Source organism: Zingiber officinale, chromosome 9B, assembly GCF_018446385.1.
Source record: "Zingiber officinale cultivar Zhangliang chromosome 9B, Zo_v1.1, whole genome shotgun sequence".
Classification (NCBI taxonomy): Eukaryota; Viridiplantae; Streptophyta; class Magnoliopsida; order Zingiberales; family Zingiberaceae; genus Zingiber; species Zingiber officinale.
Window position 1 is genome coordinate 11,676,962 of NC_056003.1, and position 144,179 is coordinate 11,821,140.

The following is a 144,179-nucleotide window of genomic DNA, read 5'->3' on the forward strand; positions in this document are numbered from 1 at the left end:
ACTTCCCTTCCTTGCAACCTTTGCCTGGCCGTGTGTAGAACACGGCCGGGCTTTGTTTTGCATCTAATCCTGAAAACAAAAATCAAAAACAAGTAAAAACCAACAAAATGAATTTATACTAGCTAAAAGAATTCAATCTAGAGGGCGAGGTTCAGAAAAATACAACCTTTGTACCTCTTCTATCTTCGTGCCATGAATATATTTTTTCAGTCGTTGACCATTTACCTTAATTATCCCAAAATCTTTGTTCCAAATATCTACAGCTCCAAAAGGATAAACCTTCTTTACCTCATATGGACCCGTCCACCTTGACTTAAGCTTCCCAGGAAAAAGTTTTAATTTTGAATTGAACAACAAAACCAAATCTCCCACATTAAAGTCTTTACGAAGAATGTGTTGATCGTGCAATTTCTTTGTCCTTTCTTTGTAAGATTTAGCATGCTCATATGCATCCATCCTTAATTCATCAAGTTCGTTCAACTGAAGCTTCCTTTTCTCCCCTGCTTCTTTTAAATCCATATTCAAATTTGCAATTGCCCAATAAGCCTTATGTTCTAGTTCAACTGGAAGATGGCAAGGCTTACCATAAACTAATCGAAATGGGGGCATCCCTATAGGAGTTTTATAAGCAGTTCGATATGCCCATAAAGCATCATCTAGTTTCAACGCCCAATCCTTCCTTGAAGTATATACAGTCTTTTCCAATATGGACTTAATTTCTCGGTTAGATATCTCAGCTTGCCCATTAGTCTGAGGATGATAAGGTGTTGCTACTTTATGCTTCACTCCATATCTTCCAAGTAAGTTTTCAAACTGTTTCTCTATAAAATGTGATCCTCCATCACTAATGACTGCCTTTGGCACCCCAAATCTTGGAAAGATAATACTCCTAAATAATTTGATAACTGTTCTCGCATCGCACGTAGGAGATGCCACAGCTTCTACCCATTTGGACACATAATCTACTGCCACAAGAATATACCTATTCCCATATGAAAGAGGGAAAGGTCCCATGAAATCAATTCCCCAAACATCAAATAACTCAACCTCAAGAATGTAATTGAACATCGTTTCATTTCTTCTAGATATATTCCCAGTTCTCTGACATTGGTCACAGGATTGAACAAACAACTTAGCATCCTTGAATAAGGTTGGCCAATAAAATCCTGCTTGAAGAATTTTCGTAATCGTTTTTGAACTACCCAGATGTTCTCCATAGGACGAAGAATGGCAATGAAACAAGATATCTCTAACCTCTTCTTCAGGTATACATCTTCGATAAATCACATCATTGCATTTCTTGTACAGGAGAGGTTCATCCCAAACATAATTCTTAACTTCTGAAAAAAACTTTTTCCTTTGTTGATGAGAAAAATCCGGAGGCAACACTCCACTAGCAAGGAAATTCACAAAATCTGCATACCAAGGAGTTTTCACACTTGATAAGGCTAGTAAGTGTTCATCCGGGAATATGTCATCAATAGGCAAATCAACATCCACCTCATTTTCTGACTTTTGAGATATTCTAGACAAATGATCCGCTACTACATTTTCAGCTCCTTTCTTATCCCTAATCTCAAGGTTGAACTCTTGCAAAAGTAAAATCCACCTGATTAACCTAGGTTTAGCGTCCTTCTTTCCAAGTAGATACCGGATAGCTGCATGATCAGTATATACTATTACTCTTGATCCCACTAGATAAGATCTAAATTTATCAATAGCAAATACCACTGCCAATAATTCCTTTTCCGTGGTAGAATAGTTTACTTGGGTTGCATCAAGTGTTTTACTTGCATAATGGATCGCATGCGAAATCTTATTTCTTCGCTGTCCCAAAACTGCTCCTACAGCAAAATCACTAGCATCACACATTATTTCAAAAGGAAGATCCCAATCAGGTGCTTGAATGACTGGAGCTGTTGTAAGAGCACTCTTAATTTTATTGAAGGCTTCAATACATTCGCTATCAAAACAAAACTCAACATCTTTAATCAACAGATTAGTTAATGGCTTGGAAATCTTTGAAAAGTCCTTAATAAAGCGTCTATAGAAGCCAGCATGTCCTAAAAAACTCCTAACTCCTTTTATATTGATGGGTGGGGGTAATTTGTCTATTACTCCCACTTTTCCTGGATCTACCTCAATACCATGCTCTGAAATTTTATGCCCCAAAACTATCCCTTCTTTAACCATAAAATGACATTTTTCCCAGTTCAACACTAGGTTTGTATCTTCGCACCTTTTTAGAATAGTAGAAAGATTTGACAAACAAGAATCAAAGTCATTCCCATAAACTGAGAAGTCATCCATGAAAACCTCCATAATTTTCTCTATTAAATCTGAAAAAACTGCCATCATGCACCTCTGAAAAGTGGCTGGAGCATTACAAAGCCCAAATGGCATCCGACGATAGGCAAAGGTACCATAAGGACAAGTAAAAGTAGTCTTCTCCTGGTCTTGAGGATGAATCGAAATTTGAAAAAAACCAGAATATCCGTCCAAGTAACAAAAATAAGAATGTTTAGCCAATCTTTCAAGCATTTCATCAATAAATGGTAAAGGGAAATGATCCTTCCTTGTTTCTTTATTCAACTTCCGATAATCAATGCACATTCGCCACCCCGTCACTGTTCGTGTTGAAATTAACTTATCTTCTTCATTCTTGATAACAGTCATTCCTCCTTTTTTTTGGAACCACGTGGACTGGACTCACCCATGCACTATCCGAAATTGGGTAAATAATCCCCGCATCAAGTAGTTTAATCACTTCCTTCTTTACTACCTCTTTTAAATTTGGATTTAGTCTCCTTTGATGCTCAATTGAGTTCTTGTACCCCTCTTCAAGTAAAATTCTATGCATACAGAGAGATGGACTAATCCCTTTTATATCATCTATTGTATATCCAATGGCCTTTCTATGCAACCTTAACTCATCCAACAGTCTCTTTGTTTCAAACTCATTTAACTGAGCACTAATTATAACTGGATAAGTAGAATTCGGCCCAAGAAATTCATACTTAAGATTTGGGGGTAATGGTTTAAGTTCAAGTTGAAGTGGTACTATTTCTGGAAAAACTGGCTCTTGTTCTATCAACATAGTCTCCTCCTCAGCCAAGCTTTCTTCTAACAACTCTTCATTGTCTAAAGACAGATCTTCCTCCTTATGATCACCAAGACATACCCCCTTTTCTGTTGAAAATGTTTTTTCACCAAATGTTTTTGATAATGATGCACAACACCAAGGAAATAATGTTTGGAAATCACTTTGATTCAAGATAAGCCCTTTTTCAACATCATCCTTTCCTCTAATGATATCCATTGTCAAGAATGAACTATCCTGCTCTACCCAATCATTGGAATTTTGCATGATTCTGCCAACTATCTCAAAAGTTTCTTCTAGACTTTTTTTTTAAAATGATCCTCCAGATGCTAAATCCAGTTGATTCTTATTTGAGAAAGAAAGCCCAACATAGAACAAATGCATAATTAACCATTTCTTAATTCCATGATGTGGACATAACTGAAGAAGAGAAGAATATCTTTCCCAGGCTTGGTACAATTTTTCTCCATCCAATTGCTTAAAATTTAAAATTTGACTTCTCAAATAAGTAGTTTTCCTTGGAGGGAAATATTGGTCAAGGAATTTTTGCTCTAACTCATCCCATGTTCTGATACTTTGAGACTTTAGAGAATTGTACCATCTTTTTGCAGCACCCTTCAGACTAAAAGGAAAAGCAAGCAGCTGAATAATATCAGATGAAACTTCTTCGTATTTCAAAGTACAACAATATCTATAAAACTCCATCAAATGGGAATAAGGATTTTCGATCTCTAATCCTCCAAACTGAGTTTTCTGAATCATGGAAACAAAAGATGGTTTGAGTACAAAATTTCTTGCTTGTATGTTAGGGTAAACAATTGCTCCCATTTGTTTTGCAGACTTCGGAGCTCCATAATCTCCTAGTGACTTGCACACCATGTTTAAATATTCTTGTTCTTCGATTTGCCTTTGCAGAATTCTTCTTTTATGGAAAGTTCTATCAATCTCAGGGTCAAAAGGCAAGAATTCCCCTACAAAGTTAGATCTTCGCATACACAAGAACAAGATAGCAGATAGCAATTCGACACAGAAAGGAAAATAGAAGAATCAAAAATGCAGAATTGAGTTTGTACAAAAAGAATTAACAAGAAGTGAAAGTTATACAAGAAAGTAAAAAAAAATAGAAATCTAATGGTTAGTTACAACTATGCAATATGAAAGGAAAACAAATGTTATGTTTAGTCTAACTCAATTGATAATTCCTAATGTTATAGCGCAGTCCCCGGCAACGACGCCAAAAACTTGTTACGCTCCGCAAGTGTACGGAAATGTCGCAAGTAATATAAAAGATTATCGTATCCACAGGGACTGGAATAAGCACTAGAAATGTCTCAATGCGAATTAGCTAAACAACTATCCAATCGTTTCAAAAGCAAAGTAAAGGTAAACAAATCTAATCTTAGAGATCAACAAACAAGAGTTTAGTGTTTTGGGTTATGATAAAGGGAGATTCTAGGAGTTTCGGTTTCTTTGTAAGATTTCTCGAATGTAAATGGTTCACCAATTCTTATTCCTCAATTTCCAAACATGTAGAAAGTTGCCGGTTCCCTCTTGCAATAGACAAACGGCTAAGGACTGAGAAATGTATCTAGATAGGATTAATTAGACATGAACCTACGTTGTCCTTACACAGAAGCACACCTATTACTATGCCTTCCTCGGATATCAACATAGAAGCCCACAACTTATTAATCTATAAAGATACAAGAAGCTAATCATAGAATCCATCCTACTCTCTTGAATATTCCTATTTCCTCTTCAAGATTATCTCTCAAACGTCCTTACACGGGCTTGCACCTGTCACGTGGATCCCTCGGATGATCGAGTGAGAGTTTATCCTTACCAAGTCCATAAGAAATCCAAACAATCAATCAAGAATGAGAATTAAGCACAAACCACCATCAATCATTCAAGATCTAATTGATACAAGCAAGATAATGTCATTGAAACAAGAAGATGGCAAATCCATAAGAGATTACATCAATCCATCATACAAATACTCCCTTAATCCTAAAATACAAGATCTACTCCATGAATCGAGGAAGAAAACCCGAAGAAATAGAGATTACAAGCATTCCTTGAATCCCCAATCCAAGAAAACAAGAAGAGGGGAAAAAGAGAAAACTTATCTACAAAGAAGCTTCATCTTCGGATCCAATCCACGCTCCGGAGTCGAAATCGTCGAGATCTCCCTTAGAATTGCCTAGAAATCCTCCCAAGAATGGGAGGAAACCGCCAAATCTTGCTTTCTCCCAAAGGGGGAGAGATCCCCTTTCAATTCATGAAGAAGGGTTTAAATAGAAGAGGGAATCGGGCGCCACACGGCCCCGTGACACGGCCGTGTGAGATTCCCTCTCTGCCAAAGCTGCACGGCCGTGTGACTCCACACGGCCAGAACCCCTCTGCTCTCTGGAAATGCTACACGGCCGTGTGGTGCACACGGCCACAGCCTGCTTGGTCTCTGGAAGTCTCACATGGCCATGTAGATCCACACGGGCATGTAAGGCTTCTGCTCTGGTTGGCTTCAAATCTTGACACGGCCGTGTGAGGTTCACACGGCCATGTCATCTTCCTCTTCTGTTGGTGCCAAACTCCACACGACCCGAGCTCCATCCTAGTGCATGGCCGTGTGAGGTACACGACCCGGTGCTTTCTCCCTTCGTTTCTTCCAATGCATGCCCAAAGATGTAGATTCTTCACCAAATCGACTCCTGTGTACAGAAAATGCACAAAAAGCAGATCTCCGAACCAAAAGAGTAAATATGCTAAAAGGAAAGCTGGAAGTATAAAAATGCATAGATCAAGCATGCTCAAAGTATGTAAATGTGCGTAAAAACATGCATAAAAGAGTATATAATCTACGCACATCACTTTCCGCTCGGACGTTTATAGACGCCGGCTCGTCTCTCGATCTTTAACGTCGGAGCTCGACGGCGCGGATATTTATAGCCGGTCGGCGCGGCTCTCGATCTTTAACGACGGGGCTCGTCGACTTTCCGCTCGGACGTTTATAGACGCCGGCTCGTCTCTCGATCTTTAACGTCGGAGCTCGACGGCGCGGATATTTATAGCCGGTCGGCGAGGCTCTCGATCTTTAACGACGGGGCTCGTCGACTTTCTGCTCGGACGTTTATAGACGCCGGCCCGTCTCTCGATCTTTAACGTCGGAGCTCGACGGCGCGGATATTTATAGCCGGTCGGCGCGGCTCTCGATCTTTAACGACGGGGCTCGTCGACTTTCCGCTCGGAGGGTTTATAGACGCCGGCTCGTCTCTCGATATTTAACGTCGGAGCTCGACGGCGCGGATATTTATAGCCGGTCGGCGCGGCTCTCGATCTTTAACGACGGGGCTCGTCGACTTTCCGCTCGGACGTTTATAGACGCCGGCTCGTCTCTCGATCTTTAACGTCGGAGCTCGACGGCGCGGATATTTATAGCCGGTCGGCGCGGCTCTCGATCTTTAACGACGGGGCTCGTCGACTTTCCGCTCGGACGTTTATAGACGCCGGCTCGTCTCTCGATCTTTAACGTCGGAGCTCGACGGCGCGGATATTTATAGCCGGTCGGCGCGGCTCTCGATCTTTAACGACGGGGCTCGTCGACTTTCCGCTCGGACGTTTATAGACGCCGGTTCGTCTCTCGAGCTTTAACGTCGGAGCTCGACGGCGCGGATATTTATAGCCGGTCGGCGCGGCTCTCGATCTTTAACGACGGGGCTCGTCGACTTTCCGCTGGAGGTGCTTCCGCTCGGCCACCCGACGCAGATGTTGCTTGTTGCTCCGGCCGCTCGGCCGCTGCTTTCTGTTTTTGCTCCACAAGTTTGGCGGCCCTCATCTCGACCAGAGCGTCGAGTTCTTCTGTTGAAAGCGCCACCGTGTGTTGTCGTCCAGCCTCGTCCATTGTTCCCTTTCGGATGCAGGAGCGTTCCCACAGACGGCGCCAATTTGATCTTGTCCGAACCAGGAGTCAACGGACACTGGGCACGTGGCGCTCCCTGCTGGATCCTCGAGTGCTCCGGCGAACCTGCAGCAAAACCGAGCCGGGAGGGGTGCCCCGGCGACGGCCCTCCGACGCTCAAGTTAGGCGAGGAATAACAAAAAGGTGGCCTCAGGATGAAGACTTGCCTCCTCCCGGTGAATAAATGGAGACCTTATATAGACCTCTCGAAGGAGCCTGGGCGCGCCAATCAAAGCAATCACCTGCTTTCGACCATGCCCAGGTATGGGTCTGTCAGAAAGACGTCCATAAGGTCATACCGCTACTGTATCAACCTCTCCATGATGTGACGGCGAGATCCTCCATCGTGCACTTTTGTGTACGGCGTAATCATCAGACATGCCTTTGCTGACATCCCCTATCCTGAGCCGAACGAATAGGCCGCTCGGCTAACCCTCGTACCCTCGCCCTTATCCTGGCCGAACGGACCACTCGCTCGGCCCTTCGGTCCCAGCCGGGCAGACGCCCCGCTCGGCCATTCGGTTCTTCCGCCTTGGCGTCGGAAACCCAAGCCCATGGCTGGGTTATCTTTGGTTCCGCTCGGACCTACTCAACCACTCGGCGCGGCCATTAACCGCTTAGTCAGCTCTCCATCTGTCTTCAAGCTGAGACCCTTTAGGAAATAGATCCCCCAATCTTACCGTCGGATCATCTATCATAGAGGACAACTGAAAATTCATCAAGCAACTTGATATATAGAAGAATAAACCATTGATTATGTCCATTCGAGAAGATTATTTAAAACAAAACACAACTATTTAAATATATTTTTCATTTTTTTATTACCTAAGGGTCTATGACCATTTAAATTTTAATAACTTTTCTAGTCAAAAAAAAAACTTTAATTTTTTTTCCCACGCGGCAGAACAAATAGATCGATTATTTCTTTAATTGGAATTCCCAAAAGACGGTTGACAGGGTCCAATCTGAGCCGAACCGGGTTGAGCTAAAGCTAGGTTCGGCGCGGCGTGCAAAAAAAAGCAGCGGAAAAAGAAAAATAAATAAATCAGCAAAACAGAAAGGGCGAAACGGAAAAGATTCGTTCGAACGATCTGGACCCGTTCCGTTGTACCCTGCTCATCGTCGCGTTCTCTATATAAAGGCTGCAGCGAAGGGGAACATAGCAGCGTTGCACTGTCGCCATTGAACCCTAATTCGGAGACCCGACAGCGCCGCAGCGGAGGGGTTTCGTCCAGGTATTCTCCAATCGCCCGTCTTCCTATTGATCCTCTCATTTTGTTTTACCTGCATCTTTTATGCTGAGATTAACGCGATTGCGAGTCGTAGAATCCCTTTCGTAAGTATGAGCAACTTGATTTTAAGAAAATGAAAAAAAAAAAGTGATTGGAGATTTTCCTTTAAGAACAAAATTAGGTTAAACTACTTGAAATATTGGGTTGGGGATCGATTGATTCTTGTTTCTTAGATATAAGAATCAACCTCAACTGGGTTCTTATATAGATTCTAAAGTGTTAGCAGATTGCTTATTTTTGCAGGTTTTGTAGTTGTGATTACATAATACCATTAGTCCAAACTATTGTGAGAAGATAATTAACTTCATTTTGATCATTGGGTATCGCTTCTACCGCAAGTCACAAGATATTGCTGCTCATTTTCTTGTGTATGCGTTGCTGCATCATCTTCAATGAATTGCCTATGGTTGATGTCAAATTATGTCTTGTCTGATGGAAAACATAGTCGGAACCAGCCTAGTCTGTGTACCGACAATGTCCTGTAACATCACGTACAATGGATCGCCTATGGTTGATGTCAAATTATGTCTGTCTGATGGAAAACATAGTCGGAACCAGCCTAGTCTGTGTACCGACAATATCCTGTAACATCACCTACAATGGATCGCCTATGGTTGATGTCAAATTATGGTTGGGTGATGGAAAACATAGTTGGAACAAGCATAGCTTGTCTGCCAACAATGTACTGTAACCTACACTGGGGACTTGCAAGGGAAATAAGGCACAGCAGAGTGGAATCTGGGGAGTTATCCTTGATGATTTAGTTATGTCACATCCTAAAAAGAAAAAGAGGGAGTGACAGAGCAAGAGAAGTATATAACCTCCAAGTTGTGACCTTTTTTGTTACTTGGAGAGGGTGAGACCACTTTGCTTTGCAAATGTTGAGACTGAGGAGTGGCCTCGTCTGAGTGCCTCTCTTCCACCCATGTTGGATCATGCATGAGCAGGTTGTTGGAACAAGGTCGTGGTACGGTTAATCAGCATGCCTTAATCTGACTGGACACTAGGTTTGAGTGGAAGAAGCCAATGCATTGTTGCTACAGTTGGTGGTACGGCTTTGATTTGTTTTGCTTGGTGATCTTGGATGTTTAATTGGATGTAGGCAGAGATTGATCGACAAGGATGTGGCCTACACTTGAAAGTACAAAACCCCCCTCATCACCTTCTATTACAACTCCTTTTAGGGAAGATCTTGCTTGTTTAAACACTAATCGGCAATTTTATGTAGAGTGGAGCATCCTTCAATATGCTAAGGTACTTCCTATGCCATGTAATTTTGAATAAATTTCTGCGGCACTTGTTCATTCAATTTGATAAGAATATGTTTCATGTGCTTCTCTTTATGGCTTGAATAAATATTTTGACAACAAAATATGATAAATTAATAATTAAAAATGATTTCAGATATATGAATATTAGTAGCACGGTTTTAGTGCCGAGTTGGGCCAATTGACACAGATGAAATTATGTGAGTATGGAGGCAAGACGACTGACCGAACAACAAAAATAGAGGAGAGAATAGACCAAAGGAGAGAAATATGATAGTTGTGACCATGGTTTACAAAATCATGATCCAGATTGTACTATCCTCCGATTTGGAAACACTAAATCGATCCAGATCAATTGGGATCGAATTTCATTATAGAATCGATAATGGATTGTTGGAATCGTATGGTATCATGTGGAATCATTGATCTTACGTTACAAACGATTTGGATGCTGCACTGGAATCAAGTGTCCTCATCAGCTTCTCGGTTGGCACGACGCGTGCTGATGCGATTGTGCTTGAGGAGGCAGCGCCAACGGCTTGCAGAGGGGGACACGTGAATGGTGTTGCTAGTTTCTCGTGGTTGTTCTTGTGTGGGTGAGACCGTGAGGGGAGCGGCGAACACAAGTGAGGAGGAGAGGAGAGCAACGGCGTGAATTGATTTGAACTTAGGTTTTTAATTAAAATATGCTCTTTTTACCGACGAAGAAAATATTTTACTCTGAATGAACAAGATAGTAAGGAATTGTCCATATGTAGGATCATAATTATTGGTGCGGGTATTTTCCACATAAAAAGGAAATCTTTTGTTACAATAGAATCGGAAGAGATTTGGATCATTCAAGAATTGAAGTGAATTTGCTTTATAAAAAAAAAGATATCAATGAACTTCTAAGAAATAGTTTCATGGCATTCAGTCAATTGTTTCTATCATAGAATATCATTGATAAATAGGAATTCATGTTATCAAAGGATTTTCTAAGATTATTTCTAGTATGAAAGGAGTCAATCACCCACTTTGATATCTTTTGAAGTAAAATGGTAAGCTTATTCCTCCGATCTTTTGGAAGTATCATAATCATCCAATAAGAAGAGTTTCAATTTATTCACATGAACGATTTGAATACCTATTGATGCTAATAACTTATTGCTGATTTGGACCTTTCAATTCATAGATGTGGATCTTGGACCTATGAATGTTGATTGTTTATTCAACTTCTAATTTAAATGGGATGGTTTAAATAGGCTTTCTCTAAGCCCAATCTAATTATCCTATATATATATACTATTAATATTATTATTATTAATTTATTTATTTTAAACTAAATTTAATTAAATATTAAATTGATTTAGGGATTGTTTGGTACAGTTTCTACTAACGGCTTCGATTCTAACTATATGGAAGCACTTTTAAGTATTTGTGAATGTTAACTTCTACTTCAGTTTTTATAACTTTTACTTAGAAGTTGAAAGTAAGAATTGATATTTTTCTTGCTTCTACTTTTTTGTTTATGGTTTAAAATTAAATGTTGATATTTATGTTTTTAATTAATTTATCATTTTACATAATTGTCACTCTACTTTTGATCTTAATAAATTCAGCATTTTACATAATTACCAACACGCTTCTACTATATTTATTTTTTAAAATAATATTTTATGTTTTTATATAATTTATATTTTCAGAATTTTTATACATATTTTTGTGTATTTATATAAATTTTATGTTTTTTTGTTATTTTTATTAATTTTATATAATTTTTTATTATAATAAAATAATTTTGATACATATTTAAAATATAATAATAATTATATAAATCAAAATTATATTTAGATAATTGAAAAGAATTAATTTATATAGTTTAAGGATATTGTTGTCATTTAACTAAAAATTAAGTTTAGAAATAATTATTCATTAAACACTCCAACTTTACCTCGTATTAGCTTTTTGACTTCTATTTCTAAATACTTTATATTTTAACTTCTCACTGACTTCAAAATAATCTCTATAAAAATTATTTTTAAATAAGTAAAGCTCTCCCAAACACTCTCTTAGTCAATTTATCCTCCTATTCAAATTTGAAGGGTTTTTGGTAGGTAGAATTGTACGATTATAGTATTTGTATCATAAATTTGAGAGTATAGTGTTCATGTGATCCCAACCAATTCAATTTTGACCCCAAATTAATCGTGTGAATTATAATCTTACCAATTATGATTGTGACAACCTAAGATAAGAATATCCATAATAACATCGAATATTTCTTCTAAATGTTTGTAGCTCCCATATCCATATCTTCAATTAAATATCTCATTCCTTAAATATCCAAAATTTCATCATCAAATATTTCATAAACCAAATATTTATGGGGCTGATCTATTAAATACCCCATTATCAAATATTTCAAATTCAACCATTAAATATATTTTTTAATTTTTTTTTTAAACAAAGAGAGAGAAATCATCAGACTTTATGTCCGATGGTTTTAAATTTCCTACTTAATATCCCCTCCCAATCGAAAATACTTAAGATTGAGAATATTTAGAACAATATCCCTTTTAAATATTTTCTGTCATGGATGCTTAAAAGGGAGGGAGGGAGTGTGTGGGTGTGAATATATAATTTAATGATATTGTTTTTAATTATTTTACTTTATTTAAGAGTTTTTCTTAACTTTTTTCATACAATATATAAAAAAATATCATAATTAACACATTTTGTTTCTAAGATTTCATTCGCAATTACATAAAGTTATATAAACATGGCCTTTATATCCGAAAGGGTTCCAGTGTTGCATAATTTAAAAGTAAAATTGCCCCAGTTTGAAATTTTACTTTTACATTAACAGGGAGTGTCTATATATATATATTAAATGCAAATCAAATGAAGCAAAAGAATTAAACAATTTACATATAACTAATATAAAAATTAATATTAAATCTGAAGACTAAAACTAAAATGATTAAATTAATTAATAAATGTAAATAAAAAAACAAATAGTTAATTACTGTAAAAAAAAGTTAATTCTTATTATTAATAGTTTAATTAATTGCCTTTTATAAAATAAGTGGATGATACATACCGAAACGGTATTATTTTTTCGGGTCAGCTGAAGTTTCGAGTAAGACAAAATTATAAACCTTCTTGATTAGTAGTCAAACTATTGCAAAGGTGAGAAGAATTGCCGCAGAACCATCAGCAAAAAAAACTGATGCAAAATACAGAGGAGGTTCAAAGCAGTATTAATAGCTGCCCATCTACAAAACACTACAAACTAGTTGCAGGATACGGTGAAGGAAGTCATCAACAAACTCAAAGGTGGCTCATATGGGAAAGGACTAGAAGAGCATTCCTTGGTGCATTTGATGATACTGGGGTAGGCGAGCTAGCACTTAATAATGCAAGCCGTCCGCCTGAGAGCAGTACCAACAGCAGCTCATTTACAATACACTACAATTTAGCAGCAGGGTACAGTGAAGGAAGTCATTAACAAACTCAAAGGTGGCTCATATTGGAAAGGACTATATGGACTTTCCTGTAGTGCAGTTGATGATACTGTGCCAGGCGAGCTGTCCATAAACAAAGCAATGTGTCCCACCGGTGCAGGAAATCCGACTGAGAAGCTGTAATTTCCTGCCAGATAGTTTCGCTCTGCATTGAACCAAACAACAAAGAGCAATGAGTGTATGCAAGTATTGACAATTCTATTGGTCTGGTGAGTGGCAAATGAACACCATACATACTCTCCAAGCTTCAGTCTGGGTCAGTTGACCATTGTACAATACATATGAGAGTCAGGAGATTGTACAATACATATGAGAGGTTGGATATTGCCTTTTCTTGCTAAGCATGCCATATGATGCAAGCCAAATGAGGATCTTATAAGTAAGAAAAGGACCATAAGAGTGTCAGGTGATCTCCAAAGGACCATCCACATGGTCGTTGAAGGATTAAGTTGCCAAGGAGGATTATACATAAAAGAAACCTTGATCCATCCATCTCCAGCAAGCTGAATCTGAGTGTTGCAGATGGGCTAAATTAAAGGCAACGTCATGCATCACCTTAAGGTCGCTGAGAGGCACAGCAGGAAGGAAAGACGAGTCAAGTGTTGGGTCATCAAAACAGACATCTCAAAAGAAGAATTGAACAAAGCAGTGACCAGAATTTGAAGGTTGAAATCTTGATGCTAAACGCCATGCCAACAAAGGGACAGAAGAAAGGCAGGAGACAGTCTGGATAAAGCTCAGGTGGCAGCATAAGTCTCGCACTCGCCACACGCCTTTCTAAGGGAAGGACGAATGCCATCAGACAAACTACATGCATGGAGGAGCGTGCAAAATAAAGAAGTCTGACAAGGACCCAAACTGACTGAACCCGGAATCAAGAGACTCCATCACTTGCACAAGAGGCCAGGTTTAAGGACCTGAGATAAATTATACCAAGGCCTCCATCCTCCCCAGGATGGTAAGTTCTGGGTACAGGAATGGGAGGGGTATTATGATGAATTAGGATCCTCTGTTTTAAAAGTATGTCTTCGTGTGTCCTTTTATCGATCAGACCTCATGAGGATCCGAACTCGTATTATGATGCCAAAGGAGTAGATGTACTTCAAGCCGGAACTGAGTTTTGTGTAGTGTATTATTGAGACGATTTTTCATACCCTCTCTGCCCCTATGCGCCCCACCTAGCTGATTACCTCGCTGAGGCTGGTAGTCTTGTAGGTCTATCTTTCTCTCATCCTCTCTTCCATCCAGTCTATTTCTTTCTCTTCCTCGTTCTGCGGTCTCGGCCCACGTCCCTGAGCTGAGAGAGACCCACGTCACCACTATCCATCTCTCCTTTCATTACTTGCACCCAATGGCCCTACTTACTTACCACCGCCTAGTCACCCTACAGCGGTCGTCGTGACTATCCATGACTGATCACGGGGGTAATTCAACTGTACAAATTCGATGCAGATGTGGGATTGGAATGAGATTTGTCAACGGTTTCACCTGGCACACAAACCTTACAGTGGCGGCCAATAGAGAGAGAGATTTACTACCAATTGTTCAATCAGCATGCCACGCTTCCCTAGTTGGAATTCCAAATATATAGCTGATTTTCTGAATGTGTGTGACCTTGTGACTTTCAAACTTCAACAGCTACCTAATTCAGACAGCGAGCGTGCAGATATGAATGTTGCTGTAATATTCATCATCTGGCCTCATTTGACAAATTTGGTATCACATTGCAGACTTGACAGTTGATGTAAATCAAGACAGATACTTTTTTTTTGAAAAATGATATGCTCATGGAAAGAATTTAAGGAAATACTCAAGGAGAGAGACATAAAATGATGGGTCCATTAAAAAGTGAAATGATGGATGAATTTATATATCTATCCTTAAGCATTTTCTTAAGATTCTTCCATATCATTGCTCTAATTTTTTTACTGCTTTGATGTCTTTAGCTTAACCCTTGGATCACGTATTTTTAGTGATTGAACGTTAACAGAATAACAGTAGAGTTAGATAAATGAGAATGCTGAGGCCACTTTAAATATAACTCTACTCAAGCTTCGTCAGCAATTCAACTGTAACATTCTTGGAATTGACGCTACCTAATGATGGTGACTAGTTGTTGGGCAATGGTTACATGTACAGGCTAAATCTGTTCCATTGGGACACTTGACATATGCCTGAATTTGATCCAAACTCACTATTTTGACATGTCATTATCTATATATCTGACCTTCAAACATGAAGATTTGTTTTTGTTTGTTTTGTCCTTTTCTTAAAGAATAGAAGGTGAGCCCAACTGTAAAATTGTTGTTGTGTGATCTCTGACGTGGATTCGAGTGTAAAGTAAGGTAAGATTACATATCATAGGTCATTCCTCATGCAGGAGTTTCGTACACTGGAATAGCTTAAAAAAAAAAGAATCAGCTTCGAGACATGCAAGTTATCATTAGAATACCCTTCATATTCAGTAATTGGTTTCTCTTGTTTTTCTATTCTTTTGGTCCAAAATAAGGGAAACATTCCCCCGTTGCTAAAACATATTCTTAGCAGATCATTTTGGCTTAAATCACGTAGCATCTGCCGGCACAGTCTCTTTGCAATAGATTCTAGATACCTGAAATGGAGCATAATGAAGTCTGGAATCATCCACAAAATCATCCTCGCTTAGCCTCAGGTACCAACTAGAATTTTCTTCTTTTCTTTTGCATTGACTGGGTTATAGCTATTTAATTATTAACATCAATAACATAGTCTGAAGCCAATTACTCTTTGTTCTTGCACATCAGTCATAGTCAACGCAGCTGCTTCTTCAACTACTTCAGACATTGCAGCTAGAGTTAATCGTCATTCTTCATTTAGTTTAACGGCAGAAGTTCCAACCTGTTTTGTATCTAATCCCAGAGCATCAGATAGTTCATATGTGAACATGTCGAATGGGGGTTCTACAAGCTTTCCTCCAACTCAAGTTCCACATTGGCACCCTCCTTATGTTCAACCTATCACGGGCAATCGATGCAGCAGTCATCATCCTGCGCACTTGGACTACAGAATGGTTGCACAGAAACGAAAAAGAGAAACTATTCCTCGGGCAGCTGGAGCTAATGTTGTTGGGTATCCCCAAGTTGGAACTTCTACCATCCAACCCTCTTACCTTGTCGGTATAGAGACATATCTTCCTCCACGTTCTGAAAGCTGGCCTTTGAACACCATTCTTCCTGGGGAAGGATCACAAAGGAATGTGAGAAGCCGGCACAGTGGAGAATTTCACCTGCAGTCCAACCCAACTTGGTTCTCAAGAGATGGGCTTTATACTACTTATACCCCTCGTAACACTTCAAGCGTTAGAATGATACAACAATGGAGCCATTTTTCTTCACCCATTATTTCTCAAGGACACCTTACTACTGCAGGTAATCATATCATTGTATTTGTTGCTAGGCTTTATATGCCTCATTTTTCTTCTTTTTGGTTTGGAAATTGCAGATGCTAGCTTTATTAATCCCAGGTTGAACCTGAACCAACTCACTGCTAGTGGCAATGTTGAAAATATGAGAACTGCAACTAACAGTGCTTATCATCCCCTTCTCAATCAAAATAGAAATCAAAGGCCTCCTCAATTCCCTTGCATTCCAAGAGTGGTGTCAGCCCACAGTGCCAGTGGCTACAATCCTACTTATATCCCTTCTAGCAGCAGAGCTGTTAGAGTGCCAGCAGGAGTAGAAGCAGCTGCATCTTCCAGGTATTCAAGGCCATCGCCTAACTTAGGGTGGGCACGCCCTGGTGGAAATCAGAGTGCAGGTCTTGGTGGTAGATCCCATTCGATAATCCTCGGACATAATGCTTCCAATAGATGGGCCTCTGAGGTTTGTATTCTTAAAGATTTTTAAAGTACTTTAGTAATTTGACATTTGGTATCTCTTCATTCTGATGTTTTATAATTATTATTTTAGAAATCAATGCATCCCCATAGCATTTGCATATGCTCACTTGTTCTTCTCCAATTGCATATATTTTTGATCTTCATCGGGTTCACAAACTTCAAGTTTGTTTGTTTGCTCAAACCAACTTTGTGAAACATGTTAGCCATAAAGAAGCAATTTTCTTTATATTTAATTTAATGCAGGTACTAAAAATGGGCAAAATGAGAAGAGATCTCTTGGTTAAAACTAATAAGGTCCAAGTATAAGAGAACCACAGTTGAATACCTCGTAGTCATCCTGACTTTCTTTATTAAGAAAGATGTGAGTTTAGCGTAGCTTGAGAATTTTCAATTAGCTCTCAAATTTTTTGCAGTCAATATTATGTCATTTGATGGTTTCAAATAAAAAAAAAGGATTCACACTTTGATTAGGGCTGACATAATATTGACTGCAAAAAATTTGAGAGCTAATTGAAAATTCTCAAGCTACGCTAAACTCACATCTTTCTTAATAAAGAAAGTCAGGATGACTACGAGGTATTCAACTGTGGTTCTCTTATAAAATGTTGCTTAGTTTACATTAATTGTTTTTTTTTGTTTACAATATAAGCACTGCACAAGATTAAATCTTATTATTTACATGTCTTTTTAATTTGGATTGTTGTTAGCTATTGAAAATGTGTTGTATTATATTTGATATTTGTTAACGACTCTATAAACTGTTCAATCTTACTTATTCACACCTTGTACTTAATTCATGTTTGCAGAGTGATGATTTAATGTTTGGACGGATGACATTCTCTAGCTCCACAGACTTGCATGATGAGCACAGAGACTTGAGAATGGATATTGAGGACATGAGTTATGAGGTAGTTACAACTTTTTTTCTTGCTCCAACAAGAACAACTTATATTCACTCACTTTTTTATTTTATTTTATTTTATTTTGTAGGAACTACTTGCCTTGGCAGAAAGGATAGGAAATGTCAGTACAGGCTTGTCGAAGGAGGCCGTTAAGAGCTGCATTGCGACTAGAGTTTATCATTCTTCTCAACAAATGGAAGATGATGAAGAAAAAAAGTGTGCCATATGCCTGGTGAGCACCAATATCTCTAAGCATGTATCTACCACTCTGAAACTAGTTTAATCTGTAATAAACTGCAACAAAACATCACAGCTTATGCGCGAATCGTGTTTACAGGAGGAATACAAGGGTAAAGATAACCTGGGAAGGCTGGAGTGTGGGCATGACTTCCATGTTGGCTGCATCTCTGAGTGGTTGAGAATGAAGAACGCTTGCCCAATCTGCAGGGAGCCTGCTTCTAGTAATACTTAAGTAGCTGTCTTTTTCTTTCCTTTTTTTCGCCCGACATTTTATTGAATGGGTTCATCTCCAGCTCATTGCTGGTTTCATAGTGAACAAACAGCATCCAAACCATGTCCAGTTCGTGGAGTCAAGCAACAGCAAAAAGTAACTTTTTTTTGTAAATTTTTGTGTTCAAAGTCCATCTTCATTGAATTTGCTTCTATGCAATGCAAGATCCCCGGAAAGAATAGGATCATATTGAATCTATTCTATGTAATGTTATCTTGCTTTTTTGTAATAGATTATTTTCGCGATTCTTTAAGGTCATGCCAGTAATTTTATAGTAAAAGAAAAAAAACAAAGCACAGGCGGAATTGTTTTGTTAATTACAATGCATAATAATGATAATAAAGTAATGACATTTATATACTCAAATAATTCATACACGTAGATGTGATTAAAAGTTTTATTTGATTTACTTAAACTAACCAAATTAATTTTAAATCCTAATCTAACTTATGCTTCTTTCATCATCCGTTTTTAAGTTATATGGAGAAAATAAACTATGGAATCAGCAATTAATCCCTATCCGTTTTTAAGTTACATGGGAGGATTTTTTACCTTAGGACATATATATATATATATTAGAAATTGATCCCTATCCTATTATTAGAAATCTATCATCCTCTAATCAATTAAGCATATCCTATGGGGACAATCATATATTTTCCTGAATTTAGATTATATTAGATGTTTTCATAACCAAGACTAGAATTATTAAAAAAGTTTTGTATAAGCTAAATTTATAAATTTTATATTTAATCAACATTTCCTTAAAAAAATAATATATCCCATAAATATTTTATGCTCCATAATCTAGAAGCATAAACCCAAGAAGAAAACCTCTATTTATTCATTTATTCGATACTAATACTTTTTATATTAAGTATGAAATATTTTGGAGGGGCAAAATTAATTCTATCTCAAAATATAATTAATTCATGTTTTAGGAAAATCCTCTGAATTTTACTCACTAAATAAAGTAAATATTGGTCCATTATTATTATGATATTTCTTTCTCACTTCCTATCTAACTATATTATCAAGCAAGTGTGCATAAATTGTACTTGAACCAGTAGAAAAATCATCCATTTGTAAGATTAATCAAGTAAAATACAGACACTACCTTACTAAAAGAAATTATGCATGAAAAAGTAAAATCCATTGATCACGCACGAAACAATGGCAGGACCTGAGATTTAGTAAACAATTCGTTACAGCTCAAAATTTTGACATGCAAAATGGGATACAAAAAACATATATCTATGAACTGTAAGATTTTGATTAAATTTTAAATAATGGAGGTGGATCACACCCTTCTAACTTTCTTTGACTTCGATCTCAGTGTACTACTCTTTTTAGCATTATTGTTGTTCGATCTCCCTGGCCTTCTTGCATTCGCTCTTTGATTTGTTTTCATTCTGCTGCTTTTAGAAGCAGCACGAACTTCAGCACCAGAGGGTTTCGAATCAATTTCAGAAGGCCTTTCTTCCTCAACTTCCCCAAAGCCAGTAAGCTTATCGAATTCATCGTCATCGATCAATCCCCGCTTTAGCTTCTTCAATAAACGGTACTCTTGATCCAACTCCTCTGCATCCTCTTTGGTCTGAATGGCGCGGCGCTTTTTGCCTGTTTTCTTTTTCATAACAGTGGCAGCAGACTCCGGTTTCTTCTTCACCTGTTTTTGTTTAGGCTCTTCTTCTTGCTTGCTTAGCAAAATCTTCTGTCTTTGCTTCTCTCTGGCTTTATTCCTATTGATTGTATGCAAAGCAAGCAACTGAATCATTGAAACGTAAGGTAATGTGTAATGCATCCCTAAAAGAAACATAATATATTGTCAAATAAAATTCATACAAACAAACCCCATGATGCCAACCGTCACAAATTATATAAAATTTGGATTAAAATTAACAAGGTACAGGTGTAGATCCAAGTTCTTGACGTTAAATCATGTAATGAGGATGGAAAATGCATAATGTTTTGGAGCCAGAATTCCATACTATAAAGAGGAAGTTGCTTACTTGTACTTGATCTGTGTCAAATCAATATCATGGATGGGCGAGAAACCCTCGATCGATAGAGAGTGATGCTTCACTTCTGGCATTGCTGGGATCTGCAGCAAACCATATCCCATAGCCAGTTTCCCAATCTCCAGATCTTTCCACCTACAAGGATGTGCCATCAAACACTTTACAGATGGTACAGGATCAAAGGGAAAAAAGTGTTAAGGCAAACCTGAATATATAAGAACAGTGATGTTCTTTATATGCACGAATGTATGACACAAATGCTTTGATCCCCTTCTCCATCACATCGCGGTCTTCTTTAGCTGCAGCTCTGATCTGAAACAGATGTTGATCATCTTTGAGATAATTGCCATTCCAGAACAGATAGAAATGCAGTGCTCCAACTTGTTAGCACAGGGCTTTCAATAGGAAGTGTTGAATTTAGAAGATCACAGCTGAGCTCTTTTTTGAGATTATTGGGTCGTTGAAGTCAGAACGGGGAGTCACTAAAAGTAAAGATGATGTTGTTTCCATTTCTCATATTTCTGGTCTCACTAGGTAAAATGTGTACCTTCTATTTCTAGTTAGAAGTTAAAAAAAAAAAGAGAAGCCCGGTGCACGAAGCTCCCGCTATGCGAGGTCCCGGGGAAGGATCCATTGTACGCAGCCTTACCCTGCTTTTTGCAAGAGGTTATTTCCAGGATTCGAACCCATGACCTTTTGATCACAAAGCAACAACTTTACCGTTGCGCCAAGGCTCCCCTTCCTATTTCTAGTTAGAAGTTAATGAAAAATAATTAATTCAACCTCAAATTAATGACCAACAAGAAAGATGGAAATTTATTTTTCACATTTCTTAAACAAAGCTATAGTATAGAATGGAAGTTGCTAAGTGTAAGAAGCTTGTGATGGAGTCTGAAATGACAAACTAAAAGCCTATTATAATTTCAAAGATGTTTGAGTACTAAAAAAATATCGATCATTGCTGCTAATCAAAAGCAAAACCAAGCAAGTAAAAAAGTATTATATAAATAAAAACTTCGAATGGAAGACGGGAGCCTCTTTTTCCACTTCAAGGATGATCTTACCTGAGGAATAATGTCAAATTCAGTATCTGAGCATGTTCTCTCTTTAAGAGGGACTCTTCTCAGTTGCAGGAATTCTACATAATCATCCTCCTGAACACAGAATACAATATTAAGTCATGGGTAATGTGTGATCCACTAAAATGGAACTTCCCCAGATAGATATGATTGTTAATAATTCTGTACGCTTATGAATGTTGAGCCTAACCTTTGGTAAAAGGAAAGCAATTGCACTTCCTTGTCTGCCTATACGAGCAGTCCGGCCAACCCTATGTATAAATACATTGGGATCCTGCGGTGGATCATACTGCAAAAATAATAATAATAATAATAAATATCAAGAGCTAATAATAAACATATTTGTGCAAATAGGTAAAATCCCCTGTTTGGAAGATATAGAAAAGATGTATACTGAACAAAACAAAAATGGCAGCATCATAACTCATCAATTTCAATTAACTATTATGTTTTCCAGCTGTGACAAGAATATGTACATAAAAGATATTGTAGAGTTATCCATTGTACAAAACCATTTTAATAAAAGTTAAAGGAAGCATAAAATATCTAAATCAAATTACCAAATCATTACTCCCAAAATTTCTACTTTCATTAACTAAATAAACCTACCTGTAAAATCCAGTCAACACCTGGAATATCCAACCCCCTTGCTGCTACATCAGTGCATAGAAGAATACCATTTGAAAGATCTGTAAAAGATGCCAATGCTTTCTCCCTTGCTGTCTACAAAGATAATAGTGCAATAGAAAAAGATTATATATCCTAGCAGAATTTTTTAAGGACCCAGCCAACAACTACCTGCTTCATTCTTCCATGAAGTGAAATTATGGGACAACCTTTCAGTTCAGTAAGTTGAGGAAGAACAACACCCCAATAATCAACACAAGCACATGTCATGAAGTATCTGCAATCCATGAACTTCTAGTGAATACTGATCGGTCATACAAATTAACCATACATCATCAAGAAAACACATTATAATGGCAATGGAAACATCAGTAAATTATCACTAGAAATGAATATAAAGCTTACACTATCATCTTTTTCGACATGTTTCTTGCCAAGAAATCAACAAGGTAGGTGGACTTCTTCTGTGCTTCACATACCATGTACTGTAACATAAAAAAGAGCATTGAGAAGTTTGACTTGATGAAAATAAAATTTACCCATAAATAATGTGAGAATATATGCATCTAAATCAAATCAAGTGATTGCCTTCCCTTTTTTTCCGAATTTGGTTTTTATTGATTTCTTAGGGAAAGGATTAGGAAAAAAGGTACAATCCAATTACAAGAATGATCAGTAATAGAATAGATCAAGAGTTTCCCATGAAGAAATGCAAGGACAGCCTCTCATCAAGGGAAAAAGAAAAACTAGTGCTCACTATACCTTACAACTGTAATAGGAAAGAAAAAAATTGCACCACAATACCTCAATATGTAGCCCTAAAGGTGTTTTTGAGGAAGCTACTTCTTGTGTTGACGCTTCACCTTGTGCTTTGACTTGCACTCGAACTTCAACCTTCACAGGATTCCTTAATCCTGCCTTTGAGAGCTCTTCAACAGCCTCTGTCTGTGTAGCAGAGAAAAGCCCAGTTCTTCGGAGCTTTGGTAAACGAGAAATTATATAAGTGAGTTGCTTTTGAAATCCCATTTCTAAAAGTCTGTCTGCCTCGTCTAGAATCAGGATCTGCTTTGTGAAAAATGCCAACAAAGATGATCAAAGGAAAAGCAAATAGGTCTTTGCTTAAATGCAGCATTGCGATCAAATGATATAGATTTCTGATAAAATAAATTAAGACAAAAAAATTTCTGAGTATTTTGGTGCATCTATTGGAATCTTATTATACAAGAACAAAAACAACATTAGCAAACCTTGGTAAAATTGGCTTTAGTGAAGTTATAGAAGATATCTAGTTATGCATGTTTTTTTGGAATATTTTAAAGTGCATTTCAAGAAGATTTGTGGAGAAGTCCCCATCCTATTCAATTTACACCTACAGATTATACTTATTTTCACTTTTACTGGGTCTGCTAAGGGAATGTTTCTTATGGCGAAAAGACCGGCAGAGAAAAGAAGAGTGGAGTGGAGGTAGGTAGAGAATCACCTTTCCATAGGCAGAGAATCACCTTTCCATTTCTTTGGGTGAAGAAGAGTGGAGTGGAGGTAGGTAGAGAATCACCTTTCCATTTCTTTGGATGAAGCAACATAGAGAAATAAATAGAGAGAGAGCTATTCGTCTCCCTTTCTCTATAACATTTCCACCCAAATTGGGAAGAAGTGAAGAACACATGAAAGCCAGCTGCAGTCAGCTTCTTTTAATATATATACCCTGAAAATTTTGAATTTGCTTATATTAGACTTTTCATTATTATCATAAAAGCGAGCCCATTGCACGAAGCTTCCTCCAATGTAAGGTCCGGAGAATGAATTTGTTCTATACAGCCTTACCCTGCATCACAAGAGGTTATTTCTGTGACTCGAAACTGTTACCACAAGGTCACGTGGCAACAATAGTACCATTGTGCACAGGCTTGCCTTTGCTTTTCATTATTATCATAATTTAAATTTATTCTGGAAAATAAAAACAGATGAAATAATGATCCTATCCTCCTATGAATCCCTCTACGGAAATGGCCAAAAGTAAATTTGATATGTTTCTTTCCCTTTAAGGAAACAATAAGATGGAACCACTCGATCATTTCTCTTATGCCCACTATCTCTCTCATATTACTCTCCCCACTGTCTATACTGCATTGGAAATAGGGTATAAAAGAAACAATACTAAGGAGATACTTGAGATATAGACATGGTGAACATGCATCTAATTGATTGAGATGGAGAAAGCAACAAGATATGGCACAAGACAAGCTTAGCCATATAATATTAGCCAGTACACGTTGTAGGATTGTTGTGCTAGAGAGAGAGAGGAGAGTGTTGGTGCAACCTTAGGTCAAGGTTGACCTGGGTGACCCGACTCGAGTTGACCTGACTCGAGGTATATTTTGATGTTTGACAAGAATGGAGAAGTTATATTTTGATGTTTGACAAGAATAGGAACTTGGGGGATTGTGGGTGCAACCTTTGGTCAAGGTTGACCTGGTTGACCCGACTTGAGTTGACCTGATTCGGGAAAAGTCCAAGTATGGAGACTTGGCACGGAAAAGTCCAAGCAGGGAGCTTGGCACGGGAAAAGTCCAAGTATGGAGACTTGGCACGGAAAAGTCCAAGCAGGGAGCTTGGCACGGGAAAAGTCCAAGCAGGGAGCTTGGCACGGGGAAAAGTCCAAGTATGGAAGCTTGGCATGGGAGGTCAGAGAGGGCTCAGTAGCTCGTTCTCTGGACCGGACGAAGTCGGAGAGGGCTCGGTAGCTCATTCTCCGGACTAGGTCAGAGAGGGCTCGGTAACACGTTCTCGGGACCGGACGTGGAAGTCGAAGAGGGCTCGGTAGCTCGTTCTCCGGACTAGGTCAGAGAGGGCTCAGTAGCTCGTTCTCTGACCCGGACGATGGAGTCGGAGAGGGCTCGGTAGCTCGTTCTCCGGACTAGGTCAGAGAGGGCTCGATAGCTCGTTCTCTATACCAGGAAGACGTTAGGGTTTAGGGCTAGGAAGCTCTAAAACCAACAGAGGCATTGGATCGGTCTGTTGACCGATCCAGTGATACTTTGGCTGTCTGGATCGGTTTGTGGACCGATCAGTAACCACACAGAAACTTTCTGTAAGTTATCTGATCGGTCTGGTGACCGATCAGTAAGAAGGGGATATGATTCAGATCTATAGGTTGATCGGTCTGTGGACCGATCCACCTATAGGCTGATCGGTCCACAGACCGATCAGGGATCGCAACCAACTCTCTGTGAGAGTTGGGATCGGTCTGGGGACCGATCAGCGTAGGGCCTGATCGGTCCCCTGACCGATCAGAGCCATCCTGGACCGATCAGGGTGGAGCCTGATCGGTCCAGGCCTAGCCGTTGAGACACAACGGCTAGATTTCTGTCTTCTTCTTCGCAGATTTTGATATAAGGTGGAGGGCCTCTACTGTTGGGACTACTTCTTGCTCTGCTTCCTCCTTGCGATCTGAGCTTTGCTGAGCTCTCTATTACTGAAGCTTCGTGTGAGCTTCCCTCAGTTGGGTTTCCAACTGAACAGTTGCTGCTGTGGTTGGCATCCGTGAAGTTGCTGCTTCATCAACAGTCGACGAGAAGGCAAGCAAACTAGTGTTTTTACATTCATATTGTTCTTGGCTTCTTGCTGTATTTCTTGTACTCTGATCTTGCTGTTGCAAGAGATTGTGGCGAGGTTTCTCCACCCAGAAGGAGTTTTTATTAGCCGATTTTCCGGGGTCTCATCCACCGACGGATTGATAGGATTCGTCCACCTTACGGACACGCCGAGGAGTAGGAGTATCATCTCCGAACCTCGTTATATCGTCGCGTTTGAGGTTTGATCTTCTCCATTTTCGTTTCTACTTTTTATTTCCGCTGCGTTAACTCAAATTGTAGGAAGAAACGAGAATTTGGGGTCGGCTATTCACACCCCCCTCTCTAGCCGCTATCCGAAGGTCCTAACAAGTGGTATCAGAGCGAGGTCGCTCTTCGCCGGATTAACACCCGGGGGAGCACGAGCTAGAGAATATATCAACTTGAAGAAAACGTCACGATTCCACCCTTCTACGATCGCGACGACTTCGCGTTTTGGAAGGTAAGAATGAAGTATTTTCTTATGACTAACCTAGTAAATTGGAATTGTGTACAAGTAGGTTTTATTCCTCCGGTGGATAAAGAAGGAGAACCTCTCGAGAAGAAGAAGTGGACTAAGGAATAAATCCACCAATCCATAATCAACGACGAGGTAACGAAAATCTTTGAATTTTCATTACCTAATGATATCTTGTGTAAGATAGGTAGATACAACAATGCCAAGGAGTTGTGGAACAACTTAGCTAAGTTTCATGAGGATAGCTCCAATTCAAGTCATGAAGAGGAGTCAAGTGAGCCGAGTAGCTCACATCATGGAGGTATGGAATTAGAAGTTGAGGGCTACTCAACATCTAAGGAAGAAGAGGAGGAGAGTTCTTCTTCAAGAATGGAGCAAGAAGAAGAAGCCTCTACCTCCGGAAGGGATGAAGGAGAGAGCTTATATCCATCCTCAACCCTAGGTAACTCAAACAACTTAATTTCAAGTAAATTACATATAATGTGCTTTGAGTGTAGGGAATATGGGCATTACAAAAGTAAATGTCCAAAGAGGATTAGGAAAACTCCACCGGCACCAAAAGCCAAGGAAGCCGGAGTCCCGATACGCAAGGGCAAGGAGCACGTGGTGTGCTTCCAATGCAAGCAAAGGGGACATTATAGGAGTCAATGTCCAAGGGGGAGGCAACCTCACAAGGACAAGAGACCAAGCACATCTATGAGGGGAGCTAAGGCAAACCCTAAGGTATCCTTTAAGGCACATTCTTGCAATTCTAATAAGACACATGCTAGTAGTTTTATTGCAATTGTCAATAGTGATAAGCATGAGAACCATAGAAACCGATACATGTGCTTAGGTGCCAAACATGTTAACCTAGATAAGGACAATGCTAGAAAAGCTAACCCTAGAGTTAACTCATCTAAGGTTAAGGAAAACCTAGATAGGAATCCCAAAACAACTAGACATATGCCTAGGAATACCTCAAAGAAAAATGGAAAATTAAAGCTTGAGGTATTAAAGAAGGAAAATCAAGTCTTGAGGTCAAGACTTAACACCTTAGAAAAGGCTCTTAAGAATTTGGAGAAGTCAACTCTAGGGTCTAAGGGTCAAAAATCAAAGCCCAAGGACATGAGAGGTTTGGGTCACAAACCTAAGTCTCAAGTGGTCAAGCCCGCTTATCATAATGTTCCATTCGATTATGGAACAAGACCTAGGGCTAAGAAGACCATCACCAAGGTCACAAGGGGAGTCACCCCTAGAGTTGATCTTGATGAGTCCCAAATGACCAAAGCTTTAAAGCCTAGGAGGGTCATTAGGAGGGTTGCTAGGGAAGTCATCCCTAGTGAATATTTAGTGAACCCAATGAGCTCAAATAGGTATTGGGTTCCTAGGAGCGTGATTCCTTCACGCTAGATGGTTTAGGGTGTGCCAACCTTAATTGGATAGGTAGTTAACCTACTCATGGCAAAAGGTAACATTTTAGGAATTTTCAAGGTGTAATCAAGCCTTGAAAATGAAATTAAAAATTATTCCTAAGGTAATTAGGATGTGCCAACCACATTTGAGGAGTTTTCTAGGGTCAATCTAATTGGCACATACTGATCTAAAAATCTTTAGTATATGATTTTAGGTCTATTACACTTAGGAATATAGAATTTATGGTAAAATGATCAAAAATGGCAACTAAGGCTAGAATTAGGTATTTTCTATACCTTTATATGTTATTTGCCATACATTGTTTGTCATATGTCATGTCATGACATCATATTTAACTTATTATGATTTGAAATGTCATGATAATACTTAGGTTAGTTATATGTCATGCCTTATTTAAGTTTCATACTTTATGTCATGACATCATGACATTGGCACATATTTCCACTTGTGATATTATTTTATGTCATGTCATCATCTCTTGCATTTATGATCAATTAAATTGATTTAAGGATAAAAACACAATTTGATATGGAAATCTAATTGTTGTTTAGAAAATGCATGAGAACTTAGCTTAAGATGACCTAAACTCATATCTCACATCAAAATTGACTTGGATGTGTTTGATACACCTTAGATGTGTGTGAGATATTAGGATTATGAGTTAGGATCAAGGTGCATAGTTCTTGTACCTAGATGAGCCTAATTCGAGTTTGAGGATCATAGGGAAAACTTGTGTACAAGTCATGTACATTTAGCCCTAAGATTGTGGTCCTAAATTGAATGGTTTAAAATCATTTCAAAATTGATTTGAAAAACCTTGATGAAGCTTTTCTAGTGATAACATTCATCATTGAGCAAGTTGATACAAAGATGGATTAACCTTGAGCTATTTCAAAGTCTTTCGAACTTTGTATCAAGATTTAAAAATGGAAGTTATTTTCATATAAAACTATTTTTCCATGATAATATATGTTATGAGGAATGTATCCTCAAAATTTTACAATTTTTGGAATTTTCTGTGATTTTTTTAGGGGTTTCTGAATTTCGGGAGAAAAATCAGAAATCCTTATCAGAGAGTTGTGGACCGATCGGTCCAGGGAAGTCTGGATCGGTCACTAGACCGATCCAGGGCAGTGTGGATCGGTCTGGTGACCGATCCAGTGGAGTCCTGATCGGTCTGGTGACCGATCAGAGCGTGCCAAAATGCTAATTTTCGACTGTTGTCTGAAATTTCAGCTATGGAAGTTGGTGCTTTAGATTTCTAAAGGGTTGAAACTCTCCAAGACATTGTTGGTGCAATGGTCAAGGAGAAGTTGACCTTTAGGGGGAGTTTTACTTAATGGTCAAGGAGGAGTTGACCTTTAGGGGGAGTTTTACCTAATGGTCAAGGAGGAGTTGACCTTTAGGGGGAGTTTTTACTCGTCAAGATTTCTGAGGATGAGTGATATGAGATTATCACTAAATTGACTGTGGATTTTAGTATCAAGGGGGAAATTAAGGGTTTCAATGAAAGGTATGGGATTTTCATTAGGAAGAAACTCTTGACCTTGATTCACTCTTTTTGATGTGTGCCAAAAAGGGGGAGAATGTCCAGAGAATGTTCAAGGAAGAACATTGGAGTTTTGGGAGAATGTTCAGAGAATGTTCAAGGAAGAACATTGGAGAACTATTGGAAAACCTAAGTTAGGTTATCGGGTTAACCTAACTTGATTATGGTTTTTGTCAAACATCAAAAAGGGGGAGATTGTTGGTGCAACCTTAGGTCAAGGTTAGGTTGACCTAGTTGACCCGACTCGAGGTATATTTTGATGTTTGACAAGAATGGAGAAGTTATATTTTGATGTTTGACAAGAATAGGAACTGGGGGATTGGTGCAACCTTTGGTCAAGGTTGACTGGTTCCGACCTGAGTTGACCCGATTCGGGAAAAGTCCAAGTACGGAGACTTACGGAAAAGTCCAAGCAGGAGCTTCGCACGGAAAAGTCCAAGTATGGAGACTTGCACGGAAAAGTCCAAGCAGGAGCTTGGCACGGAAAAGTCCAAGCAGGAGCTTGGCACGGGAAAAGTCCAAGTATGGAAGCTTGGCGTGGAGGTCGGAGAGGGCTGAGCTGCTCTCCGGACCTGAAGTCGGAGAGGGCTCGAGCTCATTCTCCTGACCAGGTCGAGAGGGCTCGGAACACGTTCTGGACCGGACGGAAGTCGAAGAGGGCCTGTAGCTCTCCTGACCAGGCCGAGAGGGCTCGACTGCTCTCCGACCCGGACGACGGAGGAGAGGGCTCCTGAGCTCGCTCTCCTGACTAGGTCGAGAGGGCTCGATAGCTCGTTCTATACCAGAAGACGTTAGGGTTTAGGGCTGGAAGCTCTAAAACCAACAGAGGTATCGATCGGTCCGCCGACCGATCCAAAGACTTCTACCGGGATCGGTTTGTGGACCGATCAAGAACCACGTAAACTTTCAGAAAGTTATCGATCGATCGGTGACCGATCGCAGAAGGGATATGATTCGATCTATAGGTCGATCGGTCCGTGGACCGATCCACTTATAGTCGATCGGTCCACGCCGATCGGGATCGCAACCAACTCTCGCGAGTTGGGATCGGTCTGGGACCGATCGTAGGGCCCGATCGGTCCCCGATCGATCGAGATCCCGACCGATCGGTGGAGCCCGATCGGTCAGCCGCTGAGACACAACGCCAGATTGCCTTCTTCTTCGCAGATTTTGATATAAGGTGGAGGGCCTCACCGTTGGGACTACTTGCTCGCTTCCTCCGCGATCCGAGCTTTCGAGCTCTCTATTCAAGCTTCGTGAGCTTCCTCACTGGGTTTCCAACCGATTCTTCGTGGTTGACATCCATGAAGTTGCTACTTCATCAACAGTCGACGAGAAGGCAAGCAAACTAGTGTTTTTACATTCATATTGTTCTTGGCTTCTTGCTGTATTTCTTGTACTCTGATCTTGCTATTGCAAGAGATTGTGGCGAGGTTTCTCCACCCAGAAGGAGTTTTTATTAGCCGGTTTTCCGGGGTCTCATCCACCGACGGATTGATAGGATTCGTCCACCTTACGGACACGCCGAGGAGTAGGAGTATCATCTCCGAACCTCGTTATATCGTCGCGTTTGAGGTTTGATCTTCTCCATTTTCGTTTCTACTTTTTATTTCCGCTGCGCTAACTCAAATTGTAGGAAGAAACGAGAATTTGGGGTCGGCTATTCACACCCCCCTTCTCTAGCCGCTATCCGAAGGTCCTAACAGATAGGAGGAGGGGGGGGTTGAATAGTGCTCGTGGCTTTTCACGTTTGTTTAAAACTCTAAGTAAAAAACAGCAGAATAAATAAAGAATGGAAGTAAAAACAACGCTAAAAAGTTTATTTTTATTTGGTTCGGAGCCTATGACGACTCCTATTCCAAGGCCCGTGATCGTCGATCGCTGGGCAATCCACTGGAAGTTCAAATAAGGATACAATATTTAAGTACAAGAATTACAATAATTTAAATGTTGTAAACTAAATTATACCAACAACAACAGATTTGAAGATTCTCGCTTTCGATTGTCGGAGTAGTGTTACAACATCGTCGAGGGCTTTTCTGATCAGCGCACAAGGGCGAAAGTTGTTTGGATCGATGCTCTCAAGGTGTTGGTCAAACCCTCCTTTTATAGCCCTATCCGGGCGCCTGGATCTCCTCCCAGACGTCTGGATCCCCTCCCAGGCGCCTGGAGTGTGCTGACGCAGTGAGCTCTCGTTCAAACTTCATCTGAGAAGTGTATCCATGTCTGGACGCCCGGACCACCTCCGAGCGCTTGGACCGTAACATGGGTCAGCCAGTCAAAACGTGTCACCGCAACTCGAAGATGAAATTTTGCTGGTCCAGGTGCCACGGTAGCCACCCGGGCGCTCCTCTTCGCTGTTGACCTAGTCGTTTAGAGCAATTCCAAGCACCTAGACATGCTCCAAGCGCTTGGACTCCCCTTTTTCAGCCACCAACTTTTTACAACAAAATGATTAGCACAAGCACAAATAATATATAGTAGAATAATTTTGACAGTCTCCGGAGACTGTTCAATCCTGACTTTGAATTTCACTGAAACTCTAGGTCGGTCCGAGGCCTAATATTCCCTCTTAGGGGAACACGTCCTCACCTACTCCTCTAAGGAAAGATTACTTTTTGTCAAAACGGTCCTCCAGACCGTCTTGACTTTTGCTCAGCATCTGAGACTTCAAGACTTTCACCTAGTGTCCTCGACCCTAGTATTTCTCGCCTAGTGTTCGCGACCTCCAGGACTTTCACCTAGTGTCCTTGACCCTAGAATTTTTGCCCGACATCCTTGACCTACCAAGAAGGGGAGCCTTGGCACAACAGTAAAGTTGTTGCTTTGTGACCAAAAGGTCACGGGTTTGAATCCTAGAAACAGCCTCTTGCAAAACAGCAGGATAAGGCTGCGTACAATGGATCCTTCCCCGGGACCCCGCATAGCGAGAGCTCCGTGCACCGGGCTGCCCTTTTTTTTTAGAGAAATGATATTCATCTAGAAAATTCATCTAGATAGACACATAAATGATGGGACCCACAAAAAGTGAAATGGTGGGTCCCATCTTTATGTGTCTATCTAGATGAATTTTCTAGATGAATTTTCTAGATGAATATCATAGCTCTTTTTTTTATCCTTGACCTACCAAGACTTCGTCCAGTCCCACAGACCAGAACTTCATTCTAATTGCAGCTAGGACTTTCCACCTTCCTACTATCCACTAGGACTTCTTTGCCTAGCCCCAACTAGGACTTTCCTGCACACTCACCTAGACTTGTTAGATCACAACACAGCTTAACTTTGAACCTTTGCCAAATATCAAAACATAAGTTTGATTAGCTGATGCTTCCAGCACCAACACACTCCAGTTCATAGTAATAAAAACAAAGAAACAATGAAATATTTTTACATATTTTGACAAGTTATATGTAAAAAAACATATTACACATGTTCACACCTTCCCCCTCTAGCGCACTTTTCGATCCTACAGGTTTATGTTCTCAAAAACTTGCACGAGTTTCCTGTTATCTGAAGATGTCATGTGATGGAGGGGTGTTGTCGAACCAAAAGTAACACCATACCCTATCAAACTAAATTAATGCTTTTCCATTCTCCATCCCTTCAAGTCAACATAAAATCTGACAGAGCAATCCTCTTATTTGGCTATTTTAACTCACCCCTCTACACTCATATTCAGTAACTTTATTCCCTAGATTATCTTATCGTCAGAATGGATGCCACATCCAGCACACAACCATGCATAGTAAAAGTTGCAAGTTCCCTTTACTCATTTCCTTTCATGGCTGATGGTAACACTTTCCACCACATCTGGAAGTGATAACCATAACAGTCAGCTTGTTCCATCGCACATCATACAACTCATATTTGACTGGACTAAGATTTCACTTTAAAAGATGCTTAAGATCAATATATATATCTTCTAGAAAAGCTTCCAAAAGTACAGTTGCATTATAAGAAAAAATAAAATTTCAAAAGAATCTTTTCTTTAGAAGCAAAGGCACTGACATATAATAAAATCCAAAATAAAATAAATAACATAGGTTTCAGATAGAAATACCTCAAGGCTTCGGAAATCTAGTACATCCAAGCGCTCCATTACATCACACAGCTTCCCTGGAGTACCTACTAAGATGTTGGCGCCTTCAGTTTCAATTTTCTCTTTATCTGCCCTTATGTCTAGACCCCCAACAAGAAGAGCACACTTGACATTCTTAATTGTTGAGAAGAAAGGCTGTGCAACATGGTATATTTGTGATGATAGCTCCCTTGTTGGAGAAATGATCATTCCTAGAACCTGCAATACAAAAATGTGTTTTTTTATTAAAAAAAAAAACTCACTGTTGTTGAATATAATAATGTTGCAAACCAACAGAGAGAAAATACGTTTCCCATTCAAAAACTGAAATTATCACACAAAAAAAATTCCATGACCATCAACATCTACTGAAGATTGCTGATTATCATGAGAATCAGTAAGCCTAGACATGCCTAGATTTTAGGCTATAAGAACTTCTGTTCTTTCCATCTTGCAAAAAAGAGAATGAAGCATGTGTTACCAGATTGGAAGTGAAGCATATCTATGTAATATCAAACAGAATAACTATAACGGTTGATTTGGTTAAAATTAAGAATTTGATGTTCAATAACCTGTAGAGGAATCTATTCTCAAAGCCTCTGTTTGGAAGCTGAACTAGAATTCATGTGAGAATCAATACATTGCGACCATAGAAACAATATTTTTTACAACGAGGACTAGGTAAGCAGGCATTCATATATGTCCGTTCCATTTAAGAGAGAAGACGCTACCAAACGACTCCACTATTACAAAACAATAAGGTAACCTCTCACTAAAAATGCATAGAATAAGAGAGATGAAAGCACCTGATGAGGCTTAGGGACAGAGGTGCATCGTCGTAGGATCTCGACTAAAGGTACAACGAAGGCGAGGGTTTTTCCGGAACCAGTTGCGGCGTCAACAGAAACGTCCTTGTGGCTGCAGAGCAAGGGGATGGTAGCGGCCTGAACCGGCGTGCAAAATTGAAATCCAGCGAGGGCTAGGGCATCGAGGACGGGAACGGAGAGAGAAGGGTTAATATCCGAGAAACGAGTAGTTGTAAGCGCCCGATTCAAAGCCTCATTCTCAGCCTCCGCCATGGTCTCGACGCCGCCGCCGCTCTTCGTATGGACAGAGAGGGTTTTTAGACGATGCTTTTCTTTTTTGTGCAACTAGGCAGTTAATTTTGAATTTAGATAATATATTATAATTTCAAAGCAAAATAACATGGGCATTTGGTCTAGTGGTATGATTCTCGCTTAGGGTGCGAGAGGTCCCGAGTTCAATTCTCGGAATGCCCCTTTTTGTTAATTTTTTCCCCTCTGTTTTTAAAAATGGTGGGCCTTTTTTCCCCTTTTTGTTATTTTTTCCCCTCCGTTTTTTAAAATGTTTTAAAATGGTGGGAAAAAAAGATCAATTCATTTCTCGCCCCTTCATTTTTTCATTTTTTAAATTGAACCATCCTTTTGTTATTTATTTTTTCCTCCGTTTTTTTTTTGTTTTAAAATGGAGGGAAAACAAAGGTCAATTCAATTCTCCATGCCCCTTTCATTTTTTTCATTTTTAAAATTGAACCATCCTTTTGTTATTTATTTTTTTTCCTTTTTTTATGTTTTAAAATTGAGCCATCTCTCAAAAAAAAATCAATTGAACCAAACTTCTGTTTTCAAAAGTCCCCCTTGCCACTTTTCCTTATTCGCATAAACTTTTATATATATATATATATATATATATATATATATATATATATATATTCTATTATTATTTCATTTAATTCAAATATTCATCAAATAAATATTTTAAAAAATGATATACAGAAAAAAAAAATCTTTAAAAAAAAACTAGGGATAGACACAAAGTGATGGGATCTATAAAAGTAAAAATAATAGGTCATTAATTTATGTGACTACCCCTAATATTGTTACTCTAATATTAAAAGGTAAATATTAATAAGTCATAACTTATCAAGATGGAATGAATATAATTTTGTGATCTTTAACATTTTTCATTTATAATTTCTTGTGTAGTAACTTAAAATTGAATCATTTTAAGTTAATAAATCTAATATTTTTATTCGTTCAATGTAATTTGGAGATGGTATGGGAAATTATGTGGCAAAAAAAGGGACATATAATGTTTGGATGTGTTATTTGTTCACATGATGGTATGGGGAATTATTGACTTATAATGTCAAGCTCTAATAATATTAATTAAATTAAACTCTTTAATTAGTATATTAATATCATTAATTCCAAAATTACTTCAATATAAATTAGAATTGCACTCTTAAAATCATAGACATAAAATTATTCAAGAGATTGAAGAATCCATGGATATATGGTCATATATCGATCCTCTCGGCCATTTATTTTATTATATTTCTAATATATCAAGAATATTTAACACTACTCATTTTTTCATTATTTGATAAGTAAAAAAAATATAATATAGTAATTTTAATTAAATATCCTAACTTTAATTTCTAATTAAGAATAAATTAAATTATTATACTTTAAATATTATCCTCCTTATATAAGGCTTTATATACAATATTTTAAAGTCATTAACAATCAAAGCATTTTTGATATTTATAGAGCATTTATAAGAAACACGCAAAGAATTATTATTAAAAAATTTCTCAAATAAAATTAGAACATTTCTTTATGATTATATATCCCAACAAAACTATCGAGTCTCATACACATAAAAAGATCTTTGCACTGTTAGTGTTCCTCCTCCGATCGACCTTCTCGACTAGATCACAGAACATAAACCATCCCAACCTCGAGAAGAGATGCAGGAGGCACACGCAGAGAGACATCTGGTCCACGGCAATTCTTATGCAAGAAGCTGTAAGCAACATTGATGGCCAACTTCTTCATGACGGATGACCCTGACTTTGCTTGAACGTGAGAATGCCCCAGTATAAATGCACACCCGGATTCGCGGGCGGTCAGTAGCTCCTCCAGCTCCTCCATCTCGGCCTCGGCCAAAGCTGAGTTACTCTTTTCCTCCAGGAGAAACCTGACCTTCTTTCCCGCACTCGGACGAGCCAACTCTATTGTGTTCCTCGTGCCGGAGTGCTCAGATGCATTGCTCAACCGTAGGGTGCTGTGACCCGGATAGTGCATGCACATATGGCTTCCAATGACAGTAAGTTGATTCTCACTGTTTTCTGACTTGATCGATGTTTCTGCACTGGATCGTGCTTTGAGTAGTATGAAGTCGGATAAACTTGCAATGAGCTGAGATTCAAAAGAGTCGACATCCTGGTGAACATCACGGTAGCCGTATCTAACAATGCATCTGTAAGATCGATGACTGGGCGGTCCGACACGCCCGACAAGGAATCTCTCAGAAGAAGGCACAAATGGAACAGGAACAGATTTGACACAAACAAAGACCAGGATGTGATGGAATGCGGGGAGATTTGTGACAAAGCGCGAGAAGTTAGCAGGCACTCCAGATATGATATCGGTGAAAACAAGGCCAATGCCGGGAACACGCACAACGCCAAGTTTGTCACCGAGTGCAAGGAACCAGTCCAAGGAGACCTTGTTATGTAGGTCGTACTCGTATTTCTTGATTGTGGCATAGTGCCAAACAAACATGACTGTCATGAGAAATAGAGCGAGTAGAATGGGAAGCCAGGCGCCCTCGAGAAACTTGATCAGTGAGGCAGAGAAATAGAGAATCTCAATGGAGCCAAAGAAGAGTAGAAATGCGAGAGCTACCAATGGAGGCTTCTGCCAGCAAAGAATCATAACTAGGGAAGTGAGGCATGTGGTCACCAGCATCACGGTGATGACCGCCAGTCCTGCATTATGAGCAAACAGAAACACAAGTCACAATCACAGAGATCTAGCAAAAACTTATCTAGGATGATAATATAGTTAATTTAGTGTTTGTCGTTCGGCATGAGAATGCATGTGTAAAGGTTTCAAAGAAATTCCATACCAAGTGCAAAAGGATTTCAGGCATGCCCATCAAAGTGATGACAGAATAAAGGCAACCTACTGAAACAAGCAAAGGTTTCCAGCTTTTATAGGGGCACGCCATATTAATTAGAGCACAAGTGCACAACCATCCTAATTGCATAGAACAATTGAATTGTCCAGACGTCATTAGAATCTGAATAACCTCAGAATATACATTTTAGGTACAGCTGATCCCACATGCAAGAAATTCTCGTGAAAATGATGGAACAAATGCAATCACACCTCCGACACACTGAAATTAGCTTGTTGAGCCAACATGCTTTAGCGATAGGATGTGAATACTCTCAAAATATACATTTTAGATACAAATGGCCATATGTGCAATTTCATCACTATTACTATGAGTTTCTCAGACACCATTAGGTTATGAATACACTCCAAATAAATATTATATATTGTACGTGTAAATGATCTCTCACGCAAGATTTCATGTGAAAGTGTTGTGACAAGTTGATTTAAAAAGCAGCTCATTAACCATTCGGTGTCATTCTGCCCCAAAAAATCTGATTCTGATATTAGTTTGTTGGGGCCAAAACAAGTTATCAAGGAACCATTACTATGTAAATATCCTCAAAATATAGATGCAATTGATCTCATATACAAGTTTACAAGTGAAAATCATGCAACAAGTAGATTTCAAGATCAGCTTGTAAACCATGTTTGTGAAATTGGAAAGGTTGAATAGGAAAAAAAACTGAGGGCATGTTCAGATGAATTTGAAAAATAAGTGCACGTTCCAATAAAAATCGAAAACCTAGGGCATGTTTTGATAATCCTAAAAACAAGATTTTGTGCAATCGGAAAGGTAGAATGGGAAGGAAAAAAAAAGAATGTGTTCTCATAAATTTGATAAACAAGTGTGTTCTGATAAAAATAGAAAACCTAGGGCATATTTTTTTGGTAAATTGCCATAAATTTACTGCAGGTTACCTTTTCAATTCATTGCCCTTAAGGATCAGTCGTGATAGTATGACTACCAAGTTTAAGATGCACGATCACACAAAATATTGAACTCAGGGTTATATAAATACTTTGTTCAAGTATCTCAGAATGCAAATCAACCCAGGCATTTGCAGACTAAATTTAATCCAATATCAGTCAAGAGAAGGAATTCTTATAAACATATGGGTTCTATAAAAATAGACAGAGAATATAATTATATGCATACCAGAAGCATTTCCCATGTGCTTTATGTCTCTAAATCCAACAGCAACAACAATACAGAGGATCATAAGCATCCAATTGATCTCTGGTATGTAGATTTGTCCGTGAATTTTTTCAGATGTGTGAATTACTTTGACTCTTGGAAAGCATCCAAGGGATTGACTCTGATTAATAATTGAAAATGTTCCACTAATAATTGCTTGGCTCCCCACTACTGAAGCTAGTATTGCTATCACCAGTACAGGCCATCTTATGCATTCTGCAGAACAAGCACAACAAAAATCTTATTCTCCATAAAATAAGAAAAATTCAACAACAGAAAATGAAGTTGCATAATCACAAGAAATAATCACTTCAGTATGAACTATGAACCTGGAACTGATGCATAAAATCCAATTGGGTGGTGACTGGTGGAAGGGCTATGGTTCATTGACAAGAAAGCGGCTTGGCCCATGTATGCCAATATCAGTGAGGGATATACTAGGAAAGTAAAAGCAATCTACAACAATAAAATTAAGCATCAGTTTCATAACTGAAAGATGAAGAAAATTGGTATCTAAAGGGATTTCAGACAAAAGAACCTGAATTGCAGTGTATGAGAAGTGGCCAAGATCTGCAAACATTGCCTCTGATCCTGTTATCAGCAATAATTTAGTCAATGTGCTGATAAATGGTAGAACTTCCATAATGTTTATTGGAAATTGGAAAGTGAAACTATCAAAAAAGCAGTCTATAAGACTGCATTTGCACCCAGATATGCAAATGCAATCATACATTGTTTTAGTTTTCAATTGGCTCACCAAGACCAAGCTAGTTTACTAATTCACTCATCTTGATATCTTACAAAAAGGCTAGGCATAAATAAGTATGACCAATATGTTTATTGGATTTTATGTCTGCCCAAACTGGGCCCATGTATGTTTGTTGCAATTTTTTCCTCAATTTGTGGATCTTTTAAATTGTACTATATCTTGTTGATTTTTTTTTTTGGTAATCCAGGTATTTAGCTCTTCAAATCGACTAATACCGGAGGTGACCAGCCCCACGGAAGTTTTCCGCTGGCAGGTAAATTGAAAATCACTCACAGAGTCCCATTCAACTGGCAAACATTCTTAGGTTTGTCGTCCCACTGGAGGAAAATTCTGCAGTGCACCGCAACTAAGATTCGAACCTTAGATGCTTGATTAACTGCTTCGAGGGACTAACCATTGCACCATAGCCCCGGGGGCATTTTAAGCATGCACACCTCGCTTTTTTGGGTTGATTTTGATGTTGATCATATTTACTTTCTAAAATACAACTTGAGTCTATTGGCTAAAATATATCAATCTTATTGTCTTTCATAGTATATACTAACATTTGTGTCGGGTAATGATGGTACTATTTGGTATGATCTTTCAAGGAACTTTCGATGGCTATAATTTATATCAACTATATGTATGACACACACACTTGCGCAATGAAATGTGTGATGATGGGATAAATGATAATCTTATTACCTATGTTGAGAAATATATTTCTAACAGTTGATAATGAAGCTATTATACAAAGGTTTCAAAATATGAAGACTCGATGTGGTGCTTTATGATTATAAGATTTTATATATTTTTATTTTATTAATTATATTATATTGTTGCCTACACTGAACCAAGATCCTAGCTTCACCTCTGTATGTGCTACCATATATTGTCTAATGATAAGTATTACAAATTTCAAACTCATTTGTTTTATTTTATTTTATTTTTTTGTGATAAGGGTACACAATTTATGGATTATCAAAATTTAATTAGGCTCCATAGGTTCCAATGTTAAATAATTTATTAATGGTCATCCAATATATATTTCGTTCACGTACAAACATATACTCTATGTTGTGATGTGTATACCTTTTTAAATCCTAGAGAATAAAAGAACATTGTAGCTTCAATATTTTTCAGAATTTCTTACATTAGATTTTCTTAATTGATCCTAGGTGTTTCTTTCTTTTATCTCCTTTTGTGTATCTTTCCATTTTTTTTATTTTACAAGATCAACACTTAATGCTTACTAGAATAATATATTTAAAAAAATCAAAACATTTAAATAGTAGCTTATCTACAAAAGAACTGCCATTTAAAAAATTACCTGTCATGCAAAGTAGAATGCCTCCCAAAGACATCCAGCCACCTTTTTTGGTCTTCTTCAAGAACTTAAACATGTAATATGGGGAAAGTGCTTGATATACAAGTGGGTTCCAGTGAAGAACATTGTATATTCCAAGTCCACTTAAACATAATAGCCAGGTCATAACAATTGGTGCGAAGAGGATTCCAACCCGATGAGTTCCAAAGTGTTGAAGTGCAAACAAACATACAAATATGAAGCATGTTATAGGAACCACAGCATCTGTACTTGCACAAAGCACTGGAATCAAATTCTGATGCATAATGTATTTGATGTCTAAATACAAGATAAAAATTAAATGAAGTCTTCGTGTTCCCATTAGCTTGGATTACTCTGGTTGTTAACTGATTTGTCACTAAAAACTGTTATCAGACATGGTCTAAGAAACAAAGACTTGTGAAATAGAACTTGTTAGAAGAATCGCTCACTAGAGATCTTAATTCAGGTCCATGACATATCAATACTAGTGCAGGTTTATAGGTTTGAAATATTAGTTTCTCAATTTTCTGTGATTTCAGTCCATGTGGTATTTAGCCATAGTGCTGCACTCAGATGAATACCTGGCAGAAAATAATGTTTTAGATAACTGTGATCATCCTAAAATTATGATTAGACAACCACACCCGTTATGTAAAATATGATCAGGAACAACGAAAACTCTGAAGAAATAGCCAAACGAAATAGCCTTTTTTTTCATTATAAAATGACTTGTTACTGAAGGATAACTGCAGCCTGAAGCTAAGAGAGTTGTGTTCATGAATTCATTTAGCTTAGATTCAGCAACAAAAAGTCAGCACAGACAAAGCATGTCATACATGGGAACAGTGCGCTCTGTGGAAATGAACTTGCTGCATATCAGCAATCTGTTGATTGTTTCAACAAAAGGTATAGATAAATTGCAGCAAAACTCAATTCAGTTATTTCGATAATATTATTGCACACTTTCCCATCATAAAAAAAAACTAGTGAAAGAAGATAGAGATAGAAATGGGCTTCTCTAGAGCAAGAATTTCTAACATGATTTGAATGGTAAGCTTACATTCATGGTGCTCCTTGGACATGGACAACTCGAGCCCTGAAACTGCAGAGAAAACTGGAGAAAAACGATACAATCAGCATAATTGCATGAGACTTTGCATAGCATGTGATAGTGAATAAAATGATTCTGTCTCAGAGACCCAAATTATTGCTTATTCATTATGGATAAATAGTAATTTGTATAAATATCATGTTTACAAAATGCATTTTGTATTCTGTTCTTTAATAGTGATGAATAACATAGAAGATAGATCACATTTATTAATTAAGTGTTGTTTGCCGTTAAGTAATTGAATAACACATCTATAAACTATTTATACTTAAGACACACATGTATCTTGAGTAATTTTTATGGTTATATTACTATAGAGCCAGCGGAAATCTTGCTACAAATAATATTTAGATCAACAAAGAGAAAAGCATTAGGATGCTATGCCAAAGATCCTAGTGGAGGATTAATGTATGTAGAAGGTGATTTATCCCTAGATTAAAGAAGGGCATATATTGAATTAAATTACCCGATATAGCAGGAGTTAGGATTCCATCTCCAATTACCATACAGGTACCGAGCATTACAACAATCAGCAGGGCAACATGAAGTCTTTTGTTCTTCTCGAGCCAAACTTTGATTCTTGACTTGTTTGCTGTATCTTGAGGGCACTCATATTTGTATGTAGAGAGTTCTTCATCTGCAACCTGTTGATTAGGCAAAAGGCTGACATTGGCATGTCGACAAATCAAAGAGTACAAAGCAAAAGTACCCCCTGCATAATGATGAAGCAGATAATTAATACATATCAAATTCGCTAACATGAAAGATATCTTAAAATTCACATAAACTTACCCTCGCCATTGTCATCGGCTCTAAGAACAATGAAGACATACTTAAAAAGGGGAACAAGTGTAAGAGTCCAGAATACAAAGGAGAGGACACCAAAAATTTCTTCGTTTGTTTCTGAGTGTTTGATATCCTCTGCAAATGTACTTCTGAAGACATATAGGGGAGATATACTCAAGTCTCCATAAACAACGCCCAAGCTCTGGTATGCTAAAACCAAGGTGGCTTTCCAAGAATTACCCTAAAAACAAAATAAATCTTTCAGCATGATAGTCAAAGTTAAAAGAGGAAACAGTGTAGTGTATTTCACTAAAATTTGTCATGTCCACTTGTAAATTGCATCCTTGTAACAAATTAATAGGATCAGAAGAAATATGAAAAATGATCACGAATGCAGCCTTATCAGATCACAAATCTAGACCTTCAGAGATTTTGGAAACCCTCCAGTCTCTGGATCCATTTCTCCACTCAAAGCGACTCCTTCACAAGCAATACCCTGTTGGTTGCTACTTTCACAGGTTGCTCAAGAGAATACTACTCTCCCACAGGGCCCTCAGCTGAGAAACAAGAAGTTTCAGAATGTTTTGAAAGCAAAGACGCCCATCTCTAAACCAATTGCTTATCCTCTCATATACCTGCGCTTGAAGGTCAATTTCCTCCAAAATTGGCACTTCAAGATTCCTCTGTTCTTAAACATATGGCAAAGAAAATCCATTCTAACCTGCAATTTAATTAAAAGCAAAAAAAAATTAATGTAGATAGAAATGAAGATCACGCACACAATTCAAAGTGTGCTTTTTGACATGCCCAACCTAGATTCTATCATCTCCACGTTAAGATTATCATCAAGCAAGTGGATTTACAGTTAAAAAAGGGAAGTATGGCCAAAAAGAGGGATAACGAGTAAAAGACACTGGAACCATGATAATACCGCGAAGAAGGGCAAAAGCACAGGGAGCAAAGCGTTCAATCTACCGGGCACCCCAGTCAAGCACGACCACCACCTAGAACTGGTAGCATTAATGAGCTAACTTAGAAACAAGAATTTCACCGCAAACCTACTTTTTCCATCAGCAAAATTCGTCTTAAATTCAACTTATAGAGCCAGTTTCATCCTCTTCACAGATGGCTCTCTGCCAAACTCGAACACGATGAAATTAAGAAATGTGGTAGGACAAATGGAAAGATGCCTTTTTTACAACATTTTTTACTCGGAAACAATGCAATGAATGCGATAAGGGAAGCACAAACCGCCATGTGGCTGGAAAAGGTCGGATTGGAGAAGTCAGTGTGGGCCAAACCATGTGGAGCACTGCTGCCTAAGTGCTGAGCTGATAGCGATCTTTACCCGTCACGCTTACCGCTCAGAAACCGACCAAACCCTAGTCCTCGAAATCATCAACTTTTCCCCCCTTTTCCTAGTGCTTTCCCCTCACTTTTGTCTCCATGCCTACCGCAACGCATCCCGCAATGGCCAGTACACTCCAGATCTCACAGACGGAGACTTTACCACTACATTGACGAAAGCAAAGCTGGTATCTTTGAGCTTGATTTGAACCCCCATTATGATATCTAATGCGACAACTGACAAGTTCCAAATCAAAGCTTGAGTTCTATGGATCTCCTTATAGTAAATGCAAATCATCCATTCCTCCAAGGCCGGCATTGCCCATTTGCCGTGGGATCGACCAACCTCCAGAAGGAGCTCCAACGCGTTTAGCTCAAACTCTGGAGCATCCATTGCCGTCTTAAGACCATGCTCATTTTTAAATACCTCCGAAAATTTAATGCATTTCTAAATTACCTACTAAAGTTTTGGCGAATATCAAAATACTCCTGAAGTTTCATTTATTATCAAACTATTTCTTTTATCTTAACAAACTATACTGATATTTTTGACAATGAAAAAACTTTAGGAGAATTTTAAAAGTATATATTTAAAACATCAAAAGTATTTTATATTTCATGGCTATTCTTTAAAATATCCATTAAAATAGTAAATGCAACATATAGGAGACGGGGATGGAAGTGGATCGGAGATATAATTCAAGAATAGAGATGGAGATGACAAATCCACCATTGCCCTGTCCATCCCATCCCATCTCATCCCATCCCGTCTCATTATCATCCCTACTTATAACTACTCACTTATAACCTATTACTCCATTCGAGAGGTTCAAGTAGAGTTGAACAGTAAGTATCATACATTCATACTAGACGAGAAGGAGAAGAGGTCGCTGAGAAAAAAAGAAGTTGAAGAAAAATAAAATGTTTAGCCCTTTTGTATTTATTTAACGACATAACTTTTCATTCAGAATTCAGATCATCTGCCACCTTCGACAGTCAACACTAATGCCACCTTCTACAATAATCAAAGATATGGATGACACCATGGACAGCTGAAAACTTTGACTCAAACAACACACACAAGCCGCTTCTTCCTCTCCCTCCCTTTCTTCCTTCCCCAGATGAACTCCCCCCCTGATCTCCATTTTTTTTTATTCCTTCTCAATAATTGCCAGCAGGCCAGCAGCAAATCCCCAAAGTCGATGATTAATTGATTGCATCAGGCACATATATATATATATATTTATATTAACAGGGAATCTGAGAGGAAACTGGAGCTGATCATGCTCCACTTTGCAGATTTGGGATCTTTCACTTGGTCAAAGACGAAGCGCGAATCTTCTTCATTAATCTTTTTTTTTTGTTTTTTTGAATCAGGTATTTAGTTTTTGTGAACCGACTAATCCCGAGAACGGTCCGATTTCTTATATTTTACCCACTAAATAAATTGAGAAATCCTATTATCCGTCCGGAATAGTCAATTTTCTAGATTTTTCATTTTATTATAGGAAAACTATCCTATGATACTCTGTAGTTAAATTTTAAATTTTAGATGTTTGATGTTTGATTAAGAGTATCACGGGTAAAGGTATATAATATATGGGAAAAGAATGAATGAAAGGATATATTTTTTTATTATCGTTTTTGTAAAATTACTCTTTTGTTTTGAAAAAAAAAAGATTTTACATTGATTAAAATCATTTGAAAATTATTATAACAACTATTATTACAATAATATTGATCTGATTTTGATTAGGTTGAATCTATATATATATATATTTATACATATATATATATATTATCCTACTTATCTTCTTGTCCATCTGTCTCGTCTGAAATAGCAGTTCAATTCTTCTGTCCCGAAACTTCCCCTGTCCCTCTGTCCCACGTAGTAAACGACAAAGAGAAATAGTGTTTCTCGCGTGAGAAACACGTGACGCCGAAGAAGAACGAGTCAAAATCGTCGAAAACACCACGACGCGAGAAACCTGTTCGCGAACTCACGCCGCCCTCTCTGTGGCCTAATAGTCCTTCCCACGCCGTCTGTCCCGACGAAGGCCCACCGGTGCGCAGTTCAAGCCGTCTTCCGACTGTCGACGGCAACAGAGACTCCTTCCCACGGCGTCTGTTCCGACGAAGGCCCGTCGGTACGCAGTTCAAGCCGTCTTCCGACTGTCGACGGCAACAAAGACTCCTTCCCACGGTGTCTGTCCCGACGAAGGCCCGCCGGTGCCAAATCCCGTCATCTTCCAACTCTCGGCGTGCCCTAACATTTCCGTGGAGGTCAATCCCTTCTCCTTCCCTAAACCCTTCGTCATGCCCTAACATTTCCGTAGAGGTCAATCCCTTCTCCTTCCCTAAACCCTTCATCGTGCCCTAACATTTATCTTCCTTGAACCTAAGAAAACCATTTAACAATTAGTTTGTTGTTAGTTATTTCTCTATGGATATTTTTTGGACTCTTTCTTGAAAACCATTTAACCGTTTAAGCTTCTTATCACTTATGTTGGAATCTTGTATTCAATTGTTAATTGTGCACATTTGCTTTGCTTTGAAGCTAGGCACAATTCATTCTATTCTTTTGATTTTATTATTGATAGTGAACTTTCTCGTGCACGTTTCAAGATTGGTACAATGCAAATTCAAGTTGAAGAACACTTGAGCTTTGATGTTGCTATCAAGTAGATTGTGACATAGTTATCTCTTGATAATATTATGAGATATCTACTCCTACACACTTTTAAATGATAGTTGAAGACATCAATCTATATAAATAGATACTATCTTAAACTTGAGTTTGGAGTAGACACGCCTTAACGGACTTACAGCTGCTAGTTGGCTGGTGGTGAGAGCTGGACTCCATTGATCCTTGAGTATGTCCAAGCAAATGTTGCCATTGCTGTTAATGTTTGGATGGAAGACCTTTGTCTTGAATGCTACCTTCAGATGAACCAGCAAACTCACAGATTCATCTCTGAATTAGGATTCTAAAATATATGTTTTTTTATAGCAGTCGAAGGGACATAATTTGTGTAGCATGCTTACCATAATGAGGTACATCATTATAAGTTGCACATAAATTAGATGATGATTTTTTCCTTTACTTTGAAGATTCAATTTGTCTAATTTCGGACTCTGAAGGGGTTCTTTTAATTAGCTCTAATTTTGTTGAATTTTATTTTTTAGGTTGCTGTTGAATGGTATCATCAAGTAACAGCAGTATCGACCATACCAAATTTGAAAATGTACAATGCAGGTACTAAGAGCATTGATGCTAGTATCTAGATCAATAAACAACCCAGGAAGATTATATTATGGATGTAAGCAGCATGGATGGTTAAAGTGGGTGAGGTCTGATACTAGACTAAATGAAGATACTAGTGCTATACATTCAAGGATGTTGCCAAGAGTGGAGCCGAGGGTAGGAAGTGAATACATTGCGTATCCTGGACATAATATGATAAATTGGAATGTACCGCTTATCGTTTGGATATTAGTGACAGTGGACTTATTTCTTTTGGCTATATATTTGTTTTGTTTGTTAGTTGATCTGGTTTATTAGTAATGTGATAAAGAAATATAATTATGGATGATGTTGACATGTGCTTTTATTATTTATGGATGAATATTAGTTATGTATTTTTCAATTAGTTTCATATGTCAACAAATGATCTTATGATATTATCTTTGCTTATCTATGTCTAAGCTATCTTTAGCACGCATTGCCGAGATTGCTTTCCACTTTGAATTGTTCTTTGTTAATCTCAAATAATGAACATAATTTTGTCCCAGATTTTCTGCTAATTTATGATCAAATTAGATTGATAGTCATTTGTTAAGTATATCAAATTAGATTGATAGTCATTTGTTAAGTATATCGAGCGCGAGGAAAAAAATGTACCGAGCATTTAAAAGGCGCATCGAACAGATATCTTTATGACAAGCTTTGCAGAATTTAATAAGGATTGAATTTCGATAAAATTACTCTCGATTTCTGATCAAAATTAAATAGAATTCTTAAAATGTGCGTAGGTTTCGGACAGTGAACTTTATTTTTTGTTTTTTTTACTAAAGCCCAATTTAAATTCACCAAACCCATACAACAATAATGATTTTTTTAAAAAATAAATCATATAATAATTTGTTTTAACAGCTCTTCAAAATTAAGAAAAAACTTTATTTTAAAAAAATAAGAAGAAGAAAACTCTCATATTTTATTGTTCCATGTTACAGCGTCAATATTTTATTGTTCGATGAACACAAACTCCCATATTAAGCCTCAATTTTGTCTTTTCGCGTTGCAGTGTTAAATTTGATTCATCATCAATGCTAACTTCTCATTGATTTCAACCAGAAAGGTTTTATTTTTCTGATACTATTTAAAGACAAAAGAAAGACCACATTGCAATAAATCTGCCAGCCAGCGGTTCATGAAAATCTCCATTTGATGATCACACACTAGATTAGTCCACCAAATCCTAACTAAGCATACCTCAATTTTGTCTTTTCAGCGTTGCAGTGTTAAATTTGGTTCATCATCAATGCTAACTTCTCATTGATTTCAACCAGAAAGGATTTGTTTTTCTGATACTATTTAAAGACAAAAGAAAGACCACATTGCAATAAATCTGACAGCCAGCGGCTCATGAAAATCTCCATTTGATGATCACACACTAGATCAGTCCACCAAATCCTAACTAAGCATACCTCGCCATGGCTGGATCAGGTTACCAAGAATGTAGAGTTAGCTAACAGCTACAGAAGTTGATCTGTATAATCATACACTTTTAATAAGTTAACCATACCAAAGACTTACCCCAAAATTATGTAAAGATCCGAGTAAAAAAACTCAGATTCCTGGAGACGTTATATTGCATAGCAGGAGGAAGAGGTTTCACAATTGTATCTATACTGAAAACCCGCTGAAGAAACTGCAATGCAAGGGAAAATAGTTTCAAAACCAACAATACTTTAGTATCAAAAGAAAGTACTTAATCAATGATCTTTTAGTAATTCAAGCACTAAAGCTAGCTGGTACGTTCAAAGATTCTGAATACATGATATCAAGATTATGAGAAGTCATATTAGTGAACTTGATTACCATTATAAGTGATTGATTCAGTATCAAGATTTAACTAAGATTCTTTCTGTTGTGTGACATTTTTCAGGCAGAACTGGTCATTACAAAATCAACCCATCAATGTAGAAATGAGAAAGAAACATCTGTACTCAAATGTCATTCTATGAAAAACATGAATATGAACAAATTATTCACTTACTGCATATCCAAATGTATTGGAAATCAAACCATGATCTTGGCAGTTCAAGATATCTAGACAAGTATCTTCCTTAGATACTCTCTAAATCCTTTCAAATTATAAAATAATTAAATATCCATTATAAGAGTTAGTTTCTTACCATCGTTCCGGGTCATTTGTTTGAAAATAACCAATATCAGAGTTAACCTGAGATAGTTGCATTGACAAAAGTGGTTGAAATTGAGTTTCGGTCATACTCAAACCTTCAACACTAGGCATGCAACTTGTACTTTCATAATGATCTTCTCTAGCCTGGTATAAAAAAAATATAATGATTTAATTCTATATATTTTTTCAAATGAAATGACAACAAATAAACAACACTTTAATAAGAAAGGGGGTGAAACTTTAACAATTGTTGAAGTTTGGTTATTTTTCCTCGTCGCTTTTCTTTTCTTTGAAATCTTATCTAAGCCACTTTTCAATCTCTTACTTGAAACCACTTTCTTCTTTGTTTTAATTCCTTTGACTCCAAGAGAGTTTCCTTCGCCACTTTCAAACTCTCTTTCAATAGAGTGTTGGGCAGTTGGTTCATTAACTTGTAACCTCTCATCCACCATCTGAAACATACTCAACAAACCATCTTTAACAACCTTGTAAGTGTCTTCCCTCTCTGCTGCCTTGGTAACCAGTTGAACATACAATCCACTCAATTCTTTATATCGCATATTGTTGCAAGTTTTTGGATCCAAACTACCTTTGTTTGCAACAAGTTCAATAACTCCAAAGTATCCATCTTTTGCTTTCCGTGTCCACCTTTTCAATATATACTCACTTGGGATTTTCATGATATTTTTCATCGTAAATACTTTCAAAATATGAGAATATAAAATCCCAGCAAAATCATATTTTCTACAGCTACACTCAATCTTTTGACCCCATGAATAAAGTGTAACTATATGATAGTAACTCTTTTTATGAGAAGTAACTTTGTATTTTGTATGTGATCCAACATCCTCATAAATTTGTATAATAGAATCATGAGATTTGTACCACTCTTGTTCAAAACACTTATATGCCTCAGGAGTATAAATAGAACATGCATGTTTTAAAATTTCAATTGGATACAATAGACATGGAATACTTGTATTTGATCTAAAATCAGCTTTTAACTCCTCATATCGACGATCATCAAGCAGCCTTTGAAAGTGATTGAAAAAGTCTAAAAACTTATGTTGATAAGTGACGTACCTTTTCAGAATACTATTCATGCTCTCACTTCTTTGGGTTGTAGTCATATCTGCACAAAACATATGTCGTCCATATACTAAAGCCCATTTTTCTTTTATGCAAAACATACGTCTCAACCAATCATTGTCTTCAAGTACATACTTGGTCAACATCATGTTCCAAGCTGAAATAAAATCTTCTTCTTCATCAAAATCATATATACACGAGACAAAATCTTTAGTAAACTCTTTGAACTTAGAAAAAACTCCACTCAGATGTATTGCCGCATTTTGATAAATGTGCCAAATACACAAACGATGATGTGTTTCAGGCCATCTGGAAGTCAAAGCCTTTGACATTGCAGCATCTTGATCTATAAAAATAGTTATTGGTTTTTTTTCACACATAGCTTTAGTAAATGTATCAAACAACCACTCGAATGTCAAAGATGTTTCATCATATAATAAAGCTGCACCAAAAATTATGGATTGCTTATGATGATTAACACCCACAAACAACGCAATTGGACGACCTTCATTGTTCTTCCTGTATGTTGTGTCAAAGCAAACAACATCTCCAAAATTGCCATAATCAGCTCTCATTTTAGCATCACACCAAAAAATATTAGTTATCAAATCATCTTCATCAACTTGAATAGCATAAAAAAAATTAGGATCATCAAACTGCATTTTCTGTAAATATTCCAATACACCTCCTGTATCACCAACTCTAATATTTCTTGTTCTTTTGGATCCAAGTAGTTGTTGTAATCTTGAGGAATAAAACCTAAATTCTCCCTCCCACCTACTTGTTTCACCATAAGATCATGAGATGCTTTTGCGGGGATTCCCACATCACTTGCCATCTCAATCTGTATTGCCGCAGAAGCAGATATATTCCTATGACTTCTGTAGAGGTGAGTTTTGTTTGGACTTGAAAGATAATGATTATGCTCTTTAACAAATTGCTCCACACTCAAGCTGTCATTTTTTCGACAACTAATCTTAGCCTCACAACCAAACCTTGTTTCAGGACGATGAGATTTCACATAAACATCTCGTTTGTCTTTTCCCCTTTTTCCTTGTGCACAACAACAAAAAATCCTATCAACTAATTTACCCGATTTATCATTGTGGCTTTTACTCATTTTTATGTCAAATCCAACTTGTTTAGCATATTTCAAATAAAATTCATAGGCATCCTCTTCTGTCTTAAATTTCATACCGATTTTTGACATCAATTCTTCTATGATAGATGTGTCATCACTCATCAATAACATGGTAAAGTCCGTGCCCTCATCGATAACATCAAACTCATTATCCTGACAGTCTTCGTTTACATCAAAATTCAATCTACAACAACTCGTAGATTCAACCAACGACAACTCCATTAAAATTAGCTTGATCCTGAACAAAAAAAAATAATCAAGAAATGTATATATTTTCTACACATATCACAATGCGAATTCTAAAATGTGATGACAAAATAGTTATAGATAATTAAAAACTGAGCTATTTTGGATCAGCAGTGATTCGAATGAAAGTAGAACCATGGAAGTAGTAGGGAAATATTATGAAGATTTGCAAGACAGAAGCTTAAACTCATGGTCAGTTCTCTAAAAAAATCAAAAGAACAGAGTGAATTTTGCCTAGCTTCAAAGCAAAGCAAATGTGCACAATTAACAATCGAATACAAGATTCCAACATACGTGATAAGAAAGAGTCGAACAGATATCCATAGAGAAACAACTAACAGCAGACTAATTGTTAAATGATTTTTTTAGGTTCAAGGAAGATAAATGTTAGGGCATAGAGAGGGCAATCTATACGACGAAGGTGGGAAGGAGAAGGGATTGACCTCCACGGAAATCGGTTGTCGTCGAGAGTTGGAAGACGACGGGATTTGGCACCGGCGGGGCTTCGTCGGGACAGACGTCGTGGGAAGGAGAACTTGTTGGGGCACAGAGAGGGCTGCGTCGGGATTCAACTGTCGATTGTGCCGCCTGTTGCCGTCGACAGTTGGAAGACGGCGGGCCTTCGTCGGGACAGACGTCGTAGGAAGGAGAACCTGTTGGGGCACAGAGAGGGTTGCGTCGGGATTCAACTGTCGATTGTGCCGCCTGTTGCCGTCGACAGTCGAAAGACGGCTTGAACTGCGCACCGGTGGGCCTTCGTCAGGACAGACGGCATGGGAAGGACTGTTAGGTCACAGAGAGGGCAGCGTGAGTTCGCGAACAGGTTTCTCGCATCGCAGTGTTTTCGGCGATTTTGACTCGTTCTTCTTCGGCGTCACGTGCTTCTCACACAAGAAACATTGTTCCTCTTTGTCGTTTACTGCGTGGGACAGGAGAAATTTCGAGACAGAAGAATTGAACTGCTGGAACAGTACCTCGTCAAGCCACTCGCAGTGGATCGTGGTAAAGATCATGTGCCACTCCCCAATGCACAACTACCCGAGTCAGTCTAAGCATGTAAAAAAACTCAAATATAGTAACTTTATATTGGGGGAACCCGTCCCTTAGTGGAGCCGCCCCTGTATTTCAGTTCATGTTTATTGTGCACATAGAGGTAGGTCCAATAACATTGTGGTTCATGAATTGGTATGAGTGTGATCTCAAGCAAGTACTAGTAGCTAGACCCCACCAATCCCCAATTCATCGTGAGCTCAATCAAAGTTTAGATAAAGAGGCTAAGAAGATAAGTTTTTGTTATTATTATAATGATCATGCAAATGCGAATGCACTTTGGAATATGATTGGCACTCACAATAATCGCAAGTTAGTCAAATGAGGTGGTTGTCGTTTCATTGCTTGCACAAAGATGCAAAGAATATTTATTGGTAATTGTGCCCGCATGCATGCTTGCTTGGGTCGACGAACTCCTATTAAACTCTAACGTGAATCACGTGTGAAAATGATTTGTCTAATAATATATAAGAGATTTGGTGGAATTGGCATGTAGTAGCTAGATGATTTGATTCCATAGACGATATGAATGTGTGGTGGTGGTGTTTGTCAAATGCAAATATTTTTGTTTATGCTTTTTCAAAAGTTAATTATGGGTTAGTCGGCTTATATTTATTTCTCTATATGTTGGCACGTTGAATTAGTTCGTAATCAATGATGAAATGTGCTAGTTGGAAGAATTAGATAAGTAGTTAGTGATCTTAAAGATAATTGGATGATTTGATTTGATTCTCTTTTATATTTATTTGTGTTATTTTGAGAAACTTGTATAATCATTTCTCTCGGCTCACGAGAGCTAAAGAATTATATGTAAGATGGGAAGATCTATTTTCATTCGAATAAGAGATTCTAACAAAAAGGATCACGAAGATTGAGCATATCCCACCATCACATTGATATATTAAATAGAGATTGAATGTGGGGCCACCTTTGAGATGTGGGGCCCTTAATATGGGATCCTATTTACCCTCTTCCAACAAGTGTGGGGCACAAGTTGATGATTTCATTTTTTTTTTATCACATATTAGAAAAGAAAGTACAAATATCTCTAAATTTGTTATCAATTTGCATCTCCCATTTTTTTTTAGTACTATGGCCAAAATGAACTTTGGGCTCCATCATTTTTTCTAAATTAATGTTTCAACTCTTCTTATAATTTTTCTCCCCTTTTCTTTTTGTTTTTGTTTTAACTTTAATAAAAAGACGGGGTAGTTTGAAATGAGGTAGTTTAAAATAAGTAATTGTTCTCTTATGATTTATCAGTGGGAATTGACCTTTAATGTACAATATAAACTTAACAATTAATGCCTTTTAATTATTTTTTTTATCAAATAAATCTTAGTTGTAAATTTATAAACTAATATATAAATATGCGATAATAACTAAAAAAATGCATCATTTGATCTTCTAAATGAATGTAAACTATATATAGTAGAGTTTAACTTATATTATAGACCTAGTCGCGCTATAAGAATATATTTGTTCACAAATGGTACGTAAATTTTATACTCCACTTGTTTATTCCCTAAGGCCATAACATATGAATAAGTTTAGCACATACCAATAGGATTAAATCTAAACCGAATAAATTAAAATGTTTTAAGTACTTAAATTGACCTTTTTTATTAAAAATTAAATAAATCAAATCGATAAAATATCGCTTAATTTAGTTGAGAATCAAATTAATCAGATTGTGATGTTGTTTTTCAAAAATTAACGTCACTATAATATTGAATTTTAAAAATTAATACCATAGTATTGTTGCATTTTAAAAATTAATATTATTATGATGCTAATTTTTAAAAATCAACATCACTAATTTAAATCAGCACCACTCAATCAGCACCGCTCAATGTTACATCAACACCTTTTTATTTAAAATATAATACCGCTATAGTGTTAATTTTTTAAAATCAACATCAAAATGATATTGATAATATTGATTTAATTGAATATGAATTTTAAAATCAAGTCGAATTATCTAAAATAATAGATATTTTTAAATATAAAAAATAAATTTCCAAAATATCAAATAATCCAATTTAACTAAACTTTTATTCACCCCTACCCCTGCCCCTATTGTATTCTGCATAATTAAATTCTATTTAACTTTTAACAAGTACAAAAACTAATGCATAACAGAAAAATACAAATCCACAAGCAACAATTTTATAAATTATTAATTGCTCTTTCTTATCAACCTCCAGACAGACAATCGATGTTTATTCTACCACAAATCTTTTTTACACCTAAAACAATCTGAATTTTGAATTCTAAGTAATCACTAGTTAACTTGCATAATTATGAAAATTTTAAAGCACAGGTTTAGGATGCTCGTCTAAGTGAATGTTCAAAAGGTACTCAACTCATTGAGAGTTTAGAAAAACAATAAAATGGAATTTAAACCACGGAAATAGAACACAAACTTTAAACAGGCCATCTTACATCAAACACAAAACCTTGCTTGAAGTAGGAACAACAGATCAAACCAGTGCCCGACGTGCATAAAATAGAACACTGTTAAAGGGAGAAAGAAAACTACTGATACATGTGCTCCAGACGATGATATACATATTGCCTCGAAAATTCTAAGATGCATGCTTGGGTGAAGAGAGCTACAACTTCACTGAACAGCCAGAAGGGGAATGCATTCTTTTTTAGAGAAGTCATCTGTTGTTGCAAACACAAAGAAACATGTTCATGATGTATCACTCGTATCTGCTTCTGCTTTAGCATCTTCATCAACTGCAGCACCTTGCTCTTTACTTGTAGATGTAAAATGGCTCTCATCTGTTGCTTTTCCTTCAGTTTCACTGACAGTTTCAGGAATTAATGAACTGGGACTCTCCTGGCTACCTTGTTCATTGACCAAGCTTGCAAGTCCATTTTGCTTTAGATACATCTCCAGAGGTCGTTGTGCATTCTGGAGAAGGCTCATCATGCTAAGTCGGAGATTCGTTGTCTGCGAGTCTTCGTTGCGCCCAGGGTCACAATTCAAATCTATGCCTTCCTTGCTTGATTCAGGATTTTCAATGACGACCCTGCTACCCGCATGGCCAAATTCATTTTCCTGGTGAAGGTCTGGGTGCTGAGAGCCCTTGGAAGAGCTGCTAGTTCCTTCAGCTTCTTCCTTGTTCCACGCAACCTTCTTATGGGCCTCAGCTTCCTCGCGCTCGGATTGACGTTTCTTCTTCCGCATCATAAGAGTCTTGAAGCGGCGTTTCACAGTCATACAAACATTACATGTGCACGAGGGATCATGCTTTGGGCCTTTGCCACTGGGAGGCTGGATGCAGACGATGCATGTGCAACCTGGACGGTGCCGTGGATGCTTAGTGGTAGTAGAATATGTGGTCATACTTTGGTTTCCTACATCCCCAACTGCTGCGACAGCGGCAAAGGCATCAAGGCTAGATGCTACTAGCTCTGATGAAGCACGCTTCCAACTTGCACAGGCACTCTGCTGTCGAAAGTCTGCAAGTATATAATACAGTATAAGACAACAGAAAGGTATAGGTAAAAGGAGCTAACAGGTAGCATAGGTTCTACACAGAATGAGTATGAAATGAACATATATTCAGTAGCAGCATATATATATGTTGGTTTCATAAGCATTTCATTCTCTCTAACAACAACTCCAAAAAGAAATTTGAAACAATAGTATTTCCAAACTGGTCTCCTAGATGCTTACAATTTCTGTTGTTTGCATTAACATCACCAGCAGAAAATAAAATTGCATAAGATGAGTGCACATCATCAACTCAGCTAGGTGGAACTAGACAATATAACCATAATCCAGAAAGAACAAACAGTTCTACAGAACAAAAAAAATACAAATTAAACCTTGGCAAGGTGTGAGTCCAATGCATGCCCATCCCAAGTAGAAAAGTGCCTTGTGATCTTTCCACCTTGAAATAGAAGTGTATAGCGTCAACTTCCAAAAGATGCTAGTTACACTAACCTTTTTTGCTATAATATTTTTGTCATTGACTTCCAAAAGTGTATAGAATTGGTTGCTTCATCAAACTTATTTGATAGGGGTAAATGAACAATTAATTGGGACACTAAAATCAACAGCCTTTTTATCAAGTATTATAGTTTGTCATTTTCCAATCAACAGTTATCTAAATACTCTTTCCTCTTCACTTTCTCCTCAAACTCTCTTCTCTGCCTCCTCCATCTTTTCGCTTCCACTCTCCTTGTTGAAGTGGAGTAAAAAGTGGAGAGTATGAGTTTTGGGTGGGGAGAATAGATCGCCTAGAAAATAACTAAAAGAAAATCTTGAATAAATAACCACAATGATGAAAAAATAGCTGCTGATGAGCATCCAGCAAGATTTTGCATCTCCTTCCAAATAAATACAAGGGAACATGACATATGACATTGGACAATATAAATTCGTGTTATGTACTAAATTGAAAAGAGGGGCTAGAGTTCCTACATGAAATGGTAATTAACAAAGATAAACTGCAGAAACATCCATGACAAGTATCAATAGAAAGTAATTATTTCAGTGGGAATGAAAAAGTGACAAATAGAAAGTAGATATTTCAACGGAAATGAAAAACTGAGTAACTAGTTAACCTTCATTCAGCAACAGCATAACATTATTTTGAAGTAATTTTCTAAAACAATATGCAAACCTTCATACTGCCTGAGAAGAAGTTGCATTTCTTTCTGGCTCAATTCATCAGGCGCAGAGCATGAAGACCTGCATGAATGTCATCAAGTACGACTCAGTAAAATGATGGCCAATTATTGTTAGTGCCAAGGGACATGAAAAAAGTACCAATGAATATATACAGTTTTTTTTGGAGCTGCAGATTATGTGAATGCAACTGGCACAACCTGCACAGTTGATAGAACTAACATGTTAACCATGTTAGGTCCAACAACTAGCCCGAAATGCTTAAGCTCCACTTATAGTAATCGAAGTTCAATAGTCTTTAAATTAGTCATTAGCTCACAATTTTTCACGTGAAAACTAAATTAGCATGTCATGGTCTCCTCCATTTAAGATTTGAAAATCCCATCAAGATCTTAACACAAACTCATAGCCCAATATCATCGTTCCTAATTGACATTTGAAGTCCAATAGCCAGTCAATTCTATCTAAATACCTCACCATGCCTAGGATTATATTTTGTTAGGCCTTAATCCAAAATTATAAATATATAAACACCTTTCATTATTCCACAATTTTCAAAGTTGGGACAAATCTAAGATGTTTATTATATTAAGGATATCCAATCCTCCATAATTGCCTTCATATCACTGGAAAAGCCCGCACATTCAACATCTCTCTACCGTAGTAACTGATGAAGAGAGGCAATGCATATTCATGACAAAGGGTGAGAAGATAAATGGGGATGGCCAACAAAAAGGGGACAATTGTAAAGCTCCAAGTAGGTTACTACAAGAGGGGTGGTGTGGTTGTGGGGTTGTTTCAGTAAAAAGGAGATGAAGGAGGAGGATGGGATCATGGGATATAGGATTTAAATCAGCAGGGGGAAGCAGATATGCCATGCGAGGAAATGGAAGAAATTTTTCAATGAGGAAATGATGGATGAGAGAATTGTGAGAATCTTTGTAGGGTTGTTGTTTCATGCATTGTAAAAAGTGATGGACCCTGCATGAGATGAGGAAGCTAAGTAAGAGTTGATGATGCAAGCATTGCAAAAACAGTGCTGGATGGGCATTCAGGTGGCTAGAGAAGGATGCCATGGGTCTTATTTTCGGAGGGGGATTACCAAGTCTGCTATAATGAGGATGCTGCAATAGGTTTGTATAGGGCTACCACTGAATAGGATTTTACAAGTTTAAGGAAAGCAACATGGTATGCGGCAGTGAGATGGATATAGTAGTGTCTGTGGTGGAGAGGTTCGAGAGAATGATACAAGAGATTAGCATGGATGGTGCTTGAGTGGGTTGTTTTGAACCATTACAAAAGGAAAGGATCAAGTGGGCTCTAACACCACTTGATGCAACCCCATGAGATAGCTCATTGAGGCACTAAGTGGTCTATTAAAAATATTGAGATACTAAACATTTTGATTATCAAGTCAAACAGGAGACATTACATAATAAGAGTAATAAGTATCTTCCAAGTTGAAAATCTGTCTCATACCTTTTAGGGTCCCACACATTGTCAACACAACTCCATCGTGTGTGAAGAAGAACATCTATAGGTATATGACGCCATTTGAAGCAATCATCGCATTGAACCCATTGATCTTGCTCTCTAAATGATATTTGGAAGAAAAAAATAAACATAAAGATCCATTTTCTGTAATATTTTGATTTAAAGAAAAGTTGAAAGATACCAATAAAATAATTAATATTTCAACATAGTAAGAGCTTCCTCTAACATTATCAGAATAGTCAACTTATTCCAATTGTTTTATGATCAAATATTAATTTGTCTACCAATTAAAAAGTAATTGAAATATTTGAAAAAATGCATTGTAACGATAAAAATTAGTTGTAGTAGATCAGAACTACTTCAATGACTACAAAGCCTGTACTACCATTTACAAGGTAACTCAGGTGGTGATGATCATTAATCAATAGAGAAAATAAGTATCTAGGAGTTGAAAAAGATGATATGCTTCAACATTTTCTTGGTTGATTATATTTATCAACCATGGCATAAAGCCTGTTTAACTAATTTTACTAACTTCTGATCTAACAGATATCTTTCTTTCTCTTTCGCGATACAAATAAACTTACCCTGAAGATCGAGCTGTAAAAATGGTTTTCTTGCCAAAAATTGGGGGTTCCTACAGCCAAGCATGAAAGAGGTTAGTGGAAGGAAAATTTTCAATATAGTAATGTCCTAAAAGCAATATAAGTTTGTCAGGATGGAAAACTCTGCGGAAGTAAAATAGAATTTTAGGAACATCAGGGAATGAAACTGTGACTTAAAGAATTCTTGAGGCCAGTTTGGACATTTGCTTTTGTTCACGGAAGACCAATATAATACCATGTAGATAAAATGCCAGCATGATTGCTAATATTGGTACAAATAGCAAGATTGGACGTCACTATTTTTTATAGATTCTTGGTTGATTCTTTAGAGTTCATATGATTGTGTCTTCCACAAGTTTCCAAAGGAGTCCTGTGGATATCCATTTTCTCAACACAAAATCCATTGAGCATGCCTAGTCCGGATCCAACTTGAGGTCCAGGTGGAGACAGGCCAATTTTGACAATGCTTAAGGTCAATTGTTCTACAGAAAATGAAAATAAATGACAACAGCTAATGAAGAACTGCTAGTAACATAATTTCTGGCATCAGTTGCAGGGTGTATTTGTAACCTAGTAAGGTAAAAATTACTTACAAATTCACAATTGTGTATGGCCATAATCAACACAATTTTGACAAGCAACAAAAAAAAAAACTATATAGAAACCAAGGAATCATATAAACAACAAAAAAGTAACTTCCCAGTTCTCTATACACACAATATATGCAAGGTTAGTTCGTTTGGACTGGTATAGTTTCGCTAGTGTATTGTGCGAACACAAAATACAAAAAAAAAATGAATTCATATTGACATGTATTGTAGCATGCCAAGGAGTGTCATTATGAAATGATATTCATCTAGTATCCAAGAGAGATTACCTATATGCTAATGAGTATCTAGTTTTGGTATTTTTCTAGAACAATTCATGTCGCTTGGCATGGTATAAAATTTCAAACCATGAGTAAGTCTATGAAATATACCTACATTGCTACTTCAAAACATTTGCTGGGGCGTGGATATCTAGAGGAACAATAATGTATGAGTTGTGTTCATGAAGAACAAAGATCTCAACCAAAAAGGAAAACAAGAAAACAGAACTAATTGATATGGTACCAGGCTACCTTTATATTGTCAACTTGAATCAGAAGTGTACACGGAAAATGGGAGAAACCCTAAATGATCATTGCATATCTAAATGACACGCAGCAATATTAACCAAGTTTTTTGACAGATTGGACTTACTTCATATTCTTCAATTTCATGGTCCTCAATTGTGACGATGCTAGGTTTAGCACTTGGAGGTGGACGAAGCAATTCTTGAGCCTCTTCCCAACTCATCTTGAGCTCCAGTGCATCTTCAGTATCCATGAGCAACCTCTTAGATTTGGAACCAATGTTTCGGCTACTACTTTGCAAGGGCTGCCAGAGCAATCCTTCAATTGACCTTCCTCCTTTGTGCCAACTAACGTCTAAATCAGATTGATTCAGATGTTCTGGTTGAGATGCCAAATATGGATCTATAGCTCCCTTCATTGACTGAAGAAGTCCAGAATAGCCATTTGCTATGGTCATGTTCTCATCGATGCCAGAGAACAATGTTTCATTGCCAAAAGTACCATTAGCAATTGCAGAAATCTGACAGTCCTGCTCCAATCAAGAAGCATATAAAATCTAGTCAAACTGAGAAAAATGTTCAATATAGATCATGTTAACACTAACTCTCTAAAGTCCAAACCAATGAGAAAAAGAGAAAAACTAAAACACATAATAGGAGAACATTACCACCAGGAATTAACAGCAAACACAAGTTTCTTACCTGTAGCGGAACGGTGTTTGTTGCCTTTCGATAACCCATGACAAGTTTTCCTTCAGGATCTATTCGGCTAAAAGTCACTGCAATATGATATCGAAGATAAGACAAATAAGTTTATTGAAATAGTGTTCATTGGCCGAAACATTTTCACAGCTTCATTTATGTGCCTGCAATTTCTAAATTTTGGGTCAATTAAGTAGCTATAAATATCTTGCAAGAAACATCTTTAGTTATTGCACAATTTTGGCTAATTCCATGGTGTAAAGCTAACAAGCGGGTGAAGACTCGATTATTTGTAATTTTCAATATTCTATCCAATTATCTCCAAATGTCATAAGTTTAATCACCTTCCATTTTCTCACATCTGTCTATTCTAATTACACCCAATTTGTTTGACAGATTTAATTTATAGAGTATGTTCTATTTTCATGATTGTCATTTTTATTTTGGAAAATATTCATTTTAAAGGGTCATCTCATGCTTATTATAAAATTCATGCTTCTTTTTGCACCTATACCATAACATTTCCTTCAACACCAACACATGCTACATATAAGTGTATACAAGTAAAAAATAAAAGGAACAATTTAGGAAATTTGTAAATGGTCGTAATCTGAGGACCATTCTTGATTATGTTTTTGTTTTCTTGATAATCTTTGACATGGAAACCCAAGAATTGGAAAGAAATCTAAATTACCAGTGAGGGTGAAATACGGTAATAGCATTTTACACCAAGAATAACCATGCTTACTTAAACATATTTAGTGACAATTGCATATTCATAATTGCAACACATTAGTTTCTTTTAATTCAATATATATTTAACCTTACACTAGTATTGAAATAGAAATTTGATTGTTTGACTTACTAGTATACCATTTTAGATTGTCAGTACTATTCATACATTATATTTAGAAAAATAATTTATATTAACAATGGGAGTAATATTGATGATCTCGACATAACTATTCTGCAATATATGTGTTGTATAAAATTTTAATTTATCCTTTTAAGATATCTCTCATCAAATTTTGTTTGTATCTATTTAAACATTGAGACTGAATCAATTCCTGTAATGCCTTTACTTTGGTTTGTGTAATTTGTTGTTTACTCTATAAAATACGCATGTGACTGATTATATTTTATAAGGATATTTACAAAAACTGAATCAACATTCATGGTAATTTGTTTGTCATACTAAACATGCCATCTTGCAATATTTTTGATAGTTTTTTAATAGGATTGTTTCATGTAACCAACCTTGTAGTGCAAGATCAATGATTTAAATTTTGTGCCTTGTCGATAGGCATGGGCAGAATTTACCATTTGGTCTATCGATCGGCATTGTACTGACACCACATCGTGAGGCCGTAACTATCTCGTGAAGGCCTCTGCATGGTCACGGAGGGTGCCACAATCTTCACGGTCACGATGGCCACCTCTGCGAGGTCGCAACACTCGCGGTAGCAACCAAAATTTTTTATTTTTAATTTAAATTTTAGAGGTTGCAATTTTTATTTTTTAAACAAGTATTCCCTATTAATTTTTCTCTTCTTCTTATTTTTTTCTCTTTTGTCCATTATTTTTTTTTCCTTTTTCATCACTATTTTGTTTCCTCCAAATAAACAAAGAGAAAAAAAAAATACCTCTTAAGGTAAATAGAGGAAAAACAAAATCTCCTAACCTCTTTAAAGATGATTATTCTTTTGACTTCTTTATCCCACGATATAAAAAAAAACTTTTTAAGGAAACAAATTATTAAAAAAGATAAACAATATATACATAATATAATTTCTACTTTATAAAATATATTATTATTAAAAACTAAATTATTTTATACATAAATTGGATTTAATTTTAAATTGATCAAAATAAATCTAAATTCTTAAACCTATTCACCTAAATCGGCTTTTATTCAATAACTTCAAACATTTAGATAGTATCAAAATTTAAACTCAACATTCAATATCTCAAATATAACTCTAATAAGCATCTATAATGATCAAATATTAATAAAATATTTTTAATTAATATATTTTATATAAAAAAATATCAAATTGTATCAGCACGACATGATACGGGTACCGAAAGTGTATTGTTTTGGTCATAAATCAAAACTCTAGGGTTCAAAATTTTAAACCTTGTGCAAGATTACTAGAAAAATCTGTCAAGTTAATCTATTTGCATGGTATTAAGGCATGCTTTACTTGAAACTACCTCCTAACAGAGAGCATCCCCTCCATGGTTCTCAAATAAGTATCATTGTCAAATTTAACTTGTAAACCAATATTATCATTATCTAGCCTTTAGACAGAGCAATATCTTGAAGTGTGTGCAAGCAATAACCTGTATCACCAGCTTGCAGCTGAAGAGATTGAATGCAAGGAGTAACGCCCTCTAAAACATACATTCTGCTATTGTTATTTGGCCAAAATCTGAATTGAAAATGCCATTCTTTCCCCTTTGTATCTTGTATTGTTAATGGAACACCTTCCGGTTGAGAAATTGGAGGAAAATATGCCTAAGCAGAAATTCCACAAAGAAAATGTAAAAAAAGGAAACATTAAAACAAAATGCACAAGTAAATATCTAGATAAACTGCACGAATCTGCCAAGAAAATAAACCAAACCAAAATAGACACATGATATGTGCAACTGTAACATTCTCAACTGATCCTCTTAGCATCAGAAAATGCAGAGCACTTATTTAAGAGAATCATTTAAAAGTAAACATATATTTATGCAAATCAAGTAAATCTGAATATTACCTCTGCACAAGCTTTTGGAAGAACTAAGCGCCCAATACGACCTGCATCACTAGCACTCAAAACCTTCTCAAATAGTGGCACAATTGTAGAATTTGAACTTCACAGGTCAAAGATTAAGGGAAAAAAGAAATATATTTTAACACAAGAAACATGCATTTAAAGACAACAACTCATAAAAGGAATAAAATGATCATATAGTTAAGGATACTCTCCCGATATTTGTTGTAGCTCTTGGTCTGTGATTCTTGGCCAATAACGTGGAAGTAATTGGTTACGACCCTCAGCAGGTGGCCTTGCAACTCGCATGTATGGAAGTGAGTTCTTAGATAAATCTGAGAATGTTTGATTACTCGTTCTAGGACACTTCACAACAAAGGAACGAGGCCTTTGCATTTGCTGAAAGGTAGCAGATGCTTTTCTTTCATCCTTTCCTTCAGATATCGAACATGCCATGGGAAGGGAAAGAAATGACCTTTCTGTAATATTTAAAACTTCTCTATCGCCAATTTGGTTTGTATTTCCCAAGCTCATGCTAATACATCCTTGGGATAATGATTCACATAAAGAATTATCTGTCATTAAAGCTTTCTCATCCCTCGGAGAGATTTGGGAGGAGGCCGATGGACCTTGGTATCTGTTTGACAAACTTGAAATCACTACATCAGGTGAATGTTGCTCTGATTTGATTTGTGCAAATGATCTGATTCCACAATCACTATGTTCTAGATCCGGTTTACTCGTGCATTTCCCCTTTGAAAAAGTTCCACCATCAATTTTGAAATCAGCAGTATTAGCTGACATTTCACAAGCATGAGTTGTTACTGCTGAATCAATATCTTCCTTAAAAGTCCTAGCTGAAAGAGCTACTACCCTTTGATGGTTTTGAGACACAAAATTTTGAACTATTCCATTAGTCATCTGAAAGAAAAATATTCAGAATACTCCATGAAATGCTTCCTCAAAATATATCTTCATATAGTACAAAAATCAATTTGGAAGGTAACAGATCCTCAAAACAAAAAGGGGAAATAGATGCATGTAAAATTTAATGATTTCCACAAAGCAGTAATTTGAAGTAGTGACCTGAATGACACTGGTATTGTTGTTGTTGTTGTTGAATCATTAGAAGTCCTATTTATCTTATAGTAGTAGTAGTAGTAGTAGTAGTTGTTGTATACTACTTTGTAGTACAGTTACGAGGTGGTTGTGCATTGTGTCATGCCAAATGAACCATTTAGTGGGTGGGGGTGGAAGGTGGGACAATCCAAGAAGAGTCTAGAAGAGAGGATGTGAGAATAGTTATCAGAATCATATCACTCACAATTCAGTTAAGTCACCATCAATTTTACCCTGATTGTGATTTTGTATGTATTGATTTACTCCCCATATTTGTATGATGAGTTAAGGCAAGGTGAAGGGAATCTATAAATAAACAATGAGAAGAAGAAAATCTTCCAAGACAATCAGCAACAGCCAAAGTGAATTCTTCACCTAACTATGGCTAAGAAGAACAAGTCACAAAATATATAGAATGTAATTTCGACAAATCAATGGCGACTTAGAAGTCAAAGTCATCTTCCATTCCTCTTTTTCATGTAGCATTGTTGATATCTGCTTCTTTCTATCTTCAAGTAGGTTAATGCTACCCAGCATTGAGTCTTGGAAAGAGTGAAGTTGTCCCCTCGGGCCATGATTTACCTCCTCCGTGTTGGTCTAGGGACCGATTGGCAGCCCCTGGGGCGAATGAATCGCCTTTTGCCACATTGGAAAGAGTGAAGTTGCAAATAATTTTCTTATGCCAAAATCATTTGAAGAAGAAATTCCATATTTGTTCATTTTCATTTTAACAATGGACTGAAAAAATAATAGTTTGTACATCATCGCCAATGCAAGATATAATATATTTTTCATTAAGAAACAACATCAATTTACACCATTTATAATACCATGCTAGTAAATAAAATATTATATTCTTTTGCACACTATTGGGTATCAAAACTATTATGAATATTATGAACAAAGCAGGTCCTTTCTTAACATATTTTCTAAATTATATGAAGCTTAAGATTCATGATTCAATATTTCCTGATATAAAAATTCATCAAAATGATTCATGATACAAACCTTGATTTGACAACCTATGTTAAGCAACTAAATGAGATATGATTATGAGAGAAACACATGGCATAAATCTAAGGTTTAAACATACAACAATGCTTCTCTCTAGTAAATGATGTAATTCATGTGAAAGTTATGATCTTACAAGAGGAACTTCTGAATTCTTTATGCAGTTAATACATTGAACTCCTCCAGTATCCAGTAGATCAAAGAAAGACTTTGAAGCAATGCACCCACAATGTAAGTGCTGTAAATAACAGTTAAAACAAAGTCAGAATGCAGAAATAGTTTACGAACTAGGAAAGTTGGAATTTATGCCCAAGCTTTCAAGTCCTCAGTACCTTACCACAGGAACAACATTCCCTCCACCCAGACTCTTTCTGGTGAAAAATGTCACAAAATATTAACTGCTCATACGCCATCCTGAATATGGGAGAGTGCATTGACAGATGAATTATAAGAATCTTATCACAAATAAGGACCATAGTCAAGAAGTAATAACAGTGTAGAAAATGAGAAAATGCATTGAGTATCGTACTATAAGAAAGGCTATCATCTCCATGATACACCAATCAATGTTATAGCATTGGTGACTGAATAAAAAATAATCAGACCAGAAATTAATTTTCTGAAGTTGAAATTTAGTGCATTAGAAAAATCCACTTCATGTAAGTGGGTTGATGAAAACTACTAAAGGGCAGCCTGGTGCATGCGGGATCCCGGGGAAGGATCCATTGTACGCAACCTTCTTTTTACAAGAGGTTATTTCCAGGATTCGAACCCGTGACCTTTTGGTCACAAAGCAACAACTTTACCGTTGCGCCAAAGCTTCCCTTCAAATAATTAAGAAAGGGTCATTTAAAACTTTACCGTTGCGCCAACAACTTTTCGAGCTGATGAAAACTACTCAGCTCGAAAATTTGTTATGCCTCCAGAACGGTCTCCAAATGATTACGAAAGGGTCCATTTAAAACAAGAGGACAATCACCCGAAATTGTGATCTCCAGGATCTTACTTATCACAAAGATGACAAGGGAATGGTAAGTATCTTCTTGGCGTTGTGATCTTGAGAATCTTACTCATTACCAAGATGAAGGGATCACTAATCCTACCCTAAAACCAATTCCCAACAGTCAAGTGAACAATGACATCATTGGATTCACTGTAGAAATTATGAAACGTTCAAGTCACCATATATAAGTTAATAGTTCATAATGGAGACAAACCAATTCTTATGAAGAAAATTTTGAAAAGTTGGACATGAAGAGGACTTGAAACAAGGTAATCAGTAATTGCTGCAACCATTTTTACATTGAAGGCTAATACTATCCTGTTAAACAAAATAACATAGTTTCAATTGCATATAAAAGTGGAAAAGACAGGCTGCACACTAAGTATTGACAAGAGAACCTCATCACAGAAGTATCCTCGACAATCTTGGTGGATGGAGTTGCAATTGTTGAAAAGTTCAAAAAAAAGCACTAGCTGATCCAATCACATATATTAACCAAAGTAACAATCATGCATATCAAACTCACAACATGCAATTGTCAATATTTTTTATCCGAAAAATCCATCTTCTTCACTTGAAAATAGCATTAGAAAATTTGCACAAAGAAGAGCAATCAACAGTATTCTTAGCATCCAAATATAGTTCAAACATACCAACTTAACACAAATAAAGCATCATCGAAATTGAGTTAGCAGGGAGTTAAAGAAAAAAACACAATAGAGAAAGCCAAACTGTAGACATGGGAATCAAAATTCCTCTAGAAATGACAAATGGAAGGTTCAATCTTGATTCTGAATGCTCAATATACAAACTAAGAAATTACCTCCAATGCCAGTTTATGCAACTCAGGTACCAAATATCAAAGCCATAAAAGATATTAAAAATGGAAACTGCACCAAAATAGTATGAAGAAAACGATCAGTATGTAAAAAAATGCAATACCCGCATTTGACGCAGAGAGAAGCGAATCCGCCTGATCTCAGCCCCCATCCCCTCCTCCACTCTCCCCCAGGCTCCGTCGCCCCGCAAGCAACATTCATGCACTTCCCAGTCTCCATCCGCGACTCGTCCAAATCGCCCTCAAATCAAAGGTCAAACGCCGATCCTCCCAACTAAAATCAGACACAAATAAAATTGGATAAACAATCAATCTAAAAAGGAACACACAAACAAGATCCCTCCTTTCACTCCTCTTACTGATCGCTGCCCTCCTCTTCACGGAAACCCCATCTGCCCGTCGGTCAGAGCTCAGAAATCAGCGGAGAGAAAGGAGTCAACAAGAATCTCCCAGTTGAAGTCGATATAAACAGAGAAAGATCCCCCTTTTTCAGTTCGATTCCCGATCACCTCCCATCGCCCCCCGGAAGCAACTCAGCTAAGGAGCTCAGCTATCCAGCGCTGCGGCGGCGTTGGCGGTGGCGAGAAGACAGTGAAAGGAAACGAAGGAACAGAGAGAGAGCTCTGCATGGACCAGCGAGGAGCAACCAGATGACGATGATATCTCTCCTCTGCCGAGGGGGAAATACAAGGCATCGAGAAAAAGACCTCCACCTTCGCGCACGAACGGCACGCGCACGGAGTCACTCCAACGGTCACAATCGCCCCGATGGCACGATCCCAACCGTCGGATTACCCGCGCGGGTACTGTCGCCGACGGCGGTGACGGCACTCGGGCACCAGAGCGCGTGGTAGCGATCGCACGGCGCGATGGGCCGGGCCTGGGCGCCCGTGACGTGAACTCCGACGTGGCGGGCGCAATGATGCCGGGTGCGACGGTGGGTTCAATGGCGCGCACGAAAACGCGAGGGGATTGGTCGGGAGGAGGCGCTGCGGTAGTTAAGCGTGGGGTCAGGTGGACCGCATGGTGTCCGTCGGTGGAGGGAGAGAAGACATCCGGGCCGTCGATGGGGCCGCGCGTCGTGGTCTCGGCGACTGGAAGTTGACGCGGGTGGACGAGGAGCGGTGAGGGTTGCACAATGCGGTGGTTTACAGGTAACGTCGCGTGCGTGTGGAAAGGCGAAAAAAGGACGCGACCCGTCGCCGACCAAGCGACTGTTTGAGGAAATGTCGGACATGGAGCCATACATAACGACGGTACAAAAGTTGGTAACGAGTAAGGGAGTTTCAATCTGTGAGGGCTTAACATCACCGGGCCCACTGGTGGATGTTGTTGGTCGGGTCGGTCTTAGATAATTTGATGAGTCCTTAATTAGATATGCATGATGTCACCTCAATCAAACTATAAGTGGGCTAAAACTAGATAGGCCTGAGAGAGTCACTGGAATGAGTAAGATAAACTAATAAAATTGAGTGAGTTAGACGGAACAATTTAACATGGTCCAATCTATCAAGCCGAAATAGCCCAATCAAATAAAATGGATGGGTCTCAAGGAGTGGAATGATCAGGTTGACCATGTCAAACAGAAAAGTGATTGACAAAAGTATTTGTTTTTTTAAATAATAATGATAACAACAAGTGGATTAAAATTTATTTTTTAAACTATTCTTTGAAAACTGGCAATTGTGCAGGTGAAGTCCTGTCCACCTTTTTGCGTAGAATGGCCGCCATGTGATTCAACGTCCCTGACAGGACACAGAAGTGATCATCACATCATTAATTACCAGACAAGTCTCTACTTAACGCATTCGCGAATGCCGAGGCCTGAAACGACCACGGACAATGATGGCGTCGCCTCGAAGCTCGGGATCCAGACCATAGCCACTGGATTCAGTACATATTTTGCACACTAAAGTTCTTGATTCTGAGAGGAGAATTATTACAGTTTGTAGTCAACACATTCATCACACAAACACTCAAACGGTAAGACATGAGAGCGAGGAATAATAATATACTTTCTCATCGTAGATTTGAGTCTTGGATCATCGAACTGAGGGCTCGATGAAAGTGACTATCTTCTTCTCCAACTCAATTTTGTTGGCGCCGATGAGCTTGTCCACTTGTTGCCCATCTCTCACGAAAAAGAAAGTCGGAGTTGCTCGGATGTCCCATGATGAGCTAAACTCCTGAAAAAGAAAATAGTTATCATTATGTACAAACCTTTTTTACTTCAGTGAAACATGATTCGGCTAAAAAGTTGTGTCAAAGATGTTTCAAGAATTTTCAGTTGTGTTGATCTACAGAGCACAGCATGCAAATCTGTTGATTGTTTAAGACATAATAACATTTACCCTGGAAAGATGCTCCAACTAAGAACTGAAGTCACTGATGCGAAATATTTAGATATGTCCAATTTGTAGAGTTTAAATAAATGCGAACTTGTGAAAAATTATGCAACTTTCGACGATAACATGTTGCATATAATAGTTCACACATTGAAGAGCATCAATCAGTTCACACATTTAACTTCACTTTTAGGAATACTGATTGAAAAGCATCAAAGGTGGACTGAAATCTCTAGTAACAAATGCTTAGTTAACTAATGGACACGTCTATGAAGAGGAAAAGTACAAGGATAAGCAAAATCTACAGGAGAGTAGTACTTAAAACTAAAAGAGATAGGATGAATCTGGAAAAAGATCTTACTGATAACTTATCGACATCTATTGTCAAAAACATCAGTGCAGGATACTTCTCAGACAGCTCTGTATAAACAGGTGCCATCAGTCGGCATGGCCCACACCATGTAGCACTAAAATTTGCTACGACCTGCAGGAGGAAAGACCCTTAGTCAGAATAAAGCTAGATATGCAGTAAGATGCAACACAATTTAGTTATCATGATACTTCGATGATAATTTTCAAATCACAAACCTCCTAAAGGTCGTAGTGTAGTAGTATTAAGAGACTAAAAATTAAAGATTAAACTTACAATCTCACCTATGTTAACGAGTTTGAAGTGTGTCAGTAATAACATTGAAGTTGCTTCAGATCACAATGTTTGAAACTCAATGATTGACCAAAAGAAAAACAATTTCTAGAAGTAGGCCAAATTAGTACATCAATGATTTAAATAGCATTCACTTCAATGATTAAAATTCTAGATGAGATTTTATTTTTAGTGTACATCATTAGAATTCCTCAAATGACAAAAACATATTTTATCATTGAAATGCAGATATTGGTTAAGTTGACATCACAGAAGAGCAAAAAACGACTAGGCAAAGTATGGAATGGTGCTGGAAGCACAAAACTAATCAAGATACCAAAAGTAAGGATCTAAAGTAAGACAGATTTGCAATTATAAAAAAAAGAGCAGCCCGGTGCACGAAACTCCCGCCATGCGGAGTCTCAAGGAAGGATCCATTATACGCAGTCTTACCCTGTTTTTTGCAAGAGACTGTTTCTAGAATTTGAATCCGTGACCTTTTGGTCACAAAAGGCTCCCTATCTTACCTAAAAACAACTGGAAAATCATAGTCCTGGAACCAAAAAGTGTGTTTACATTTCAGGATTGCACAATGCTTATGTAAGTGGAGGAAGTTCATATTAAATCTAGCATAAGATCTGACAGCAAGCATCTTGTTTGTGAGAAATATCCTCTCGAGTTACTTACTATCTTTCCATCATTTTTTGCTTGAGAAATTTTTTGGTCCCAGCCTTCTTGGCTAGTTATTACATGCACATTTCCACCTTTGAAGTCTACCTCCTCTTGAAGATCAGCATCTTTCCCTTCCTAAGCAGAAAGAAAAAGGGAGATTAACTTAGATTTTTTTAACTAATACCCATTTCTTTTAAAACTGATATTAGCAAACAAACATTCTTGCAAATGCCAGAAACCGAGATTAAACTAAACAACAGTCAGATGTTAAAACCATCTACTTTGGAATGTCGCTAGCAAGAAAAAAAATGAGAAAGAGTTGAAATACTTATTCAGCTTTCTTTTTTACTAATTTTAAGACCAGAGTTATATTCTGATGTGGACGTCGAGGTGGACATCAGAAACAAATTAACTATAGTAGAAATAAATTAGCTATTGTTTAATTAGCAGAAACAAATAATGACCTAATTTAACTACAAACAAATAATGGCCTAATTTGCTTTTCTATTTTTGATTCCTTGTTTCCTTTATGGGTTGATCTTTTCTAAATCGTGTCATGTTTGACTCCTCATATAAGGAGTGTTATTGGATCGAGTCACAGGTCAAGATCCGGATCCAAACTTGGTCCTACAACACACAAGGGTGGAAGGAAGGGGGAAAAAACTCATCCTAGACAGAATCCAATTATTCAATTTTTCTTCCTCTCTTTATTGATAAGAACACGCCTTATATAAGGAATCAAACATAGCACAAAGACCAACCCATAAAGGAAACAAGAAATAAAAAATAAAAAATAAAAAATAAAAAAGCTAATTATGCCATTATTTGTTTCTACTATAGCAATAATTAAATTAGGTCATTATTTGTTTCTACTGATTAGGTAATAGTTAATTTATTTCTACTATATCTAATCAGGCAGTAGCTAATTTGTTTTATTTGCTCCCTACTATAGTGGCATCCAACAAAGACATCCACCTCGGCGTCCACATCCTCCCCCCTCAATGTTGAGCTTATCCTCAAGCTCGAAAGCAGGGTATAACGCCACTAATAGCATAGAGGGAAATTTCTGGGTTCACTTCCCCCTCTTCCTCACCTTCCCTATCATCATTCGGCACTTCAATCCAGAACATGCACTTACACTTGTAACTCGTGGAGTAGGACTCATCACAGTTAAAACAAAGGCCCTTGGCTCTCCATTCTGCCATCTCAGCACGGGTTAGACGCTTGAAGAATAAAGCAGGTGGAGTCTCTTTACTGATGTCTCCCATTGTCTTGGTCTTCGCCAGAAGAGAGCCTCCACTGCTCATGTTGAGCTCGGTTGTGGTCCTGCCCCAATTTGCGCGCAGTCGCCCCTCGCCTCGATGGAAGCACTGCTTCTGTTCTAATGCCCTAGCCATATTCATTGCAAGGCGCAGGATTCCAGGCTTTTGCAATTAGATGTTGCTACGGAGATCTTCGACTAGCCTCTTAGTGAACAAGCCAACATGTTGCCATGGTCGGAGGTGTCCGAGTGAGGTGGAACTGGAACTGCCGTTGGTAGTCTTCAACCGAGCCAGTGTTCTTCAAATTTGATAGCTCTCCCAAAGGGTTGTTGCTCATAGGCAACCCAAAGCGGATGTGACAATAGTCTTTGAATTGATTCCAAGTCATATCTGACCCTTCCTGTTCTATCTAATCAAACCAAAGTCGGGCTTTCCCTACCAAATGGAAGGTAGCAAGGCCAACCCTATCCGCTTTTGTAGTCCTTTGGTTGGCAAAGAATTTTTTTGCACCTTTTAACCCAGTCCAGTGGATCCCCTTCTCCAGAATAGGTGGGGAACTCCATCTTCGAGTACCACGGAACCATGGTGCCGCTGGTTGGTTGTTCAGGTCTGGCCTTCAAGGCTTTAGAAGGGCCGCACTCCACGCCGGTAGGGTTGTTTGCAGTGTTGTCATCTTGTGTCTTGAATGGGATAACTCAGCCATATGCTCCTCTAGTCCTCGCTAGTGGAGGTGATCTGCTCCATGAAAACTTGTTGTTACGAGGTCAATTTTTACATTAAAGCATCAAGTTTAGATGTGATAGGATCCATGTCACCCATGATCAGCTCTGATACCAAGTTGTTATGATCCCGAGTGCAGGATCGAGTCACAGGTCGAGATCCAGATCCGGACTTGGTCATGTAACACGCAAGGGTGGAAGGGAGTGGGAAAAACTCATTCTAGACAAAGTCCAATTACTCAATTTTTCTTCCTCTCTGTATTAATAATAACACTCCTTCACTCCTTATATAAGGAGTCAAACAGGACACGACAACCCATAAAGGAAACAAGAAATCAAAAATAGAAAAGCTAATTAGGCCATTATTTGTTTCTATTACAGCAGTAGTTTCTACTAATTCGGCAATAGCTAATTTATTTGTACTATATCAATTGGGCAGTAGCTAATTTTTTTTTTTTTTTGCTTCCGACTATAGTAGTGTCCAACAAAAGCGTCCACCTCGGCGTCCACATCATATTCTTTTATAGTCAATTGATAGAGAATGAAACTTCATCCTAGGAATCACGGTTGAATCAAAGGGTTTATATTTTATACTTGCAGCATAACTCTTTGGAGAACTGTTGCTAATTCAGACGCATGCTAGCTAAGTACAATAACCCCTTATTACTTTCTAAAATCCTAGAACACATGCAAATGCACCAAAACATGTATCAATATGCATAAATTCATAGGTTTTCAAGGAAACAACAAGTATAAACAACTACTTTACCAGCATTAAAACTATGGACAAACAACAAAAGCATGAAATTCAAGAAGCAACCTTAGAAGCATGCAAAAGTTTTTGAAAAAGTATAAAGCCATGCATTAAAGTCATCATTACTAGTTCTCATGTCATGTGTGGATAATTTCACACCTTGCCAAAACAATTTCCCATTAGAGTTAGAAGGTGTGACTGGATAATAGGAGAACCAGCTTCTTCTGCCAAAACGAGAAACACAAGAAAATGCATGTATAAATTAATGTCCATGACAGAAAAGGAACAATGAAATTGAAACAACAAATTCTGACAAAATAAGTATGTCCAAATTATGTCAAAAGGCAAATTTCTGAATATGAGGATCTGCAATTGAAACGTGTTGTATATTACAAAACTTAAATCAACCAAAATTAAAGGTTTGCAAAGTAGAAGAGGCAAAACTCAATATAAGTGAAATGGGTATGACTATAAAATGACTTCATAGGGCTTAGTGGTTGTATAAGATTCATTAAACAATCATTATAGTTAGGATCTGCATTTTGTGGTCATCATTGTTGTGGAAGTTGAAAAAGTTCATCAAAGAAAATGATGTAAGACACTTCTTAATAGTTAAATGGGATTAAAGAAATTGTAGAGGCAGAAACTGGTAATACTTTAATGACCCAAATAACAATCTATAAGATTCATAAGATAGTTATAGGCCTATACCCAAGTATATCAACGACTATTACTGATCAAGAACTAAATTAATTTAAGAGTGTACTACAATGAACATACTTATATCCTATCTATTCATTACCTTTTAATTGTATATTTTGAAGCAAATCTTGCGTTACTGTGACGATCATAGTGTTAGGATCGTCACAGCTAAAGGAAATTCACTGGCACAATGGAAAAGTGATAAGTCCTCTTCAATATCATCACCTATTGGTATTACTTAGCAGAAATATAGCACATGCTAGCCGTATTGTCTGAAAAGCCAATGTCTTGTCTCAAAGTTGTTATGACTAAGGGCCTTTCAATACCATCGCCATTTGCTTCAGGATCATATCATATTTATACCTTTCACTACAACAACAATCCTATAGAAACTTTTATTACAACCCACCAATTGCATACAAGATAACGAGGTTGTAAATAAAAAAACAATTTCATCAATTAAATATGTAATAAAATGATTTTTCTATACAATTTAATTGTCTTGAGTACACTATCACTAATAGACATAGTCATTAAATAACAAATTTGTCTTAGAATTTACATTATATACTGCATAAATGAGTTGGAATTTTTCCAATTGCCACCACTGCCATTCCTTCTAATTCCAACAAATCCTCATACATCTCCATTTTTTTCTAGCACGCAGCTCCAATTCCCTTAAGTTGTGCATCAAAGAGATAACTCTACTCGTTAGCCTTGCTAAAATTTAAGCTTATCAAGAAACACAAATAGCATCCTTCTAGTCCAAGCTAGAAACCTTTTAACAAAGTTTAAAATAAGATGGATTTTCCGAAAAATACTTTGGACTCGATTGACAGAATCCAGTAACCAAGCGCACACCAATCATATTTTACAATACTACCCTTAAAATCAGAGCCGCCAATTCTCACCAATTAAACCGTTAAGACTCAGTTTAATTGACGAGAATTTTCCCGAAAATTCTTATTTATTAAGAACTTAAGTACTTAACAAAATCATCACATATACGGATCAAAAAAAGCTACGCCTACAAGAAATTTCTTAGAAAACAACACATAAAGCTCTTTACTTTTATAACAACCCTAGATGGAAACAAGAAAGTAAAATAGCTGAAAATAGTCCTAAATCTACAAACTTAATCAATGACAATAGCTGATCCGAACAAATACGCGCACAGGAAAATAAGGAAAAAGTCATATGAAAAAAACCATTACTTGCTGCTCCTAGTTTCTCACCGTTGGCGGCCGGAGAGAAAAGTTCGCCGAAGCTGGAGAGAGATGAAGAACAGTTCGGAGTCGACCAGGAGAGTTTGGTCAGCCGAGGATTTTGTTTAGTAGAGCCACGATTCCGTGCTGAATTAACTACTTTGCCACTGCGCTTTTGATTTTTTTTTTTTAAGAGGCATTTTTTTTTACTAAAAACATCATTTCGGTTATTGACAATTATATTTTAAGGTTGAAAAATATTAGTAAATACATTAGATAAACACATAACTAAATTAATCAACATTACATTAAAAAAAACAATTCCTGAAAATGTTTATGCTTTCAATGTACATATAGCTAACACTTATATTATGAAAGTTGAAAATTTAAGATAAAATCTCTATGCTTTCAATTTACGATTATTGAAATATTTGAGATAATTAACTATAGGGATATTTTAGAGTTATGATTACTGAAGATCATGTGCATTTATATCCAATTCAATAAGCAAATCTCAACTAAAGTATTTAGTGTCAAAATAATGTGAATACTTGCAGCATTTCTCAAAATATAAAAAATTTACATTTTGCTCTAATATTTTAAAAAGACAAAATATGTTAATGATTCTTTTAAAACTTTATTCTGTGTAAAAAGATGTTATATGGTTTTTAAAAATCATTTTAGGAGTCTAAGATGGGAACCACATTTTCCATCTGTTCAAGTTTGAAGGAAAGAAATCATTGGTCTTGACAACAGCAATGGGGTTCTACACATCAACTAGACGATTCTCATCAGACTTTTGTTTCCGTTGTATACATCTTTGCGCTCTAGCTTATATGCCCACAAACGAATGAAGTTGGCAGACCCCTCCCTCAAGTAAGCCATATTTCAATCCATGGTGGAATCATGAGTGCTTCCCAAGTTCCATCTTCTTCTTGATTGCGCGATGCCCATGGTAGATAAAAGCATCAATGATTCCGGAGACAGTAAAAACACCTCCAATAATAGCAGAGACATTGGTGAAAAGGTGCAGCAGCGATGCATTTTCTTCGGTAAATATGACCTGCAAAGTAGTAAAAAGAAGTCATATGTTTGTTCACTAGTACAACATATCATGTATGGAAATGGCTATTGAGCAAGAATGCCGAGAAGTTTCAACTAAGCTTGCATCTTAACATAATTCTATCATGAGGCTATTGTTTAATTTTCTTAGTCGTCGGACATTCTTCTCCATCTGGTCCTTCAATGAAGGAGAGGTGAGAGTAAGAAAAGAAGTCCAGCCAAATTCATAAATAAATCAAAGGAGCAGCTCAATAGCTTAATTAGTTCTTTGAAAGAAAAAAAAAGCAACGAAACAAAAGAAAGAACCATAAATAATTGCAATGCAAAGGTTGTCACACACTAAGTGAAGGTTTTCCACTAGACACATCTTTATACAGAGAATGTAAACATATAGTATTACTATTTTTTATATAATTTATACTTATTTCTCACAGAAAAAGTAGTTAACTAATTTGTAAAAGTAGGCAGATGATTACAGTTTATGCATAATTGCATGAGTATTTAACTATTTATGAATTTCACTGGTGACTCATCTACTATCAGTGTAAGGGTTCATTTGAAAATCTCACATGTTTGCATTAGCACGGAACAAAATGGCTAAAGTGTAACTCTTCTTTTTGCAGTCCCTCTGAACATAAATATAGACATTAACCCGTCGGTTAAAAACACAACTACAAATGTGATGGTGGATTATCATCAATGAATGAATAACTCTAGGTAGTCCTCACTACCTTGGCCAAGTATAGTATCCTGTTGAGTTACATATTCACATATGGATCCCAACACTCCTCAAGCAAGCTAGTTCAAATATAATGCAAAAACTCAGCTTGTTAGCTTGTTACAAATGTATTAATCATTAAACACTCTTAATAATTTAGCAACAGATATATGAATAAATCATTAGAACTGATAAAGAAAGTGGCCATCTCATTAGATTGATTTTATCTCTAATAAAGTGAAAATCAATTCTCTATATGCTTTCTACTCTATTGGAATAAAGGGTTCCAAGTGATGCCATAACAGCTTGATTATTATAGTAAAATTTCAGTGGCTCTATTGGAGTAAATTTTATCTGTCATAAAATGTATTACCCAAATCAGTTTGCACATCACTAAGGCAATGACTATATTCTCCCGTTGCACTCGATCTTGTTATAACTATTTACTTCTTGCTCACTCTTCAAAGACAAGATTTCCTCCCAAGAGGACATAATATCTAGAAGTAGAACGTCTACCTGTGGGAGATCTGCCTATTTGCATCTAAGTACCCCATGTTCTGTAGATAGCCTTGGTCACAAAACAAAAAAAAAAGACCTTTTCCTAGAGCACTCTTAAGGTACTATAGAATTCTATAGCTGCTTCATAGTGATCATGACACGAACTCTCCAAAAGATAACACACTAACACTAAATGAGATGTTATATCCAACACTAACACTAAATGAGATGTTAGATCCAGCACTAACACTAAATGAGATGTGAGATGTAATAATTGTGAGCTAGCGACTGTAAGTTTAATTTTCCAACCAATCTTCTCTATTTCTTTGAATTAGTCAATGATTCCTCCTATCTTAGTACTAATCTCACTTGAATCTAGTTTAGCCCTCATCATGTCAATCTCTTTATGCATATCTAGTATATCTTGCATTGTGAAATATAAATATCTTCCTCTCCTCTTAAAGTCACCCAAATCCTTGAGTTTGAACTTGTCGATGAAAATAATTTTTTAGTTGTGTAATCAATTGATGTCATCACCAATAACCATAATATCATCCACATACACAATAAGAAGCTAGAAGACTAAATGGTTTGTAAAACTTTTGATCAAGGCATAGTGAATGAGAGTTGAGCCAAACTTTTCGAACCATGCTCATGGAAATTGCTTCAGTCTGTAGAGTAATTTATTTAGCTTACACATGAGGTCATTCTTCCCCTATGCAAAAAATCTTGAAGGTTGCTCCATACAAACTTCATCTTTTTATGTCAAGTTGATGAAGTGGTTAGTGGAATGTAGGAGTCAGGGAGAGGAGCTACAAAATGAAATGATCTTGGGCATTGAAGAAAAGGTATCCAGATAATCAACATCATAAATTTGTGTGTATCCTTTGCTTCCAAATGAGCTTTGAGGCTATCCACAAAACCATCTAGAGAATCCTTGACTGTGAATACCTATCGACACCCTACATTTAATCTCCCACTGGGAAGAGTTACTAATTCCCAAGTGCCATTAAAGTAAAGTGCACATCTCATCAATAATAGTCAACCTCCAAGCTGAGATCAAAAAAAGCCTTTAGAGGGCTTCTAAAACAGGAGTAGGTGATGGAGGTACAACTATATCAAGAGGAGGAAGCACTGGAGCATCTTCAAGGCATCATCTTTGACTATACACCCATAAAGTAGGTTCTCAGATGAGGGAGCCTTAGTAACTGTCATAGGAATATTCATAGAGGTATTTCCATGATAATGGTGTAGGAATATGAATAACATTATCCACATCAGTTAATAGAGATGGTGTGGGGGAAAAAGAAAGTAGTAGTTTCAAAGAAAGATAGTGTGGAGTAAAGGCTCAGAGTAACAGAGGATTGTAACAACACCTCTGATACCATGTAATCCCCACTATATACTATTGATAAAATAAGGTATTACAAACACAGCTTACTGAGCTATATATTTACACATGGATCCCAATAAAGAACACTGCCATCAAGGGATGTGCGTGTAGCAATTAAAAGCATATCTGAAACATCTCAACCAATTAGCTATTCTCAATTTTGTTCACCTTAATTGGGGAGAAGTCATAAAAGAAGTAAACACCAGAAGGCGGCTTCGGATATGCATCTGCATCTCTGAAGTGCTCTGTTACCGAGAACTGAAATAGAACAGAATTTATTGTGACTATCCTTGTTGCACAGGAAATAATCTCATCCACAATTTGCTAACCTGGTTGGAGTAAATTTTACAGCCTCTGATATCAGTATAGATTGTAGGAACAACCTGTGATGCAGGAAAATCAATCAAATAGTTGTATAGTTTATATATTTCTGATGACAAACAAGAGAGATTTGACACTTATTTGAAGCATTGAAATGGAAGAGGTAAAATAACTGAAGCAAACATGATAAATAACTACAAGTGATGATCAAGAATTGTGAAAGAACCAATCAAAATTCTAGCTAAGTAACTTTTAAATTATGCAAATTAACTGAGAAACATATAAGATGTATGCTCACTTTGATGAAATATTGATACATTCCAGAAGTAGTTGTGTGCGTCCACTTGACACTGGATTTATTGAAACCATTAAAACTTAGAATAAAAAACAACTCCAAATTGCCAGATATAATACAAATACCACAATGGGAGACAGTTTTTCCTAACTTACCCATCAAGTGGGTTTATGACACCAGGGAATTCCTTTCCAAAAGATAATTTGTTTATTTTGTGGCTTATCTAGTTTCAGTCAGAAAGGAAAAATATGTTAATCATCAGTTGAAAATTTACATGATGCTGAAAGAAAAATGCATTCATAACCAAGGTAAAAGATGATGATATTTGGGACTTTATTCTCACATTATAATTGTCAGTCTGAATGCCTAGTAGATCTTGCAAAAAACTGAAAGATCCATGGAAGCTTTTTCCAGGGGCAAAGTGAAAATTTCCAGCAACTTTGCTCACTTCCACAAAACCATCAATGTTGCATCCTTCACCATTTTCCTCCTTTACTCTCTCAATGAAGCCCTCTCTCTTGCACTGAAATTGTTAAATGGCATCATAAAGTTAATGATGCAAGGCATAAAAAGGCAAAAACCTCCATAGAAGGTTGAATCAACAAGCTCAATCACACAGCTATCTTCCAAATAAATGTACGAGACATGAAATGCTTTTCATGGTACAAGTCAGTAACAGAGTATAAGCTGTTCTTACTTAGTATTTTCAACATCACATTGTCATTTAGAAATAGAATTGTTTATCATTAACAACATAAAAGCATTGTATAAGGTTGAAGCAACCTTGAGTTAGCTGGTCAATTATGTACAATTTCAAAATTGAGAGAATGCAGAGTCAGCATTTCTGTGGAGAAAATCTATATGAATTTAGGCTGATTAACGTACTAGAAAAGAGTTTACAGGACAATTCAGTGTTTGGAAAGGCAATTTCAACAGAATGCAACTAATATCCGCCAACCTTGACTGACTTGAGGAATCTCACAGGGATTCATGGAGATTTAAGGAACCAGTCCAGTAATTTGCTTCTGCTTCAAATCCCAATTGCCTATTTCATAATCAGAACCCAAGAATGTTCACCAAGGCAGAACGAATTTTTCCTTTTTATTTATAAGTGCAACAGATTATAGTTAGAAAGCAACCAACAGAGCTCATTGAGATCATCAATTGGATGGTTAGGATTTTAAATTGATAATGAAGGTTACTACAATTGATATCCTATGATTGACTCAAGAGTGCACAAGTGGATAAGAAATGACTTCCCCTAAATCACAATGTGCGCGCAAAAGACTGATTTTCCATACCTGATCGATATGATCTGGATTTGTCATACCCCAACCTTTCTTCTGGTATGCTTCACGAACTTCTTCGCATGAGTTGCAGCAATGATCATCTGACTACAAAGGAAAATTTATCTATGCCATCTTAATATGTTCTCACATGCTAACCATTAGTATTGCTGCCAAAAATTAGAAACAACATCCGCACAGACAAAAGCACAAGACTGCAAAGTGGAGTTAAGATGCAAAGACAAAACCACTCAAGTGCATACCGTTTCTGCCCCATAGCAAGAACCACAATAGGACTCATTATGATCAAGTCTTCCACCATGCTTCTGTAAAGGTCTTTCGATCTAAAAGAAAAGAGAAACTTAAAATATATTATAAACTGAGATAGAAATGGAGATATATTTAGATACTACAGAAGAAGGCATGTTGTGTTGGGTAGTATTTCAAAACTAAGGTCACTTGGCCTTTGAGTCCAAGGAAAATTAGGTGACAAATGAATTCAATTATCAGATAATATGCCCTATATAGATTACAAAGGCAACAAACATTCAAACCTGGAACATTTCAGTATTCAAGGATGTGCAACAAGAGCATTACTATAAACTCAATAGTCACAATAGTTTGAGATGTTTCCAAAAAAATCAACAGTGATTTATGTCTGGCATATTAAATTTTGATTCTCATGAGTTTTATAAATATCCTCATAAATAGAGACTTAGATTTGGAATTTAAGTCTCAAAATCTAAGTCTTGATGGAGCTAACTCTCATTGAGCTTATGACAATATGAATATAATATTATAATTTATAATTGATACTACACAAATAGAGAGAAACCTATATTTTATAACTATTTTCCATGCATAACCTTCACTAGTGTGGGAAAACAATTAATTTTGGCAAATATAAAACTACATTTTGTTAGTATAAGTAGTTTCATATATAAAAGCTTGTTATTGGTATTTCCTGATGGTTCAATAGATGAAAGGCATAAATGTTAAGCGTCTAAAAATGGATGGTAAAGACAAGCTCATGGATAATTCACTATGGTGGAACACAGTTTTAGTCCTACATAGAGTATTTAGTGATTAGCTATTTAATATATACGAGTGTAGTTGTTCTCTTTTCTATTCGGAAATATTTCATCGTTCTCTTTTCTATACTCAATGATTACTCTTTCAATCTAGTAAACCTTCATAATTCATTCACTGGATCCAAGAGCTAACCAATTTGTTCTCGCGCACTTTTGGGAAAGACTATTGTGCATTAAGAGAGATCAATGGAGCACACTCAAATAAACCCTATAGCATGAAATAGTGAAAAGTATTATCATTTTGGCAAGATAAAATGTGTTAATAATGTAGTAGTATTTAGAAATTCTACAATAATCAATGGAGCACACTCAAATAAACCCTATAGTATGAAATAGTGATAAGTATTATCATTTTGGCAAGATAAAATGTGTTAATAATGTAGTAGTATTTAGAAATTCTACAATAATTAATATGAGTTTTTATTTATCAATATTATAATAGACATAATATGTCAAGTTATATACAATTTTATCAACTAATAGTTATCTAATTATAACAGCATGATAGTATTAAAATAAAATTATAACATGCTACTAATAAAATTTTATTAATTCTATTATTAATTTTTAATATTATATATATATATATTTCATCAACTTTTTAATGAAGGTTTAGGTGATCAACTTAACTTAGGTAATTTAAGTATGACAAATGAGTATAGAAATTTAAATTTTTATAGTAGAATTCAAACTTTAGAAGTAAAACAAACTTTAAATAGGATGCACAATGAAAAATTCGTTGGACCAAATGATATTCCAATAGAGATATGGAAGTGCCTAGAGAAATGATATATCGAATGACTTACAAAATTATTTAACATAATATTGAAAATGAAAAAATGTCAGATCGAGGGTAAGTACTCTAGTTCCTTTAGATAAGAACAAAGGAGACGAACAAAATTGTGCGAACTATAGGAGTATTAAACTAATAAATCATACCATAAAACTTTGGGGAAAAGTAATAGAGATTAAGGAAGGATATACAATAACTGAAAATCAATTTAAATTCATGCCTGAAGGTATACATCTTCTTAGACAACTAATTGAAAAATATCAGGAGCACAAAATAAGATCTACAATGGTATTGACTTAGAAAAAGCTAATGATAGAATCCCAAGAAAAATTATATGAAGAATTCTAGAAAAGAGAGGTGTTAGCGTAATATATATTGAACTAATCAAGGATATGTACAAGGATGTAACGACCAGAGTAAAAACTTCAGGTGGAGTAACAGATGCATTTCTAATAAAGATAGGGTTACATCAAAGATCAACCCTAAGTCCCTATCTTTTTACACTAATTATGGACGAACTCACTAACCCCATTCAAGGCACGGTACCGTGATGCATGTTGTTTGCAGATGATATTGTTTTGATAGATAAAACACGTGGAGTAAATGCTAAACTAGAATCTTAGAGGAAACACTAGAAGGAAAATATTTTAAGCTTAGTAGAATAAAGGCAAAATATATGAAATTTAAGTTTAGTAATATTAGACATAATGAAACAATTGTTAAGACGGGAGATGACGAGCTACTCAAACCGAGAGGTTTAAATATTTAGGATCATTTTTACAAAACAATAGAGAGATTAGGAGAGATGTCTTATGTAGAATACAAGCAGAATGGTTGAAATGGAGGAGAGCATCGGATGATTTATGTGGCTATAAAGTACCTCTAAAACTTAAAGGAAAATTCTATAAAATCGCAGTTAGACTTGATATTTTGTATGGAGCTGAATATTGGGCTATAACTCAAGTACATGAGCAGAAAATGCGAGTTGCAAAGATGAGAATGTTAAGGTGAATGTGTGGATATACGAGAATGAACAGTATAAGAAATGAAAGCATTAGAGAGAAAGTCGGAATTGCATCTATTGAGGGATAACTCTGAGAGACACGTTTAAGATGGTACGGGCATATACTTAAACGACTAATAAATGTTTCAGTGAAGCGATGTGAAACTATGACAAACACGCATATCAAACAAGACAAAAGAAGACTTGGTTAGTAACAATAAAATAAGATAAAATTTATTTAAGTATAAATGATGATATAGTAGGAGATAGAGCTTAATGGCGTAAAAGAATCCATATAGTCAGCCTCACCTAATGGGATAAGGCTTGGTTGTTGTTATAATTAATTCTTTCATATTTCATGATACATAATATGAAACTGTTAAGATATTTGAAAATCTTTTCTAATCTTATACATGAAATAATTTTATTGCATGGCCTTGCTTGGTTTTGAAAATAGTCAACTATTTTATACTTTCATTACTCTGATTTTACCATTTCGGTAATTCTTTTGGGAAAGATCAAGTATTTTCTGGATGGTCAAAAGGGGGGGGAATTATTATACAATGCAATCAAAAAGTGGATACAAAAAATGTTTATTATTTTTCTGAAACTAAAAACCTAAAAATTTGAAATTTGAAATAACCAGAGACATTTTTCCTAGCGATTCTTCACTATTTGACAACTATGGGTATTACATAATATCTCTCATGAATACAAAATTTCTCATATACCTACCTTAGGCGCACCAACACCATCTTGTTTTGATTCAATAACATTACCCAGATGATCCATTCTTTTCTTCACAATATCGTGTCTCTGCAATATCATTTAGTGGTTTCTGAACTATGTCACTAGAAAGTTATATATGGAGAATATTATGCAGCAGAAAGCAGCAACAAAAAGGGAATAACCATGGTACAAAAAAGAGCATATACATACTATGTCATAGTGCCTCTCACCACTGATATCCATTGTATCAACACTGAGAAGAGAACAAGGAATCGCTGGAAAGGTAACATCAAACTGCAACAACATGAAATATAAATATGCTCTAATGGTAATGTAGATGCCGAGAAAACCTTAAAGAACTCAATAAGTTAGGTTGGGAGAATCATTTAGTGAGAAGCATGAAATTACTACATAACTAAATTAAACATATTCTTTAGAATGTGTTTACTAACATTGATACGCAACATTTCCCCTCTGGAGGTATCTACTATTAGCTTAGTTTCAGTTGCTGCATAAAGGTACATTCCTGCAGAAAAGACAATAGCATGACATACAGAACATTTAAATAATAGAAAGGTTGCAAAAACTTAGCATTCGACAACTTTTGAAAACATTTAAATAATATATAGTTTGCAAAAGTTTAACACTCAACAACTTTCCAAGATCTTCATGAATGTATTCGCATGCAGAAATCAAAAGCTATTAGTTCAGTGTACAAGTACACCATCAACCAAAAATGTTACAAAGGCTATCAATTAAGTGTGCAAATACCATCATCCATAAAAACTTTTTCAGTAAAAAAATACACCAAAGGAAAACATGACGTTGCATATTGACAATACTTCCAAGCTAATCAAGCAGAGCTAAACAACCACATAATTTATTTTGTGGACAAGAACTTTGTTATCAAGTAGGAACCCAAGTAAAAAAGAGGGCGAAGATATCAAGAGAGAAGAGAAGTTTCTAGGACTTGTTAGTATACGTACAACATCTACAAAACACTTTATAACACATCCAAAATCATATTCCTTGTCATAATAATTGCAACATAAAAATATATTGGTAAAGGCAGTTTAATGCAATACAAACAAATACATGTATTTTTTAACATGGACAAACATTCATTTTAAGAAGATTAGATGTCAAAACAATATCATGAGGGTGTATTCAATTCTAGATAAGCATATTGACACTATCCAACCTTCCATTGTGAACAAGGAAAAACCTCATATACTGGTCTCAAAACATTGCCAATACGATTAGAATCATGGAGAGTAGCAAACCAGGGACATATAGAATATAATTCATGCTCAAGTCAAATTGAATTTAGTGTTTTTGTAAGCAGAGTAAAAGAAGTTTAAAGACTGAACAGTCAATGATTAAGCTTTATAATAAGTTACAATGCAACTTGTTAAAATTTATATGTTGTCTATTTTCAATATAAAAAAAATTCTTGCATTATGCAACTATCTCTTTGCACGACATAGAGATCTAGTTCATGCAGCCAAGTCGAGATGAACTGTGTGATTGCATAAGCAGAGTAAAAGAAGTTCCCAAGGGAGATGTGTCTATAATAAGGTGCGATGCAATTTATAGTGAACTTTATAGCTGTTACCATGCAACCAAAAGGTCACGGGTTCGAATCTTGGAAACAACCTCTTGCAAAAAGCAAGATAAGGCTACGTACAATGGATCCTTCCCCGGGACCCGCATGGCGAGAGCTTCGTGCAACGGGGTGCCTTTTTTTTTTTTTATAGCTGTATATAGCCTAAAAAGTTGCCTACTTTAATCAAATTTACTCTCTAGCTTTTCTGTTTTCTTTTATTATATATATCCACATATAGAAAGAAAATGCAATCTTATCTCCAAAAGGTTCTGGAGATCTTTGGCAACAAAATGCAATCTTACCCACATTCCCCTTAAGTCCATTATGCAAAGACTAGTGAAGAGTGTACGGCGATGAATGCCGAACAACTAGATTTGTTTTCCATTTTTTCTAAGAAAACTGAGGGGGGAAAAAAGAAAGCCAAAGTTAACCTAGCTACGTGTCCGAAGAACTAGCTGCTGATCAAAAGTCTGCATTGGGAGAGAAACGAAAACCGCTTTCACCATACTTACCATATCCATAACGTAAGAGAGCACGTAACGTCAAGGGAATAAATAAAAAGGCGGACTCACTGATCTCGGAGATGAACAAGAGCAGCATGACGACGGACGAGACGATAGTGATGAAGCCCCCGGACAACGACCGGCTATAGAAATCCTCGTTGATCTTGGGGTACGCGTCCAGATTCCTCAACTTATTCAAGATCTCCATCGCAGGACAGCGGAAAGCCCCACTTTAACCCCTCTGTAGCACCAGCTCCGGAAGAAGAACCCCGGAGAGAGTTCAAGGATCACTCTCTCTCCCCCTCCTCCGTCCTCCGCTGCCGATTCCGACCGAGGTCGAGAAGAACCGGATCGGAGGCGAGAGCGCGATTAGGTCGCCGCCGGCGTCTTGTGGAAGCTACCCAATTGAGTCATTTCTCTACTGCAACAGATTTATTGCGAGACCGTGAGTGGCCAAATGGGTCGGATCCAATCTCCTCATGCTTAAGCCTTTTGTTCACTGACTCTACTAAAACAAAAATATTTTTATACATTTTTTAAGTATTTATTAAATAGATTTTTAATCCACCAGATAAAAGAGTGTTTTTATCTACAATCATATAAAATAAAAACATAAAACACATTAAACATCTACTAAACTAAATTTTTTGTTAAATCGACTAGATATTTCTATATATTTTTTAAAATTTTATTATAGGGATTTTATTTTTTGATCATTAATTTACTGAGAATGACCTCTTCTGTGTCAATTTTTAAGCATTTCAAAATTGGATAAAACAAGTTTTTTTATCCTTGGTCATCATTTTTTCTTTGCTCCAATTTTTCTTACACGGTGGTAAAGATGAATATATTCATCCTAACCTCTCGCTAATTCATCTCAGATAAATACAAAAGAGATAAATCATGCAAAGCTATTAACTTTTGGAATAATGACTAACAATATTTATCTCGACTTTATCGAAATTTAAACTCCATATCTCATGATAATAACATTTCATATATTAATCGCTAGATAATCCAGCAAAACTCCAATTTTTCTTACACGCACCCACACAATCTCCGAATTTTTTCCCCTCCCTTTCCATTCTTCTTGTCTTTCTTTTCATTTCTTTTCAGCAGAGATTTTTTTCTATCTTAATTTTTCTTCTTCTTCAATCTACCCAATGGAATAAATAAAATCTTACTATTTAATTACAAATTTAAAACCTTTAATAATTAATTTTTGATAAAGTACAAAATTAAATTATATTAATATTTTTTTCTTTTCATACTAAAAATAATTTTTAAATTTACTAGTAATTTTATCTAAATTATTTTTTTATATAAAAAATACACACTATCATGATTCTCTTTAGTCTCACATACTAAGATTGACAACACCTTGGATCGACGATATTAGAAATCATATTTTTTTCAATCTTTTGGTAAGGATCAGGTATAGTATCTGTTTTATCAATTTAATTTTTTATATAAAAAATTAAATTATTTTTTTATGAGAAGAGTTCCTTATAGTAGCTTGTGTTGGTCCCGTGCGGGGTCGGCAAGAGAGGGATGAATTATTTGTAATTATAAAATACCCTTCTAAAAAACTTTCGACTTAAGTTAGATAAGCACATAATTAAATTAGAATGAAACAAAAAGAAAGTACGAGACAACTGGATTTACTTGGTTTGTAATCAGAAGATTGATACTCCAAAACAATAAAAGCTTACTACTATCTCCTTCTACGAGTAAATCTTCGAGGGTGGAGAAGTCTCATACATGCATTGAAAAATAGAAAAGAAAGTACAGAATGTGAAAATGAAAGTACAGAAAGTGTTGTCGAGTCTTGTTTTAAATGAAGAAGATTGAGGCTTTATTTATAATCCACTGGTCTAAATAGTCATTTGCTGATGTGGTGATTCCGGACGCCTAGACACGATCCGGGTGCTCCCATCAGTGCATTACATCTGCTCGCAACGGCTATGCAATGGTATGAGGATAAAACTTATCCTTGTCTGGGCATCTAGACCCCCCGTTCGGGCACCCAGAGTGTTGTTGACGTGGACATACGACGTCATCCACAACAACGGCTCGTCGAGGCGGCTCTTGCGGTGCCAGGGGGTCCGGGCGCCTGGACCCACTTCGGGCGCCTAGACTTGGTCCAGCCTCTTGGACAAGGTCAACTCAGCTTTGACTTTGTTCGACTTTGGCTCCAGTTGCTTAGGTGATTCTCCGATCATCCAGAGTTGAGCTCACCCGAATCCAACTCTGGCCTTGTTCTCGAGTAGTCTTCCGTTCAGACTTCTCATCCCTCAGAAATGTACTCTTCCATAGCTTCTCGTCCCTCGGATGCACCGAGCCCATTCACTCGATTTCAGTGTCATCCTTCTCCTCCGCCGCATGCATGTTCTGCTCGACTTCTTATGTTTCTAAGTTCTTTCACACCAAGGATCAAAACACAATAGAACCTGATTTGACTTAGTTTTGGTTGATCACCTTAAAACTAATCTGGGGTACTTACAATCTCTCATTTTTTAATATGCATCAACTCAAGTTAAGTTAGGATTAATCAAAACATAAAATAAGTCATTATTATAATAATACAATAATTTGATAATTATTACAAATAGGATATTTCTATTAAGTACAAAGAAGTATTGCAAAATATCTCCCACTTAACCCCAAAATTACTATCCCCTTTATTACATCAAAAAAAAAATTAAGGGTTAAAATAGCTGAAAAAAATTCTAAGTTTGAGAAGATTTTTCAAAAATTATATTGTGACTATATAAATTTCCAAAAGTTAAAAGAACCGGTTTTGAAAAACTTATTTTTAAGTTTTAAAAAATACTAAAAATTATTCTAATGGTCAAATAGAAAGGTCAAAATAAAAATTTGATGACAAATAAATATTTATTTTGACCCGCACAAATGATTTAATCCGAGATATAAATTTTCATAATTAAATGCTTAAAAATAAAATTTAATATCTAAAAATCATGATAATTTTTCTGAATATAGAAAATTTAATATTTATCCAACAAAAAGTTAGAAATTTCAAATATAATGTCTAGATAATTTTAAATTATAAAAAATTATTTTTGATTAATAATTCAAAATAAATAAGCTAATAAACAAAAAATATTGAATAATTATCTTGTAAAAAAATAATATTTTATCATAAAAAAATACTTTTTTGCAAAATAACTTGCGAAAATTTTTAAATATTAAAATATGATTTTGGTAAAAAAATTTATAAAAAATTATTTAATAGTCAAAAAATTCTCAAATTTTTTCTACTAATAAGTAATAATTTGTTTTCAGGAAAAAAAATTAAAGTCTAATTAATTTCAACCAGAAAAAATATGAGATAATTTATTTGAAAATTTAGACAATTTTAAGCATACAAAGAAAAGAAAATATTAAGACAAATTAAAATTAAAATATGCATAAATATTTAACCTAAGCTTGATTTAGGAACCCAATATAAATTCCTATCTATTGGATTAATTAAAAATGTTAGTGGAATATATTTTCTTGTTACTTTTCTAATTTGATCATTGTGATATTTAAAATATCAATTGAGCGCTTGATAGTTCCTAGAATTTTGAACATGTGTTATAAATGATATTTTTCTAGTTTTTTTATTTGATCCTTTAAGTTTTCATTTTCAACTTTTAATATGTCAAAATTTTCTAATAGACAAAATTTTACTAGAGTTATTCTTAATTCTAAATTTCTTTTTTTAATTTTTTGTTTTAAGTTATTATAAAGCCTTAGACATAGATTTTATACCTGAATATAATTAATCAGGAGGTAAAAGATATACCTCACTTACCATATCGGATATGAAGTTCGATTCTCCCCCTTCATCGTTGTTGTCTTCTGATGTGACTCCCCCTTCATCGATGCTTGCTTCTGAGTTACTTGATTCTTCGTGACTCGCCATTAGTGTCAGTGCAGCGTAAGCTTCTATCTCAGATTCCTTTTCAACAGCGTATGTCCGGATAGACTTAAGCACGACTAACGGTGAAAAAGTTTTCTTTTTCAACAAACATTGCTTTGAAAATTTCCACCTTCCTGTCTACCCCTCTTTTCCTATTGTAGACATATTTACACCCAATGACTTTTACACCATTTGGTGGTTCTACATGTTGGTGCAATATCCCTTAGGTCAAGGTTGACTGGTTTGACCAAGCTTGAGTCTTGGTCATAGTTTCGATGTTTGACAATACATGTAAACACATGGACAATGCAGGTGCAGTTGTTCATATAGGGAGATTCTGATGAGGGACTGATCAGTGTGAATGAAGAAGAGTCAAGTAGGTATACCTGACTGGAAGGAAACTCTGGTGAGTGAAGCCAGGTGAAAGTCCTAGTGAGTGAAGCTAGGTAGATGGAAATCCTGGTGAGTGAAGCCAGGTGAAAGTCCTAGTGAGTGAAGCTAGGTAGATGGAAATCCTGGTGAGTGAAGCCAGGTGAAAGTCCTAGTGAGTGAAGCTAGGCAGAATGGAAAACCCTGGTGAGTGAAGCCAGGTGAAAGTCCTAGTGAGTGAAGCTAGGCAGAAGGAAATCCTGGTGAGTGAAGCCAGGTGAAAGTCCTAGTGAGTGAAGCTAGGCAGATGGAAAACCCTAGTGAGTGAAGCTAGGTGAAAGCCCTGGTGAGTGAAGCCAGACAAGGGAAAATCCAGATGGATCAAGGATGATCAGACATCTGGTGTTGGGAAGTCCAAGTAGGTCAAAGGATTGACTGGATACTTGGCACGAAAAGAAAAGTCCAAGTGGGTCAAAGGGATTGACCGGACACTTGGTGGGGAGTTCTGGCAGGTCAAGGGAGTGACCATATGCTAGGTATGATGTACCAACAGGTCAAGGTTGACCGGATGTTGGTTTGAGAGGCTTGGGACTTGGTTTTGGGCAAAAACCAAGAGCTGGATCGATCAGTGGATCGATCCAGGCCTTTCCTAGCGAACAGAGAGCCTCTGAATCGATCAGTGGATCGATCCAGAAGTCCCAATCGATCAGCCGATCGATTGGGACGCTGTTGCTTCGCACGATAAGCGCTGGATCGATCCGTGGATCAATCCAAGCATTTTTCCAGAGCACAGAGGCACTCTGGATCGATCCGTGAATCGATCCAAAGCCTCCCCGATCGATTGAGAGTTTTCGAATCGATCGGGATCCGACCGTTGCGTCGTATTTGAGCTGCAGGCGGGCGTCTCCTTCAGCAACACTTCATCGATTCATTTCAGATCTTCACCAGCTTCTACACAACTCTTCTCAAGCTCGAGATCGCCAGTTATTGAAGGCTCTTGGAGGTTCTTCCAAGTCAAGAGGCGGATCAAAGCAAGAAGAAGAAACTAGAGTTAGGGTTTTTGCTCTCATTGTAAGCTTGTAAGCTTGTATTTCATTACCTTTCCCTTTCTTCTTGTATTGAGTCTTGTAGGGCTTCTCCGCCCTTGGTAGTTATCATAAAGGAGAGTTTTATTAGTGGAGGGTGTGTGTAGGTGTGGATCCTTGGACTAGTCACCTCTTGTGAGGTGGATACCAAGTAAACCAACCGTGTTAGCGTTGTGTGATTTGTTTCTGTATTTTCCGCTGCACATCTTCGAAGAAACAAGCAACGACGAGCATTTAGCACGCGACGAGCTATTCACCCCCCCTCTAGCTACTTTTCGGTCCCAACAAGTGGTATCAGAGCGAGGCTGCTCTTCACCGGAATCATCGCCGGAAGGGTCAAGCATAACAAGAAGAGCTAGAGGGTGAAGAAGTTGAAGCAAAATTCATCAAAGTCAAAGAATTCAAGAAGCTCAACTTCAAGATGCAATTCCAAGATGGACTTGGATTTGACACAAGGGTGGCTCCACCGTACACATCCACAAGCTTCGATTCTTGGAAATCAAGAATCGAATTTTTTTTTTATGATGGAGATAGAGCAATGGTTTGCTCTAATGGAAGACTTCAAAGCTCCAACAAACTCAAAGGGCAAAGTTCTCAAGAGGAGCAAGTGGAGCCAAGAGCAAGTCAAAAGGTGCGAGGCAAATGACAAAGTGACCAAGCTTTTGGTCAATTTATTGCCAAGCACCATCCTTTGCAAAATTGGAGAATTTGAAGATGCAAAGGAATTATGGAGTAAATTGGCCAAGCTTCATGAAGAGATCCCCTCCACTGTACAAGAGCAAGAAGAATCCAGAGAGGGTGACTCTTTGGAGCAAGACCAAGAGGAGGACTCCGAAGTTGAGAGATGCTCAACTTCCGAAGAAGAGGAAGTCCAAGAAGCTTCATCCTCAAAGGAGTGTAATCAAAAGAGCAAGGAAGGAGCATATTCCTTGTTTCATGTACAAGAGGATGAAGAAGAAGGTGAAGTCTCCACCTCTAGGATTGAGGGGGAGCAATCTTCATTGACACCGGAGCAAGAGCAAGAAGAATCCTCCACATCCGGGTCAAGAGAAGATGAGGATGAAGAAGCTTCCACCTCCGCAAGTCAAGCAAATTCGAATGGAGGAATATCTTCGGATCAAGAGGAAGCTTCTACCTCCGGATCAAAAGGAGAAGATGCCACCCCTACAAGCAAAGGTATAAACATTTCAATTAATAATAAAAATCATATCATATGCTTTGAATGTAGGGAACATGGGCACTACAAAAGTAAATGTCCTAAATTGGTCAAGAAGAAGGGCCAAGTGGCACAAAAGGGCAAGGTGAAGCCCAAGGAGACCATTCCCAATACAAAGAAGAGCAAGGAGCATATTATATGCTTATCTTGCAATCAAAAGGGGCATTACCGAAGTCAATGCCCCAAGGGGAAGAAGATGGTCAAGGCTCAAGGAGGAAGCTCAATTCAAGGGGGAGTCTCTAAGGTGAAAAGAAAGGTAACTTTCATTGAGCATATTCCCTTGCATAATGGTAAAAAGCATGCTAATTCAAGTTTATATCATTTTAATGCTATTTACCATGAAAATAAAAGGCATGATAAAATTAAAGAAAATCATGTAGCTTATCATGCTAAGACTACTACACATAGGATTAAGAAGATAGATAAAAATCTAGGCAATCACACTAAGGACCATAGTTATAAGTCTAGAAACAAAAATGCTCATGGGTGTAATGAAAAATCAAAATCTAAGGATTTAATGATAGAAAATCAAGTCTTGAGGTCAAGGCTTGATAAACTGGAAAAGACCCTAAAAAGGATGAAAAATATCCTAAAAGGGCAAAATGAGCATAGCCCAGGTCTAAGAGCACAAAGGACATCTAATGGTCATAGAGGTTTGGGATACAAACCCAAGGCGAAGAAGGATGTGCCCTCTTACCATAGGGTTCCATATAGTTATGGAACAAACCCTAGGTCTAGTGGTCAAGTCAAAAATACTAGGAAGGTTATTCCTAAGAGTATTTTTGCAATAAATATGACTAAGACTTCTAAGAAGTCTAAGAAAGTCACTAACAAGGTCACAAGGGAAGCAATCCCTAGGGTTGATCTAGAAAAAGTGACCAAGGCTTCTAAGAAGCCAAACAAGGTCACTAGGAAGGTATCTAGGGAAGTTATCCCTAGTGAATACCTAGAGCATCTAAGGAGCATCAATAGGTGTTGGGTTCCTAGGAGCATTTTCTCTACCCCATAGATGGGTTAGAGAGTGTCAACTCTAAGAAGAAGGGTAGTTAACCTAACTTTGAAGAAATTGACACTCAAGGAGCATTTTCAAGGTTTTTGTTAACTTTTGAAAATGAAATGGAATTATTATTTACTCTTTGAAAGAGTAAAATGTGGCTAATGGGGGAAAAATTGATTTTATCTTTAATGGCATAAATTGAGAAAACCTAGAGAAATACCAAGTTGGGATTTTGGTATTCTCTTAGAAATTTAAGGTAATCCGGGCCTTGATTTACGTGTTTACTCTTGAGGAAAAATGGAATATGCCAACATTTGAGGATATGCTTAATTTTTAAGTGGCATAAACAAATCAAGAGAAATAGAAATGTCAATTTAGATTTTGGCACTTCTTTGAAGCATTTAGGGCAATCTAGGTTTGACGTTTTAAGTTAAAACAAGTGGAAATAGCTAAGTGGTTAAAGATACTTAGATAGGAAATCTAGGTATATTTTATTTATGCTAAATCTTGCCATGATTGTTTGCCCATTATATGTCATGACATCATGTCTATTTTTGCATTCATGTTTTATTATGAAAAATCCAAAAATACCATGTCATGACATTCATACATCATGTAGTTATAGGATATTTTCTTTTGAAAAATTATTTCCTTTTGATGTATGCCATAACATAATCATGCATTAAGTTTAATTCCTTGTAATTAAGGACAAATGACATTTAACAACACTTATTAACAAGTGACATCCTAGGTGGATGTCTAATATCTCAAAAATGCCTAGATAGATATCATGATCCCTAGAATAGGGTAAAACCAAAATCTCACATCTCACAAGGACTATAAGGTGACTTGTATGTGTTTTAGTGCACATTAGATACAAGTGAGATGTTAGGAAGATGAATAAAACTCAAGATGCTAATTTAGTGCATTCTTGTGAGTTTTAGAGTCATCAAAACACATAGTTATGTGTTTTCCCATCATTGGGAAAGCTAATGTACAAGTCATGTGCATTAAGCCCAAGGAATGTGATGGGATATTGGTTTTAAAAATTATTTTAAAAGGTTTTTGGAAAACCTTGGTGAAGGTCATCTTATGATAGTAATACCATTGAATAGTTAGACACAAACTTGAAGAAAATGCTAAAGTTTTAGCAAGTTTTCAAGCTTGTGTCAATCTTCGAAAATATGATGTATTTTCATAGGAAACTATTTTTCCATGATAAAGTATGCCCTAAATAATGTATACACGAAATTTCATGATTTTTGGATTTTTGTAGAATTTTCTAGGGGTTTCTGAAGTTGGCTGAATTTGAAATTCAGCAACTATCAGAGCTCCGATCGATCCATGGATCGATTGGAGTGTATGAATCGATCAGTGGATCGATTCAGAAGGCAATTCTCGCAAGCAGAAGCTCGCTGGATCGATCATCCGATCGATCTACACATCTTGAATCGATCAGTGGATCGATTCAGATAGGTTCAATCGATTGGAACCCAACTCTAATCTATCCAGGATTCTGATTTTGGCTGGGAAGGCCTGATTTCAGCATTTTGAACCTGTTTTAGTCTACGTAACCATTCCAAACCCCTCAAAATACATTTGTATACATAAAAAGGGTTTTTTCGTATTGAAAACAAGAATGGATTGGTTAAGGAAGACTATATTAAAGTCTAGGGTGAGGTTTGTTTCAAATTTTGAATATTTGAACCTCAAAGCTTCTAAATTTGGGTTTCTTAAAGGATTAGGGATTCCAAGTCATTATTGGTGTAATGATAGAAGTTACCACCATGTCTTTAGGGGGAGAGACTCTTTAAAGGCATGAAAATTATTTTTCATGAACCTTGGAAGGTGGTTAACCTTCCGTTAAGTGGATAATGCTCAAGGATGGGCATTTGCCTACATTGAGGAAGAATATAGGGTTAAGGATAAATGAAGGGTATGGGACCTTCATTTGGGTCATTAGACCATGTTAATGCTCCAGAGCGAGCATTATTTGAAAATGAAGGGAATGAGTCCTTCATTATCGTGTTGGTCACAACGAGTGAAGTTGTGAACAACGATGAGCAACTCTTCAGGGGGAGAGTTTTCAACAATGGGACATTTATTGAAGTGTGCCAAAATTAAGGCACGGGTTGATGTGTGCTCAAAGATGGGTTGATGTGTGCCAATAGGGGGAGAATGTGTGGTTTAAGTTAGACCTTCATTACCTATGGGGGAGGTCATAGGGGGAGAATGAAGGGAACCAACATTCATACTTTGGCATGAATGGAGTTAAGGCTATGGGATTAGCTTAACTCAGAATGGTCCAAACTTAAAAGTATTGTCAAACATCAAAAAGGGGGAGATTGTTGGTGCAATATCCCTTAGGTCAAGGTTGACTGGTTTGACCAAGCTTGAGTCTTGGTCATAGTTTCGATGTTTGACAATACATGTAGGCACATGGACAATGCAGGTGCAGTTGTTCATATGGGGAGATTCTAATCAGGGACTGATCAGTGTGAATGAAGAAGAGTCAAGTAAGTATACCTGACTGGAAGGTGTAAGACCGTTAGATTCGATAGAGGGGGGGGTGAATATCGATTCGAAAATCTCGAGTTAAAACGCAACGGAAAAAGTAAAGAAGTAAAGAGATGAACACTGTTGATTTTTACTTCGTTCGGAGCCTGTGACGACTCCTACTCGAAGGCCCGTACTCCTTGAGTACTTTCGTTAGGCAATTCACTAGCAATTCGGATAATTACAATTTACGTACAAATATTGCTAATGAAAAGAAAGAAATCAAAGCTAACCGACAAACAATGAATTAAAAAGGAGAGCCGGAGTGAGTCGTCGGAGCTTTGTCAACGTCGTTGGAGCGCAGAGCAGCAGAGTGATTGGACTCAGAGTTCTCAGAAGACTTATATCTTGAAGCTCCTGCCTGGGGCTTCTTTTATATGCTGCTCCGGGCGCCTGGAATGTGACGTAGCACTCCCAACCAGCATGCTCCAAGTGTCAACGTCGTCCTGGGGATAAAATTTGCCTCCGGGCGCCCGGACCCCCACTGTTTCCTACCTGCAAAATAGTGTTAGTCCGAGGCAAATAAACCCTGCAGCACAGTTTGTTAGCACATTTTTTGCACAGTTTTATAATTAGCATTGAGTATGACTTAGATTCCGTTTTTCCGAGACCGAATCTAGTCACGATCTCGACTTAGATATCCAAATGGATCTAAGCCGGATCGACGCCTAATGTTCCTTCCCGAACGCGTCCTCAGATCACTCCTCCGGTGACTTACCTCACTTACACCGCCAGACGTCCGGCCGGCCCGTCGGCCGTCTGGACTTCTTGCTAAGCGTCCGGTCAGCCCGTCGACCCGCTTGGACTTCTCGCCAGCTATCCGGTCAGCCCGTCGACCTAGCTGGACTTCTCACCAAGCGTCCGGTCAGCCCGTCGACCGGTCTGGACTTCTCCTGCATCCGGTCAGCCCGTCGACCTAGCTGGACTTTTCCTGCACACTTGATAAAAGTGTCAGACAACAACACAACTAACTTAACTCATTTGTCATTCATCAAAACCTGGGTTAGACCGTTAGTGCTACCCGCACCAACAATCTCCCCCTTTTTGATGGAATGACAACCTGGTTAAGTTAGTGAAAGCATATGTACGAAACAACATGCATTTGTGTGGTTTTAAAGTTAGTTTGAGTTTTCAAATTGGTTTAGCTAACTTAACCACCTAACCCTCCTCCCCCTTTGGCATTCATCAAAAAAGAACAAGGGTAAATAAGCATAGTGTTTAAGTTACCTAATCATGAAAAATAACTGAGTTTGGTTCAAAATTCAAGGATAAAAGTACAATCTTTAAATCCAAGAAAAATCAATTTGACTTTGGGGGAGTTTAAAAAAACTTGTTTAACGCATTTGTTCTTTAGCTTTTGAAAAATTGCTAAGTGTAGATTGTCTAATTTTCAATCATAAGTGTATAAGGTCTAATGTTTCAAACCAAATTTCCAAAACAAGTTTGAGAAAATATATTTTTCAAAACTGATTTATTTTTCAACACTAAGTTTGTAAAAGATTCAATTTTCAAAATCAAAGAAAATGATTTTGAGAAGCTTTAGTTTGTAAAATTTAGCTTTGAAATTAAATTGTCAAACTCAAGTTTTAAGGACTAGATTCAGTACCATTTTTCAAAGTAAAGTTAAATTAAATTTAAATCTTTACTTTCAGTTTCAAAGGAGTTTGGTAAAAGTAAGATCATATTTTTAGAATGTGTTTGTAAAATTTGTTTTTTTTTTTAAAATCAGATTTTCAAAGTGTAAAAGTGTTAGATTCAAAACCATGGTTTAAAATACTTGAAAATGTCAGTTTACAAAGACTAGGAAAAATGGATAAAAAGTTTGTGAGGTAAAAGAATTTCACAATTTTAAACAAGTTGTTTTTAAACTTTGATTTTCAAAATTAAGTTTAAAATTCAATTTGGAAAACTAAAGTAGTTTTATTTCTCCCCCTGAAATTGATACTTAATTCTAACCAGCTGTCTAACCAATTAGGTACTAACTAACTATCAGAAGATAGTAGCTTTCACTAGGTTAGTCAGATTAAGAAAATTATAATCAGTCAATGTTTGACTTGACTGATGAACTTTAATCTGATTAATATCTGAATTGTATTTAACGTCCAAACTTATGTTGATGCACTGAAATAAGCATCTTAAGTCTAGACAGTTGGCCTATGCATCTCACCCCTTTCTATGTTTGTCAAACACAAGCAAGGTAACCCTAGGGTGTTGGTGAGATGCTCAAAAACTAGTCCTATGGGTACATGCTTTCTAAGGATGTAACCCTAGTCTAAGGCCAAAACTGTTTTTGAAAATCTAAAAATGGAAAGTTTTGAAAACAAACAAGTTTAACCTATAATCTGATAAAATCATTTTTGAAAGTATTTTTTTGAAATTTCCTAGACTATTGAGCACATCCCTAGTTGTCGTCGTAAGTTGCTAAATTCACTTTCAGGGAGTGGTTTTGTAAAAATGTCAGCTAAATTTGATTTAGACTCAATGTACTTGAGTTCAATATCACCTTTAGTAACATGATCCCTGATAAAGTGGTGCCTAATTTCAATATGTTTGGTTCTTGAATGATGCACAGGATTCTTGGTTAAGTTAATTGAACTTATATTGTCAATTAATACTTTTACATTTGTGATATTTAAGTTGAAATCTTTTAGAGTATGCATCATCCATAATAATTGTGCAACACATTCGCCTATAGCTATGTATTCTGACTCAGTTGTGGATAGTGCAACACAGTGTTGCTTTCTACTAAACCAGCTGACAAGGGATGGACCAAGTAGTTGGCATCCACCACTTGTGCTTTTGCGGTCTAATTTGCATCCGGCATAATCTGAGTCAGAATATCCTATTAATTCAAAGTTGTTGGTCCTAGGATACCAAATTCCTATATTTGTGGTTCCCTTGAGGTATCTAAAGATTCTTTTGACTTGAGTCAAATGAGATTCTTTAGCACAGGTTTGGTATCGAGCACACATACTAACTGCAAATAAAATGTCAGGTCGGCTTGCAGTTAAGTAAAGTAGACTACCTATTGCGCTCCGATAATGTTTTAAGTCTACAGATTTCCCATTAGGATCATCATCTAGGATTGTGTTTACAGCCATAGGTGTTTTTATTTCTTTAGTATTTTCCATTCCAAATTTTCTAAGTAACTCCTTAGTATATTTTTGTTGATAGATATAATTTCCTTCATTTGTTTGTTTGACTTGTAATCCTAGAAAATAAGTTAATTTTCCTACCAGACTCATTTCGAATTCGTGTTCCATTAGGTTTGTAAATTCGTTTAAAAACTCTGAGTTTGTTGAACCAAAGATGATATCATCTACATAAATTTGAGCTATAAAAATATCTTCTTTTATTGATTTCACAAATAGTGTTGGGTCAACTTGACCTTGGTTGAACCCTTTAGAGATTAAGTAAGAGGTTAGTCTTTCATACCATGCCCTAGGTGCCTGTTTAAGTCCATATAATGCCTTTTTTAATTTGTAGACATAATCAGGGTGTTCTAGGCTTTCAAAACCAGGTGGCTGACCTACATAAACTTCTTCTTTTATTAATCCATTAAGAAAGGCAGACTTGACATCCATTTGGTATAGTTTGAATCCTTTATGGGCTGCATAGCTTAGTAACATTCTAATGGACTCTAGTCTAGCTACCGGGGCATAAGTTTCATCATAGTCAAGTCCTTCAACTTGACTGAACCCTTTGGCAACTAACTTGGCCTTGTTTCTAGTAATTTCTCCGGTTTCACTTAACTTGTTTCTAAATACCCATTTGGTTTCTATTATTTTCTTATCGTTAGGTGGAGGTACTAGGTCCCAAACTTCATTGCGCTCAAATTGAGCTAATTCTTCTTGCATAGCTATGACCCAGTCTGGGTCAAGTAGGGATTCAGCTACAGTTTTGGGTTCAATATTTGAGATTAATGAGATTTGACTTAGGTTTCTGAAAGATGATCTGGTTTGGACCCTAAGGTCTGGGTCACCAATTATTTGATCAGTAGGATGGTTTGGGTTGACTCTTATGGTTCTAGAAGGTTGACTTTCTTGTAGTTGTTCTTCTTCTTCATAATTTTGGGTTTGGTTTGTTCCTTCAGAATTGATATGTTCGTGAACAGGGTCAACTGGTAGAGGTTGGGCTTGTTCTTGGTTTTGATTGGATTCTTTGAATTTTACATTGGTGGTTTCCTCAATTCTTAAGGTAACTTTATTATAAATTCTGTAGCCTCTGCTATTCAGAGAGTACCGTAGAAAAATTCCATTTTCTATTTTGGAAGTGAATTTGCCTAAGTGTTCTCTAGTATTTAGGATAAAGGCTGGGCAACCAAATACCTTAAAGTGTTTTACATTAGGTTGTTTGTTGTAAAATATTTCAAAAAATGTTTTATTGTGGTTTTTGTTTAGTGTTGTTCGGTTTTGTACATAGCAGGCTGTACTAACAGCTTCTGCCCAAAAGTATTCATTTAGCATAGTTCTAGATGCTTCAAGTAAAGTTCTATTTTTCCTTTCTACAATTCCATTTTGTTGGGGAGTCTTAGGGCAAGAAAATTCATGATGGTAGCCATTTTCAAGGCAAAGTTTATCAAAATTATGATTTTTAAATTCTCCTCCATTATCACTTCTGATTCTTTTAATTTTTATGCCTTTTTCATTTTCAATTTGTTTGCAGAAATTTGAAAAAATTTCAAAGGTTTCATCTTTATTTTTTAAGAATTTGACCCAAGTGAACCTAGAATAGTCATCTATTATAACTAAACAGTATAGACTTCCATTTATTGATTTAACTCCATGGGAGTCAAATAGGTCTAAGTGCAAAAGTTCTAGGACTGAGTTGGTTTGGGATTCATTAATTGGTTTGTGGGTAGATTTTGTTTGTTTGCCTTGTTGACAAGCATTACATATTGTTAAATCTAAGTTAGGTAATTTTGGTAAGCCTCTAACTAGACCATTTAATTTACTTATGTTTCTGAAATGTGTGTGTGACATTCTTCTATGCCATAGCCAGGTTTCTTCTTTTTGTGTTAAATAACACTTGACTGAAGAAGTGGTTAAGTTAATGGCATAGATATTGTCTTTTCTAAAGCCTTTTAGGCTTATAGTTGGATTATCTAGATGTTTGATCAAACATTCTGTGGATAGAAATTTTACCTTATACCTAGTGTCACATAATTGACTTATGCTCAGAAGATTGTATTTAAAATTTTCAACAAGTAGAACATTTGTAATTATGAAATCTATTTTTAATTCAATATTACCTATACCAATTACCTTGAGTTTACCATTGTTTCCAAAGGCAACTGTTCCTAGGCTTTTGTAGGTTAATTGAGTGAACTTGGTGTGATCTCCAGTCATATGTTTGGAGCAACCACTGTCCAAAATCCACTTGGTTTCCTACAACAAGTAGGATTTTTATGTTAGTCTTAGTTTATTAATTTTTAATCAAACATTAAGTAACTATCTTAATTTTAAAATTTTGAAATTAATTTAAGTTTAAAAATTTTGAAGTTAATTTTTGAATTTTGAAAATAACTTGAGTTTAAAACTTTTAAATTAATTTAAGTTTAAAATTAAAATTTGAAATTAATTTAAAGATTAAATTTTGAAATTAATTTAAGTTTTAAAATTAAATTTTGATAATTTTTAAGTCTTATTCATCTCAGCCGATCTATATTATCAATCAGGGAAACCTATGGTTTTGTAAGATGAAATTGGTTTGATTATAGAGTTTTGGTTTAACTAGTGTTAGATTCAGACTTAGCTTTGGTTTCCACAAATAGGCATTCTTCGGATAAACTTCTAAGCTTGGTGAGTCTCATGGACATCATTAGAAGTAACCAACCTTTCGAAGTTTTCCGAATAGTCCTATCCACGGAACTTAGTACTAAATCTTGGTCTAACTGGTTAGGATTCGTTTAAGGGTAGCTTCGGTCAGTTCCACTTGGCCAAATGCACCAGATCGAAGCCATATCTTTCTAGACATGCGATGCCCAAGCTTCCCTAACGTACTATCATCCAAAAACTTCACCAGTACCATGAGTCAAGTTAAACTTGGTCTCTTTTTAACTAATCCTAATTACCCTATCGGGTTAATTTGTTTTGGGTTACCCTGTCGGGTATGTTAGTTTTGGAGGTGCCAGCTATTCTGGAGCCTCCCCCTGAATTATTGGCCATTAATTTAGATTTTGGGTTTGTGTCGATTCTTTTTATAGTTATAATCAACTTGGTGATAATCTAAATTTTGTTGAGTTTTGAATTTTGATTTTAAGTTAAATTTATATTTTAGTTTTTGATCTGATTTATTCAAGTTTATATAATGTATTTTATCTTTAGGTATATAGAATTGATTAAGTCCTAATTGCGTGGTTAAGCACGCTTTCGGGACCCAAGCTTGTTTAGTTGCTTTGTGTTGAGTTAATAATGATTTAAAGGTTTTGTTTGAGTTTGACTTATATCCAAGTCCGGTTTTATTATAGCATGCCTTTTGGTTATTTAGAATTAAATCTAAATTTTTAGATCTTGTTGTGAATTTTTCCATCAATTCTTTTAACTTATTAATTTCATTTTTTAATGATAAATTCTCCTCCTCAAGTGTTCGATCTTGAGTTGGATTCGAATTTTTTAATTGTTCCTTGAGGTTTTGATTTTCCTCAAGAAGCGATTTATTTTCATTTTCCAATTTAACTACTTTTTTATTTAAACACGAGATAATTCTAAAGAATTTATGATTTAAGTTTAGGTATACCTCTTCGGAACCTTCGGAAACGAGTGCGGACTCGTGGCTCGATTCGGGTTCGGACCCGTCTTCCGATTCCTCCGACTTAGCTTCACGAGCCATCACTGAGGTGACTTTGGTTCTTTTGCCTTTCTCCCTCCGATTCGTCTAAGGAGGAATCGTCCCATGTTGCTTTGAGGGCTTTCTTCTTTGTTGACTTTGGTTTGTCAAGTTTCAATCTTGGGCATTCGTTCTTGTAGTGCCCCTTTTTGTTACATCCGAAACATGTGACATTTCTTGAGTCGGCTGGCGAACTGATCTTCTGAAGATCCTGTTTGCTGAAGCTTCTCTTTTTCCTGGTGAACATTTTCCTTACCAGGTTCACCAGGTGTTCTTCGTCTTCAGAGTCTTGATCGGAATCTTCTTCAGATTCGGGTTTGTTCTTCTTTTCTTTAGAGGAACCTGCAAATAAAGCTACACCTTTCTCGACCCCGGCGTTAGTTTGCTCATGAAGTTCTAATTCACAGAAGAGTTCATCCAATTTTAATTTAGATAAATTTTTTGAAATTTTGTAGGCATCTACGATTGATGCCCACAAATTGTTTCGCGGAAAAGCATTTAACGCGTACCTGATTAAGTCTCGGTTCTCCATTTGGTGGCCTATCGCGTGGAGACCGTTGAGGATATCTTTGACCCTCGCGTGGAGCTGACTTGCCGTTTCTCCTTCCTGCATTTTTATATTAAAAATTTTATTTAACAGCAAATCTCTTTTTGTTACCTTTGCGTCGCTTGTTCCTTCGTGCAGCTCGATCAGTTTATCCCAAAGCTCCTTAGCGTTTTCATGTGGTCCGACCCGGTTCAGTTCTTCTCGTGTTAGTCCGCAGTGTAGAGTATTGATGGCTTTGTTTTCAATTGATGCCTTTTTCTTTATATCATTTGTCCATTCTTCAGGGTCTACTATTTTCCCGGAGTTGTCTACTGGAATTTTGTAAGCCTTTGTGACGCTCATCCATTGGTCGTAGTCTGTCTTCATGTAGACCTCCATTCTCCTCTTCCAGTACGAAAAGTCATCCCCGTTGAATAGGGGAGGACGTACTGTGCTGAAGCCTTCTTGTTGAGACATCTTATCCTGCACACACTAAATTAACTGGAAAAAAAATCCCAAGACTTCGTCTTGGATTAGCAGTGCGGGAGAAATAGAAACTCTAAGTTGGTGTTGTACCAATTTTGATTTTAAATGCAACGAAAAAAAACTTCCAAAAAGATAATAATATCAGTTTGGAATTGTTAAAAAAAAATGATTTCACCCCCTGTCTGATTGGTGGTTGCACCAAATCAGAGCGGTACCTGCTCTGATACCACTTGTAAGACCGTTAGATTCGATAGAGGGGGGGGTGAATATCGATTCGAAAATCTCGAGTTAAAACGCAGCGGAAAAAGTAAAGAAGTAAAGAGATGAACACTGTTGATTTTTACTTCGTTCGGAGCCTGTGACGACTCCTACTCGAAGGCCCGTACTCCTTGAGTACTTTCGTTAGGCAATTCACTAGCAATTCGGATAATTACAATTTACGTACAAATATTGCTAATGAAAAGAAAGAAATCAAAGCTAACCGACAAACAATGAATTAAAAAGGAGAGCCGGAGTGAGTCGTCGGAGCTTTGTCAACGTCGTTGGAGCGCAGAGCAGCAGAGTGATTGGACTCAGAGTTCTCAGAAGACTTATATCTTGAAGCTCCTGCCTGGGGCTTCTTTTATATGCTGCTCCGGGCGCCTGGATCCCCTCCGGGCGCCTGGAATGTGACGTAGCACTCCCAACCAGCATGCTCCAAGTGTCAACGTCGTCCTGGGGATAAAATTTGCCTCCGGGCGCCCGGATCCCTTCCGGGCGCCCGGACCCCCACTGTTTCCTACCTGCAAAACAGTGTTAGTCCGAGGCAAATAAACCCTGCAGCACAGTTTGTTAGCACATTTTTACAGGTACGCTCAGTAATAAAAATTAGCATCCAGAGTATGACTTAGATTCCGTCTTTCCGAGACCGGAATCTAGTCACGATCTCGACTTAGATATCCGAAATGGATCTAAGCCGGATCGACGCCTAATGTTCCCTTCCCGGGAACGCGTCCTCACAGTCACTCCCCTCCAGTGACTTACCTCACTTACCTGCCAGACGTCCGGTCAGCCCGTCGACCCATCTAGACTTCTTGCCAAGCGTCCGGTCAGCCCGTCGACCCGCTTGGACTTCTCGCCAGCTATCCGGTCAGCCCGTCGACCTAGCTGGACTTCTCGCCAAGCGTCCGGTCAGCCCGTCGACCCGCTTGGACTTCTCGCCAGCTATCCGGTCAGCCCGTCGACCTAGCTGGACTTTTCCTGCACACTTGATAAAAGTGTCAGACAACAACACAACTAACTTAACCCATTTGTCATTCATCAAAACCTGGGTTAGACCGTTAGTGCTACCCGCACCAACAGAAGGAAACCCTGGTGAGTGAAGCCAGGTGAAAGTCCTAGTGAGTGAAGCTAGGCAGAATGGAAAACCCTGGTGAGTGAAGCCAAGTGAAAGTCCTAGTGAGTGAAGCTAGACAGAAGGAAATCCTGGTGAGTGAAGCCAGGTGAAAGTCCTAGTGAGTGAAGCTAGGCAGATGAAAAACCCTAGTGAGTGAAGCTAGGTGAAAGCCCTGGTGAGTAAAGCCAGGCAAGGGAAAATCCAGATGGATCAAGGATGATCAGACATCTGGTGTTGGGAAGTCCAAGTAGGTCAAAGGATTGACTGGATACTTGGCACGAAGAGAAAAGTCCAAGTGGGTCAAAGGGATTGACCGGACACTTGGTGGGGAGTTCTGGCAGGTCAAGGGAGTGACCATATGCTAGGTATGATGTACCAACAGGTCAAGGTTGACCGGATGTTGGTTTGAGAGGCTTGGGACTTGGTTTTGGGCAAAAACCAAGAGCTGGATCGATCAGTGGATCGATCCAGGCCTTTCCTAGCGAACAAAGAGCCTCTGAATCGATCAGTGGATCGATCCAGAGGTCCCAATCGATCAGCCGATCGATTGGGACGCTGCTGCTTCGCACGATAAGCGCTGGATCGATCCGTGGATCAATCCAGGCGTTTTTCCATAGCACAGAGGCACTCTGGATCGATCCGTGAATCGATCCAAAGCCTCCCCGATCGATTGAGAGTTTTCGAATCGATCGGGATCCGACCGTTGCGTCGTATTTGAGCTGCAGGCGGGCGTCTCCTTCAGCAACACTTCATCGATTCATTTCAGATCTTCACCAGCTTCTACACAACTCTTCTCAAGCTCGAGATCGCCAGTTCTTGAAGGCTCTTGGAGGTTCTTCCAAGTCAAGAGGCGGATCAAAGCAAGAAGAAGAAACTAGAGTTAGGGTTTTTGCTCTCATTGTAAGCTTGTAAGCTTGTATTTCATTACCTTTCCCTTTCTTCTTGTATTGAGTCTTGTAGGGCTTCTCTGCCCTTGGTAGTTATCATAAAGGAGAGTTTTATTAGTGGAGGGTGTGTGTAGGTGTGGATCCTTGGACTAGTCACCTCTTGTGAGGTGGATACCAAGTAAACCAACCGTGTTAGCGTTGTGTGATTTGTTTCTGTATTTTCCGCTGCACATCTTCGAAGAAACAAGCAACGACGAGCATTTAGCACGCGACGAGCTATTCACCCCCCCTCTAGCTACTTTTCGGTCCCAACACTACAAGCTCCCGGACTTTATTAGAATACATATATTATAATTCTGTATTCATTGCTCTTTTCAAAGATGCTGCATCTTTATCTTGGAGCGCTTCGTCATATGTCCGGGAATTAGGTTCATGTTCACCAGGGATCAAGTCCAAAGACTCTCCCAAAACATGAATATTTTAGGTTGCCTAACAACCCTCCCACTACGGCGAGGCACTTTCTGCAATTGTGTATCATCTATGATACGTGTTGCAGTTTCTTGTGATATTTCATCTTGTACAGTTGGTACTAGATTAGACGTGTCCTTTATTATTTCCTTAAGAAGAAATTTACTTATGGGCTTAGGGTTTATTACCTAGTACTCTTCTAAAAATTGTGCATTGGTGCTAACAATGACCTTCTGATTTTTAGGACTATAAACCTCCTTTCGTTTCTCTAGGATAACCTACAAACAAGTGAACTCATGTCCAACTTATCAGTGTCTCTCATGTGCTAGACCACCCAAATCCGAATATGCTTCAGACTAGGCTTACGCCCATTCTGTAATTCTATGGGAGTAGAGAGTTCTGACTTAGAAGGTACTATGTTTACTTCTGTTTCCAGTGTATATCCTTAAAACGAATTTTGGTAATTCTGAATAACTCATCATTGATCTAACTATTTCCATACGAGTCATATACCTTCTTATTACACCATTCTGTCGGGGTGTACCAGGTGCAGTTAGTTGGGATTGAATCCCGTCTTCTGATAAGTGACTCCTAAACTCTCTCAAGAGGTTCTTGTCACTACGATCTCAGCGTAGTGTCTTGATATTTTTACCTTGACGTTACTCCACATCAGCCTAATACTCTTTGAACTTATCAAAGCACTTAGACTTGCAGCGCATCAAGTAAATGTACCCGTATTTTAAATAGTTATCTATAAAATTAATGAAATATTCAAAAACTACCTCATGTCTGGATAGTCATAGGATCACACAAATCAGAATGAACCGATTTCAACATATCTTTGGCTCCATACCCCTTAGACTTAAAAGCTTCTTGGTTATTCTTTCTTCCAAGTAAGATTCGTAGGTCGGAAAAGATTTCACTACCAATTGAACCCAAGAGTTCATTGGTTATTATCCTTTAAATCCTACTCAAGTTAATATAACGTAATCTTAGATGCTAAAAATATGATTGGTTCATTTCCGAATGTTACTTTCTCTTATTAAAGTTAGAAGATGTGTTATTAATTTCTATTTATTGCATCGTGGGAGTTATTGGATTATAAATTGTCAACCAACATATCAGAATAGATAACTTCTCTATTTTTCTTGATAACAAGTATGCTATCAAAATAGATAGAATATCTATTCTTTGATAGTTTAGAAACCGAAATCAAGTTCTTTCTAAACTTGGTATGTAAAGACAATTTTCTCAAAATCCACTTTTTATTCCTATCAGAGGATAAACATCTCTCACTGCAACAGCTTCTACTTTTGCAGTAATGCCCATGTAGACGGTGATTTTTCTTTCATATAATTGTCGGGTTTCCTGGAACCCTTGCAATAAATTGCAGACATGATCAGTGGTTCCCGTATCTACACACCAGGTACCGGTAGATAACTCCACTAAACATGTAACAACTAATGAATAAAATACACCTGAATTGTTCTTAGTTCTAAGAAGACAGCCCACCTTAATGTCCAAGTCCTATTTCCAATCATTATAATTAGGACTACTAAGTCTTTTCTATAGTATAACAACTAGGGGATTGATTAACATTTGAAAACCTAAGAATCACAAAAATATTTGGTCAAGACCAACTCCTTAAAAATCCCCGTGAATTTTGTATGTCACGATAGTGTGGACGTATGCAAAATCAAAGAGGAGATTTTATCCATTAATTTTATTATCTCGTCAACCTTACTTTATGATGAATAAAATTAATAGTTGGTCTGTCTTTGATCAAATATTTGGTCAAAACTTTAAATTTAAAATAATATTGATTCCTCAAACAATATTATTTAAATTCACCAACACCTCAAACACCGAGAATTATGCATGCCACGTTAGTGTGGACGTATACAAATTCAACATTCATAAGAGGAGGGTCTTACCCATTAATTATCTTGTCAATCTTAAATTACCTCAAACACCATGAATTTTGTATGCTACGTTAGTGTGGACGTATACAAATCCAATTGTTTGTAAGAGGAGGTATTACCCATTTTATATTGTCAACCTAACTTTATGACAAATAAAATTACCTCAAACACCGTGAATTTTGTATGCCACATTAGTGTGGACGTATACAAATTCAAACATTTGTAAGAGGGGGGTTTTACCTAATTTTATGACAAATTAATAGTTGGTATTGCTTTGGTCCCGCATAACAATAGCAGTGACTCCGTTGGGGAGGATACTATTGAATGCGTCTAAGTATATACCATTACTTGATACTTAGTCCATTAAATAGGATTATGCCCCTTCAGTTGGAGAAGATCACACGCTCCTAATTAATTTCCTATAACCATCCATAAAGGAAGTTTGATCTAGTGATCCGCAACAAACTCATCCGTTGTGGAGGGAGGCACTCAGAGCCAATACGCAAGCTTGTTGCATCACTTACAAACCAGTAATGGAGACCGTGAAATTTATTTAAAAATCCCTCTCCTACTTAGTTTTTTTAAAGTGAGGAATTTTAACCTATGCTAGCATACATCACATGCACATCACAATAAATAAAAGCAATAAATATGAAAATTAATTTTTCAACTATTATGGCTTCTTCCATCACTGTTCTTCTTGTGTTCCAACCCTGGCTGCTGCCATCTTTAGCCACCGCCATCGGGTCCATGTCGTCGTGTCCATCGAGCTTCCTTTTCTGCTGTGCCTCTGGTCCTCCAACAGCACCACGCTTTGCAAGGATACGATTTGCCACAAAAATAGAATTTTACATATATCGATCCTATATTTCACAAAGGAATGTACATGTAATTTAGATCGAAACAAAAATGTAAAATCCTAATAACTAATACAACTCCTGTTGTATTTAATATTACAATCATGCACACATAATAAAATGTCCTTGACATGTCCAAGGGTCCAATCACACACAATATCTATATGCCATAATAGTTGGAGCCTGCAACCACAAAGTTAGCACATCATACTATTATCCTGCCTAAATTATGTATGACATGCGCATAATCTATTTGAAAACCAAACACACAGAGGCAAACCCTAGCTCTGATACCAATTGTTGGTTGATCCTAGGAGAATCGTACCGGTTCCACTGTACAAAAATTTTGTGCAAGTGTCAAACCTTTCCTAAACAACCTATGACGTTCTTTAGAAGTTAAATTAGGAATCGCAAACGGAACTTAACATTATTGATTCCAAATTTAACTTATCTGTTCTTAATGGTTTAGACTTGGATCGCAAGCGGAACTTAACACTATTGATCTAAATCAACCTATGTTATAAATTCAATTAAATATTAATTTCTAAAATTGATTTCCAGGACCGCATGGAGAGGCACATGACCTTCTTGGGTATGAGAGCATCCACCACCGCCTAGACAAAGCCTTTTAAGGAAAGCTAATATTTAATTTCCTTATATAACTCTAGGTTTAACAAAAAAACAATCGAATCATAAATTCAAAAAATAAAACAAAAGAAACACAAATTCGAAACAAATCCAAAAACTCTAGAATCATATGCCTCTTATGTTTGGTATTTCCAAAAATAACTATACAAAGAAAACTAGTATGATGCGAAAAATAATTACTAGTTATACATTTCTTTGTAAGCAAATAACCTCTTGATCTTCTACCGTATTCCTCTTCTTATCCCGGACGTTGTGTGGGAAACGATCTACCGAGATGAGAATCCACCTAAGCCACCTTCTTCTCCAAGCAAGATTCGGCCACCACAATTCTCCAAGAGAAGTAGAGGTCTGGCCACCACCACCAAGCTCCAAGGGATGCTAGAAACAAAACCTCCTTTCTCTCCTTCTTCTCTTAGCTAGAACCGGCCATCAACAAGAGCTCCAAGAGAAGATGAAACCGACCACTAAAGAATAAGAGAAGAGGAGAGGGAAAACCTCTAAGGCCGGCCACACCAAGGAAGAAAAGAGAGGAAGAAAAAGAATAGAGTTCACTAGCCATGAAGACACCTCTACCCCCTCTTTTATAATCCTTGGCATTGACAAATAAGGAAAGTTTTAATACAATTTTATTATTTTCTTTGCCATGAAAAAGAAAAAATTAATTGATAAAAATCAATTTTATTTTCTCTTATTAAAGTAGCTGGCCACCTTAAGAGCTTCCAAAACTAGGTAAGTTTTAAACAAAATTAAAACTCCCTTATTTGTTTCTGGAAATTTTAAAAATAAAATTTCTCTAATAATTTTTCCCTTCATGGTGGTTTGTAAAAAGGAAATTTTATAAATTAAAATCTTTCTTTTAAACATGTGGATGATTTTCAAAACGGAAAGTTATCTCTAAAAATTAAAAACTCCTTTCAATCTACAAATAAGGAAAGATATCAAATCTTTTCTTAATCTTTTGTAGAAACTTTAAGAAATTTTTAATTTTTAAACTCTCTTTTAAATCATGAACATGGTTAAAAAAAGAAAATTTTCTTAAAATTAAAATCCACCTTTCAATCTACAAATAAGGAAAGATTTCAAATCTTTTCTTAATCTTTTGTAGAAAGATATAAAAGAAAAGATTTAAATTTTAAACTCTCTTTTAAAACCATGATATCCACATTCAGAAAAGATTAAAAATAAAATCCCTTTTAATATGATGTGGCCGACCACACCAAGCTTGGGTTCAAGCTAGGGCCGGCCACACCAACTCAACTCATCCTATTTACTTGGCCGGCCCAAGCTTGGGTTCCAAGCTTGCTTGGCCGGCCCCAATAGGATGGGTATAAAGGTGGGTAAGAAGTGGGTATGTGGTGGGTATAAATCTCTATATACAAGAGGCTACGATAGGGACCGAGAGGAGGAATTGGTTTTGGTCTCCTGATGAAATTAAGCTTCCCGTGTTCGCCCTGAACACACAACTTAACTTCATCAATAATAATTCATACCACTAAAGAATTATTATTGAACTACCGCACCAATCCCAAATTACATTTTGGGCTCCTTCTTATTATGAGTGTGTTAGTCTCCCTATGTTTAAGATGTCGAATGTCCACTAATTAAATGAGTTATTGATAACTCACTTAATTAATATCTTTGTCCAAGAGTAGTACCACTCAACCTCATCATCATGTCGGGCTAAGTCCACCTCCAGAGTTTAACATGACAATCCTTATGAGCTCCTCTTGGGGACATTCTCAACCTAGATTACTAGGACACAGTTTCCTTCTATAATCAACAACACACACTATAAGTAATATCATTTCCCTACTTATCGGGCTTATTGACTTATCGAGCTAAATCTCACCCATTGATAAGTCAAAGAAATAAATACTAAATATATGTGTTTGTTATTATATTAGGATTAAGAGCACACACTTCCATAATAACTAAGGTCTAGTTCTTTTATCAAGTCAGTATAAAAAGAACTTACCTAAAATGGTCCTACTCAATACACTTAGAGTGTACTAGTGTAATTTATTAGTCAAGATAAACTAATACCTAATTACACTACGACTATTCTAATGGTTTGTTCCTTTCCATCTTAGTCGTGAGCAACTGTTTATAATTTATAAAGAACTGATAACATGATCTTCTGTGTGTGACACCACACACCATGTTATCTACAATATAAATTAATTGAACAACTACACTTAACAAATAAATGTAGGTATTTGACCATTGTGATTCTTTATTTCTAAATAAATGTTTATATAAAAGCTAGGCTTTTAGTATACACTCAAACAAAGAGGTGGCAGCAGAAGATGCTCTTCTACTTGACCACACTCAATCTAACTTGGTTTTTGACCGAGGACCTTCCCAAGCGTGCTGAGGTTGCTAATGTGTAGACCATCAATGTAGTGGAGGCATAGACTCATTCTGAGTTCCTTTGTCAAAACTACATTCTTAACTGCCTTGCCGACTCGCTGTACGCTGTATAAAGCATGAACATAATAACTAAGGAGTTGTGAGAGTTCCTAGACAAGAAGTATAAGATGGAGGATGTAGGGGACAAGAAGTTCATCATGGGTCGATTCCTAAACTACAAGATGGTTGATTCCAAGACAGTGATCAGCTAAGTCCAGGAGCTTAAGACGATCTTGCACAAGATCCACTCAAAAGGGATGGTTCTGAGTAAAATCTTTCAGGTGACTGCTCTCTTTGAGAAGTTGCCCCCCAGTTTGAAGGATTTTAAGAACTACTTGAAGCATAAGCAGAAGTAGATGAATGTGGAGAAACTCATGATTAGATTTCTCATTGAAGAAGACAACAAGAGTTCAGAGAGAAAGTTGTTCTCTTAGGCTACTATGAAAGTCAACGAGGTCGAGTACGGTTAAAACTCGAAACAGAAGAATCTCAAGTCTTTCAAGATAGGACCCAGAGGAGGCATCAGTAAGAAGAAATTCTCTGGGAAGTGCTTCAATTGTGACCGAGTCAGTCACAAATTTTCAGAATATAGAAAGCTGAAGAAGAAGCAAGAGGTCAACCTGAACGAGGGACCAGAAATGGATGACCTCTGCACAGTTGTCTCAGAACTGAACCTAATCGGTTCAAACTCGCGGTAATGGTGGATCGATACTAGAGTCACCAAACATGTGTGCTGCAACAAGGAGCTTCTCTACAACTTTAAAAAAGTCAATGGAGACAAATTGTTCATGGGGAACTCAGCAATCTCGGACATCATGGGCCAAGGAAAAGTGGTGCTAAAGAAGACCTCAGGCAAGGACCTTACTCTGAACAATGTGTTGTATGTTATGAAAATTTGGAAGAATCTAGTATCCGAATCACTATTAAGCAAGCATGACTTTCGTATTATTTTTGAGTCAGATAGAGTTGTATTGTCTAAGAATGGAATGTTTGTTGGAAGAGGCTATGTATCTGATGAGCTATTTAAGCTCAATGTAATGGCCATTAAGCCTAAGATAAATATAAATGAAAGCTATATGCTTGAGTCTTCATGTTTGTGGCATGGTAGACTAGAACATGTTAACTACAATGTATTACGTAGATTAATAAATATGCAAAGCATACATGCATTCCATCTTGACCTGAAACACAAGTGTGAGATTTGTGTTAAAGTAAAAATGATAAAAGTGTTAGAGTGTATACTAAAAGCCTAACTTTTGGTATAAATATTTATCTAGAAATAAGAATCACATTGGTCAAATGTCTACATTTATGATAAATGTAGTTGCTCAATTAATTTATATTATAGATAACATGGTGTGTGGTGTCACACACAGAATATCATGTTATTGGTTCCTTATAAATTATAAACAATAGCTCACGACCAAGATGGAAAGGAACAAACCATTGGAATAGTCGTAGTGTAATTAGGTATTAGTTTATCTTAACTATATAATTACACTAGTACACTTAGAGTGTATTGAGTAGGACCATTTGAGGTCGTTCCTTTTAAACTGACTTTATGAAGGAACAAAGACCTCAGTTATTATGGAAGTGTGTGCTCTTAATCCTAATATAATAACAAGCACATATATTTGATATTTATTTCTTTAATTTATCAATGGGTGAGATTTAGTTTGATGAATCAATAAGCCCGATAAGTTGGGAAATGATATCACTTATAGTGTGTGTTATTGATTATAGAAGGAAACTGTGTCCTAGTAATCTAGGTTGAGAATGTCCCCAAGAGGAGCTCATAAGGATTGTCATGTTAAACCCTGCAGATGGACTTAGTCCGACATGATGATGAAGTTGAGTGGTACTACTCTTGGAGCTAGATATTAATTAAGTAAGTTGTCAGTAACTTATTTAATTAGTGAACATTTGCTATCTTAAACACAGGGAGACTAACACACTCATAATAAGAAGGAGCCCAAAATGTAATTTGGGATTGGTGCGGTAGTTCAATAATAGTTCTTTAGTGAAATGAATTATTATTGATGAAATTAAGTTGTGTGTTCGGGGCGAACACGAGATGCTTAATTTCATCGGGAGACCAAAACTAATTCCTCCTCTCGGTCCCTATCGTAGCCTCTAGTATATAGAGATTTATACCCACCGCATACCCACCTTCTTACCCATCCAATGGGGCCAGCTAGCTTGGAACCCAAGCTAGGGCGCCAAAATCAAGTGGATGAGTCATGTAGGTGGCCACCAAAGCTTGGGTCCCAAGCTTGGGTGGCCGACCACTAGAATATTAAAAGGATTTTTATTAAAATTATTTCTTATGTGGATATCATGATTTTAAAAGAGTTTAAAAATTAAAATTTCCTTTTATAGCTTTCTACAAAAGATTAAGAGAAGAGATTAATCTCTTTCCTTATTTATAGTTTAAAAGGATGGTTTTAATTTTTGGTAAAAACTTTCCTTATTTGTAAATCATCTACATGTTTAAAAGAGAGTTTAAAATTTAAAATCTTTCCTTATTTGTTGATTAAAGGAGGATTTTAAATTTTAAGAAAACTTTCCTTTTTAACCATGTTCATGATTTAAAAGAAAGTTTAAAAATTAATAATTCTCTTTTATTAGTTTCTACAAAAGATTAAGAAAAGACTTGATATCTTTCCTTATTTGTAGATTAAAAGAGATTTTAATTTTAGAGATAACTTTCTTTTTATCCACATGTTTAAAAGAAATATTTTAATTTATTAAATTTCCTTTTTATAAACCAATCATGAAGGGATTAAATTATTGGAGAAATTTTTATAAATTTCCGGAAACAAATTAGGAAGTTTTAATTCTTGTTTTAATTAAAACTTTCCTTGATTTGGGGCTTGAGGTGTTGGCCATTGTATTTGAAAAAGAAAATTATTTTTAATTAAATAATTTTTCTTTTCAATGGAAAAAGAATTAAGGAAATTTTTATTAAATTTTCCTTATTTGCCAAGACCAAAGATTATAAAAGAGGGGGTAGAGGAGGCTTCAATGTGAACGACTCTATTCTATTTTTCTTCCTCTTTTCCTTGGTGGTGTGGCCGGCCCTTCCTTCTTCTCTTCTTCTCTTCTTCTTCTCTTTGTGGCCGAACCTCTTCATGCTTATGGAGTTTTAATTGGTGGCCGGATCTAGCTTGAGGAAGAAGGAGAGAAAGCCTACATCCTTTGGAGCTTGGTTGGTGGAAAAGATCTTCATCTTTTGGAAGCTTTGTGCTTGGCCGAAATTTGAAGAAAGGAGAAGGTGCTTTGGTGGTTTCTCATCTCAGAAGATCGTTGCCCACACAACGTCCGAGGTTAGAAGAGGAATACGGTAGAAGATCAAGAGGTTTTTCTAAAAGGTATAACTAGTATTTTTTCTTTCCGCATCATACTAGTTATTTTTGGAAATAATACTAAATACAAGAGGCATATGATTCTAGAGTTTCGAATTTGTTTTCGATATAGTGTTCTTTTGTTTTTCTTTTCCTTGTGATTTGATTGTTCTTTTCGGTTAACCTAAAGTTATTTTAGGAAATTAAATATTAGCTTTCCATAAAAGGTTTTGTCTAGTCGGTGGTGGTTGCTCCAATATCCAAGAAGGCCATGTGCCTCGCCACGTCAGTACTGGGAACCAATTATGGAAATTAATATTTAATGGAATTAATAACTTAAGGTGACTTGGGTCGAACGTGTTAAGTTCCGCAGGAGATCCAAGTCAAAACCTAAAAGAACAAATAGATTAAGTTTTGGATCAAACGTGTTAAGTTCCGCAGGCGATCCAAAATTTAATTTAAAAGAACACATGGTAGCTAGGAAAAGGTTCAGACCTTTGTACAAAATTTTTGTACAGTGGAACCTCTAGGTTTTCCGAGTAGCAACCAACAAAAAGGTCATCCTTTCAACATATTGAAAGAAGCAATGAACCACTCAGGCTAATTCACACCGACGTGTGTGGCGTCAAAGGTACACCAACACGTGATAGGAATAAATACTTCATCACTTTTGTAGATGATAACACAAAATACTTTTATGTATATCTTCTCAAAAGTAAGGATGAAGCTATAGAGAAATTTGCATTATATAAGAATAAGGTTGAAAACCAGCTTAATAGAAAGATTAAGGTGGTTCTAAGTAACCGAGACGGTGAATATATATCATCGTTCACTGAGTTGTGTGTTGAACATGGGATCAAACATGAAATTACAACTCCTTATAGTCCTTAGCAAAATGAAGTTGTCGAGCGTAAGAATTGAACTCTAAAGGAGATGATGAATGCTCTTATATTAAGCTCTGGAGTGCCAGAGTTCATGTGGAAGGAAATTGTGTCAACAGCTAATTACCTTTTAATTAAAGTTCTCCGGAAGAATAGATAAGAGCTCTTATGAATTGTGGAATGGAATACAATCATCTTATAAATATTTACGAATATGGAGGTGTCTTACCAAAATTTTGGTGTCTGATCCGAAAAGGATTAAGATAGGACCAAAAAATGTTGATTGCATATTTATTGGATATGCATAGAACAACAGTGCGTATCAATTTTTGTGTATGAGTCATAATCGGGGATACACAAGAACTTGATAATAGGATCGAGAAATACCTCATTATTTGAGCATGTGTTTTCGTATAAGATCCGAGAGGATACTAGCTCCTCAAAGTGGGCATATAAAACACAAGGTGAAGATGATGATGAGGAACCAGTGGTGGTTGAGCTTAGACGGAGCAAAAGTGCTTGAGTAGAAAAATCCTATGGATTGGATTTTATCATTTTCATGTTGGAAAGTGAGCCCTAAAGTTACTCAAAAGTTATAAGCTCTTCTGATGGACCTCACTGGAGAGAGGCAATTGCATCTGAGATAGACTCTATCTTGCAAAATCACACTTGAGAACTTATGGATCTTCCTCCTAGAAGTAAATCACTAGTTTACAAGTGTACGATTGAAAAGCACTAGAGAGGGGATAGCGCTCGTGGCTATTTCGTTCATTTTAAGTAAATATGAAGCGGAATAATGAAAGAAAAGAAAACACAGCAATGCTAACAAGTCCAAGATTTTATTTGGTTCAGAACCTGTGATGACTCCCACTCCAAGGTCCGTACGTAAGAGTGCTTTCGATGAGTAATCACTAATTAATCCAAAACAATACAAAATGATTATAGTTATAGTACAAGTAACTTTTAAGTAAAATAATACCGATAACTTTGTATGAGAAAGTCTCTAGAAGAATTGTCGTCAGAGCTTTCAGGCGTCGTGGAAGCATTTTCCGAGTAGCTCAAAGAAGAGAAAGTCATTCATTGTGTTGTCTTGAAGCTCCTGGTTGAAGCTGTTTTTATAGGTTATTCCGGGCGCCCGGAACCCCTCCGGGCACCTGGACCATGTGGCTCAGCCACTCCGTGCGCACCACATTAGCTTGACAATAACTTTTGAGTTTCGGGTGCTTGGACTGACTCCGGGTGCCTGGACTAGCTTGGGGCCCCTGGACCATTTTCGGGCGTCCAGACCCCTTCCAAGCGCCCGGGCCAGCTTTTTCTAGCCCCTTATTTTCTACAAAATAAAGTTAGTTCAGGCATAAAACAATATATATAAACTGAAGTTTGACATCCTCTGACTGCCCGGTTTTGACTTTGAGTTTCGTCGAAACTCTAGGTCGAACTGACGTCTACTGTTCTCTCTTTAGGGAACGCATGCTCACCTACTCCTCTCAGGAGAAGCTATCTATTGCCAGATTGATCCTCCAGACCAACTAGACTTTTGTTTAGCGTCTGAAGCTTCCAGTCTTCATGCTAGACGTCTGCTCCACGACCTGCCCAGACTTCCACCCGGTTCGCAACACCAGGATTTCAACCTAGAGTCCCCGACTCTAAGATTTTTGCCCGAAGCCTTCGACTCGCCAAGACTTTTCGCCTAAGGTTACCACCCCCTAGGATCTAGGGTTACCACCCCTAGGGTTTTCCACCTGCCTAACTGTAGTTAGGGCTTTTGCCTAAGAACCCTTAGGACTTTCCTGCAATCTCATTCAAACTTGCTAGACCACAAATAACCTTAACTTTAAACCCTTTGCCATTATCAAAATTTAGGTTCGATCGTCGAATGCTTCCCGCACCAACAATCTCCCCTTTTTGATTATGACAACAAAATTCAAAGTTAAGTAAAATATAACTTGATTATAAGAACGTAAATGCATATAAGTTAAAAAGATGTAATATCAAGATTCAATATCAAGTGCAATTAAACAAATATAATTTTTAGAACAACTTGTTGTAGCTCCCCCTTAATCACTTATTCACTTTTTAATTACTTAATTTTCACCATTCTTTTTTCTTGCTTAAGTTTCACTTTTCTCTCCCCTTTGCCATATATCAAAAAAAAATATTAAACAGAGAGAAAGATGTAAAGATAGGAAATTCCTAGCTCCCCCTGAAAGGTAGACTCTTACTTGAATTTTTTTTTGGCAAGTTCTTAGCAAATTGTTAAGCTTTAAAAGTGATTTAGGGTTTACCAAAACCTTAGCTAGATTTGAAAAATGACTTAACTTTTCAAAAAAAAAACTTTGTCAAATACATAGATTTTTGAAAAACTTTTGATAAAAAGATTTCTTGTAAAACTTTTGATAATTGTTTTGATAAAAACTTGGCTTTAAAAAGAGTTTAATAAAAAAAATCTGATAAAAGCTTAGTAAAAAAAATTTGATCAAAACTTAGGTAAGTACTTAGCTTAAAAATAATTTTATTTAAACATTTAGCTTAAAAACACTTAGTTTAAAAATAATTTTGTTTAAACACTTAGCTTAAAAACACTTAGTTTAAAAATAATTTTATTTAAATAATTTTGTTTAATCATAAAAAAATAAAAACTGAACTTTCTTTTTCAAAAATAATTTGAAATTTTGAAAAAGAATACTTTAACTTTCAAGGATATTTAACTTGACTATTTTCACTCCCCTTAATGTCAAAAACTTCTTTAAGTTTTAAAGTTCTAGAGTCCAAGCATGAGTAACAACATATTTTCCAACTTTAAGCATCTTCTTTTAAACAAATGTCTAGTCTTTAGCTACTAGCTGTTTATCATGAGATAGTAGCTTTCACTTGATTAGTCAAATTAAATAAGTGTCCCAGTTTGACTAAACATTGATAACTTAATTTGATTAATTTGATTTTGATATTTATTGCCCAGACTTATGTTGATGCATAGACATAAGCATTCTAAAGTCCAGGCAGCACCCTATACATCTCACACAATTCTAAGTATTTTTCATACATAAGTAAGGTAAACCTAGTGTGCTTGTGAGATGCTCTGACTGAGACCTAGGCGAACATGCTTTCTGGGGATAAATACCTAGCCTAAGTCCAATCTTTTGAAAATCTAATAAAAGTGGAATTTTTGAAAATATTTTTCCTAGAATTATAACTTTTGAAATAGGAATATTTTTGAAAGTAAACTCTATTCTACTAAGCATATCACTATTTGTCTTCTAAGTGCACTAAACTCAAGTTCAGGTAAGGGTTTTGTGAAAATGTCAGCCAGGTTTGACTTGGACTCAACATAGATAACTACAATATTACCTTTAGTTACATGATCCCTTACAAAGTGATGTTTCACTTCTATGTGTTTAGTCCTTGAGTGTTGGATTAGATTTTTGGTTAGGTTAATTGATTAATTGAACTTATATTATCAATTAAAATTTTTATATTTTTATATTTTTATATTTTTATATTTTTATATTCTAATTGATAGTCCTTTAAGGTATGCATTATCCATAATAGTTGGGATGCACATTCCCCCATGGCTATGTACTCTGCTTCAATAGTAGATAAAGCAACATAGTGTTATTTTCTGCTCGACCAACTTACTAGGCACTGACCTAGAAATTGACAACTTCCATTTATGCTTTTTCTATCTAGTTTGCATCCGACATAGTCTTAGCCAGAATAGCCAATTACATCAAAGGTGCTAGTCCTAGGGTACCAAAGTCCTACATTTAAGGTTCCCTTATGTATCTAAGTATTCTTTTAACATTTGTTAGGTGTGATTCTTTTGTACAAGATTGGTATCTAGCATACATACCTACTGCAAACATATCAGGTCGACTTGCAGTTAGGTATAGTAGACTTCCTATAGTACTTCGATAATATTTTAAGTCTACTGATTTTCCTTCTATGTCAGAGTCAATTTTAATATTAGTTGTCATTGGGGTATTTATATTTTTAGAATTTTTCATGCCAAACTTTCTAATTAGTTCCTTAGCATATTTTGTTTGAAAAATATATATTTCTTCTTTGGTTTATTTAATTTGTAAGCCTAAGAAAAAGTTAAGTTTCCCAACTAGGCTCATTTAAAATTCATTTTCCATTAATTTGGTAAATTCTTTTAAAAATTTAGTATTGGTTGAGCTAAAAATTATATCATCTATGTAAATTTGGGCTATAAAGATGTCTTCTTCTAAGATTTTTATGAATAAAGTTTGATCTATTTGACCTTGTTTTAACCCTTTAGATATTATATAAGTTGATAGGCATTAATACCAAACCCTAGGTGCTTGTTTTAGTCCATATAGGACTTTCTTTAACCTAAAGACATGGTTTGGCTGGTCCAAATCATCAAATCCTGGGGGTTGACATACACCTCTTCTTTGATGAACCTATTTAAGAATGCAAATTTTACATCCATTTGATATAACTTGAATCCTTTATGTGCTGCATAGGCTAGCAGCATTCTTATGGATTCAAGTCTGGTTATGGGTACATAGGTTTCATAATAGTCTAACTTTTCTACTTGGTTGAACCCTTTTGCTACCAATGTAGCTTTATTTCTTACTATTTCACCCTTATCATCCAATTTATTTCTAAATACCCATTTAGTGTCAACTATGATTTTACTTATGGGTTTAGGTACAAATTCTCAAACTTAGTTTCTCTCAAATTGGGTTAACTCCTGTTGCATTGCTAAGATCCAGTCTGGGTCAGGTAAAGCTTCTTCTATAGTCTTGGGTTCAATTTTAGAAATAAGAGCTATCTGACTTAAGTTTCTATAGAATGATCTAGTTCGTACTCCTAGGGTTGGGTCATCCAAAATTTGGTCAGATGGGTGATTGGAACTTATTCTTGATGGTCTTATATTAGTGTCAATAATTGGTTCTTGTGATTCACTAGATTTAATTTGAAAATTTTCATTATCGTCTATGTTTCTTGTATTAATCTTTTTTGTATTTTGATTGATATTTTCATTTGTTAAATTAGTTAAGTTATTTTCTTCATCAATAATCACATTAGTTGTTTCTTTAATTTTTAGGATATTTTTGTTATAAACTATATAAACTCTACTGGTTATGGAGTACCCTAAAATGATTCCTGGGGTTGATTTTGACGTAAATTTTCCTAAGTAGTCCTTAGTGTTTAGAATATAGACTTTACATCCAAATACCTTTAAATAATTTAGGTTGTGGATTTTATTATAATATATTTCATATGGAGTTTTATTCTGAAATTTATTGATTAAAATTCTATTTTGAATGTAACAAGTCGTATTTATTGCCTCAACCCAGAATTGATTATTTAGGTTATATTCATTTAACATGATTCTAGCGACTTCTTATAGGGTTCTATTTTTCCATTCTACTAGACCATTTGGGGGGAGGGGGAGAGGGGGGGGGGGTTCTAGGGCATGAGTACTCATGTTTGCATCCATTAATTCCACAAAATTCAGTAAATTTATGATTTTCAAATTCCCCTCCATGATCACTAATTATTTTAACTTTAGTATCTTTTTCATTTTCTATCAACTTGCAAAAGGTTTTAAAGATTTTGTAAGTTTTATCTTTAGTTTTTAGAAATTTACCCAAATAAATCTTGAGTAATCATCAATTATAACTAAGTAATATTAGTTTTTTACTTAGTGACTTGGCTCTATGTGAATCAAACAGGTCTAAGTGTAGGAGCTCAAGTATTGAGTTAGTTATATTTAAGTTAGTTAACTTGTGGGTTGACTTGGTTTGTTTACCTTGTTGGCAAGCATTACAGATTGTATTTTCTATAATTTTTAATTTGGATAAACCTCTAACTAAGTCATTTTGACTCATTTTTGAAATTAGCCTGGTATGAGTGTGACCCAGTCTTCTGTGCCACAACTTAGTTTCCTCTTATTGTATCAGGAGACACCTTAGTAAGGAGGTTGATAGGTCAATTGTGTAGATGTTTTATTTTCTAATTTCTTTAAGTGTAATTTCAGGTTTTTTGACATTTTTAATTAGACACTCAAAGTTTGAAAATGTGACGAAGTACCCAGAGTCACATAACTGACTAATGTTAAGTAAGTTAAAATTAAATTGATCAACCAATAAAACTTTTCAAATATAAAAATCGGAACTCAGTTTGATATTATCTGTTCTGATTACCTTAAGTGTTCCGTTGCTGCCGAATGTAACTGACCCTAGATTTTTGAATTTTATTTTGGTGAACTTCAATCGGTCTCCAGTCATATGTCTGGAGTATCCACTATCCAACATCCATTGGTCCAAATCGTTATATTCCTACACATAAAGTATTGATTTGGAACCAATTTTAAAGGATTGTAAGATAGATTGGATTGGGTACAACCCCTTATTTTCCATCTCACCTAATCTAGATTTTCAATCATGTTATTTTTATGGGTGACTGTGAGATAATTTTATGTTTAATTGAATTTATTAAGTTAATTAGATTTATTAAGTTAAGTTATAAATTGGTTAGATTGATTAATTATTTATTAATTAATTAATTTATTAAGATTTATTAATTGATTAATTGATTAATTATTAATTAATTAATTTATTAAGATTTATTAATTGATTATTTATTTATTAATTAATTAAGATTTTTAATTAATTAATTTATTTGATTAAGATTATTTAATTAATTTATTTATTTGATTAAGTTTATTTAATTGATTAATTTATTTGATTATGTTTATTTAATTAATTAATTAATTTGATTAAGTTTTATTCTAAATTTTTACCTAAGTCTATCTCACCCTTTTCTAAATTATCAATCAAGAAACCTTATAAGTTTTTGTGAGATGGTTAATTTTATCTTTAATTTAGATTACTATCTAAGGATTGATTTACAATTGAGTCAGACTAAGGTTTTACAGTTAGTTAATTAAATATTTATTTCAATGATTGGCTTCCAGGCTGTGGCGAGGCACTAGACTTTCTTAGGTATGAGATCATCCATCACTTCTAGACAAAGTCTTTCAAAGAAATTGGTTATTTAATTTTCTTTCTAAAACTCCTAGGTCTAACTAGTCAAGTGTGAATCACGCCTAGGTCGTTATCTAGCCTAGTCTAAGCATGTATAAGAAAAGCAGTAAAGCAAGTATCAAACAAATTTGTTTATCGATAAAGATGGTCTTTCTATTGGCTCCCTTAGATTATAGTCTCGATAGGATCTATCAAGATAGTAGATTTGATCCTTGGGGATCTAATATTGATCAAGTCCAATTTGATTAACCAAGTTTGACTTGGAGACTCATGCTTGGACTATTTTTCTATTAGTTCTATTTACAAGTGATAAGTAAGACTTGTATTTTAATTTAGCCTTAAATCCAAGTCCGGATCTGTTGTATACGACACTTAGTTTTCCAAGAATCAGATAAAGATTTATGGAACCCAAAGTGAACCGTTTTAACATATTCTTTAGTTCTTTAACTTGAGTTTTCAAATTAAAATTTTCTTTCTCAAGTTGTTGGACTTGAGTTGAATTTTCATTTTGAACTGGCTCAGTCAAAAGACTTAGTTTAGTCTCCTCCTTAAGGATTATTACCTCCTTCTGGAGTGACTTGACTCGGATGTTAGATTTGGCTAACTTATGCATAAGATAATTAACCAAATTATGCAATTTAGTTATCTGAGAAGTACTTGCAGTGGGGTTAGGCCCTTCGAAAACAAATATGGATCCATGGCTTCTCTTGGATTCTGTTTATGACTCACTCTTGGTTTCTGATTCGTCGACTTGTTCCCGAGCCATAAGCACGAGGAAGCTTGTTTGTTCGAGTTCTTCATCAGAATCTTATGACAAAGACTTATCCCATGTCGCCTGTAGTGTTTTCTTCTTCTCTTGCTTCTTCACTTCTTTTTGGTTCGGACAATTGACTTTGATGTGTTCCTTTTTGTTGCATCCGTAGCAAGTTACCTCGGATTTTACTTTTAGACTTGATTGTACCATCTTGGACTAAATCACTTTCTTGATGTCCTTCTTGGTGAATCCTTTCTTCTTCTTGTAGAGTTTTTGTACCAGATTTACCAGCTCGACTGTGATCTCGTCGTTGTCGTCTTTTGAGTCTGGTTCATCTTCAGACTCGGGTTCAATTCTGTGTTTTTCTTTTACTTCCCGCGTTCTGCTCGTACCTGCAATCAAAGCAATACCTTTCTCGGCCAGAGTAGTATTAGTCTGTATATGTAACTCAAATTTAGAAAATAATTCATCTAATTTGATTAACGACAAATCCTTAGACACTTTGTAAACATCTACCATGGATGCTCACAAGGTGTTCCTTGAAAATGCATTTAATGCATACCTGATGGCGTTGCAATTTTCCACCTTTTATCCGATCGTGTGGAGTCCGTTCAGTAGATTTTGTATGGTAGCATGAATCTGGCTCTCTGACTTACCTTCCTATATTTTTATATTATATAATTTATTTAAAATTAAATCATGTTTACTTACTTTCGTATCGGAAGTGCCTTCGTGCAGTTCGATCAGCTTCTCCCATAGTTCTTTCGCACTTAAGAATGGGCCGACTCGGTTCAGCTCTTCTTTGGTTAAGTCGCATTGAAGGGTGCAGGTTGCTTTGCCGTTGACCTTAATTTTCTTCATCAAGCTGGTGTCTGGTAATGGTCAATCATCAAATTAACAATTTAATATTGAAAACTCTCTATTCATAAAAACGATGATGTAGTACGAGTCCCAAGTCGAATCTCACAAGGAAACTAATAGTAGAATGTTTGATCTTAGACTAGAATTATTATTTTTTTAGGTTTTCTCCTGGTAAAATGAGGGTGTTTAGTGTTGTTTCAAATCCTAACTTAAGAATTCAAATGCAGCTAATAAACCTGATCCTAAGTAATGATTAAATCCTAGCTTAAGAGAACTAACACACTCTATGATTTAGAAGCTAAAAGAGATACATCAGAATTTAAATTGCAGAAATGAATTTGTACCGGAACTTGTCACAACTACAATTGCAGGAATGGAAAGTGCAGAAACAAAGATGCAGAATTCTCTAAACTACAGAATTCTAATGACTAAAATCTGAAGAGAAGTAAAAAAAAAAACAAAGCAATTCTCTAAAATTGTCAACTACTCAAAATTGAAACGATTCAAGTAATTCTAATCAAGCAAAAACAATTGCAATCAAAAAACAACTACTCTTTAATGCTAAAACGATAACTTTCTTCTCTGAAACAAAGTTGGAAACTAATTACACTAAAAGATTCTGTTGAAATTGCTGTATCAACGAACAAAAATAGAAACTAACTAATCTAAACATAAACTACTAAAATTACTGCATCTAAAACAAGGATTGTAAACTACTTTCATTAAAAGAAACATGCTGGAAATTCTGCAGCAAAGAACAGGGATTAAAAGCAAAATTCTGGAAAGAAACTGATCTGTGCACTAAACTGTGCTACAAACGAGATCTAGATCTAGCTAAAAACAGTAATGAAATGCAGGATTAAAACTAAACCAATTCCAATCACAACCAATTCTTGAATCACAACTCCTTGTCGTCACACAAGAGTCCTCACTAAACTGAATCGTTGAAACCTGGATCTATGATTCAAATCTGTGAGCAGCTGTTGCTTGCTGATGGAGCGATGATTGCGGCTGGAATCAAATCGGTAAACACTAGAGAGACCTCTCTAACTCTTCCCGATGATGGTTGATGATCTCCTGCTGTTAACACCGTTCGAACAGGGGCGGAAATGAAGATTTGAATCGCAGCAAAGCTTGCCGTCGAGACCTCTTGGGCAAACCTCTAGCTTCAGGAATTTAGGTCAGTAGCTTCCTTACTCTTCCTCCATGGATCTGGAATTCAGAATGTGATTGTTCACTGGAATCGGGGGCTTGCGCACGCGCTAATGGAGAGGAAATCGCCGATGGCACGATGAACAGTAGGCGCAACCACTATTCATCCGTGATTCTTTTGGGTTTTATACCAAGGTTTGAACCGGGATTTGCATTTGGTTTAGGGCTTAGTTTAGGAGGAAAATTAGGGATTTGATGAGAAGGTTTGACATGGGTTAGCTCAAGAGGAAAGCTCCATTTAATGGATCGGGCCCAATCCAAATTCTTGTAGTCCAATGAGCTTATTCCTTCAAAACAAATAAAGTATCATTATTAGATAGGATTCCACAAGAAATATATAGAAAATGCAACAAGGCTCTAAATAATTCTCAATTCATAAGATATAAGATAAAACAAGAATTAATCATATGAGAAGATGCAAAATACTCAATTCAAGAGCCCAATTATGCACAAAAAAAATACTAGATATCAACTCCTCTACACTTAATCTTTTTGCTCGTCCCGGGCAAGTAAACAAACTAAAGAAATGACCGAGGTTGCACCCCCCTTTACCTTTCTTAATCATATTCAGAAGATAGTAAAAAGAAGTCACCTAAAATCATGAAGTTTCAAAAACTCAAGCAATCATGAACTCCATTCTTACTTCGGTTAATCACTCAATGATTTCATCCATCATGAATAAAATGAAAATAATAACACAACTAGTCCTCACGTGGTAGTTTTCAGTGGCTCTCATCCTAATTCTCAAATTCATGTAATGGTAGAGATCACTCAAGCTACTTATGGCAAAAGCACTACCATATGCTTGCTCTTCATCTAATTCTCACCTCCATCACAGATAGTTAAATACATCCTTATGAAGGTTCATTGAAAGTATAAAGGAAAACAAAAGCAAAAGCAAATGGAAGCATTAGAATTAGAAAGGCAAGTAAAAGAACAGAGGTTAAAGTAGAAGTGGAAGACATGGAATGAGAATGCTATGTGATGCTAATTTTCGGCCATGGCATTCAATGTTGTTCTCTTAGTCTTGATAAATTTTTAGATTTTTGCATAGCAAATACTTCACTCCGCACTTCCCTTCCACATCTGTAGATTCAACAAGAACAGATCTATACAATCATAATTAGTTCTAAAAATGGCTCCAGAATGTCCTTCATGGCAGATTCAACCATTGCATGCTATTGCTTCCATCTATTCTGTATAAAACAGCAATTTCATGATAACCCCTGATAATTCACAGATTTTCTCAGAAATAATGTGAATATGTACTCATTCGTCTATGTATCAATAGGACATTGAATTCAAGCAGAGATTTGGCACAAAACTGATTTCAGCTCCATAGTTAAGCATTGCTTCTGCATTTCTGTTTCCAGATGGCATTCCTGAATTTCATCATCATTTCTTTTATATATATTTTGAGATGCCATAGAAGGTAGAATACCATTTGTTTCAGCACAATATAGAGCTTAACTTGAATTTCTCATTGATTAAAATCTGCCACTAGATTTTGATACTCCATTTGATACTCAATAATTTCCAGCTTTTTTAATTCTACATCCACAGATTTCTACATTTCCACTCTAACTCAGCACTGATTCAATAGAGTTTGGCTGCCACAAAATTTGTAGTTTAAGAAATCAGATATTAACACTTAAATGTTCTAACAAAATTCCCTGAATTCCTTACTCACAGCCGAAACAGATATCAGTAAAGTTTCAGTTTAAGCAATTCAGTGTTTTGGACAAAACCCAAGCTGCAGAATTATTTCAGATTTAACTTTTCAGCTGTATGTTTCTGTTTCTGTGTCTATTTCACCGTCTACAAATCATGCAAGTTATAGAGAAACACGATCTTCATTTCACCACAATCAATTAACAGCTGAATTATGCTTTTTCAGGCATCCAGTAGCTTATTCTCTCTACAGCTCTGACTTTGTGTCAACTACACATCATTTAGCTGCCAAAATTCTCACTTCTTTTCCATCTAGCTCTTAAGATCACTAATTATGCACACTTCACAGAATTACAAATTTCAGCAATTCTAGATGGTTACAACTTAATCCCCAAATTGGCACAGAAATGACTATTAGCCGAAATTCTGAACATTCTGTTTCTGTTTAATTGCTCTTAACCTTCTCGAACTGTTTGAACTTGAACCTTCAAAAGACTATCTTCTCATTTGATCCAATCAAGCTCAACTAATTGATGTCTAAAACTCAGTATGCAGTCTTGCACATTCCTGCAAATAACATCACATTTCTGTGATTAACAGTCCTTGCATATGTTTCCATCTAAGGAATAATATCTTTGCCCTCTTTTCTATGATCTTATTTGTCCCATTTCATTCCCTCAGTACTTAAGAATTGAAACTGAACACATTTCAACTCCAATAGATAATTCTCAACTTCCACAATTCTGCACAGACTTTGCCCTCTTTTCTCTGATCTTATTTGTCCTTGTTTTCTGCACACATGTGTTTAGTTCTAGAGATCGAGATGGACATGACAAATCTGAAATTCCATTTGTTTCTGCATCTTGCAAGACTTCCCTTAAATGTTTCAGTCATAGAAATGTTACATCTGAATTGTGATACACCTTGATACTAAATTCCAGCTCTTCATATGCTGCACATGGTCTTCATTTTTTATACATTCTACTTCCTATTATGCATTCCTGATATCATTTTTTTATGAAGAATTATTCCATAAATTGAAATCCATAACTTTCCTCCTTCATTTCTGCCTCTACATCTCAAAACAGTCCTTCATTTTCTGTAAATGGTCACTGCTGTTGTTATTTCCAGTAATTGAGCTTCAGACTAGTAGTGGGAAAATGACACAAGAATTCCATACATCACTTCACATTTCAAAACTCTCAATGAAAATTTCATAAGCAATTGTTCACAGCAACAACTTCTAAATTCCTGCAAACTGCCACAAACAGATTTCCTGGCTCATAACAGATCATCATAGTATCAATTTCCGGAATTCGAAACTCTTTGAACTTGCTCTATGAATGATTAAAGTCCAATAGTGATTAAGTTGAGCATACCATATTAAGTTGAGCATACATCTTAAGTTGAGCATACATACTCACACTCCTGCTCCCACATTGAATGTATCAACTGTTGGCACACAACTCAACAATCATCCTCAATCAAAGACTAAATATCTCCCCCACACTTAAATTTTTGTCCGTCCCGGTCAAAATAAAAGCATCACACAACATCCTGTGTATCCATATCCAAGATAATAAAACAAAGGAAAAGATAAATGATATGATGATTTAGGAAAAGACAATTAGTGATAACTAGTGGGGAATTGGAATAACCTTCATTCAAATGATTTAATCTCTGATCAAGTGGAATATTGAAAAGATTCAAGCAAGTTCTAGAGTGACAAAAAACCATCAGTGCATCACACAATTAGGCTCAATCCTCACTAGGTAAGCAAAAGTTATTATCTCAAATTATCAATTAGAATCCATCACTAAATGTTAACCTTACGCAAGCCAAGAATTCATTTATCCAACAAAGACTTGAAACTTCATGCTCAAATGTAACTCTATTTTAAAACTTCTAAAATGATATAAAGAAGTGTAAGGGGGGTGTACCATTTATTACTAGCTTGAAACTACCAAGTTTGGTTGCACGATATTCACAAGGACTTGATTCCTAAAATTTGAATTATTAATTGTGAAAGCAAAATTATTAAGAAAATGAAGAAGTTAAACCAGCCACCAAATGATGACATCTTATTCACTATGACCGAATTCATTATTAGAAAACATAAAGACTACTAAAACGAACAAGTGAATTATTCATGCAATTATGTAACGACATGTATATCTACGAAGACAAGAAATAATGAGAAATAGTAAGACTTCCCTTTCACATTGAATAGATGGCCTCGGTACTGTTCATTTCTTGCATCACCATCCCTTTTGCTCCTTCATGAAATATCTTTAGCCTATGTCCATTCACTTTAAATTTCCGATCAGTAGACTCTTCCTTTATCTCCAAGACTCCATAGGGGAAAATGTTAGTCACACTAAAGGGTCCTTCCCAATGAGATTTCAATGTGCCTTTCATCAATTTAAGCCGGGATTTATACAAAAGCACTTTGTCACCAATTTTGAACTCCTTCCCTTTAATGTGCTTGTCATGAAAATTCTTGGTCTTTTCTTTGTAGATCCTTGAGTTCTCAAATGCCTCTAGTCTAATCTCTTCAAGTTCTTGGAGTTGTAATTTCCTCTCTTCTCCAGCTGTGCTAGCATCAAAATTACAAGCTTTCACTGCCCAAAATGCTCTATGTTCAATTTCCACTGGAAGGTGACAAGCTTTACCATACACCATCCTATATGGAGACATCCCTATGGGTGTTTTGAAAGCTGTCCTGTAAGCCCAAAGTGCATCATTTAATCTCTTACTCCAATCTTTCCTGTCAGGCCTCACTGTTTTCTCCAAAATTGACTTCACTTCTCTATTTGATACCTCTGCTTGTCCATTTGTTTGGGGATGATAGGGAGTAGTAATTCTATGTGAAACTCCATATCTGCTCAACATAACCTTCATGCGTCTGTTACAAAAATGTGAACCTTGATCACTGATTATTGCCCTGGGCACGCCAAACCTGTAGAAAATATGTGTCCTGACAAAACTAACAGCAACTGAAGAATCATCAGTTCTGGTGGGGATGACCTCCACCCATTTGGAAACATAATCAACTGCCAACAAAATATATGAAAATTCAAAAGAGATAGGAAATGGACCCATGAAATCAATGCCCCATACATCAAAGACCTCACAAAATAGCATGAAATGTTGAGACATTTCATTCCTAGGTCCTATGTTTCCAGTTCGTTGACACCTATCACAAGATCTACAAAAAATATAAGCATCACGATAGAGGGTGGGCCAGTACAAACCACGCTCGAAAACTTTCCTCGCAGTCCTCTGGGGTCCAAAATGCCCCCCACACTCAAATGAATGACAAAATGCAAGTACAGACTAGAACTCAAAATCAGGTATGCATCTCCTAATAATCTGATCACTACAAAATTTCTACAGATAAGGATCATCCTACACATAATATTTTGAATCACTTTTCAATTTGTCCTTTTGAGCTTTTGAAAATTGTGCAGGAAAAACATTACCTACTAAAAAATTAACCAGATCTGCATATCATAGAGACTCACCATGCACCCTGAAGAGCTGCTCATCTCTAAAATCATCATCAATAACCGTGTGGTCCAAATCCCCTTCAATTATGCTCAAATGATCTGCAACCAAGTTCTCCTTCCCACTCCTATCACGAATCTCCAAATCAAACTCCTGGAGGAGAAGCATCCATCTAATCAATCTGGGCTTAGCATCTGGCTTCTTAAGGAGAAACTTCAACGCTGCATGATCAGAAAATACAACCACATGAGAACAAAGTAAATATGATCGAAATTTATCTAAAGCAAAAACAATGGTAAGAAGCTCTTTTTCTGTCGTGGTGTAGTTTGCTTGAGGCGAATCTAAGGTCTTCGATGCATAACATATCACATGTGGTGCTCCCTCTACTCTTTATGCAAGTACTGCCCCTATGGCAAAATTCGAAGCATCACACATCAGCTCAAAAGGTAAAGCCCAATCTGGTGGCCTGATGATAGGTGCAGAAATCAAAGCCTCCTTCAATCTCTGAAAAGCTTCCTTACACCTCTGATCAAACTGAAAATCCACATCTTTCTGAAGCAACTGAGACAGTGGAAGAGCGATCTGACTGAAGTCCCTAATAAATCTCCTGTAGAATCCTGCATGGCCAAGAAAAGCTCGAACATCCCGCATGCATGCGGGGTAAGATAAAGAAGATATAGCACTAACTTTAGCAGGATCTACCTAAATACCTTTTCTAGAGACTATGTGTCCTAAAATAATACCATGCTCAACCATAAAATGACATTTTTCAAAATTAAGTACCAAGTCAGTCTCAATGCATCTATCTAAAACCCTAGACAGATTTTCTAAACATGCATCAAATGATGAACTATATTCAGAAAAATCATCCATGAAAACTTTCATGCAATCCTCTAATAAATCACCAAAAATACTTACCATGCATCGCTGAAAAGTTCCTGGAGCGTTGCATAATCCAAATGACATCCGTCTGTAGGCAAAGGTACCGAAAGGACAAGTGAAGGTGGTCTTCTCCTGATCCTCTGGGTTAATGCAAATCTGAAAATATCCCATGTAACCATCAAGGAAGCAATAATGTGACTTGCCCGCTAGTCTCTCCAACATCTGATCAATAAAAGGTAGGGGGTAGTGGTCATTTCTGCTTGCTTGGTTCAGCTTCCTATAGTCCACACAAACTCTCCAAGAATTCTTCACTCTGGTGGGCACTAACTCATTCTCTTCATTAGTCACAACTATCACACCTGATTTCTTTGGAACCACGTGGATGGGGCTTACCCACTTACTGTCAGAAATAGGGTAAATGATATCTGGCTGTAGCAGTCTAGTCACCTCTTTCTTTACTACATCAAGGATCAGTGGGTTAAGTCTCCTCTGGGGCTGTCTCACTGGTTTCACATCCTCCTCCAAGTAAATCCTGTGCATGCAAATAGAAGGACTAATACCAGGAATATCTGCTAAAGTCCATCCAATGGCCTTCCTGTGCTGCCTCAAAATCTCTAATAATCTGCTTTCTTGTTCTGATTCTAGATTCTGAGCAATGATGACAGGTAGCTGCTGGTTCTCTCCTAAATAAGCATACTTCAAGTGTGGAGGCAATGACTTCAACTCATCTTGTGGCTGATCGATAGAAAGCGATCCTAGGGGTACAACTTCTCCTAAGTAATCCCCTACACATAATTTCTCTTCTCTGGGCGATCCTAGGGATAGAGCTTCTCCTAAGCAATCCCCTACACATTAATTATCTCTCTCACTCAGAAATACTCCACAAGACTCATCATCCACTCCCAAGGTTGAAATATCCGCCTCTTCTGAAAATAAAAGATCACCTATACCACCCTCTGCAGCATCTGAGTCTGAATCAATCACTGAAAAGAAATTTATACTGTCCAGCTCCTCTGAAATATCCAAACTAAGAATTGAATGATCCTCTCTAGGATGCTTCATAGCATCAAAAATACTGAATTGGACCACTGTATCTCCTATCTCCATAGAAAGTGTGTCCGCATGAACATCAATCTTGGTCCTTGCAGTCTTGAAAAATGGTCGTCCTAGAATGAGTGGAGATCTACTGGCCAGATAGTCTCCCTCCATGTCAAGGATATAAAAATCTGCAGGAAAGATAAGTTCTCTCACCTTCACCAATACATCTTCAATAACTCCAGCTGGATGAGTCTGACTGCGGTCAGCTAACTGAATGACTACTCCTGTAGGTTGTAATGGTCCAATCCCTAATGTCTGAAAAACTGATTTTGGCATCACATTAATTGAAGCTCCCAAATCCAGCATGACATCTTTAAACAGATTACTCCCAATCTCACAAGGAACTGTAAAAACTTCAGGATCTTCGCATTTCTGAGGAACTGTTTGAAGAAGTGCAGACACATTCTTTCCCATGCTAATTAACTCATTCCCCTTCAATTTCTTCTTGTGCACACAAAGATCCTTCAAAAATTTTGCATATTTTGGAATTTGCTTGATCATTGTGAGTAACGGAACATTTACTTCCACCTTGCTAAATAAATCCACAAGCTCTTGGAACTCCTTTGCTTTCTCTTCCTCTACATTCTTCCTTGGTTGAACTTTGCATTGAGGGAAAGGCAATGGAATGCACTGCTCTGAATTCTGAAATCCTGCATTTCCAGATTTGCTACTTTCTAAAGTTGTTGCTGCTGGAAACTGCCCATTTTGAGAAAACTTGCTGGAAATATCTGGAATGCAACTATTTCTTCCTTGTTCATGCTCCATATCCATTGGATCAATGCAAATTGGGGTAGAACTCGAGGTTGGCACATTCTGCATTTCTGAAAATTCTTCATTGCTGGAACTGGATGGCTGAATTTCTGGAAAATTTTCAACAGCAGCTCTTCCTCTTGAAGATTCTGAAACTTTTCTCCCACTCCTTAAAGTTGATGCACTAACGTTCCCTTTAGGATTTGGAATTGTTTGAGATGGCAATTGACTCGATCCCTGAGCTTGAATTTGATTAATGCTAGAAGCCAATTGCCCAATCTGCCTTTCCTGATTTTGTTGCTGCTGAAGAATTTGCTGCATTAATTCCTCCAATCTAGCTTGCTGTGGATCTGAATTTGAAACATTATTGGAACCTCCTTGAGTTAAACTCATCCTTGTAGGTGCTGGAAGTGCTGGAATTGCTTGCTGGAAATTCTGATTTTGAGATTGATAATGCTGATTCTGATTCTGAAATTGCTGATAAGGCTGATACGATTGCTGATATTGATTTGCAGGTTGGTAATGATGCTGAAAACCTTGCTGGAAATTCTGATTATGCTGCTGGAAACCTTGCTGAGGTTGCTGGAAATTGCTGGAATTGTGGTTGAAATGCTGATTTGAAGATGGATGTTGATAGAATGAATTGCCATACTTCAAATTTGGATGATCTCTCCAATCCGGATTATATGTAGATGAATACGGGTCATGTTTTTGTTGGAACTGAGCTCTAGAGAATGCTGCCAAAGATTCATCTTGATGGAGATTTGGACAAAGTTCTAAAAGGTGATCTTGACTCGAACAAATGCTACAAACTATGCTTTGTTTACATGGAAATTGCATATTCGGCACAACAGAAGGTTGAGTAGCATTGTTCAAGGCTAATTGTTTCACCAAGGTCGTTAATTCCATCAATGAATTCCTTATCTCCTTTTGTTCATTAGAAACCATTTGAACTTCACCAACTCCTCTAGTAGTGAGTGCTCTACTTCCAAATTGCTGTGAATTTTTAGCCATGTTCAAAATTAGCTCCCGTGCTTGTTCTGGAGTTTTGTTCACTAAAGCTCCTCCGGCTGCTGCATCTATCATACTTCTGTCCATAGGTAATAAACCCTCATAGAAGTATTGGACTAGTAACTACTCACTGATTTGGTGTTGAGGACAACTTGAACATAATTTCTTGAATCTCTCCCAATAGTCATATAATGTCTCTCCCACCACTTGCTGAATCCCACAGATGCTTTTCCTAATAGTTGCAGTCCTTGAGGCTGGAAAGAATTTCTCCAAGAAAGCCTTCTTCATATCAATCCATGAAGTAATAAATCTCGGTGGCAAATAATACAATCAATCTTTTGCTACTCCAGTAAGTGAAAATGGAAAAGCCCTTAGCTTGATATCCTCTTCTGAAATTCCTTGTGGCTTCATGGTTGAACACACCACATGGAATTCATGCAAATGTCTGTTTGGGTCTTCTCCAGATAATCCTTGATATTTTGGAAGCAAATGAATCAATCCTGATCTCAACTCAAAATCACCAGCTAGAGTTGGATAAGTGATGCATGAATATTTGAAACCCTCATCAGGAGCTGCAAGCTCCTTCATTGTCCTACTATGATCAGCCATGGGGGTATCTCAAGATGATAAAGAACTTCCTGAGTCCTCTAAAATTTTCTCCTGAATTCTCAAAGCTCTGAAGGTCCTTTCAATTTCAGGATCAATATCAAGTAACTTATCACATGAAGACCTGGTCATACCACCAAAAACCAATAATTAGAACAAAAGTGGATAAACAATAAAATCAAGAAAGTGAAAACAAAGAAAAGATAAACTATGCACAATCTAAAAACAAACAAACTCTACTAGCTTCCCCGGCAACGGCGCCAAAATTTGGTAATGGTTAATCATCAAATTAACAATTTAATATTGAAAACTCTCTATTCATAAAAACGATGATGTAGTACGAGTCCCAAGTCGAATCTCACAAGGAAACTAATAGTAGAATGTTTGATCTTAGACTAGAATTATTATTTTTTTAGGTTTTCTCCTGGTAAAATGAGGGTGTTTAGTGTTGTTTCAAATCCTAACTTAAGAATTCAAATGCAGCTAATAAACCTGATCCTAAGTAATGATTAAATCCTAGCTTAAGAGAACTAACATACTCTATGATTTAGAAGCTAAAAGAGATACATCAGAATTTAAATTGCAAAAATGAATTTGTGCCGGAACTTGTCACAACTACAATTGCAGCAATGGAAAGTGCAGAAACAAAGATGCAGAATTCTCTAAACTACAGAATTCTAATGACTAAAATCTGAAGAGAAGTAAAAAAAAAAAACAAAGCAATTCTCTAAAATTGTCAACTACTCAAAATTGAAACGATTCAAGTAATTCTAATCAAGCAAAAACAATTGCAATCAAACAACAACTACTCTTTAATGCTAAAACGATAACTTTCTTCTCTGAAACAAAGTTGGAAACTAATTACACTAAAAGATTCTGTTGAAATTGCTGTATCAACGAACAAAAATAGAAACTAACTAATCCAAACATAAACTACTGAAATTACTACATCTAAAACAAGGATTGTAAACTACTTTCATTAAAAGAAACATGCTGGAAATTCTGCAGCAAAGAACAGGGATTAAAAGCAAAATTCTGGAAAGAAACTGATCTGTGCACTAAACTGTGCTACAAACGAGATCTAGATCTAGCTAAAAATAGTAATGAAATGCAGGATTAAAACTAAACCAATTCCAATCACAACCAATTCTTGAATCACAACTCCTTGTCGTCACACAAGAGTCCTCACTTGAAACCTCAAATGTGAAACCCAGGAAAGCAGAAAAAGAACGCAGCATATCTGAGTTCAGATCTAAGACTCGCTGATCTTTACCAAAGAAACCTCCCTGGCAAAGAACGAGTTCAGGTCTAAACTGAATCGTTGAAACCTGGATCTATGATTCAAATCTGTGAGCAGCTGTTGCTTGTTGATGGAGCGATGATTGCGGCTGGAATCAAATCGGTAAACACCAGAGAGACCTCTCTAACTCTTCCCGATGATGGCTGATGATCTCCTGCTGTTAACACCGTTCGAACAGGGGCGGAAATGAAGATTTGAATCGCAGCAAAGCTTGCCGTCGAGACCTCTTGGGCAAACCTCCAGCTTCAAGAATTTAGGTCAGCAACTTCCTTACTCTTCCTCCATGGATCTGGAATTCAGAATGTGATTGTTCACTGGAATCGGGGGCTTGCGCGCGCGCTAACGAAGAGGAAATCGCCGATGGCACGATGAACAGTAGGCGCGGCCACTGTTTATCCGCGATTCTTTTGGGTTTTATACCAAGGTTTGAACCGGGATTTGCATTTGGTTTAGGGCTTAGTTTAGGAGGAAAATTAGGGATTTGATGAGAAGGTTTGACATGAGTTAGCTCAAGAGGAAAGCTCCATTTAATGGATCGGGCCCAATCCAAATTCTTGTAGTCCAATGAGCCTATTCCTTCAAAACAAATAAAGTACCATTATTAGATAGGATTCCACAAGAAATATATAGAAAATGCAACAATGCTCTAAATAATTCTCAACTCATAAGATATAAGATAAAACAAGAATTAATCATATGAGAAGATGCAAAATACTCAATTCAAGAGCCCAATTATGCACAAAAAAAATACTAGATATCAGTGTCCCAGTTCACGCATGATACTGGCTTTCCATCATGTCGAGTGGAAGTTCGAGATCAGTTTGGATGATTATCCACATCTCGACTTGCATCTTGAGGTGGTACACCATTCGGCTCTTCTAGTAGCCAAAATCCTCGCCAGAGAAGAGGGGAGAGCGTGCAGTGCTATACCCTTCTTGGTGGGCAATTTAAAAATCTAGCACAATAGAAAAACATGAAAACTTATTCCAAGATTTAGTCTTGGATTAATAGTGTGGGATAAAGAATTTAAATAGGCGAGCTCCAGTGGTGTTGCACCAGCTTCAAGAGAGACGAATTCTAAATTACGATAAAACAATCGGAATAAGGCAATTTACCAATTTCGATTAAATATAACAAAAGAATTAATACCACAAAAAAATTGCTTGAATGGTGGTTTTAACGATTCGAAGCGACCCTGCTCTGATATCAATTGTAGGATTGAAAAACACTAGAGGGGGGAGGGTGAATAGCGCTCGTGACTATTTCGTTCGTTTTAAGTAAATACGCAGTGGAATAATGAAAGAAAAGAAAACACAGCAATGCTAACAAGTCCAAGATTTTACTTGGTTCCGAGCCTGTGGCGACTCCTACTCCAAGGCCCGTATGTAAGAGTGCTTTCGATGGACAATCACCAATCAATCCAAAATAATATAAAATGATTACAGTTGTAGTACAAGTAACTTTTAAGTAAAACAATACCGACAACTTTGTATGAGGAAGTCTCTAGAAGAATCATCGTCGGAGCTTTTCGGGCGTCATGGAAGCATTTTCTGAGCAGCTCAAAGAAGCGAAAGTCATTCATTGTGTTGTCCTGAAGCTCCTAGTCGAAGCTACTTTTATAGGCTGTTCTGGGAGCCCAGAACCCTCCGGGCGCCTGGACCATGTGGCTCGGCCACTCCGCACGCGCCACATCATCTTGGTGATAACTTTTGAGCTCCAGACGCTTGGATCGACTCCGGGTGCTTGGATAAGCTCAGGGTGCCTGGATAAGCTCGGGGCGCCCGGAGTCCGAGTGCTCAGACCAGCTTTTTCCAGCCCCTTATTTTCTGCAAAATATAGTTAGTCCAGGCATAAAATAATATATATAAATTGAAGTTTGACAGCCTCTGACTGCCCGGTTCTGACTTTGAGTTTTGTTAAAATTCTAGGTCGAATCGACGCCTATTGTTCCCTCTTCGGGGAGCGCGTGTTTATCTACTCCTCTCAGTAGAAGTTACATGTTGCCAGATTGATCATCCAGACAAACTGGACTTTTGCTCAGCATCTGAAGCTTCCGGTCTTCATGCTGGATGTTCGCTCCACGACCCGCCCAAACTTCCACCCAGTTCGCGACACCAGGGTTTCAACCTAGAATTCCTGACTCTAGGATTTTTCCCGAAGCCTTCGACACGCCATGACTTTTCGCCTAGGGTTACCACCCCCTAGACCCTAGGGTCACCACCCCCTAGGACCTAGGGTTACCATCCCCTAGGGTTTTCCACCCGTCTAACCGCAGCTAGGTCTTTAGCCTAAGAACCCTTAGGACTTTTTTGCAATCTCATTCAAATTTGTTAGACCACAAATAATCTTAACTTTGAACCCTTTTCCATTATCAAAACTCAAGTTTGATCGTCGGATGCTTCCCGTACCAACAACAAGTGGATCTTCAAGAAGAAAATGAAGTCAAATGACACAGTTGATAAGCATAAGGTCAGATTGGTAATCAAAGGATACTGACAATAAGAAGGCATCGATTACTTTGATACATATTATCGGGTGTCAAAAATAATTTCCATTAGAGTATTGTTGGCTATTACCGCTCTATGGAATCTCGAAATACATCATATGGATAGACAACCTTTTTAAACGAGAATTTATAAGAAGAAATCTACATGGAACAATCGAATGGGTTTTCTATGTTAGGACAGAAAAATAAGGTTTGTAGATTGGTAAATTCATTATATAGCTTAAAACAGGCACCAAAGCAGTGACATGAAAAATTTAATAATACAATGAAGGAATGTGAATTCAAGATTAATGAATGTGATAAATGTGTCTGTAAATACTCTGGGGTAGTTTTGATGTGGTCAACCAAGTTCTGTTAGGTCCTGTTGTGTTTGATCCTTGAGTTTAGGAATACAAGAAGTCAAGCGGAAGACGCAGCTAGCGAAAAGGGTGGCACGGGAAAGGAGTCAACGAGCTCGGTGCATCCGAGGGACGAAATGCTGTGGAAGAGTACACCGGTGGACAAGAAAGATGTGCATGACATTCGAGGGACGAGAAGCCGGGGAGGAAACCTGCTCTAGAAGAAGGTTGGAGTTGGGTTCGTGTGAGCTCAACTTCGGTTAGCCGGAGAATCGCCTACGTGAAGAACTACGTGAAGAGATCAGCGTTTAGCTGAGTTGCACTATGGAAGGCGCCTTTTATGCACCTTCTATGGATGGAAGCCACCTTCGATGAATAGTATGAAAGTGCCTTCCGATAGTCATTTACCACGGATAGAGTTTTATTCACTGCGAATAAAACTTATCCGATAGAAGGCACCTTGAACCATCTTGGAGGCACTTTCAAGCTGTGGATAGAGTTTTCCAAGAGTTATAAAAAGATCCCTGAACTTAGGAAATAGACAACTCTAGTATTCATTTCCTAGTTCTTTTTTGAGCATTCAATGAATGTAAGAGGTTTCTCCACCTTCAATGAAGAAGATTTTTAGTGATTTTTCATTTGCTTTGGATTAACAACCACCTAGGTGTAGGATCGAAAAGAATTTAGATATCTCCACAATTGTATGATATTGTCCACTTTGGGCCTAAGCCCTCATGGTTTTGCTCTTGGGTTCTACCCAAAAGGCCTCATGCCAATGGAGATATCTTTTCTCTTATAAACTCATGATCTTTTCCATGTGTTTTCAATATGGGACTATGTTTGCAACCTTACAACCCCAACAATCCCCCCCTCAAACAAAGTGTTGGAACCCTAAGGTGTTTTGATGTGATTAAACAAGTTAAATTAGGTCCTGCTTTGTCTAACCCTTGTGTCTAAGTGTGCAGGAGCTTAGAAACACAGGAAGTCGAGCGGAAGACGCGACTAGCGAGAAGGACGGTACGGGAGAGAGCTGATGGGCTCGGTGCGTCCGAGTGACGAGGTGACCGCGGAAGAGTACACCGGTGGACGAGAAGAACGTGCACGACGTTCGAGGGACGAGAAACCGGGAAGAAAGGTTGCTCGAGGAGAAGGCCGGAACTTGGGTTCGAGTGAGCCCTATTCCGGATGGCCGAGATCACCCAAGCTAGTGGAGCTGGAGCGAATGACCCGGACCGAGACGAGCTGAACCGGAGCAGAGGTTCTGGACCGAGAAAAGTCAACTCTGTTGACTTTCCGGGTCCGGGTGCCCAGAACCATTCTGGGCGCCCGGACCCGGATTTTGACCAGGATCGCGTAAACGCGATCTGATCGTTGGGGGATAAAATTTTATCCCCCAAGGGCACCCGGAACCCCTTCGGGGCACTCCGACCGGTGCTATAAATATAACACTGATCTGCACAGTTAAATCAACGAACTTGTAATCCATTTTCTCTGTGCTTTCTATTCTTTTGTACTGTCAACGCTGTAAGAGGGTACTTCGTCCAAAGGAGAATCAGATAGTGCGCCATCTTTACCTTGGATTAGCAATCCTCTGATTGCAAACCAAGTAAACCCTCTGTGTCTGAATTAGTTTCTAATTAGTCTCTTTTGTTTATTATTACAAGTTCTTTTAAATTAGTTGAATATCCGAGAAAGATTTTTGGTTTATTTTTTTTTAGGGCAATTCACCCCTCCCTCTTGTCGGCCTCCAAAGGGACCAACAAGTGGTATCAGAGCAAGGCGCTTCAGGAGGACTAACCATCGATCGAATCAATGAGATGGTCGGACCAAGCATCATTCCACCAAAATTCGAGGGGACTTCGCAGACTGGAAGCGACGTATGGAGGTATTTCTAAAAACTGATTTCGAAATTCGATTTATTATGAAGTATGATTTTGTAGCTCCGATGAATCAAGATGGAGAAGAAAAAGAAGAGAGCCATTGGACAAAGAATGAGTAGAATGAGTTTGTAGCGAACAACCATGCGGAATATCACATGCTGAGTGTGTTGCCACCTCAAGAGGTCAACTGCATCGGAAGCTATTCATCTGCTAAAGAACTCTGGGAGAAGTTCCTGGAACTCCACGAAGGCACGTCCGAAGCGAAGCTCGCTAGAAGAGACATCCTCTGGAACAAGCTGATGAACATCCGTTTGGAAAAAGGTGAGAAGGTAGCCAGTCTACACACGAAGGTAAA

The 144,179-nt window shown here is 36.9% G+C and overlaps 6 protein-coding genes and 1 non-coding gene across 15 annotated transcripts; 2 read left to right on the forward strand and 5 right to left on the reverse strand.

The window, feature by feature from the left end:
• The first annotated feature begins 8,120 nt into the window (after nt 1-8,120).
• On the forward strand, nt 8,121-18,661 carry LOC122023940 (E3 ubiquitin-protein ligase RLIM-like). 3 transcript variants are annotated; one of them, XM_042582386.1, is made up of 8 exons: nt 8,121-8,293; nt 8,577-9,604; nt 15,672-15,795; nt 15,908-16,531; nt 16,605-16,984; nt 17,808-17,909; nt 17,992-18,135; nt 18,241-18,661. In XM_042582386.1, exons 3-8 carry the CDS (start codon nt 15,741-15,743, stop codon nt 18,373-18,375), a joined length of 1,440 nt encoding a protein of 479 aa, XP_042438320.1. In that variant the 5' UTR covers nt 8,121-8,293; nt 8,577-9,604; nt 15,672-15,740; the 3' UTR covers nt 18,376-18,661. The 3 variants fall into 3 exon arrangements, with proteins under 3 accessions (XP_042438320.1, XP_042438318.1, XP_042438317.1); XM_042582384.1 differs by having other exon boundaries at nt 8,594-9,604; XM_042582383.1 differs by lacking the exon at nt 8,577-9,604.
• Nucleotides 18,662-19,481: 820 nt separating this feature from the next.
• Nucleotides 19,482-34,403, reverse strand: LOC122024484 (DEAD-box ATP-dependent RNA helicase 18-like). The gene is made up of 11 exons (XM_042583119.1): nt 34,080-34,403; nt 33,256-33,492; nt 22,946-23,203; nt 22,547-22,626; nt 22,313-22,418; nt 22,124-22,237; nt 21,705-21,803; nt 21,500-21,589; nt 20,641-20,747; nt 20,427-20,570; nt 19,482-20,156 (listed from the first exon to the last, which is right to left on the reverse strand). Exons 1-11 carry the CDS (start codon nt 34,350-34,352, stop codon nt 19,715-19,717), a joined length of 1,950 nt encoding a protein of 649 aa, XP_042439053.1. The 5' UTR covers nt 34,353-34,403; the 3' UTR covers nt 19,482-19,714.
• A 78-nt stretch (nt 34,404-34,481) lies between these two features.
• On the forward strand, nt 34,482-34,553 carry TRNAP-AGG. The gene has a single exon. It is a non-coding gene; the product is annotated as a tRNA-Pro (tRNA).
• Nucleotides 34,554-35,854: 1,301 nt separating this feature from the next.
• Nucleotides 35,855-43,954, reverse strand: LOC122023394 (putative potassium transporter 8). 4 transcript variants are annotated; one of them, XM_042581482.1, is made up of 11 exons: nt 43,705-43,954; nt 43,089-43,174; nt 42,875-43,010; nt 42,460-42,694; nt 42,134-42,379; nt 41,617-41,670; nt 40,539-40,799; nt 38,996-39,048; nt 38,787-38,913; nt 38,419-38,673; nt 35,855-37,069 (listed from the first exon to the last, which is right to left on the reverse strand). In XM_042581482.1, the coding sequence occupies exons 3-11, from the start codon at nt 42,911-42,913 to the stop codon at nt 36,012-36,014; spliced, it is 2,328 nt and encodes a 775-aa protein (XP_042437416.1). In that variant the 5' UTR covers nt 42,914-43,010; nt 43,089-43,174; nt 43,705-43,954; the 3' UTR covers nt 35,855-36,011. The 4 variants fall into 4 exon arrangements, with proteins under 4 accessions (XP_042437416.1, XP_042437413.1, XP_042437417.1 ...); XM_042581479.1 differs by lacking the exon at nt 43,705-43,954 and adding an exon at nt 43,385-43,633; XM_042581483.1 differs by lacking the exon at nt 43,705-43,954 and adding an exon at nt 43,516-43,609.
• An 11,174-nt stretch (nt 43,955-55,128) lies between these two features.
• LOC122024013 (B3 domain-containing protein Os07g0679700-like) lies at nt 55,129-68,745 on the reverse strand. 2 transcript variants are annotated; one of them, XM_042582502.1, is made up of 13 exons: nt 68,407-68,745; nt 68,152-68,321; nt 66,539-66,620; nt 66,343-66,444; nt 64,288-64,997; nt 64,080-64,176; nt 63,658-63,832; nt 61,315-61,391; nt 60,741-61,142; nt 59,482-59,531; nt 58,880-58,993; nt 57,396-57,463; nt 55,129-56,226 (listed from the first exon to the last, which is right to left on the reverse strand). In XM_042582502.1, the coding sequence occupies exons 2-13, from the start codon at nt 68,265-68,267 to the stop codon at nt 55,451-55,453; spliced, it is 2,769 nt and encodes a 922-aa protein (XP_042438436.1). In that variant the 5' UTR covers nt 68,268-68,321; nt 68,407-68,745; the 3' UTR covers nt 55,129-55,450. The 2 variants fall into 2 exon arrangements, with proteins under 2 accessions (XP_042438436.1, XP_042438437.1); XM_042582503.1 differs by lacking the exon at nt 68,407-68,745 and having other exon boundaries at nt 66,544-66,620; nt 68,152-68,196.
• A 1,200-nt stretch (nt 68,746-69,945) lies between these two features.
• On the reverse strand, nt 69,946-76,590 carry LOC122025398 (thioredoxin H4-1-like). 3 transcript variants are annotated; one of them, XM_042584204.1, is made up of 6 exons: nt 76,380-76,518; nt 74,602-74,666; nt 71,723-71,842; nt 70,754-70,876; nt 70,063-70,233; nt 69,946-69,971 (listed from the first exon to the last, which is right to left on the reverse strand). In XM_042584204.1, the coding sequence occupies exons 2-5, from the start codon at nt 74,620-74,622 to the stop codon at nt 70,090-70,092; spliced, it is 408 nt and encodes a 135-aa protein (XP_042440138.1). In that variant the 5' UTR covers nt 74,623-74,666; nt 76,380-76,518; the 3' UTR covers nt 69,946-69,971; nt 70,063-70,089. The 3 variants fall into 3 exon arrangements, with proteins under 3 accessions (XP_042440138.1, XP_042440139.1, XP_042440137.1); XM_042584205.1 differs by having other exon boundaries at nt 69,946-70,233; nt 76,359-76,590; XM_042584203.1 differs by having other exon boundaries at nt 69,946-70,233.
• Nucleotides 76,591-76,964: 374 nt separating this feature from the next.
• LOC122023647 (endoplasmic reticulum-Golgi intermediate compartment protein 3-like) lies at nt 76,965-88,083 on the reverse strand. The gene is made up of 12 exons (XM_042581876.1): nt 87,717-88,083; nt 85,991-86,064; nt 85,749-85,832; nt 85,545-85,625; nt 82,186-82,266; nt 81,938-82,030; nt 80,980-81,159; nt 80,792-80,859; nt 80,640-80,691; nt 80,350-80,403; nt 80,189-80,278; nt 76,965-77,412 (listed from the first exon to the last, which is right to left on the reverse strand). Exons 1-12 carry the CDS (start codon nt 87,853-87,855, stop codon nt 77,254-77,256), a joined length of 1,155 nt encoding a protein of 384 aa, XP_042437810.1. The 5' UTR covers nt 87,856-88,083; the 3' UTR covers nt 76,965-77,253.
• Nucleotides 88,084-144,179: the final 56,096 nt, after the last annotated feature.

Bases quoted from the DNA above. Each gene is read 5' to 3' on its own strand.
- LOC122023940 (XM_042582386.1), top strand. From the start codon at position 15,741: ATGGAGCATAATGAAGTCTGGAATCATCCACAAAATCATCCTCGCTTA. The intron at 15,796-15,907 runs GTACCAACTAGA...CTTGCACATCAG, and splicing joins TCATCCTCGCTTAGCCTCAG to TCATAGTCAACGCAGCTGCT. The intron at 16,532-16,604 runs GTAATCATATCA...TGGAAATTGCAG, and splicing joins AGGACACCTTACTACTGCAG to ATGCTAGCTTTATTAATCCC.
- LOC122024484 (XM_042583119.1), bottom strand. From the start codon at position 34,352: ATGGCGGAGGCTGAGAATGAGGCTTTGAATCGGGCGCTTACAACTACT. The intron at 20,748-21,499 runs GTAAGATCATCC...CATCTGTTTCAG, and splicing joins AATTTGACATTATTCCTCAG to ATCAGAGCTGCAGCTAAAGA. The intron at 20,571-20,640 runs GTTTGCCTTAAC...ACATCCTTGTAG, and splicing joins CACTGTTCTTATATATTCAG to GTGGAAAGATCTGGAGATTG.
- LOC122023394 (XM_042581482.1), bottom strand. From the start codon at position 42,913: ATGGATCCAGAGACTGGAGGGTTTCCAAAATCTCTGAAG. The intron at 41,671-42,133 runs GTAATTTAATTC...GTTTTTCTCCAG, and splicing joins CCTAACTCCTGCTATATCGG to TTTTCTCTGCAGTTTCAGGG. The intron at 37,070-38,418 runs GTATGCATATAA...CTCATAATGCAG, and splicing joins GCACATGGGAAATGCTTCTG to GACTGGCGGTCATCACCGTG.
- LOC122024013 (XM_042582502.1), bottom strand. From the start codon at position 68,267: ATGGAGACTGGGAAGTGCATGAATGTTGCTTGCGGGGCGACGGAGCCT. The intron at 61,143-61,314 runs GTAAGAAACTTG...TGATTGGAGCAG, and splicing joins CAAACACCGTTCCGCTACAG to GACTGTCAGATTTCTGCAAT. The intron at 56,227-57,395 runs GTTTGCATATTG...ATATACTTGCAG, and splicing joins TCTTCTCAGGCAGTATGAAG to ACTTTCGACAGCAGAGTGCC.
- LOC122025398 (XM_042584205.1), bottom strand. From the start codon at position 74,622: ATGGGAAATTGTTTTGGCAAG. The intron at 71,843-74,601 runs GTGTGAAATTAT...CTTTCTGCTTAG, and splicing joins TGGGAAATTGTTTTGGCAAG to GAAGGGAAAGATGCTGATCT. The intron at 70,234-70,753 runs GTAAGATCTTTT...TTTCTTTTTCAG, and splicing joins TAGATGTCGATAAGTTATCA to GAGTTTAGCTCATCATGGGA.
- LOC122023647 (XM_042581876.1), bottom strand. From the start codon at position 87,855: ATGGAGATCTTGAATAAGTTGAGGAATCTGGACGCGTACCCCAAGATC. The intron at 81,160-81,937 runs GTATGGAAAATC...TAACAATTTCAG, and splicing joins ATCCAGATCATATCGATCAG to TGCAAGAGAGAGGGCTTCAT. The intron at 80,404-80,639 runs GTGAGCATACAT...CCTGCATCACAG, and splicing joins TGTATCAATATTTCATCAAA to GTTGTTCCTACAATCTATAC.